The sequence below is a fragment of the Epinephelus lanceolatus genome, chromosome 8, assembly GCF_041903045.1.
Source record: "Epinephelus lanceolatus isolate andai-2023 chromosome 8, ASM4190304v1, whole genome shotgun sequence".
Lineage (NCBI taxonomy): Eukaryota > Metazoa > Chordata > Actinopteri > Perciformes > Serranidae > Epinephelus > Epinephelus lanceolatus.
In genome coordinates this window covers 16,851,110-16,955,827 of record NC_135741.1, presented here as the reverse complement: position 1 = coordinate 16,955,827, position 104,718 = coordinate 16,851,110, and the positions used below count along the sequence as shown (strand labels likewise).

General features: G+C 43.2%; 3 protein-coding genes across 16 annotated transcripts; all 3 read right to left on the bottom strand.

Annotated features, from left to right (window-relative positions):
* Window positions 1-4,217: 4,217 nt before the first annotated feature.
* LOC117258322 (uncharacterized) lies at window positions 4,218-17,560 on the bottom strand. The gene is made up of 17 exons (XM_033629115.2): window positions 17,327-17,560; window positions 16,032-16,047; window positions 15,831-15,938; window positions 15,636-15,721; window positions 15,434-15,520; window positions 15,250-15,352; window positions 13,178-13,320; window positions 12,100-12,168; window positions 11,940-12,000; window positions 8,273-8,454; window positions 8,133-8,180; window positions 8,009-8,054; window positions 7,768-7,919; window positions 7,609-7,680; window positions 7,473-7,524; window positions 7,259-7,366; window positions 4,218-6,004 (listed from the first exon to the last, which is right to left on the bottom strand). Exons 1-17 carry the CDS (start codon window positions 17,411-17,413, stop codon window positions 5,046-5,048), a joined length of 2,379 nt encoding a protein of 792 aa, XP_033485006.2. The 5' UTR covers window positions 17,414-17,560; the 3' UTR covers window positions 4,218-5,045.
* Window positions 17,561-26,669: 9,109 nt separating this feature from the next.
* Window positions 26,670-46,414, bottom strand: brpf1 (bromodomain and PHD finger containing, 1). 2 transcript variants are annotated; one of them, XM_033629113.2, is made up of 16 exons: window positions 46,276-46,414; window positions 44,204-44,991; window positions 43,644-43,833; window positions 43,257-43,544; window positions 42,052-42,569; window positions 41,756-41,945; window positions 41,529-41,660; window positions 38,521-38,649; window positions 36,911-37,316; window positions 34,293-34,601; window positions 33,917-34,195; window positions 33,684-33,831; window positions 31,473-31,606; window positions 28,929-29,044; window positions 28,678-28,832; window positions 26,670-27,397 (listed from the first exon to the last, which is right to left on the bottom strand). In XM_033629113.2, the coding sequence occupies exons 2-16, from the start codon at window positions 44,944-44,946 to the stop codon at window positions 27,214-27,216; spliced, it is 3,921 nt and encodes a 1,306-aa protein (XP_033485004.1). In that variant the 5' UTR covers window positions 44,947-44,991; window positions 46,276-46,414; the 3' UTR covers window positions 26,670-27,213. The 2 variants fall into 2 exon arrangements, with proteins under 2 accessions (XP_033485004.1, XP_078026056.1); XM_078169930.1 differs by lacking the exon at window positions 46,276-46,414 and adding an exon at window positions 45,567-45,706.
* Window positions 46,415-46,966: 552 nt separating this feature from the next.
* Window positions 46,967-102,423, bottom strand: LOC117257988 (serine/threonine-protein kinase WNK2). Of its 13 annotated transcripts, none has more exons than XM_078169918.1 (32): window positions 102,131-102,423; window positions 100,682-101,510; window positions 81,109-81,281; window positions 80,120-80,340; window positions 79,867-80,024; window positions 77,711-77,799; window positions 75,614-75,833; window positions 72,221-72,497; window positions 72,017-72,132; window positions 70,752-71,666; window positions 69,010-70,113; window positions 68,844-68,882; window positions 68,106-68,300; window positions 67,457-67,870; window positions 66,089-66,439; window positions 65,865-65,908; window positions 64,467-64,626; window positions 64,250-64,366; window positions 63,509-63,679; window positions 63,187-63,238; window positions 62,838-62,930; window positions 61,620-62,419; window positions 61,111-61,168; window positions 60,940-61,013; window positions 60,078-60,742; window positions 58,540-58,766; window positions 58,133-58,357; window positions 55,583-55,681; window positions 52,852-52,923; window positions 51,936-51,980; window positions 51,116-51,417; window positions 46,967-49,667 (listed from the first exon to the last, which is right to left on the bottom strand). In XM_078169918.1, exons 2-32 carry the CDS (start codon window positions 101,330-101,332, stop codon window positions 49,317-49,319), a joined length of 8,478 nt encoding a protein of 2,825 aa, XP_078026044.1. In that variant the 5' UTR covers window positions 101,333-101,510; window positions 102,131-102,423; the 3' UTR covers window positions 46,967-49,316. The 13 variants fall into 13 exon arrangements, with proteins under 13 accessions (XP_078026044.1, XP_078026043.1, XP_078026045.1 ...); XM_078169917.1 differs by having other exon boundaries at window positions 102,105-102,273; XM_078169919.1 differs by having other exon boundaries at window positions 72,017-72,129; window positions 102,105-102,273.
* Window positions 102,424-104,718: the final 2,295 nt, after the last annotated feature.

Below are 104,718 nucleotides of genomic sequence, written 5' to 3'. Positions count from 1 at the left end.
TCAGATCTTTGCTGAAGTGGGGAACTCTTGGGAGCTTGATGAGCGGATTCTCAGTGGTGTTGAAGAGTTCATGTGCCGCCTCTATGGTTTCAGTCGTCGAATCAAGAAGGTTGATGAGGCAAGAGAGATTAAAGTAAAGAAGATGTGTGGCTCAAGCCTTGAGCTTCGACAGGGTCTCTCCGTTGATCTTTCGACCTTCCCACCTTGCAAGAGGGTCCCCTTACAGCACATGAGAAGAGTCAACTTCCAGGTATGCACCTGGAAGAGGGCACATGAGCACTACCTGGAGATCCCATCCCCTCTCAACCATGGATTTCATATAAACACAGAGACTGGCAAGCTAGAACCACTATAGTTTGAGGGGGACGTCATCCCCAAAGCCCTCGTTGATGTCTTGGCAGAAGAATGTATCGATTGTATAGATTCCTCACATAGTCCACTAGGATGATTTCATAAACATATCATATTCTTTGTCTACTACTTTATATAGAAAAGCGACACTTTTATTAGCCACCAGCTCCCACCCCACACCACTGAAGAGAGGTCTTCCTAAAAGTCAATTTTTTAAATTAAGGAGGATCTGTTATTCTACTGCAGACTTTATGGAAAAAGCTATTGATATGAAATCTAGATTTGTTCAACGCGGATGACCAAGCCTACAACACAGCATTCAAGAAAACCCGCACTGAACTATTATCTACCAGCAAAAGAAACCAGAAAAAGTTTTCTGTCACTTGTATGACTACTTATTCTCCCCATTCACATGTCATCAAGTCAGTTTTTAAAAAACACTGGCATATTCTACAGACAGATCCTGACCTTTCCTCTGTTTTTAAAGATCCCCCGCTATTTGTGTTTAAACGGGATCGTAATTTGAGAGATTTTTTGGTACATGCTAATTTTACATACAAGAACAGTCCTGAGCAACCTATACAGACTCTACTGGCAGTCCACTCCCAAATGAAAATTACTGTTGTGGAAACTGTGCATACTGTAACAATTCCTCTAAAGTGACACACTTTTGTCATCCACATACAGGTAAAAAATTCCCTATAAAAAGTGTCATCACCTGCTCCTCTACTCACGTTGTTTATTTATTGCGTTGTCCGTGTGGATTATCTTATGTTGGTAAAACTACCAGAAAACTAAAACAACGCATTAGTGAACACAAGAGTGCTATTCGTAGGAATGACCAGGATTATCCTGTTGCTGTTCACTTTAATGAGCTAAAACATGACATTTCTTCCTTACGGTTTTATGGGATAGAAAAAGTTTTGTTACCACCTAGTAGTGGTGATCATGATCTGTTGCTAAAGAGACGTGAAGCCTATTGGATCTTCACTTTACAAACTCTTCCTCCAAAAGGCCTTAATGATGAGTTGCTCCTCAGTGTGATGCTCTGAGTACTTGCTGCGATGTTGCCCAGGGCTGCTTATTTCTTGTTGTATCCTAACCTTGTGACCATTTTGATGTACCTTAAAATAATGCTGTCTTTTTTATTATCCAGACGTTGAAGCTCCTCTTGGCAGAGCATATTACACTGACTGGATCGTCTGGAGTTCTATTTATAGATATGTTTACTATATCTTTTTCTAAATATTTACCTATTGTATAATCACTGCTCTTTGGTGATATATTTGTTGTGACAGCAGTTACCCTTTTTACTTTACTGCTGACATAATTTAGATTTGCTCCTAGACTTAGATTCTAGATCTGCAATTTTTCTTCCCTGTAAAATATTTTTCCTCCCTTTAATACTTTTCATTGTATTGGTCTCTTTTGTAGCTTAGTTAGGTTTTATACACTGTTTGGTTTTGTTCTTTTTGAATTTTGAGTATTAAATGTATTTTTGATGTATCTTTTCTTTCTTTCAATTATTCAATTCAATTCAATTTTATTTATAAAGCCCAATATCACAAATCACAATTTGCCTCACAGGGCTTTACAGCATACGACATCCCTCTGTCCTTATGACCCTCACAGCAGATAAGGAAAAACTCCCCCAAAAAAACCCTTTAACGGGGAAAAAACGGTAGAAACCTCAGGAAGAGCAACTGAGGAGGGATCCCTCTTCCAGGACGGACAGACGTGCAATAGATGTCGTACAGAACAGATCAGCATAATAAATTAACAGTAATCCGTATGACACAATGAGACACAGAGAGAGAGAGAGAGAGACAGATAGAGAGATGCAGGTAATGACAGTAGCTTACAACAACATTATTGAAAGTAATAATATTATAGTTATAGTTCTGGCTACTGTGGTACAATATGTTGAAAGTATGTATTAATATCTGGCAGTATACTTGTGTGACAATAGTCATATGTGTATAATAACAGTAGAAGTATGACTAATGACTAATGATGGCAGTAGCAGCAGGAGGCATCTGGCAGGACCACGGCAGCAGCACAACCACACACGTCACGCTGTCCAGGCACCGCTGCGATATGAGTTAATCTGAGAGACAGTGGAGCACAAAGGCTCCGGAGAAGAAGCCGAGTTAGTGACATCCAGAATGGCCGAGTTAGCAAGATGCAGTAATAGGATACGAGAGAGAGAGAGAGAGAAGGAGAGAAGGTGCCCAGTGTATTATAGGGGGGTCCTCCGGCAGACTAGGCCTAAGTCAGCCTAACTAGGGGCTGGTACAGGGCAAGCCTGAGCCAGCCCTAACTATAAGCTTTATCAAAGAGGAAAGTCTTAAGTCTAGTCTTAAATGTGGAGACGGTGTCTGCCTCCCAGACCGTAACAGGAACATGATTCCACAGGAGAGGAGCCTGATAGCTGAAGGCTCTGGCTCCTGATCTACTTTTGGAGACTTTAGGGACCACGAGTAACCAATTATCTTTTGCTCATGGTGATAATTGTTTTCATGTCATCTGGATGGGTTGTATATCTTGTTGACTGTTTCCAATCACACACAGCTTGTGATGCTGATTACTTGACCTGTGATTGGTTACTCCTGTTAAGTTGTTTATCATTTAAGTCTGCCTTGTACTCAGTGCTTCAAGTTGTAATGACCGAAACGTAGCTGCCTTGTCCCATTCAATATTTTGCAAGTTTGGCAACAGTGTGCGGGAATCTTTGTTCTTTCTTTTTTCCTACGCACCTGTTCAGGAAGACTCCTCAAAGGTGCATGAGCCAGTTTTTTTGACAACAAATAATATAAAACACTATTATGACCAGAGGTCAGAGTACAATAGATGAGCAGTGAAATGATCTAAGACCCTAAGAAATGTATTCTGTTTTATGTTTGAGATGTATTTTAGTTCCTCCATTTGGCTGTACTGAGTGTTTATCTTGGCTGTTGGTTAGTAGCCTCAGGCGGACAGACATTTTTTTGGATCCTGGTTGACAACTGCTGGTTTGGCGTAACTCGTAATTAAGCAAGTTTAAAACTAGAGTTACTGCCTTGCGGTTGTTTGTCTCTGTGAATCAGTCATGCTGCAATTAAAGTTTACATTCCTGTCTGTGCAGACTCATTTGTAGCCATGACAGCTGACGATGCCTCAAATATGGATGTTGCTGCAAAGAAACATACTCTGAAACAAGGATGCCTCACACACATCTTCGACACAGCGGCACAGAAGATCTACACAATCTGCACAGTTTCAATGTGGACACCCAAGATTAGTGTCAACAATTCGGTATCTAACTAAATGTCTCACCTTCTGTTCCTGAGATATGATGTTAACATTATGATGTCACAGTGAAGTTTACCTTTTGGATTTCAATGTCAGTATTTCATGATGTTATTCTACTACACATTTGTGTGAAATTTTGTCACAGTTAGCCTATGAATTTATATGGGCAAAAAGGTGTTTAGTGAGGTCATTGTGACTTTGACCTTTGATCACCAAAATCTAATCAGTTCATTGTTGAGTCCAAGTGGATGTTTGTGCCAAAATTGAGGAAATTCCTTTAAGACTTTCTTGAGACGTCGCATTCACGAGATATGACAAGACCCAAGGTCACAGTGATCTTGACCTTTGACCACCAAAATCTAATCAGTTCATCTTTGCATCCAAATGGACATTTGTGCTAAATTTAAAGTAACCCCCTTAAGGTGTTCTTGAGATATCATATTCATGAGAGCGGGACTGTCAGACAGACAACCTGAAAATATCATGCCTCCAGCCAGAGCTGTCAGTGGTGCTGAGACATAAATTCACATGAAGGTTATAACATGGAAACACTGAATGCAGAAAAAAAGATTATGTAGTATTAAAAACATTATTTATTTAGCATCATATTTTGCATCTGCTTTTTTATCATCTTCCATACAAAATGTTCTAATGCCAACAGTTTTGAACAAACATTTCCTCAAGAGGCAATCTCATGTTTGCAGTGCAGTATGCCTGAGGGGGAACACAAAAACAGACACACTGGATTTATACTTTTTAGGAGGTAGTATGTTTGCACATGTGTAACAACAGATCTCCCACACTAAAGGCAAAAGTAAAATTACCTGACCACGTGAATTAACTGCCAAATGGTCAGGCGCATTTCAGTACCAATACAAGTCTCTTTATCTTTCCACCTCTTGCACTCTTACACTGGAAATCCTGGGACAGCTTTGGTTCAACGTCCCTGTTAATATGAAAATCAGTATGCAAATCTGTAAGTCCCTGCGTTCTGCAGTCATAAAATTTTCACCTGTGCCATGACAAGACTTTCAAACATTCAGTGCACACATGCAGAAAATAAGATATAATTTGCAAACAGATTTTCATAGCGCTTATCATATTTACATACAGCAGATAGGACAGCTGCCCACTATGGCTTCAGTCATGACAGCAACAAATAGAGCCACTATTAGACGCTTAATGCAGGAGACAGGACTTACTTATCCTTAATATGCAAAAAGAGTGGTGGTACTTTGCACGTGATGGTGTCAAATACTCGACTGTCCTTACGGAGCGATTGGCTCCGAGGTGCTCGCAATGAAACACCAGCTCCCATGTCTGATGCATACGTATCATGTTTCCAGCAGAACAAAAGTCTGTCCCCATCAGACATGTGAAACTTGAGATTAAAGTTTCTCTGCTCACCATGGCGACTCGTGGAGCGGCTCATGCTCTTGCACCGTTCCTGGCCTTGCCACGTTGGCTGCCAGTGGAAACTTGAGCCTGCTCTGAGTCTTATCTGACATCATCTTCACTGATGATGTGACACGCAGCCTTTGCATTTTCTCTCTGTGCGTCTGAGGCAGCAGTGTTTGTAGTCTCTGGGCTAGCTGCCGTGCCAGCCATATTGACATTATTTTAGACAGTAGTCTGGGCCAGCAGTGCCACCGGAATTTACCAGTTTTTATCCATCTTCTCATCCCTCCAAGTTCCTGTATTAAACCCCTGAAATCCTGCGGTAAACAGTACCGAGGGACACCTCTGAAGGCCTTTGGGATGTCCCTGCTGTGGCAAAGGCCCTGGAAGTAAACAAGTGCCACTCCTTGACATTTGCCCTCCTGCAGTGCCCCCTCTAGGCAGGCCAGAGCAGCTGTAAACACTGGCGTTATCACTGAGGAAGGTTCCCTCTGGGTGTACAAGTCTTTATCATCACGTATTTTATAATCTTTTTTTCCTGCAGCTTTGTCTTTTTTCCATTTTCCCAATCTTCTTCCATTTAAATTCAAATCCTCTTCTGTCATGTTCTCATGTCTCACCTCTGCTTTGCTGTAATCCTCCTCTTTTCTCTCAGTCTTACCCATGTTTGCCCTCTCCTCCCTCCACTTCTCATACATCTTTCTGGCGTCAGGACTCCAAACAATCAGCACTCTTCCTTGTGCCTTACGCACAGCTTCCCACTGCCCGTACAGCCAGGGGAGTGGACCCAGATCTGCCACTCCAGTCCCAGCCTTTGCTTGTGAGGTTTGAGCCCATAAAGCCATGTGCACCGCAGCACTTAGCTCCCCCTGCAGGATCGAGGCTAATGCACACACGGCAGACACGTGGGCTGACTGCTCCGATGAGCACACCAGCAACACTGGCTCCTGGATACAGAGCAAACCTGGAGATAAAGGAAAAGATAGGGGAGGAAGAAGAGATTGTGTATTATTTGTTGGCTGAATTTCAATTCTTCCTTTGAAGGAATGCTTCCACTATCCCCTGTGTCCTCATATGAGGACATCACATTTTGGGTTTCTTTGACCTTATACTTCATTCTACTTGACTTCTTAGGTAGACTTACACAATTTGTGCCGTATAATCCATGCCTCATTTATCCAGTCGTATTCTCAGTGCTTCCCAAACAGACAGACCTTTCAGATGGGGAAATGCTCTCTTCAAAGCCAGACTCCATTGACAAAAACAATGATTTTACCTCGCTAAGCATGGCAGCTGCTGGTCTACCACTGCATCGATCAGTTAGTGTGTGCAATTGTGTGACTTGGGTAAATCAGAAAAGAACCCTTTAAAACACCAAGGCTACATGATAACACAAACAAAATGCCGATCTAGGCAGCGGTAGACCAGCAGCTCCTGTGATCAGATTACTGTGACACTGATAAAATTGTGATGAACTTACTGATATAACTACTGTTTTTGTTAAGGGAGTCTGGCTTTGATAAGATGATGTTAGGTAAGTTTCATTTTAAGTTTAGTTCCCTGTCTGTTTGGGAATTACTGAACACTGGACAAATGAGGCTTGGATTATACTGCACGAGCTGTGTAAGAGTTTGTGAACAGATGTTTTTAAATATAGCTTTGCTTTTATTAAACGCGGTTGCCTATAACTTCAGTTCATCTAGAACAGTGGTTCCCAACTGGTCCGTCCATGGGGTCCAGATTTCTCCTTAGTCATTAGTTCCAGGTCCACACAGTTTAATATATTCAGCGTCATACTTGCGTTTGGCCATGTCGTCGAGCTAGTTTGCTGTCTCTGTTAAGTAGCTGTCCATTATTCACTCACTCTACAGCAGATAACTTGACACATTCTTGAGTCACTTCCGGTCTATTCAGAACGGAACTGCGACCCACCAGTTGGGAACCAGTGATCTAAAATTTTCTCTATTTTTGGATTCTTCGGTCACCGGAGGCATGCAAGAAAAACAAAGTTTCTACACAAATTCAGTTTAACACACGGGGAGTAACTGATACACAAATGGTCATTTGGGGGACAAAGTATACTTCTAAGATTGTAAATGCACCACAGTTGCCAATCAAGGACACAAAATGAGGCAATATAGCAGCAGATTTTAAACAATTTGAAATCAAGAGATGGATACATGCGACCACTCAAAGACACAGAGGCAGCTGAACCAACCTGCAGCTCCATTCTTGGTGAGATGGTGGATGAAAACTCCCAGTAACACAACAATAACCACAAACACTAAAGCTGCCACAGCATACATCCCCCATCGATTGTGCGTGTCTGCAGAAAACCAAAAAATTTGTTTATTTTCTTTGCAGGAGTTGTGTGTGCATTAATGTACTCGTTAACTGATGAGAGCAAGTGTATGTATCTTGAGTAGACTCACAGTCTGGGCACAGAATTCTCCTACCACGAAGAGCAGGATCCGATTGCCACACCTGCGGAGAAGAAGGAAAGAGTAAGGAGAGAAAGAAAGGTAACGCATCATGTCCAGAGACGTCCTTTTCGGGCATGCACTTTACCTGCACACACGGCTTCTCGGCAAGAAAGCTTGTGAGAGGCACATTTATCCTCAGCTCAGTCATATTCCCTCCCTGTAAAATGAAGTTGAAGAGTCAAATATTCACTCATGTCTTTGCTCTCTTTACCTCTTTCTCTCTCACAAACGTGCGTATGCTCACCATTATCAATGAGTGGACCTGCCCCATGGGTGTACATCCACTGTTAGTAAGGACGCACAGTTGAGCTGAGAACTTTGCAGGAACATTAGAGGTGAGATACAAAAAGACACTCTGCCTGCCTGGTCCAATATACACCTCCCATGAAGACATATCTGTGAAGGACAAGAGAGGCAGTCAAGAGATGGACACACTGAGATGCTTCAAAGCTATAGGAAGATTCTTTTTATACTATTTGACTCACCAGGCTGGAAGGGACAAGAGATATCATGACTGCCTGGTAGAGAAAACTGCAAAAAATGAACACAAATAAATCAGTTTCCTGCTAAGATGTAAACAACTGGACAGCACATTTGGATAATTCTCACCTGCACACACATCTGAGGGTGTTTGTCCACTGCAGATGTGTCATATATCTGTGGGCATTTGAGAACACTGTATTAATTTCAGTAATTTCAGATTAATTTCAATCCATCACCGATACCACCAGCAGTTCTGCCAAACGTACCAGGTTTGTTCCATCGTCCTCGTCCTGCAGTGTGGAGTTGAGCACAGGTATGCAGAGGTGTTCGTTTTGCCTCCAGCAGAGGGAGGCAGAGACGTTCAGGTTGCTGGCAGGACACTCCGAGCTCCACTTCAAACTTGACTCATACAGTGTGACTTCAGAGGAGGGCCACACATCTCTGAAATCTGTTGAGACAATGTGGACGCAGAGGGTTACAACTCTGTGACAACGAGGTGCCTGGCTGTGCCAAGAACCACCGGTATTCAAATATGCTCAGAATGTCTCCCTCAATATATTAACTAAAAATAATATTCTGCTAAAAAGTGTGGATGACCTCCGACCCTTCGGCAGGTTGACCCATGGCTATGGCCTCGGACTCTACCAACATAAAATTACAGAATACTGTATCAGTAAACACAATCAAACTGACATATAAATGTATGAATGCACTTTTATATCCCAGTAGTTTTATAGTTTACTAATAGTTTACTAATGCCTATACACTTTATTGCCAAGAGTTAGATAACAGGATGATTGCCACTCCCGTATCTGCTCAGTAAAAATGAAGCTACAGCCAGGTGGTTAGCTTAGCAACTGGAAACAGGGTAAACATTTAGCGTGGCTCTGTGTGACAGTTCTACATAACCTTTTTTTGACCCTGAACAGTGACAGAGCCATGTGTGCTGTTTCCCCCAGTTCTCTGTGCTAAGCTTGCATAACTGACTTTTGGCTGTAGCCTAATATTTACCATACAAATACAAGATATTCTTTACCTTCCAACTCTCGGTGGGAAAACAAGTATGCCTGTTTCCCAAATTATCGAACTGCCCTTTTCAAGTTAAGCTGCAAACGTAAAAAGTTGCAGCAGAATACCTGATTAGCAACTTGTCATTTCAGAAACAATATAATTATTTCTGTGGAAGTAGTTCCACTGAAGGGAAAGTGAAAGTTAAAAGCGAAAGTGAAATGTAAGAGGAAGCTTACACCTACTGCTAGCTCACCTAGCACCACTGAGCTAGCTAACGTTGGGTCCATGTCATTGGTCCAACATCCCATTAGTCCAACGGTCCGCGGTGCTGAATGGCTCCCGGTGGGCGTATTTCTACCTTGATGGTGCGCCGCGACCGGCTCTGGGTCAGCTGGGAAAGGCTTGAGGCGGAGCAGGCTCACAGCTTATTTGTTTGTCACTTTCTTTTTCATTTTAACCCACACCATGATCTTTTCCTGACCCTAACCAAGTGGTTTTTGTGCCTAAACTTAACCAGACCTTAACCACGGGGCATCATGATGATTTCGGAACAACGGGACTTCGGAACAATGGGTTTAATATGGTCGGAACAATGGGATGTCGGACCAATGGGATGTCGGACCAATGGGCTGTCGGACCAATGGGCTGTCGGACCAATAGGATGTCGGACCAATGGGCAGTTCCCCTAACGTTACAGCTAAGTCGAGGAGGATGCAATTAATGTTTATATCTTGCACTGTTAACAAGCACAAGCCTCTCCTTCTTGAGTAGATGCACACTTCTACTGCTAGCTCACCTAGCACCACTGAGTTAGCTAACGTTACAGCTAAGCCGAGGAGGATGCGATTAATGTTTACATCTTGCGCTGTTAATGAGCACGAGCCTCTCCTCCTTGAGTAGATGCACACTTCCTTCTGCACTATGATGCAGCTGGCGGGTGTAGTTTGATAGACAGAAAATAGTTCCTACATGAAACTGCTCACAACAAGGTCTGTGGATTATCTTCAGTAACCAGATCATAATTTCTGTAAAGAGACATTGCTGTTGAGTTTTTCAAATTCATTTTTTCTCTCTCTTTTTTTGGCACTTTGACATCTCTACGGCTGATATCTCCAACACTCGGCAACTCACACCAAAACAATTTAGATCAGTGGTGTCAAACTCATTTTAGTTCAGGGGCCACATGCAGCCCAGTTTGATCCCAAGTGGGCCGGACCACTGAAACCACTGCATAATCACCTGTAAATATCAACCCCTTCAAAGTTTTCTTTCATTCTGAAAACGTCCATGCATTTACCAGACAAATACGAAAGAAAAATGATGAGCAAATGTCTCAGTTTTTCTACATTCGGTCAGTCTACTACAGACTTTCATAACGTGACTTTTTTTCATAATTTTCCACTAAAGTAGAAGCTATTGAAGAAGCAGGTTAAGTCATCCCCTGTCTTACAATCTGAAGTTTTTCTCAGTGCCTCAGCAGCAGGGCTCCACTAATACTGTTTTAAGACAGAAGTCTGATACGATAGGTCACATATCGCCCCAATTCTCACCTCCCTCCACTGAGATCCTCATGCCTACCCTCACTAGCCGTCCCTAGATCAAGGCTGGTAACTAAAGGGGGCCGGGCTTTTGTCATCGAGGCCCCGAGGCTCTGGAATTCTCTGTCTGAGACTAGGCTGGCTAGCACATTACCCATTTTTAAATCATTGCTTATAACATATCTTTATTGGAAAGCTTTACCATCTAATGCCTGATTTTTGTGATTTGTAACTTTTTTGTTTTTTTTCCTTGATATTGTTGTGTTGTCTTATTTCTATGCACTGTGTGAAGCACTTCGCACCAAAGTCTACAATGGTAAAAATATGGGTTTCTCAAGAAAAAGGTTGGGAACCATTGATCTAGAGGGCCCTGTCCCTTGAACTCCTCTATAAAAAAAATTGCACATGAAGTTGACTAAAGATTTGAATACAAACAACAGCCTCATTAGTTAAACAACCAAACTAGAAGGCGAAAAGAAAGCAAACTTTTTTTTAATTAAAGCATGATAGTATTTATTTGTGGCTGCTGTGTCGCATTACATTGTATACTGAAGGTGTCTCTATTTACCCAGCGTTAACCACAAGAGCTTCTTTGCTTCTCGTGTGTGTAGCTGCTGCATACAGCTAAATAATATCTTTATCAGTCAGAAAAGTGGTTGCTCCAACTTTTGGGGTGAACTGTCCCTTGAAATCAACACTAGCGAGTGAATCTGTGCCAATAATTAATTCAAATTTGACCTCATCTTGCTGGTCTCGTCCTGGTAACACTTGCAAAATGACAGCAATAAGAAAACAGACTAAGGTTTGTGCACTAGTTCACAGTACACAACCAGAAAGACATACAGTAACCTCTCTGACCATCAGTGCAGCTGTTATCCCCTCAAAGCTAGAAAAAAACGGCTAAATGTGTCACATTTAAAATGCTATTGATTTAAGGCGTAGGTTACCGCAGTAAAGGCCACTCCCTGATCGTTTACAGTATTTTCCTGTAACGCCTCAAACATGGAACGCCCTTGATTCCAACATTAGGAGATGTGGCCTGTAACTTTATCAGGCCCGTCTGCAGGAATGGTTTAATTTACCACACTGCAGAATCCTACATTAGATGAGATATGATTTTAAACACCTCTAAGTTAGTGAAATGTTAGAAATAGACACAGAAAGAAATGACATTAAGAGTCGTGATCTGTAACAAGATCTGAAGCTAGCCTTGCGAAAGACTAATTTTAGAACGTGAGACACCACCCAACAGATGAAGGGGAATACCCCTGCTCTTTACTTCTGAATCATGCAATTATAAACCGATGTTAAAATTACAAAAATTTCCCAACAAGATGTTTTTATTTTCAGTCTGACTCTGACATGAATCATCCGTCACACTCACCTGTGAGGCTCTGAAACGGGCACTTTTTGTGTCGGCGGGAATCTGTGCGGGTGTAGTATACCTGTCAATGCAGACAATACGTGCACAGGCATGAAAAAGAAACCGATTAAACAATAATCATTTTGCCTGTGTCAAGGAAATGATATGAAGCTGAAAGTACCTGCACACACACGCAGGGCAGCAGGTAAGGGATGTCAAGAACAGCTGATCGAGACTGAGACGGATCGATCTGAGAAGAACATACAAATATGTTACTGAGAAAATTGAATTACTGAAACATCTATAACTACTACAACAAACTCATTTAACAGATTCCCATAAACAACACAAATTCTTTGAAAAGGAGTAGGAGGAAGTATCAACCTATTTATTCCACCCCTTTCCCCGACTCATCAATTAATTCATAACCTTTATCTCATATAAGTTACATATGAATAAGACTACAGCTGAGGAAACAACAGTGGAGGAACTGAAACTTTTGATCACAGTAGTCACTCTTTTGACTCTTACACACACTGGTCTCACTTGTATAGTAAATTATAATCACAATAGTGAAAATAGATTATTGCCGATTTTTCTGAAGACCCCGTGAAACTTCCTCCAGGATCGCTGTGGATCCCTGGTTAAGAACCCCTGGTTTTGCGTAACTCGTGAACCACTTAAGTTACAGTTTACATCCATGTTTGTCCAGACTCATATGTAACCATGACAGCAGACAATGTTTCAAATAAAACAATGATGTTTCACACACATTTTGGAGCTGACAGCACAGAAAATCTATATAATCAGCACTTTCAAGAGTATCATCAATTAAGTATCCGACCAAACGTCTCCCCTTCTGTTCTTGAGATATGACGTTGAATAATGGCCAGGAAAGTGTTTTTGGAGATGATGTCAAAGTGAAGTTAAACTTTGACCGTTTGTATATATAAATGTCATCACATCATCATTTTATCCTGTTACACATGTGTGTGAAATGCTGCCATATTTGCATGCCAAGCATTTTTTGTGAGGTGACGGTGACCTTTGGTGACCAAATTCTGATTTATCTTTAAGTCCAAGTGGGCGTCTGTGCTACATTTGAGGAAATCCCCTCAAGCTTTTCTTGAGATATTGCGTCCATATCACGAGAATGGGATGGACGTGCGGACAACCCATGGCTATCGCTGGCAAGGAGGTGTTAAAAAATAAAAAAATGAGAGTGCACATATGCAGATAAATGTGCCTGTGATACTTACAGTAATCCGGGGGGAAGGTGCTCCGCAGTTCCATGCAGTTCTTTGGTAACACCATCTGGCGTGGACTTTGTCTCCAGGCTCCACAGTGACAGAGATGGATTTAGACGACTGGTTCACAGACAGATCAAAGTCTGGTATAGGATCTAAGTCACACACAAAAAAAAAAACAAACAAAAAAAACAGAGGATATAATCATCACCGCTCACAGATCAAAACATACAGATGGGTGATGCGCTGAGGGAGAAACTTACAATAAGAACAGAAAAAATAAACATAATAGAGAACAAATTGCAGCACAACAGAGGATGAAGTCAGTTAAGGTGTCAAATCAATCGTACATCAACTTCAAGAGGTCTTCAGCAGCGACTTAAATTTTCCATAGTCTGAGCAGTGTTTATTTGAATAGGCAAGCTGTTCCAGAGTTAAGGGACAGCCACCGCAAAGGCTCGGTCACCATTGTTTCTGTGTCTAGTTCTAGGAACATCTGGGAGCATCTGATTAATCAACCTTGGTGCTCTAAGTGGAGTATGAGGATAAAAAAATCTGCCATATAATGCTGCATTTATACTTCGGCGTTCGATGTCGTAGCTACGGCATAGCCTGACATGCACCTCCCCAGAAATGTAAACACGTCGCAGCGATGCAGACCTCCCTCAGTGGAAACGAAGCTTTTATTTACTTTTATTTCACAGATAAGAAACAATAAATTGTAAAGACAATAAAGCCTCCACAAAATGGCATTTTAAGTCTTGTGTGTGATTTATCTTGGCTTCACATGGGTAGAGGAAATCTCCTCTCATCGCTAGGCTAATTTATACAATGTAGCTATAATGGCATAGGCTGGCGCTAATATCGTTAGCATGTTGTATTTGTTTGTAAAACGTGTTTAGTATAAGACAGTTGTTTCATCAGTGAATCTTGTGAGCTGTAATGGTGCCAGATTATGAACCGTTACCTTTGTTAAATATTGCTGTTGTCCCTGGTTTTATATGAGAAGAGGAAAAGGTCGCTAGCTGCTAGGCTAATTTTTGCAATGTAAAATGCCATAGGCTGGCGCTAATAACGTTAGCATGTTGTATTTGTTTGTAAAACGTGTTTAGTATAAGATAGTTGTTTCGTCTGTGAATCTTGTGAGTTGTAATAGAGCACAATTATGTACCGTTACCTTTGTTAAATGTTGTTGTGTCCCTGGTTTTATATGAGAAGAGGAAAAGGTCGCTAGCTGCTAGGCCAAGTTATGCAATGTAAAATGCCATAGGCTTGTGCTAATAACGTTAGCATGTTGTATTTGTGGGGAAAATGTGTCCAGATAAAGACAAGTGCTTTGTCTGTCAATGCTGAGAGTGATAGTGAAGCCGACTTGTGTGCTTGTGTTTGAAATTGTCTCTATTAAGCCATGTTTAATGTGTGTTTAATGTGTGTTTTGGTGTGTTTTGAATCAACTAAACTTTACAGCACTTCACAGAGACCAACTAGTGTTTTGGAGGTGTAACTGCAGAGTGACACAGACACAAAATTGCACGAGTCCGTGCTTAGGCTAACGTACGGCGTAGGGTCTGCCACACGAGTGCAAATCCTGCTGGAGGCTGCAGTCAAATAATCTCTTAATTATTTTATTGATAAATCAGTTAGTTGTTTGGAAAAAGGTGAAAATGTGTTGTGCTTGAAACCATTTTGCTAATGGAAGTATGTGTAAAAAGTCTTCCCTTAGAAAACACCTCAAATAAAGCAGAGATTCAATGTCCAGTTGCTTTTTTTTTTGTCAAATATCGTAGATAAGCAAATGTACACAATATGATAACCTTCAACTTATACATCACGTTATACTCTGAAACCACTCTAATGCTGCAACCCTACAAAACCAAGTTATTCTGATACATTTCCACCCTAAATACAGAGCAACAATGTCCCCATGCGCAGGGCACGAGGGGTCACTGAATGTTTTGAGAAGTATGGAAATTAGGTGGAAAGAATCAGGAAGCAAAAGGTAGATCAACTGTAGCAAAGAGGAAAAAACAAACCAAAGAGGTGAAGCACGAGGTCAGATGGCAGCAATCCTACATACACTATACCTGGTACTGTGTAACTGACGCTGCAGCTCGATGATGTAGTGATGTAGGACACAGAAACAACGTGGTTTGCTTCAGTCTTGATACAATCGTGTACCAGCTCCCACTGACGAGATAAAAAAAAAACACTATTAGATTTCTCTTCATTAAACCATCTTCAGTGTGTTTGAGGGAAAATTCATCTTACCGCAGCAAAAGTAGTGTTGCTGTGTGGTTCTGCGACACCCCTGTCACACTTGACTCGATTTTCACTGCGTTTTTTTTCAATGCCACACTAAGAAAGAGAGAATATAGGAGGAGAAATCTTCTTTAACTACTATGAACTGCAGGCTCATGATGACATTTTGCATGTATGCAGTCTGGGGCAGTTCCAAAGAGAAAATTCAAACCTTTTGCTGTTTCCTTTGTTTCAAAGTAGGCCAAATTACATCTTTAGATTTTGAGAGGATTTCAATCTTCAGGCATTTAGAGAAGTCTGAAAGAAAGCATTGAGACATACGTTTGTCAGACATGCAGCAACGACAGCGTTAGAGTTGATGAAATGTGGACAAAATGGACTTTGCAGCTATGGTTCGACTCCTTACCCTCAGCCTTCATCCAAACACGGACAGTGACACATTCAGAGTAAATCATCGTAGAGTCCTGGGGCAGGACTGGGGTCAGTTTCACAGGACAGTCTCCCTCAACATAATCTGCACAGACAAGAGAAGAGCATCAGTGACACTTACGACTCTTACTTATGATGCTAGGAGAATCATTGTGGTGAGATCAATAACAAAACTTACCATTTTGATTTGCCATCTAAAGTACAGAAAAGACAAAGACAACATAAGTTTAGGATATCAAGCATTCACAAAACTGCACATGCATTTGCACATTTACATCCATACGTCACTTTAAATAAAAAAACGAAGTTCAGTTAGGGTTCTGGATGCATATTGTACTTTTAACTCCACTACAATTATTTTTCTGACTTTACAAAGTAAGATTTTTGCACACAAACCATATGAAAATATCTGAAATGTCAGAGAATAACTGTAGTTTGGGAAATGGCATGTAAAGAGCTTGAGTACATACTTGCAGTCGTTTGGTGCTTTATCTAAGTCAATTTTCTGAAGAAAATGTCATTGTTAGTGATAAATATTTGAACAATTTAAAGCTAGTAGCAAGCAAGAAAGCTATCATGAAGAACTTGGGTGAAGAAACACCACCGACGAAACAGCAATGGCTGACAACTGTGGAAGAAATCTTTTAAATGGAGAAGCTGACTCACATACTGAAACTACAAGAAGCTCGACGAGAAAGAAAACAGGAAAAATTGACTCTATACAAGACTCAGAAAGACAGCACTGGACTGGAATAATGATCAATAGGTATACCAATCTTTAAGGCTGTAAAATGTGTGTTTACCAAGGCAGTTTTTGTTTCCTTAGCTCTTGTTATTTGCCAATTATTTTATTATTCTGTTGTAACTGACATGTCAATGCCATAAAAAATGTTTTAATAAAGATTTAAGTGACAGTCAGTGCCTTAGTTTAGTGTATTTGATTTATTAGGGGATATTGTGCAATGACACTAATCATTTACAAGAAATGGAAACAGGGTTGCATCAGACTTCCATCTATAGTCCTGCACATTACAAGTAGACGCAATAAATAAGAATAAAACTCAAGGTTCAATGCAGACAACAGTAAATCCACGTGCCTAATATAATAGAGGCAGTATGTACACACTGCATGGTACAAAATACAATATAGAATGCACAATTACTAGGTTATAAAATGACCAGATTGCATGCAGGGACATTCATGGCTCCTGCTCCTCAAATATAAGGACCTGCTGCTTTTATTTTATTTTATGCATTGAGTGCTGTTACTTTAAATGCTTGATTGCATTATCCAGATTGTATTGAGCAACACAGATTGAGTAACATCTTCAATGCAGGACTTTTGCAGCGTGGCATTAATACTTTAACTGAAGCAAACTGGACTGAATGCTTCCTGCAGCAGTGTTTGGATGTAATAATTTTAATAAAATATTAAAAACATTCACAGAGATTTCTCCCCTGTGTTGAACTCACCTGACATATTGTGGTGCATTCCAGCAGCCGCGCACACACCACGATGGCGATGAATGCCAGCGCGGCGCCAAAACGCATTTTAAACATCTACAGCACCTGCAACACCTGTAACACGGGATGTGTTCGCATTATAAAAGTCAGCATTGTGTCCTCTCATGAAGCCGTAGCTCCTCCGCTAGTCCATGAAGTTAGTTTCTGCTGTTAGAGAGTTCAAACCTGTCCAACATGTAGCCCGTGTTGAGCCGCTGTGTGTTGGAGCGCACTCCCTGAGGAAGCGCACACATGAACGTCGTCCTGTCAGCCACTCCGAGCTGCCTGCTTGTTTTGTCTGTCTCTGTGACTAAACCCTCGGGGGCGTTTGTTAGAAAAACATTTTGCATGAATGATCACGGCCCCCTCAGCTCCGCCTCCCAGACAGCGGGAGAAGAAAGGCCAGCTTTGACAGCCAGCCCAGTTTCATCTCCCTGAGGCCTTAACAGTAAATAATACTCCCACAGGAACGCGGTGCTCGTAAACCTGGTGGGTTTATACTAATGAAGAATGACACCTCCTCACCCAACATTGTTTGTACCAGCTGTCAGGAAGTGATGCTAAAGGGCACCAAAGGTCTCTCTTTGATAGTCATTCTCTCACAACTGTTTCCAATAATACTACAATTTCACCTTGACACCTCCCACCTTCACTCATTCATACAGTGTCTATAAAAAGTCATCACCACTCCTGAGAGTTGTCATGTTTTTTTTAACAATGAATCAGTAGATTTCAGGCGTATTTTTGATACTACAACAGAAAAATACCCTTTTAGTGAGAGTGAAAACATATCTATTGTGTGAAGCTTGTGTGCAGTGGCGCCCCCAAGGAGGGACCAGGGGGGCAGGACCCTTTCTGACAATTGAAGATCAACATCATTGTCTTTAAAGCCCAGTCCAGACCAAAGATTCGTGATGAGACAAGTTGTAACAGGCAACTACTTGCAATGCGCCGTTCTTTAACGGTCTAAAAACCTGCCCATTCACATCAATGCAAGATGAGACAGTGTATCATCTCTGTGCAACAACTCTCTGTACCTGTGCTTAAAGGCTCAGGTACACCAAACCAACTTCAGAGATCTACCAGCGACGAAGGCCCCCTGCTGCGTCACATCACGTTGCTGTATCTCGTCCAAAAAGTTGCACATGAACACACCAAGCTAACGGCCAACAAGCATGTATGTTCTGCATACATGCTGCGTGAGATGATATCCTCCTCCACAATGTCTGTGATTGTCATAATAAAAGGGAAACTGGAAGAAGGTCTTGATGCTAGTTAGCCAGTTAGCACATTAACAACACCATTTAATGTTGGAGGAACAGAGCATACTTAATGTGAGCCAGTGAACAATAACACAGACCATCAGGGAACGTTTCTGCTTAAGAGCTCAGTGGCTGAAGAAAAATAATCTTGCCTCATAAAGTTTGTTTTGGTCTCAGTCCCTCTTCACTTTAGCTTTTTGTTTACTTTCCTCATTTCCGTGTCTCTTCTGGTGCGCTGAGCTGCCAATCAGAGTGATTTCATTCACCGACCGGCTACACTTTGCTTACGCTGATTCAAGATGTTGAATCGACAAAAAAAAAAGCCAACAGAGGGCGACGAGGGCAGCAGACACTTACCGAGGACCAAACTTTGACCAACAGCGACCATCGGCTTGGTGTGTCAGGGTCTTAGGAGGCTGTGGTGTGCACATTTTTAAGCTAACAGGAAGGCAGTGGTTTCTGGTGAAACGACACCACCTAAGACATCCATTGGTACCGACCATGTCGGCATAACTTGTTGGGAAGGGGGAAAAATAATACAAATTTAAGCTAAATTTTGGCGAGGGAACAACTGGCAATGCCATTTTAAAAGGGGTCCCTTAAACATCTGTAAATGTCAATGGGTTCTATGAGCCTTATATGCCTACAAGTCTCCCCTAAATCTGAGAAGGCTTGTAAATATTTTGTTCATTATGCTGTGTTCGCACTCCTGCTGACAACACAACAGCATACACAGCTGCATTATAGCTGAGTCACAGTTGAAGTTTTGCTCAAGTGTTTGTTTATCTAGTTACGTGATCACGGGCTTGTGTGCGTTGGCTACTTGCCACATAGCACCTCCACTGTACATCACCTAAAGTTTGTATTTGGTCACACAAATATCCGTTCTTTTAATCAATGTCTGAGCCCCATTTTGACATCACATTTCGCCGGCCCATTGCATCTGCATGTGCATTGCAATGCACATTAAGTTAGACTAACATCAGCCCACTGTGAAAAAGTTGAGCCAGCTCAACTTTGGTTTGTAGCGTGCCCCCGTCGGCAGCATCAATTGTTGGGCATCATTTTGCAGCCTCATGTCACTGGCTCCCATTGAAAATGAATTGTAGCCATTTGCAGTGTCGCTCCTAATGTGAACACTGCATTACAGTCAATGAACAAGTCAATGAATAGATACATCAGACATTAAAACAAGATACACTGCCTAAAAATGTAGGGAACCACAATTTAGATCTTGATGAACGAATTATTCAAGTTGAAAATATTTACTGATGTACATTGTGTAATTCATTCATGACTTAACAACAGCCAGTGGAAACCAAAATCATCAACCCACTGAGGGCTGGATTCAAAATCACACCGAAAATCAGAGTAAAACATTGATGCAGCTTGCCTGAATTTTATCATGGCAATTCATAATGTGACTCAGTAGTGTGTAAGGCCCCTGCGTGTCTGTGTGCACTCCTGACATCGTCTGGACATGCTCCTGATGAGTTGGTGGATGGAGTCCTGGGGGATCTCCTCCCAGACCTGGATCAGGGCATCACTGAGCTCCTGGTCTGTGGCGGTCTCTGGCGGTCCTTGGCGGCGTCAAATGCACCCATACATAACACCTCATAGGTGCTGAATTGGGTTTAGGTCAGAGGAATGAGAGGGTCAGTCAGTGGCATCAATGCCTTCGTCATACAGGAACTGCCTACACATCACAGCCACATGAGGCCGGGCATTGTCCTGCACCAGGAGGACCCCAGGGCCCACTGCACCAGCGTAAGGTCTGACAATTACTCTGAGGTTTTCATCCTGGTACCTAACAGCAGTCAGAGTACCGTTGGCTATGACATAGAGGTCTGTGTGACCCTCCAAGGATATGCCTCCCCAGACCATCTCTGACAAACAGCCAAACAGGTCATGCTGGATGATGTTACAGGCAGCATATTGTTCACTGCGGCGTCTCCGCCTGTCATGTGTGCTCAGTGTGAACCTGCTCTCATCTGTGATACCAACTGTCTGTGGCCACCACATGTAAAACCATTTCCTTTTTGGGGGTTGTCTTGCTTTTGCCTCTCCACTGCACCTGTTGTCACTTTCATTTGCACCAAAGCAGCTGAAACTGATTCACAATCACTTGTGCTTCCTAAATGGACAGATTGATATCCCTGAAGTTTAACGGACTTGGTGTAATACTGTGACGATTACGTGTTCCTCTAATTTTTGTGAGCAGTGTAGCTGTGGAACTCAAAATATCCGGCTGTTAAGGCCTTTGCACACCGAGTCTGTTTTTTGGTGCAAAATTGATGCACTTCTAAAAATGATATCAAAATCTTTTAGAGAGTTGTTTCACCAAGAATCAGTGAAGAAAATTTGGCAGCAGAGAGGAACAGGTCGCACAGTATCCTTTCATTACTCAGATAGACTACCTTTAACAATTCAGATAGTGATATTCAGGTGAATAATGATGACGAGGAGAACCGTGTTGAGACAGGGAGGGAGGACAGCTCCGCCCCTTTAGCTGCTGTGCCAAATGCAAGACATGGGGAGAGAGTGGTGACAGCCAGATAGGTAACTCAAGTGGAGAGAAGCAAGGGAAGAAATGTGTCTTTTCATTTTGTCAAAAGCTTTTGGTCTGCACATCAGATAAGTAGTAACAATAACTGTGAAATAGGAACCCAAAATACATCAGCATGTGATCCCATAACTCTTCATATTAACACTGACAGCAACAGCAGTAGAATTTCTGAAATTCAGTTATGGCTCTTGGTTTTGGTGTGCCACCCCAGATTTCCAGTGGCTTCATCTGGTCAACCCTATGAAAATTTCCAGGGGAGCTACTGCTTGTGTGTAGATGAACTGGAAAGCCCAAACAATGACTTTAATTAAGGTGTGCAAATCCTAGTGTTTGACAGAAAGGGTGTTGTTTATTTATTCTCAACATTTGGGGGGACACACATAAAGCTCGGGAGGTCTGCGGATCCTTCAACAACAAATTTTAGCAGCAAGCGTCTGACCAGAAGATGCAAGTGGATCTAAAGAGGAAACTTGTCATTCACCTCGATCCGGCCAGACATGGTTCTACTACCCAGGAGAACAAAAACCATCTTAGTAGTCGAACTCACTGTGCCCTGGGAGGACAGGCTAGCCACCTGTTACCAACTGAAGAAAGCAGAGTACCAGGATCTGATTGATGAAGCTCTCGACAAAGGATGGCACGCAACCATTTTCCCATCGACGTTGGCTGCTGCCGGTTCCTAGCAACATTGATGCCCTGTTTCCTCCAGAGGGTCAACCTGGAGCCCAAACATCTGAAGAAAGCCACCAGTGAGATAGCCTTGGCAGCTGAGACCAGCTCAAGATGGTTGTGGTTGATGAGAGCCCACAGTTGGAACCCTTCTGCCGGTGAAGGCTAATCGGTCTTCAACTGCCCCACTCAGGCGAGACGTACAGGCTAAGGGCCGAAACACTTCTGACTCTGAGATACCTATTGATGATGCAGAAGGGTTTGCTTGTAGCAAAGCATCTTTGATGTTTACTTCACCTTATGCGTCAGACACTTCATTTCCTGCATTCTGGTGAATTTTCTTCCACCAATTTGTGCCTTTTCTGCATCAGTTTATGGGAGAAATGTCACAGTACTTCCTGCTACAACCCTAGTTGCTTCATTTTCCTTGCATTTTATGGCAGATTGCATCTGTTGCTTTTGAGGTTGTTACTGGAGGCATCATTGCATCTATGAGTTGCATTCTTTATATTTGCATCTACGCATTTGTGTGGAATTATCTACTTGTACTTGCCTTGTCAGCCAATAAAGATACATAACATGAGCGCATAAAAGACTGCGCTGGTTTAGATTCATTAGCTGCTGTGGTATGACCTACATTATCTGATCCGTGAGGTCTTATAACCACACTGAACACACACAGATAGCCCATGCATTATCGTGTGTTTACAGAGAGGATTCAGCATGTTGGTAGATACAGTTGAAACGGAAAGATAAAACAGGGCTTTGGTAGAAAAAAAACAGGTTTCCAAAACACCATAAGGTCATAGGCTCCCATGTTAAAAGCATTGTGTCGAAACCACTGACTGATGCTTATCAGTTGTTTCCACTCGCAGAGCGCCGCTCAGGGCAGGAAACACAGCGTCTCAGAGGGGTGTCATTTTGGCTGCAATTCTGAAGACAAGATGTTGTGGTGAGCGGGTTGTTCTAGTTGGGGTGGGGGATCTTGGCTTTGCTCGGAAAGAATGATAAAACTTTGGGGAGAGGAAATTCACGTCAGTTGTCATCACACTCAGATGAGCTCACACAGCAACCGATTGTATAAACAGTCAGACCTGAAAATGCATTCATACAGCACACAAGGTTTGGCACCCTCTGCAGAAACAAAAAAACTTAGACAAAAAAAAATCTAGGCACATTAATCGTGCCTTTGTGTTTTTGTTAGTTGCTCAACCAGTGGAACCAGTTTTCCTTATGGTATATAGACTCACTTTCTCACTTCACACTGGTTCAACCAGTAGTACAGTGTACAGAAGAGACCAGTGTACAGTAAGTCCAGAAACCATGAAGTATTGCACAAGGTTAAGAAACCTGCAGAACCGATGTGAAGGACACTACATTAACTGTCAGGCATGTTATAGTCTTCTTCCTTGTAGCGCTTCTCATGGCTTTATTTCACCTGAACGAAAACAACGAATCAGAGCCGAGGAGTCTCTAACCCAGCTGTCAGTCACTGCTCGTGAACTGCAGTCAAACTAGGCAGTGCTGATCAAATACAAATCAAGATTCTGTTACGCCCCAGAAGTTTTCAGAAACATATTTCAGTGTACTGTTTAGCTGTAAAATGAGAATGTTTGTGACCCGCCATTTTGGACACAACTGAGCCTAAAAGGCGGAGTAAACTTTCATATTTAACAGCTAAACACTCATAAACTATGTTTCTGAAAACTTTGGGATTCCTGACACCATAAGGGCAAGTCTTGAAGGTGTATAGTGGCCTACGTACTCAAGTCCTCCTTCCATTCCCTGTTGCTTTTAATGGTATTTGCTAGAATCCACTGTGGATCACAGAAAACAACCAATCAGAGCAGAGAATTTTCTAACGCAGCAACTAGGCAGCACTGATCAAATATGAATCACGATTCTGTTCCTGCACTGTCTATTACTTCCTGGACGTCTCCCTGACTCTAGAAAATGCCGTTAGAAGCAAAAGCAGTGGGAAGAGGAAGCTGAATTTTTTCACTGACTATAGAGACGGAGACAAGCAGCCGAAATGAGTTTCCTCCTTGGAGTGGCTGGGCTCAGCCTTGGAGATAAGGTAAGGAGCTCAGACATCCGTAGGGAGCTTGGAGTAGAGCCGCTGCTTCTTCGTTTCTAAACAGGTCAGTTGAGGTGGTTCGGGCATCTGATCAGGATGCCTCCTTGGCGCCTCCGGTTAGAGGTGTTCCGGACACGTCCCACTGATAGCAGGCCCTGCGGCAGACCCAGCACATGCTGGAGGGATTACATATCTGATCTGGCCTGGGAACGCCTTGGGGTCCTCTAGGAGAAGCTGGAAAGCATTGCTGGGGAGAGGAACATCTGGGATGTTTTGCTTGGCCTGCTGCCTCCGCGACCCGGCCCCAGATAAGAGGATGAAAATGAATGGATGGATGGATATAGACACAGAGCACATTTAAGTCCCACCTCACTGGACTCTCCATTGTCTTTATACTGTGTGACGGTGCCTCCTTATAAGTTGTCAAACCGAAAAATTAGCCTTTTCAACATTAAGACGTGACAATAGCAGGAAGCACAGGAACACTGTGGGATCCCGACACTCAGTATACCTAACATTACATGTGCAGTAAGCATTCCGCTAATTTGGCCAGACAAACTGTAGAGGTAGATGCTAACTAAGCTATGCATGGCTTAATTTTGATCTTTGTTTGATTAAATTACGATTTTATCTGATGTTTCGATCAAATAGTATAGTATTTCACTTCAATGGGATCATTTCAATGGGATCATTTCAATTTCAATTTTATCTATAAAGCCCAATATCACAAATCACAATTTCAGAGGGCTTTAAAGCATACGACATCCCTCCGTCCTTTGGACCCTCACAGCGGATAAGGGAAAAACTCTCCCAAAAAAACCCTTTAATGGGTAAAAGATAAGCAAGGTAAGGAGAGCGGACACTAAGGGCCCGTCCCAATATCCCCCCTTAGCCCTACCCCTTGGCCCTACCCCTAGATCTGCACGTTCCCGCGAGGGGTAGGGGTGTCCCAATTCCTTCTTGCGTGTAGGGGTAGGGGGCATAACGAGGGGTAGTGGGTATGAAACTAGCCCTTCAGAGCGAGGGATTTCAGATGCTGAATTGCCAGTGAGGGGTAGACGTCGCCATGGCTACCGAGCAAGAGATGGGGAAAAAAGTTCATATATGTACGTATAATTTAGCAAATAAAACATGAAACTTTTGTAAAAACATTTTCGAATAACTGTATTTGTGTAGAGAATTGTATAACAATTTTTTATTGCTATTCACGATGTCTAGATTGGAGTTAACAGAAAGCTAGCCAGCTAGCTAATGTTACCGTTGTCAGGTTGCTTGTTAGCGAGCTAGCTAGCTCGCACTATCTGGCGTCTATCATCTGTCCTGTTCTGCAAAATTGTCGAATTTTTGACATTACGATTACACGCCAGTGTTTGTAATGTTAGCTGTTAGCTAGCAGAAGTCCCCTGTCGTACATATAATTTCATCGTCTGTCGTTCATCAAACGAAGCATGATGAATACAGCAAACGCAATCGGTACGATGAACTCAACTGGAGAATCCATTGTAGATGCTGGTTGGAAATGTCCATGGCTCACGGCTTCCTATTTAAAATAGTTACGTATGTGTGAATGTAACTGACGCGGTGACATAGTGAGTGGTGTCCCATTTCCTAGGGAAAGATTTCAACCCCTACCCCTCATTGCTTCATTTCAAGGGCCAAGGGGTTGTGGGCAAGGGTTAAGGGGTAGTGAACAAGGGGGGGTGGGTCTTGGGATTGGGCCTAAAAAAGCCAGACAATATTGTTTGTCAATATAGCTTATCATCTCTGGTAGACACAGGGTGCTAAAATAATCCTTTGACATATTGAAATCTTATGTTTTTAGCCAGCTACAGGCATTTTGTTAGCATTTCAGCCCTTGGTTGCATAATGTGGTGCTGTTTGTTTTCCCCTTGTGTGACATGTTGTGCACTGTCTCTGTCTCATTTACTTCTGCATCTATTAACAGTTTCAGCAAATATGGCAGAAAGTTATTTTCATAAAAGTTGCCAACTGTAGCTTTATTTCCTTTAAGTATGGTGAAGAAAAGGCTGTGGTTGAGTCAGGCTTCAAGGCGTCAGGACACATTCAGTGTTTAACGTTATAATAAAAGAGGAAGTTAACTTGACCATTTAAGCCGCCAAACACCATAAAAACCTTTCCCTGCAGCGTCTACAATCCTTCCAAAGAAACTCTTATCCTGAACAGTCATATTTAATTTCCTTGCAAAGAGGTAATTAGCTGATAGGAATCTGAACTGAACTTGACATCTTACACATGACAAAAACCTGCAGGGTGAACAAACACAGTCCACTCTCAGACACACAGTGACCACAAGGCAACCCACAAGTTTAAAAAACTCAATTATTTTTTATTAAACTTCTATCTTTATGCAATCTGTATATATAAAAGTTCTAAAGCCATCAGCCTGAGACTAAGACAGACAGTGAGGCGATCATGTGTTTCAGTTTAGTCCTCATTATTCATAACCAGCGGCCTGTGTGACAGACGTATGTTAACAAAACCGTAAAAACTGGAGACATGATCAACACAGAGTGACAGACAAAAAAAAAAAAAAAAAAAAAGAAAGGACCACACAATGATGTCTTGTGTAGCAGGAGTGATTAGAAGTAGTCCATGATAAAAGGAGCTTGTGGACCTTGATAAGAAGGAGTGGGCAGAATAAATAACATTGACGTTGGTTCAGGCTGCAACAGTCTCTCTTTGTGCTCTGCTGACAAATGACTGGACACTAGCACCAGGACTGTTTTTTTTTTGTTTTTTTCTGAAGAGGTGGGCGACGGATGTGAAGATGTGTCGGGGCGATGGCCTTCGCAGCCATACCCAGCGTGTGCACTTAATGTACACTACATGCATTTCCCTGTTGAGATGTAAAATGACACGTGTGACGATGCCAGGGAGAGGCAGAGCTGTGTATGCATCATAGTGTAACACTGTGTTCGTTTTCTGATTCTGTAAACCATCATCTCATTTGTTATTAAACATATCGACCACATACGAGGAACACTTTGATTGGTGACTCTGAACATAGCATATTTTTCCATCATTATTAATTCAATTTTTTTCAATTCTCTTAAATACAATATTTTACATGTCAGATTAAATACGGCTTAGTGTGCATGATGTGTGTGTGTGTCTCAGGGGCCGATGTAGTGGATTTCTTCCCCCACTCTATGCTACTGGCACTGTTTGTTGTGTTCTGTGACGGAGGGCTGGGCTCTCAATAGAGAAACGTATACTCCACAACACCTGCATGGACGTAAGGTGTGTGTCTGTGTGTGTGTGCTCAGTCACTGTCACTGGTCTCGCTGCTGGGGTCTCCCTGCACCTTGCTGCGGTGCTGCATGGCGCGGTGGTAGGCCACCTGCACTGACTTGCGGATGTTGGATTTCCTGCCCTCCAGCATCTTCTCCTTGTCCAGCTCCTGGTCCACCCCGAGCGGCACCAGCTTGGAGCGCGGCAGCCACTGCCTGGATACACACAAACACACACTGGAGTGTTAAATAATTTCCAATCAAATAGAGTCACAGCACATTTAAAGGAACAGTTCCCCCCAAAATTAAAAATACATTTTTTCTCCTTACCTGTAGTTTGAAAAACTCAACAGCAATGTCTCTTTCAAGAAATCATGACCTTGTTACTCAAGATAATCCACAGACCTTGTTGTGAGCAGTTTCATGTAGGAACTATTTTCTTTCTACCAAACTACACCCGCCAACTGCATCACCATGCAGAAGGAAATATGCATCTACTGCTAGCTCACCTAGCACCATTGAGCTAACTAACGTTACAGCTCAGCTGAGGTATACACCATTCATTTTTATATCTCACACTATCACAAGCTTTTCATCCGTGAGTAGATGCACACTTCCTTCTGCTTGGCAATACGGTTGGCAGGTGTAGGTCGATAGAAAGAAAATAGTTCCTACATGAAACTGCTCACAACAAGGTCTGTGATACATCTTGAGTAACTGGGTCATGATTTCTGGAAAGAGACATTGCTGTTTTTCACATCTATGTTTTGGCACTTTGAGCACCACAATCAGTGCCATCCAGTTCCATTATATTGGAGAGAAGGCAGACATCTCTACGGCTGATATCTCCCCATCTCGGCAACTCACATCAAAACAATCTAGACTGATAAACAGCTCTACGGGTAACAGGAAACCTAAGTATTTTTTAGTTTGGGCTGAAATGTCCCGTTAATATACAGTGAAACATGCAGCAAAAGCTAAAACAAAATAATAAAAATTCCTCTGCAGGTATTACAGGCTGAATTATTTCATGTGGCACCTGGCACTTGTGACTTTGGGCACTTTAGAAAGCACAACCTGAAAGCGGTTTAACATCTGACTGCCCTTTCAACAGGATCATCAAGGCGGTTAAGAGTGACTGCTGTCATCATGTTCCTCAAACATTGTTTTTCTTCAAACTTAAAAGCAAACATTGAGCATGTGATTGCGAAGCACGCGGTGACCTGTTTTTTTCCGTCCTCTTCTGTTCTCAAAAACCACGTTTGCCCTATTTCTGCTAAACGTTCTGCCGTCTTGCACTTCAGAAAAGGAGATCAGTTTTCTTTTGAACCACTGCCTCGGACTAACTTGTGTGCAGACATCCAGTAACAGCAGAAGCCTACTTTGCTGGCGTCTGCTGTTTTACTGTACTCATCATTTTGGGAAATAAAAATAGACGGTCAATGAGAACAAACAAAGAAGAGAAAAACGGAGATGAAACGAGTGCATGCACTGACCATGTTCTCTTGTTGTCAAAGAAGAGGACCAGGAACAGGTGCTCCCTGGCCTCCTGGGTCATCTGCTCCCCTAGTTTCAGCACATCCAAAGGGGGGACAGGGATCGGGACACCCCGGTGGAACACCCCCTCCCTAGGCATCTTGGGGTCAATTATCTGCAGGTGGCAAGAAGAAGGTCAGAGATGCCGTCATTAACCTGCACATTGTCCTGACTGTGTCTTTGCAATCTGCAGTGTCCGCTTCTGTCTCACCAGAGCAGGATACGAAGGATAGCCTCTGCACTTGGCCCACACCAGGTCCAGAGCTTCCAGAGAAGAATAGTCATCAGAGGTCATCCAGCATCCTGACCTGGCCCGACCTCGAACCACTGACAGGAAGGAACAGGAGGAGAGTCACCATTGTGCAACATCAAGATACACCCTTTTCCTGTGAAATGTGAAGCTCTAGTTCCAACAAGATTGGACGAGAGCTGGGTTGGGTGCCAAAACAAATGATCTTGGTCGGCACTTGAGTTAGAAAATTTAACTCATGGTGAAAACTGATCTATCTATCTGCATTTTGTTTTCATCATTTATGAATTTCCTCTCAAATCTATAGAAAATAAACAACAGCAGCTGCCATGCCTACGTCTAATGTTGATAATGTTTTCTGTGCACCTACGCTGCTCACGAGTGATTCTCAGCTTTAACTTTCAGTAGCTTTGGGCTTTTGAATATTTGAAGCAAACAATAGAGAAGTGACGTCCCTCCCTTTCAGTGGACCACCATGGGAAAAGTATGCACAAGTCAAGAAAGTCATAGTTCATATGTAATTTGACAACACGAGTTGCATGGGTGACATAATTGGGTCTCTCACTAAAGCTACGATGCCTGTGTGTTTCATAGCTGGATGTACTGTTCTGAAACTCTATTAGGAGCCGGGCCTTGTCAAAATAAATCAAAACCTGTATGACTGGACCATGTGGGAATTTAATGTGAAAGGACAGACACAGGAAGTGGCCATGCTCAGCAGTCAGACAGGAGTCACGTTACAAACCAATCATAGCCGACAGATATCTTTCCCTTCTTCTGTAAATATTCAGTCTGATAAATACGGAGAAGTTGATCATGTTAGTGCAGGGCTACCCAGAGCTTTACATCTTTCCCATGGACGATAGGCCTGCACACTTATAAACAGCTCCTGGAAGAGGATCCGGTCTGCACTCAGGATTTCAGGTAAACAGGCTATACGATGCTTGCTAAGGTTGCTTAGTAACCTTAGATGATGGCTGCCGTCGCGCTCTTACAGCTGGCACAGAAAAGGCACAAGAGTAGTGCCCAGCGCCTGACCTCACGTTTCCAGGCAGTTAAAGACGTGGCATGTGTACGGCCCCTAATTTCCAGAGCTGGTACCTGCGGTTAATAACATGTCGGGCAGGAAATCCAAAGTGTGGGATCATTTTGAGAAGGTGAAAGACGAACCCAAGGTGATATGTAAACTCATCTTCATTGGTCGACTACAAACATGACGTATCATCTGAAACATGGAAGTAGCTACATGCCCATTAGCCACTTAGCACAATCATTACTGCTTTGCCGACAGCGTTATTAACAGGCGGCTCGCTCAGTGTGTGACGTGCACTTGTAGATAAAATATAGGCCTATATTAATGAAGGTTCATTAGTGCAGTTTTGTATTTCTCTGTAATGTAGCACAGTGTTAACAATGTTACTGATACTGTTCTTTCTCACACCTTCAACTCAAACCATTGTGTTGCCCTGCCCAAAATATATCATTTAATTACTGAATTATTATCGTAAACATGAGGACGACTATTGGTCGACTAGGAAAATTCTTAGTTGGGGGCAGCCCTAGGTCTTTCGCTTACTGGCTTATAAACAGATCAGGAGTCACTGGATAAAAACATCAGGTAAGATAGCGTAATATTTGTGTGTATACCATGGCTTAGTTATTAAGATAGCTAGCTGGTTTGGGTGACTACATTGTGCGAGTCAAGGGATATATTCATTGAGGGATTTTACATCAAACTAAACAGTACTTTTTTGATTTGCTGAATTATATTTTAAATTGTCAAAACATATGTGTAATTCATGACAAAAATCAAACAGGATCAAAAAATGACTTGTCTCGCTTCATTAACTACTGTAGATATTTTTTCATAAATAACATCCCATGGGGGACACCGAAAGTGGAAGGACTTCATAAACCACAGGTAAACAAATAAGTAGCCATGTCCTGTCACTGCATATTATAATATCTTTCCACGGTGTCACTTTGCAGAAATGCTGCACTTTTGTTAGGATGTTTTATACCATAAGGACCAGTTATGTGCTATCGCTTATATCTATTTGGTGGAATAAATGGGAAGTTTTATTTCTCTTAGCGTGGATTGAATGAAAGTGTAAAGAAAAAAAAAGGAAATTCAATGTTTCATTTCCTTAAATTGGGCTCTAGGCAAATGCAATAAACAGAAGTCAGAGATCAACCTTTAAGAAATGTCAAGTTATTTATATCACTTCGATTGGTGAATAAGACTAAACCAGAATCGTGACAACGTCATTACTAATGTTTCCTCACTGAGTCACATCACCTGAGATTAATAACGAGATTGGGACAGACACTAAGATACTGCAGCGTGCCTCTACTGAACTTTCCGCTACATTAATATTCAATTCATTCTGAGAAGACAATGCCTGTCGACATAAATAGAAACTAACTGTGTATGCGCTGACACATGGATGCCTGTGTGTGAGTGTGGGTGGGGTGGAGGGTTTGACGATGTGAAAGCGTGCTTACAATGTGAAACGCTCCGCGATCCTCCGACTGAGTAGGAATCATTTTCGGTGCCCGACGTCTCCTCGCTGCTGTCCTCCTGGAAGGCAGAGCGGGAGAAGGACGCCTTTCCTCTGCCCTGCTTCGACGGGGTCGTACTGGGAGAGAAGAGAGACAGGGCTATGAGGATCTGTTGAACTTTATGACACTTTTACAATCTGACAGGTCAAAGAGGAAAACTACTGAGGTTGGCACAAAATACAGCTAACCACGCTTCAGTAGTTGATACGCTGACTGTTGTGGTAAACAAGAGGATTCTGATGAGCTCATTTCTTGTGGTTTTATACTGCTATCTGTTTAGCGCTGCTAAAATCAGTAACACCTGGTAAGCTGACACTGCAACATTACATATCAGCATCATCTGTAGCCACTTCAAAGGAAGAGTTTGACATCTTCTATCTGTCCATTAACTGTAAAGTATCTTAGTGTAGCATGAAGAAATCGTGAGTCACAGGAGAAATCAGCTGAGCTCACGTCAGAGTTGTTGAAAATACCTACCAGCGCCTTAAAAGCTCAGTAATTAGAACTCTGTATATTGGTTTCATAATCTGTATGTAAACAATCATGAGAAAATGACGAGTTGCCATTTTACAGGAGTTGCATGCTGGAACTGTTTCTTAAGCCGCGTTCACCAAACACTTTCGGTATGGCACCTTTGAAACCAGAAGTAACCCTTCAGACATGGTACCTAGACCCTAGCGTTTCCACCACAAACAGTACCCTGAAATGTGGGCGGGGTCGTTGTCAATCACTGCTCCAGCTAGCACTCACTGTAGATGGAACATCTGCACCTCGTTTATCGTCCACAGAACGAGGCCACATGCCAACATTTTCAGAACAAAATAAGACAGGCTGCAGTGAGAGTCTCTCTCAATGGGATATTTAAAAATAGTAGATTTGTGCATTTAGTCCTTCTAAGGCAAGCTCAGCCGGCTGGACTCCACAGGAAAAATGCTCGGCGATGCTTTTTTTTTTCTCAGAGGATTAGAATATACGCAGTTCACATAACCCAGTTGAAATTGATCTATATATATATTCTTAAACGTTGGAAGAAAGTAATAGACAAAGTTGTCATATTCAAATTTAAGGTGTGCTGATGGATTCACGTGGTTAAGTCTCAACTCATTAAGTAACATTACAAGTAAACGTTCCACCTTAAAAGTTGCCGGCTGTTGGCCCAGTGAAGTTTTTTTTTCTCCTCAGATTACAAATGAAACTGAACTGAACTCAATGGAAACGGCGCTTTATTGACCAGCGACCAGGTGTGGTGACCTAGCAACATGACAAAACGCCAGAGAGTCACTGGCAGAAGAACCCGAGGGGACCCCCTCGCAAACGAGATGTCGCATCTCAAGGGGTTTATCCCGTTAATAAAGAAATTTCAAGTCAACTCCTCAACAGGCTTAAGCCCAGTTCAGACGAAAAATCCGCAGTGAGACAAAACCTTTTAAGAATGGTGCAGAGAAAAGCTGCAGCAGGGACGACCGTCTCCGCTCGACTCAAGCCAGCTGATGGCGTCACCTGCAGTGGCTGGTTTTGGAACGTAAAACTCGTTGCCTGTTTCAACAGCCAATATGCTTGTAGCAAAGTTGGCTGGTCAAGTCAGTTACTAACTGTCAACAGGCGGCGTATTCGCTTGCCATTACATTCTCTGACAACAGCCCTCTGTCAGTGCCGAGTCCAAGTCTGTCTCGTTTATATCCCTGCGGCTGTTGACACATCTGTCAGAGTCCGTGTGTTGCGTCGGGCAGTGGGTCACTGCTGCTGGCTGTTTGTGCATATGTCACACCCACGTACTCAAAAAACTCAAAAACAAGAGTGTTGTAGCTGTCGAGGCGACACACCGACTCATCTGGTCGCAATGGTGGAAACTAGGAGGTTTTCAGAATGTTGTAGACCGGCGCATTTTAAGTAGTCACAAGTTTCAAGTCGTATTGAATCTTTTGGTGTCGACAGGACTTTACAGAACCACTGCTCTGACATAAATCCACCTAATAAAGTTGGTATGGTGAATGTGCCACCTGATAATCGCTTACTCTGTCTGTCTGGGTTAATCTGAGCTTGTTTGCTTGAAAGAGCTGCCTGTAACGTGGAAATAGGGCTGACAGAGTGCTAGGAGTCACTCACACTGTGTTGTACATTCGAACAATGAAATGATATGTGTGCACTACTCACCTGGTCCTGTCAGACGCTGCACTGCTGCTGCTGCTGGTTGTGGACTCAGAGTCTGAGCTGGAACGAGGGAGACGAGACTCACTTCTGTAAACACGGAAACTCTCCGTCACTGGCTGGTTTCCTCCATCGAAACCGTTACTCGGCAAACCTGATGAAAACAGAAAGAGTGAAGTCAGTGTGTGTGACTCAAAAAATGTATGTTGGGGTTTATTATGCCTTGCGATCTACTGTACCTGGGAGCAGGTCGTCGTTATCACTGTCGCTGTCAGAGCTGGAGCTGCTGCGGGGGCTGCGAGGCCTCTTCCTCTGTCTGCTTGGTGACAGCAGGGGCAGCTGAGGGGGACCGATGGGGCTTTGGCTCAACCCCGCCCCAGCGTAGCCAGCATCCCGGTTCTTAGGGGGGCGCCCCGGCCTTTTGGGGGGTCCGGCCATTTTTTGGTTCTTTTTGGAGAAGAGGACAGATGTGCGACGGCCCACCTCTGGAGCCAGGGCGGACGAAGACACGCTCAGATCTTGAGGGGGCGAGAGAGAAAGTCAAGCAAATGTCTATGATGTCACTTTAAAGGCTATCATCATTTTCGTGCATACTGTACATCTTCCTACCCACACCTTTCCCACCAATCTCCTGGCTGCTGCTTTCTCCCCCCTCATCGTGGTGTCCTGACGAGGACGGGTGATGGGGCAGGGAGGAGCCCCGCTCTCCTCCTCCCACAGACTCCCGACCCCCCATACCGGAGCCTCCCTCTCGCTGGTGCGCAAGCTTCCTCTTGATGACACTGATCTCTTTTCTCAGAGCTTTGGCTCTACGAGACTGGCCAATGCTGTGCTTTCCCGAGCTGACCTCATCGAGACGTGCCTGCAGGTAATGCAGCTGCTCCTCCAGTGGAAGCCGTCGCCTGTTCTCTGGCAGGAGCAGATCTGTGAGAGGCAGGGATACAGAGGCTGTTAAACATCTTCAGAGACAGACAGAGAGAAAGGAAGTTTGAAACTGAATGATTGTCATGCGCCACCTATTGGTCAAGAGGCAGTACTGTGCCAAAACTCTTTTCTTACTCTGCAGTATATTTGTTTTAGGCCTCTTACTCCACATACTGTTTGTAGAAAGATAAACTGTTGTATATCCCGACAACCTTTCCCTTCTTTTTAAACTTGATCCCCACTAGACTCATGACTCATGTCAAAAGGACCAAAGCCCTCTGCCTGAAAGACTACCACCCAGAACTCACCTCCACCATCATGAAGTGCTCAGAGCAGTTAGTCAAATCCTTCATCACCCCTTTTCTTCCTGACACTTCTGTTTGCATACGGGCCAAATAGATCTACAGACAATGCCATCACCTTAGCCCTCCATACTGCCCTCTCACACCTGGACCAGAGGTACACATGTGAGAATGCTGTTCATCGACTAGAGTTCAGCATTTAGCACCACTGCAGGTAAGGTTGGTGCCCCCCAACCTAGCCATCAAGCTCAACGACCTGGAACTAGACACAGCCCTTTGAGCCTATCCAGACAGGCACCACCACATCCTCCACTCTGACTCTCGGCACTGAACCTTCCCAGGGCTGTGTGCTCAACCCTGTCTTGTACTCCCTGTTCCGAAAAACTGCGTGACCACACAAAGCTCCAACACTGTGATCACGTTTTCTGACAAGACGACAGCCATCTGCCTGATCGGCAACAAGAAGACCTACACAGAGGAAGTCAGAGGCGTGGCATCCTGGTGCCAAGACAACAACCTCCATCTCAAAGTCCAGAAAACTAAGCATTTGATAGTAGACCCCCATTTCCATCAATGGGACAACAGTGGCGAGAGTCAACAGCTTCAGGTTTCTTGGGGTTCATATCAGTAAGGACCTGACCAGGGGTGTCATTTATAAAACAATGCATAGAATGTACGTACAGACAAAAGCCAAAAAGGAAATAGTTTCTACAATCAGGCCTCCACCTCATCATCTGCATTGCATTGCCAAAATGTTCGTGAGCATGGGTCAGAGTTTTTATAGATCACAACTTTTCCTTGGGAAGTGGTGTACGCTTTCTTCAGGCTTTGCTTTGTGCGTACCTAGTGTTTATAAATGAGACCCCTGGACTCACCGCTCTGACACCAAAACCGCAAGACAGCAGCTCCTCTTCCTCTGCAGGCTGAGGACATTCAATGGGTCATACTCTGCAACTTCTACAGGTACACTGAGTGTACTGACCGGCTGCATCCTGCCTGGTACTGTATGGCAGTTCCATTGCCCTTTCGCCTAAGACTCTATAGAGGGTGGTAAAAACTGACCAGCACATCACCAGGACCAGGACCATCAGTGGGTCCTATATTTGTGCCTGACACAGTTTTTTAACTTCTGCACTGTTTTATGTCTCAGATTTTGCTTTTACTTGAATTATTTTCTTTTTTATGGATATTTATTGAGCATTGTTGAGCCGGGTTGCATCATGCACATGAGGAGAATCTTCAAATATGTTTTTCTCTGTAATCTAAAACATGCACGCATGACAAGACTTGAAAATAACGGTGCATCACACGCGACAGGATATTATTAAGATTAAGATTATCATATCAGCCAGAGGGAGCATGAATGCATCACCTCATCATGTGAAATAGCAAGCATGTTTGAAATCGTCACGGCAGCCTTGATGAGGTTTAAGACTGGATCTGTAAACCTCTCACATTACCAGATAATATGGATCAAACATCGGTGCCGACCAAGGTCCCAGACTGGATTTCTCCTCTGATTGATGGGAGGGGCGAATTGAGGATAAAGTGGCCCAAAGTTCCTGCAGTCTAAGCCCGACTTAGGTTGCCTGAGGCCAAAAGATTTTCTTGCCAGCAACTTCTTTTCTATAATTGCTGTGCTGACTCGTGGTCTGCCCCTCTATCCCTTTGTGCCATCCACCCATCCTCCTCCCATGTCTCTCACAACCTCCAGTATTTCACTCACATTTGTGTGTTAAGGAAGTATTAATTTTCATCGAGCTTCCAGTCTGCCAAATGTTCCTGAATAGCGAGTGTGTAATTTTAGAACATACTGTTTTGTCTCCAAACGCAAGGTATCAATTGGCCACCAAAATGTGGTTGCACAACCTAGAAACTCTCTTTGCCAAAGAGAAATCATTTCAAATATTTTGCCTCTCACCTATTTTTTTTTTCACTTTGGTGTTAGAGAACAAATTGCTTTGGCTGCCACAAACCTCCCAACCAGAGTGAAAGAAACTCACTTACCATCTTCATTCGAGGACAAAGGCCGGTCTCGTTCCCTCTCCCTGTCTCGCTCTCGTTCTCGCTCCCGCTCTCGCTCCCGTTCCCGTTCCCTCTCCCTGTCTCTCTCCTGGTCGCGCTGGCTGTCCGGGCTCGGCTCTCGTGGGAGGTGCAAGCCGGCCTCATAGTCAAAGCCTATCCGTTCAGCTTGCCGCCTGGCGGTTCTCATGACGGCCCCGCCCATCTCCCTGAGCCGGAGGGCGGCGCGGTAGAAGACCGTGTCCTTGGCGTTATACTTGAGGCAGTTGTTGACGATGAGGCCAAAGTCGGCCTCAAAGGCCTCGAAGGTGAGGTAGCGATGGGACTCCAGCAGGGTCCACATGGTCTGGAAGTCCATTGGAGTGTCGATGTGGTCCAGGTAGTCTGGCACCTGGAAGGTAGAGGGTAGAGATCAGGTAGAGGAATGACACACACGTTCTAATAAACTCTTGTTTACGTACAGTGAACTTTCAGTGTTGATGTGAGTGTGTAAAATACGTAATTTTATTTTATCTTGTTTTTATTTTCTATTCTCTTGGCTCTTTAATGACTCTTTTGAACTGTACTTTGTCTCCATGTTTTTGATGTTTTACGTTGAGCACTCTGAAATGCCTTGTTGCTGAAATGTGCTATTAGGGCTGGGCGATATAACAGCTATGTGCAATATGTCGGTATATTTTCACGCAAGATATAGATCTAGACAACACCCTTTTTATCGATACAGGGTGAAGCTGCATAACGCTGTTCTTCTGAAAAGCCACACCAGTGTTCATCTCTCCTCTCTCACACACTCCACCCAACTCACACACTCACAAGTTCCGCAGCAACACTCAGAGAGACACATTGCCACTCCTCTGTTTAATGTCTGTTAATTAGTCTACAGTGTGACATCGGTCTATATGTTTCACATGCTATTCTAAATCAATCTGTGAGCACACGTGCAGTATAGCACTTTTTAACTCCCCTCTAAAGATTTTCATTTGTTCCAACCTACAATGGATTTAGGCCTACTTGACACCTTTATACTCATGTTATAGTTTTGTGTCCTGTGCTGCAAACCTTTAAACCTCTGTAGCTCCAGTGCTATGTGCAAAAAGTTAATGTACAGCCCTGCTACTTATTTTATTTTATTTTTTTATTAACAACTTGTGCAGCTGTTTATTTTCAAACAGGGAAAAAAATCCCTGTCTTTGCATTTTATTTTGATCACAGTCTGTTTTTATAAAAGTGTGTGTGACATCTAAAATGTGGCTTTGACTTGCAACTGAAAATGGATGTGAAAATACAGAGATATGAATTTTTGTCCATATCGCCCAGCCCTATGTGCCTCACAGGTTGGGATCAGAGCCTGACCAATACTGTAATTTTGTTTTCTAAATTAACACACTAACATTTTTGGCAAGGATCCCTCATATTTGTAATTAAAGAGTTGTATCAAAGACACTGACCCAGGGTATTATACAAATAAATAGCATAGCCAAGGAAGAGACAAATATAAATGTGGCAATGTGATCAGATTTCGAAAATGCCACTGGACACATAGCTGAAGTGAGTATGCAAACCTCCTGAGTGTGTGTGACTGTGTGTGCACTTACCTCTGCCAGCGGTACAGGCTCAGTGAAAAAGTTGTTAGTGTCTCTCTCCTGTAACTGTTCTAACGTACTCCTCAACAGCACCAGGAAGGGCGTCAGCTGCATCTCCAGCGCCATCTGCTGCACTTTAATCTGAAAACACACAGTTTTTAAACAATGTACACCTGCTGAGTGAGTAAACAAACATTGATAAATCTGTGCAGTGAGAACTTTGTGTGTGTGTTTTAAATGTATGCATGTACCCACACACCCGTATATGATTGCACTAAGCTGCCAATGCAGAAGGAAAGTGTAGAGATTTTATATTTCTTGGTGGATTGATTAATCGTGAACTGGTGTGTGTGCTCTCATGTAGACTGGAAAAAAAAAACAGCTAATGAATGCATTGCTTTTTCGCAGCTGATTCCTAATGATGTCAGCGCTCCACCAAAGCACTTAACACTTCCACGCCACCAAGACCACAACAAGCAAATTATAAACCTCTGAGAAAAACTGAAATAAATTAAGAGTGCAAGGACGGAGAAAAATAGAAAACATATTACTGAAACAGCTGAAATGGCTTTTGGATCGTATAAACAGTCTTTTATCTAATTATGGAGATGGTGTATCATTGCCTGTACCAAAGCAAGTCTAAATTATAGAGAAGACTTGCGCACCAACAACTATCGTTTATATCTCACTGGGAAAAACATTCATTCATTCGAACCTTTACTTAAGACTCAAGAAACGAGTTGAGGGAGACCCTCATTTTCAACGATGCCGAGCATGAACACAGACATTAAAAACAATCAATAAACAGACAAAGGCCCAACATGCATATCAATTAAAACAGAAATTAAAAAATACAAAAAACAAACAATAGCAATAAATGCTCACTAAAAGTAGAAATACAAGATGATAAACATGTTAAGGTACAGATGAATAGTTCAAAGCATTTACACTCAATTAAAACAAGATCAGAAATAAGGAATTTAGACAACCATAAGGGCAGCAGAGTGTCTAGGTTTAAGGTTTTCACACATTATTCCATGTATAAGGAGCATTGTAAGAGAATGACATTCTTCCTAGTTCAGTTCTGATTAAGGGAACGTGAAGCAACAACCTATTCTGTGAGTGAGTACCACGATTATGTGAGGTCAGAGCTAAAGGGATGAAATATAGGGTGGAAGCATCTGCATCAATGTTTTATAAATGAACAAAGACCAATGGTGTTCCCGTCTCAGCCAAATGTGGCCAGCCAACCTTTCTGTAAAGGTGACAGTGATGGGTGCTGTAAGAATCACCTGTTATGAACCTGAGGGCTGAGTGATAGACAGCATCCAGTGATATTAGTGTAGACGCAGCAGCTTTTCTGTATAAAACATCCCCATAATCCAGAACGGATAAAAATACAGATTCTACAGTTCTATTTCTACGTACAAAAGGAAAACAGTTCTTCTTTCTGTGCAGGAAGCCAAGTACTGTCCTCACTTTGGCAGTCAGAATTTCAATATGGTGCTTAAAATTAAGACTGTCGTCCAGCCAGATACCAAGGTATTTATACTGCGGGACTCTCTCTGTAGATGTGCCGTTTGCAAAATGAATATTGAAAGAATCAGCGGGTCTCATTCATGAAACGTGAGCAGGACGAATTTGTGTGTAAACTGTTCACAGAGGGAAATGGAAATGTATTTCTGCATTCATATATATGTTAGTAGCTCCAATCTTTTCATAGGTACTGGCAAAATCTATACCTGCTTCTGACTGCTCATAGTGCCTGTGTAAATAAAATATTACATGTAAATGTTGCTTGTCATTATTAAAAATTACAATTTTAATTCTTGTTGTGCTCTGATATGTTCATAATACATCATGTAAGTTATGACAAGAGAAAACTTGAATGAGTTATTTAAATCTACTTAATACAAAACTTGAAAACGCTGTTCTCCGCATGAATAAAATAACAACTCCTCTGCCATCTTTACGCAGCGCAGCCCCAAACTGCATGTCATTTTTGTTTGATTTAATTATCAGAGATGCGACGTGGGAGACATAAACATTATTTCAAATTGAGTTTTGGTCTTAGAAGACTGGTGGATGTGGGAAAGCATTGCGGCATCTGTCTCTGCTCACACCGGACAGCTGGTGAACCCGAATCTGCCAGAGTTGGAGGGAGATGGTGTGGTTTTACGCCAGACCATCTTCAGTGTGTTATTGCCTACATTAGACTGATGAGATGTTTTAATAGTGGTTTAATTTCACAACAGAGACAAAGAGTGACGTGGCTCACGGCAAGCACTATGGTTATGTAGCTGTCCATGACGGCAGATGAGGAAGACGTGATGCTGCTCTGCAGGGCGCTTGATTTGCGTCCAGCTGACACAAGGGATACTGAAGAGGAAGGGGCAGGGGCTCGACTCGTACGCTGTTCTCAGGCAAACAACACACTTTTATGTGGATTTTTTTGCATCGAGATTCATGTTGAACCATTTTCATTGGTACTTATAACAGTGTTAACGGCACCTGTTACCTCCATCAGACCTTTGATTCACCTGTCCCTGTCACACCACTAATAACAGAAGATAATAAAATGTTTTTCTCAACCCCACATCACCTAAAATAACTAAATAACTAACTTGACAGGATGCACCTATCCATAGTAATTATCAGCTACATATATGGTGGCCACTGGCTGTTCATGGGTGAGGATGTATGTCAATTGCTAACTAGCAAGAGCGCGCTGTCAATTTACGATCGATTGGCATTCATGAACATACACATGTGCCTATGATCAAATACGAGTTTTCTGCAGCGTTCATGAATCCGGTGTAGGTTTTTAATACTAAGGTTTTTATGCGCAAATCTACTCACAGATCTACGAACACTTGAGACCCAGCATAAGTAGCCTTGGTGAACAGCATCCATTTGGCTTTGTGTAAGTTTAGTACTGACTTACCGTTATGTAGTTAAAGTATTGTGCTATTGCCAGTGTTGTGATATCTGCGACAGAAACAAACTAATCTGTGTCTTACCGTCTCCCTTTTGAGTTTTTCCCTCTTGCGGATGAGCTCCACCAGCAGCCTGGCTCTCTCCAGGTCATGTCTCAGTCTCTGCCATGCCTTCAGCTGCTCCTTTAAAGCCGACTGTTTCTCCTCGCTGTCCCTCTGCAACATCAACACGCACAAACATGTTAGACAACTGAATGAGCCGTGGACAGAATCACAGTTGCGGCATTTTTGTAAATATTCACACAGGTCACCGGAGGGAGTTGGGACTGAGGTTGTGGTGGGAGTGGGTCAATATGCCGTTGGGACTGCAGGTGGGTTTGGAGCCGGCGCAGCAGAGGCACGCCATTACGACTTTGCCTCTTCAGGGTCCAGTAGCTGTGAAGCCGCTGCATGAACTGGCTCTTCCTGGGTACCGTCAGGTTACTGGTGATTTTGCTCAACCTGGAGGGAAACAAAGACTCATTTAACTCTACCTTAAAAACGTCAACTGTTTTACATGCATATTGGAGCACATACAGTACAGGTAAAACATGTAGTGTGCACGTACCTATGGGGAGGTATGCAGGGCACAGACACTACAGGCGCAGCAGCTCTCCTCTCAGCTAAGATCTTCCTCGCTCTTTTCATCTTCAGCCTGGACTTGGCCTTCGCCCTCTTGGCTCGCTCAGAGCTCCACCCCTTGGAGTCGTCATCGTGGCCAATGCTGGGCTCGTCGTCCTCCTCCAGCTCTCCTTCGCTGTGAGACGAACCCATGCTGGCGCCACCCACTCCCCCCAAAGGTCGAGCAGATCCCGGGGGTGTGTGGATGTCGCAGTACGCCGTCTTGCGGACGCTGAAAGAGGTGCCGTTGGCCCCGGTCTCTCTGACAGGCTCCATTTTCATGTAGAGGCCCGCCTGCTGGGCGCAGGTGACGTGGAAGGCTGTGTAACAGTTGGCTTTGTGACACTGGATGCAGGCTCCTGAACCTCGCTGCTTGCAGATGTAGCAGGTGAGCTTCCAGCGCGCGGGAGGAATGTGTTCAATACTGTCGATGGGCTCCAGAAAGACTGTGTTAGCGAAGCAGACCTGAGGAGAGGCAGCAAAATAAACACAAAACGGTTATGGTAAAAACAAGACTAAAGAAGCCATGCTTAACTGTGCATTAAAGGGATAGTTCAGATTTTTTGAAGTGGGGTTGTATGAGGTTCATATCCACAGTCTGTATTACATACAGCAGATGTCAGTCAGCATGCTCCTAGTGTGGAGAAGCAGTTACAAGGTACCGCCATGGACGCTGAGAAATATACTGCTGTGGATCGAGGCAGCAGCAAAACATATTTAAGCCACCTAGAAAAATCAATATCAGTTTTTGGCGGGGAACTGAAGCCTTCATATTGCTTTCTTCCACTGGGAGGAACAGTAATTTTAGCTTGCTCAACACAAGAGCTGCAGCTCTACCGCTGCCTCCATCAGTTATTTTGTTTATTATTTTGTGACTTTGGTGTTTAAAAGTGTTATATAAAATTCACCAAAGTTACACAATAACACAAACTAACTGATCGAGGCAGCAGAGCAGCAGAATGAGGCCATAGCAGCTTCCTTCCACTGAAAGGGCAGCCTGCGGCATGGTAAAGTGGTGAAAAGATTCTCAATACACTTACACTCTTATTTATTTTTTGCTGCCTCTGTCCACAGCAGTACATCACTTAGTTTCCTTGGTGACACGCCTGCCTCTGACTGATTAACAGTGCATGTAGTGGTGTGTGGATTTACCTCTGGGATCCAAAGGGCACACACCACGTGCGCCCACCGTGCATCATCCGTCTGTTTGAAAGCGCCGCCCTTGTTGGGACAGAGAGCACAGTCCACAGCTCTACTTGGCGACTGCAGGCAGCGGCGACACAACCACTGGCCCTCTGGGATGTAGGGCACACCATAGCACTCTTGGTGCACTGCCAGGTTACACATGTCGCAGAACAGGATCACATTGCTGTTCTGACACTCTCCATCGTTGCAGATGCAGCAGACAGCGTCTTCATCGATTAGGGTGCTGGGGTCAGCCTGGAGGAAAAGAGGATAAGGAGAGATCTGAGTTGGACACGTTCTATTTATGTGTTAGTGTTCAAAGATTATTTTCCGTCAGCTTCCAAGTTCAGCTACCTTGTTGTGGCTCTCAAAGTACGACTCCTTCTCTAAGCGGTCCATGAGGTACTCAAAGACCTCCTGAGGGATGGGCGTCACACCGTCGCGCCGCCGCTTGTCGTTCATGATGTCAAGCCAAATGTAGTCTTCCTCATCAATGTCGTACTCTACTTCCTCATCCAGCTCCTCTACAGATTTATCGATATACCTGCACACCAAAGTTGGACAGATGATATTATTACATAATAATACATAGGTAGAGAAGAAGTGTAATGATTTGGGAGTTTAGGTTCGGCAGCACCTGCAACTTTCTGCAGAAAGAGGAAATAATGACAGAACGTTTTCGTGGAATCTGAGGTCAAAGAATTTCCTGATAGATGACACAAACTGGTGACTGTGTGAATGGGTGTTTCACTTATTAATCACTCACCAAATCTATTTCCTGTGAAGAAATATTCTCACTCTTCTATGCATGCACCCCATTGTAAATTGTCTTTAAAAATGCCTGCCATGTATTTGACAACAATCCTGCTTCTCATTCTTATGCCTGCTATGTTTTTTAATAACCAGGTTATTACCTATAGTAAGAAGATGGCCGAGGAGGGGCATCAGGTCTCTCTTGGTCCAGTTCCCTGAACACCGCCTCAGGGAGCTTGACTGCAGGCCCAGACTGAGTGCTGTGATGATGAGATGAGCCGTCCTTCTTCTTTTCTTTGCTCTTATGCTTCCCAGACTTTGGGGTGGATTTGCCCCCATTAGAAGATGGGATATCTGGCCGGTCCTTGCCACTACCTCCCACCTCGCTGCCTCCAGCTCCGCCATCACTACCGTTACACACCCCTCCGCCACTGCCACCAGTACCAGATGGTGGAGCATCCTCTGCATCACTGTCTTCCTCTGACACCACATCAATGTTCTCAAAAATGCTAATGCGGTGGATGCGTCCTTGAATCTCCAGCTCCACCATGCGCTGTGCCTGAGCATAGGTCATTGTCTCTCTGCCCGGGGAGTGAGAGTGATCCGAGCGGTTCGGGCTACCAGGTGTGTTCCCCCCATGTCCCTGCCCTCCACCTCCGTTACCTCCACCATCGTCCGTATCCCCTGACCCTGCCAATGAGGCACGAGGAGGTCGTCCCTTTCTCTTCTTCTGTGGCACAGCCTGTGCAGGAGTTGGGTTGTCGTGGTCATAGTGGTAAAGGTGATACTCAATGCCGCTGTAGCTCTTGTAGACCTTCCTGCAACTCTCCACAGGGCACTCGTAAGGGGGCTTGGTGGCCCGCAGGTTGTGGCAGAACGTCTTCACGTCAAAGTCCAGCCCCATTGTGCCAACAGCCACTGCTGGGACAGATGCTGCTCCAGTTTACATCTGAAAGAGGGGGGACAGGAAGGGAGGATCAATTCCAGAGATTTAATTACAATACATTACTTACACAGTGGCTACTGTCACTTAACTGTGGCAGCAGACACCAGTCTAGACAAGTAGTGCCTGCACTGTGCACCTGTTATGGTGCAGTCACGTGACCATGTCCCTCACTCCCAGTAGGAAACAAATTGTTGTGTTTAGTTTCCCAGTAACAGGTGCAAGTTAGGTCAATATTTTTGCTTCTGTTCCCTGCTAGCTGCACTTATGTCCGGTTAACATGCAGTGAAGCAAACGGCACAACAGTGAGGCTAGTTGACAGTAACTCCAAGCTTGTTTACAGCCCATGAGTCCTCAGTAAAACACCTCAGCACTAGCCACTATTCAGTCTCCAAAAATTAACCATAGTGCTTCCTAACCGAGCTAACGTTAGCTTTAGCATGTTTGCTGATGCTTCCCTCCCAAACAATGAAACATTGCAGCCTGACGCTGTTAGCCTGCAAGCTAACTGCGGCTAGCAAACAACAACACCAGCTCAGTGTGCGAACAGCAAAGCTACACAGAATACACACACTACTCACGGGTTAACGTGACACAGTAGCCACAGCTAGCTTCCGTTAATTCATTTTAATCCACGCTCGGTGTTTCATTCAGCTCGGTAACGATAAGTAGGTTAGTTTAATTCGCGAGCTGAAGTGTAGCTGTAACACAGGGGCAGGCGTTAGCCACACAAAGAGGGGTGTTACTTCAACGCTGCGAGGTGTTTTATCATAATTAACGACAGATAACACACACGAGTGATTGAAGTTTCATACACTGTAGCCTGACTGTAACTTATCTGACCATTCAGCCATCTACAGTGTTTCCCTCCAATGACCTCACCCTGTGGATCTCTGATACTGAGCAGCAAAATGACAGTACATCTGATTTCATGAGGGTGCCACACACACACACACACACACACACACACACACACACTGCAGCATGTGGGGTCTGGTTTATGACTTTAATAAATAGCTACAGTCGATAAAACAATTAACTATCATTATCTGTGGTGAGATAGCTGTGAAATATTGAGCAATGCGAGGAAAATAGCCAGACATGCTTCTGCATCAGGGCTCTACTACTTCGTGTTTTCAGGGTACGGTGGGTTAAGGTTGGATACTGAAATTACCACAAAAATTACACCCTTATTTACAGTTTAATTGCCAAAATGTGACTCTATTTCCCACCAAACCAGCCTCCAACCGTTAAACGCTACAGATCTGGACTAACGTTATAAACACTTACTACTCCACGTTCCTCAAGACTGCGTGCTTCGGAAACCTCACAGCAGATCGGACGGGCTGCAGATCGATTTTTAATTCATTAGAAAATCCCAGGTGAGGCTCACAGGACGCGCAGGTACAGTGAAATGTGTTTATAAAACAGTACAATATCCCGATCATTTCATTGTGTTGGGAATAATTCAGGAACTCGGTTGAACAAAAGGGGCAACCGTTGCTGTAACGTTACGCCGCAGACGCGGGTTGACACATTCGCCACACAAAGCGGGGTCTATTTCTTTGCTTCGGGGGATAAAATAAAACCCGTATTCGCGTTTAAACCGAGTTTCCATGGGTTTATAAATGATATTCTGTTTGGAGAGTTTATTTAATGATTTATTTTTAATTTTACAGCCAATGCTTTCACACGGGTTGTGTCGTGTTGACTGTTACGAATCTGCCGCTTTGTTTCTAAGATGTCTGCCGACTGAGTTGAGTGGAGTCTGGCCTCAGAGTGCGCGTGCCCCTTTCAAATACACATACAAACACTTGAACATCATCTATACGTTAAAAATTAACTTTTTAAATTAATGGATAAATTAATTTTATTATTATCTTTCATTTTATTTTATTTATTTTATTTTAACTCTATTTTATCATAATTATAATGTGATTATAGCCTCGAAAAAAGGCAATAAATACAATGCAACACAGCATCAAGCACAAAATAATATTTATTTCTCTCTCAACATACAGTCTGTGATTAGAGTGCAGCAGGGTAGGGTGGGGTAATGCAGTGGGACATACAGCAGGCAGAAGCAATCCCACACAGTTTGAATACAAGCCTTTGACAATCACAGCATATTCACCAGGGGGCAATGTTGTCCAGAGAGAAGTGAGATGAGCAGAGCAGGAGCTGTCAACACTCCTCCTCCTCCTCATCCTCCTCCTCTGTGCATCTCAGCTCCTCCATCTGATCACTGCATCCAAATGAATATGCCTAGAATAGTTATTCCTTCCTCTGCTCGCCATGAGTTGGCAGCCGGGGAGGTGGAACAAAACCAGATACGAGTGACAGAGAACAGAAATCTCTTACTACTGGAAGTATTTCACCAAAGCAGAAGACTCTGCATAATATCCTATAAAAGTCCAATTCAAACCGAATTGATGGAATAATATACATCAAAGCAACCCCTCCACCGCCACCACCTCTAAACAGTCAAAAAAAAAAAAAAAAAAAGTACAAATATAAACTACAAGAAAACTGTACAATTCACAGCTTGGCAGAATCGGGGTGCTGAAACCGTTCAAATGTGTCGTGGAGATGTGAAATATTTAACCATTGCAGCTGTATTGTTTGTCTTTGCTTTGTGGAACATGAAAAGTTGGCCATGCTTGTCAGTGATAAAAAAGTACAGGCGGTGAAACCCACTATATACAGTGTAGGAAACTCTTAAACATAGGTTAGAATTAAGGGAGACTATATGTTGTGCAAATCTCCCGCATCAAGTATCATTTGACTTTTGCAATATATTACTGAAAAGAAAAAAAACGAAGGCTGTCATCCAAAGCAACCTGGAAAATAAACACAACACCAACAAGGCAATAACACTGCTTTGTGAGCATCTCATCTGTTAATTTGAGTTTTCTTTTTTAAGTACCATCTTATGTGACTATAATGCTGAACTGTACGGTGGAATCACCTCAGACGATAGCAGCATCAAAAAAAAAAAAATCAAGCTATAAACATCAAATAATTTAAAAAACATCAGACTTAACTGGTGATTGCACAAAACATTTCACATAGTGTATGCTGAGTAATAGGATAGCCGAGTTGAAAGAACTTGTAGCAGTAGTGACTTGTCTGTTTGTGATGCTTTAAACTTTGCCCGGTAACTTGTTGGTTGGTTGCTTGGTTGGTTTGTAAATTTGTTCAACTTTTTCAGCTTGCTCCTGTCGCACACATCAGAGATAAGGCTTGTGGCAAGGCCACGATCAAAGCTTTGTGGAGGGGTTAAATTGCACTTTTAAGCCTCAAAGCCTTCACATATTAATTGCTACATTCTAATCAGAACACTACCAGAGGCATATACTGTAGAAAGAGCTATGTACAGTATACATGGCTCTGGACACTGCCTTTCTCCTGAGCACAAGGCTACAACAATGCCAGCTCTTGTGCTGTCCAGCGCATCAGTTGTCCTATCAAAAAGAGGCTGTGTCCGCCTGAACCATTTGACCTGAAAGAGTTGATTTGGCTGCTGGCGTTAAATTTTTTTTTTTTTCCTTCTCTCATCAGTTGTACATTAACCATTTGTTTCTGCAAGGCAACGGTACGTCTCACCACTATGGCATTCCATCTGTCACAGGGGTGGAAAGTAAACAAGGGTTAAAACATGATTTTATTATTTAAATAAGAGCATATACTGTGTTAATAGTGCAGTTCTACAAGGGCATTCATATGTAAACCAAAAACAAAAGTGTCTGTAATGCATTAAAAAATAAGAGACTGCACTCAAGCTACCATTAAATAAAAATAACTTGGATACAGACATGCTTTGTTTCACAGAGGAAGAAAAAAAAAGTAATCTATAAATCAATGTTCAAGGCACTACATTCCTTCAAATGTCTTCATCATAAATACTGTCCTGTTACTGTATCTCAAACCACTGGTATTTGGATTCCAATGTAGTGTTTAAAGTGTACGTAACACAGAGAAAGGCAAAAAATCAATGTCACAACAGCAGTAATAAAGAATAAAGTGAAATATGTTTGTCGTGACTGCGGACAAATTGTCTCGTATGGCTGAGTTTAGTAAAAACCAAAGCCAAAAAGCATTAAGTTTTCAGACGTACATACTTAACACGTACTGTATAGTATACACACATACGTACACACACGCACACACACACAAATTAACTACAGATATAGGTGTTGTATAAAGAATATCAACACTTGCGTCATGTTATTTACAACATCAGGTTATGTACATGTGAGGCTCTGGTGAACCAGAACAGAGTGGAGTTGGACTACTGTGCCAACACATACTAACAAACATGAGTTAGCAGGTTAGGTAGTCCTAGTGGTTTTGGGACAGGGGCTGTTCTCTGGGTCGTGCATGACCAGAGGGTAGGCTTGGATCCCTGGGTTTGCCATTGCGGCATAGGGCATCATTGTCGCAGCACCAAGCACGCCTACAGGACCCACGGAGCCTACAGGACTAGGCATGCCAGGCCACTGCTGGGGGTAAAAAGGACCAGGAACCATCCCGCCGTAGGAGCCCGCTGGCAAAAGGTACCCAGGAGAGAGCACTGCTGAGGAGTTGGGAGCTAGAACTGGGGGCATACCAGGGCCTAAAGCAGCAGTCAGGGGGCAGGAGAGAGGCAGCTGGAACTTGTGGGGAGCGACATGGCGTTTCATCTGAAACAGAGGGGAGCAGTTGTACAAGTTGTGCATGGATAGCCTCACATGTCATATATCACTGGTTCGCAAACTGTGGTACGTGTATCACTGGTGGTCCTAGATAGAGAGGGATAGTTAAGCTTTTTTGAAGTGGGGTTGTATGAGGTATATCATCCATAGTCAGTGTATTACATACAGTAGATGTCCGTCGCCCAGTTTGCAGAAGCAGGCTGCAGTCTGACGTGAAAGCTAAGTAATCTACTTCTATGAGAGGGGGAAACAACAAAACATATTTAAGCCACCTAAACAAATCATTATCAGTTAAGTGTACGCTATATTAAGAGTATTTTCCCTGCTTTAACTCGCTGTCGTCTGATGATGATTTCCAACGGGAAAATGAAGCCATTATATCGCCTTCTTCAAAACCAGACTCCATTGAGAAAAGTAGTAATTTAACATTGCTGAACACAGAGATGCTGGTCTAACACTGCTTCGGGCAGTTATTTTGTTTGTGTTATTGTGTGACTTTGCCACTTAAAAAGGGTTAGTTCAGTGTTCCACAGTGCAAAAGATTTAGGGGGATTTAGCAGCATCTAGTCGTGAGGACTGCAGATTGCAACCAGCAACTGCCTGCAGTTCCCTCAGTGTTCATTGTTCAGGAGGTTTTTACCGTGAGCCGAATTATCCGCAGAGGTCTCTTCCTCTCAAAAGCAAATGGGCCAGGTGACTTAAGCCAATAAAAATACAGATCAGACAGTTTCAGCCCAGCTCCTACTAATGTGTGCTCACATTTTTTCTCTAATAACAATAATAAGATCTAGACGCTCAGGAGGTTTTTATCGGGAGACAAATTATTCGCAGATGTCTCTTCCTTTCCAAAACAAAATGGACTCAGGGATTTGAACTAGTAAAAACACTGATTACAACAGTTTCATGTTAAAAAAAACCTTTTTCTCTGATGCTACTTATGAGCTAAACTGTGCTGGCAGTAAGCGGAGGTAACATAGATGGTTTGAAAAGACTTTAATCGTGGCTTCAAACGGGAACTATTAAAAGAAGTGCAGATCAGGAGGAGAATATCTCAAGCAGCAGACGACAATCAACCGAGCGCAAACACTAGTGTCTACTTATGCAGCACCAGAGAATTCTCTGCAGCACCTGGTGAGGGGGCGGCTTTTCTGGTGTATGAGAGTAGTGTGGAAGAGCTTAAGTGCTACCCCTCTGTACAGCATTGCTGAGGCTGACAACAGTTAAAAATAGTTTTGTGACTGTGAATAAACCTGCCTCCTGTGTGTCTGTAGCTGAAAAGGTTCGGCCTAGGCTACTGTATTTTAACTTAGTGGTGGCTTAGTGGTGGTACTTGAAGACCTAATATTTCCTGAGCTGTTTGAGAACCATTGTCATGACTTTAAGTACAACTAATCCATTGTCATTTATTCCTGCGTGCACATCTCCATTGCAAATACCTCATGTGCAGCTGCTCCCATGGGTGGCGCTTTGCCTTCCAGGTCCTGCTGGCGTCTCTGCTGTTTGATCTGGTTGAGGGAGGGGCGTGGCTGATTGGCTGCCGCGACAGTCTCCTTCGCCCAGTCGTCTACCAGCTTGTGAAGATCGTCGGTGAACGTGCCTCTCTTGTTGTTGCTGTTGTTGGTCTGGACCTGAGCGAGCCGTGTGATTGGCTGGGGAGATGGTGAGGGCGTGGCTGTGGTGAGTGCCGGCTGTGGTTGACCGGAAGCTGTCTGAGTTGTGGCGGTGTTGAGAGAAGACCCTGAAAAGACACAGAGGTCTTAAAAATCTGGCCAGTTAAATAATTTGACAGTCAAATCAATTGGCTGCTGTATGGCGTAATTTAAGGCACGTTTGACACGATGAACCTATAATATCACCTTCATGAAAGCCAACTTTAAGAATTGTCCTTGTGGTTTTGTTGAGGTCAGAGTAAATGTGTATACAACCTATTTACTGTGACACATTTTGCCAACATAGCAGCCAAAGGATTGCAACACGAATGACTTTCATGAGTAATTATAGACAAATGAAATGTTTGATATGCAAGCAATGACAAATTCAGCAATCAAGACACTGACACCGCCATGCAAAACAACAACAAACGTAAATGTATGCAACAATCTGTAGTGTACCCACATTTTCAACAATTACTGCAACATTACCAGTGCCGAAACAAAAAAAAGAAAAAATAAAGTGCACATACAAACATAAGGAGGACTAATATAGTGTGGACAGAGGAAGAAAGACAGAGAGTAAGAAAGTAAATGAGATAGTTACTACTACTGCGCTCTTTGCCTAGACATAGTCGTTTCAGAGTGGACCCTATAAAAAGGTAAAACAGCACAAGACAGAAACAGTTAGGCCAGGACACACTGCACACCACACGTATGTGGACAAGCTGCTTCAAAAGCACATTGAGCTATCAAAACAATTGGGGAGAGAGAAGGAGGGAAAAGGAGGACAAGGGGTTTAAAAATCAGTGAGGAGGACTGGAAGAAAGAGCCTAGGTGTTCTCTTTAAAATGGGCAATCACTTGACTATTGGTGAGTGTACCTGACGAGCTCAGGACAGAGGGAGCAAACCTAGCCTTGGTTTGTGTTACGTGCTAAATAGCTCCTGGATGGATGAAGACCATTATATATCATACTGACATTTAAATTAACGTACTTTGTTTTCTTTTTTTAAAGGTCCAGTGTGTTAAGATTTAGGGGGATATATTGGCAGAAATGGAATTTAATAAAAAGTATGCTTCTTTATTGTATAAATCACCTAAAAATAAGATTTGTGTTTTCGTGTGCTCAGAATGAGCCGTTTATATCTACACAGGGAGTGGGTCCTCATCCACGGAGTCGGCCATGTTTCTACAGTAGCCCAAAACGGACAAAACACTTGCTCTAGATAGGGCCATTGGTGTTTTTTGCATCAGCCACCGTAGTAAGCAGGCCCTCCACATCGAGCAACGTTGGAAAAACACTGATATTTTGAATGTTAAATGGGTTTATTCTGTGTTTTTACCTCTGCGGATAATACAGCTCCTGGTAAAAACCTATAAAACGTCTGAGTTTGAGAAGGTGAGCACAAATTAGGAAGTGCTGGGCTAGCGGTGCGCCTCTGATAATCCGAACTGTGTCGAAGAAACTCTGATTTGTAACGTGAAAGTGCTTTATTCAGTGTTTTTACCGGTTTAAATCACCTGGTGTGTTTGTTTTGAAGAGGAAGAGACCTCTGCAGATAATTTGGCTCCCGGTTGAAACCTCCTTGGCATCTGGATTAGAATAAAGGTGAACACATTAATTAGAAGGTGCTCATCTCAGACAGGCCGAAAAGCGTGGAGGAAACGCTGATTTGTAACATGTAACTGCTTTAATCACCTTGCTTGTTTATTTTGGAGGAAGAAACCTCTGCAAATCATTCAGCTCCCAGTGAAAAAAAAAAAAAAAAAAAACAACGTCCGAACAACGAACACTGAAGGAATTAAGTTTCAGATGGTTGCAATCTGCAATCGTCCCAGCTAGATGCCACTAAATCCCCCTAAATCTTACACAGTGTCCCATCAACTGCTGTGTTAGATGGAAATCTGGTCTAATGCAATCACTATCATCTTAACAGCCTTTATAAAATAAAATAATTTAAATTTAATTGTAAGATTTAATAACTGGTCTATTAGTAGGTAGGAAGAGCCCATACAGATAATAGTGTTTTCTAAGAAAGGAAGACTGGAGCCTGGATTAAAAAGAGATCCCTTTGTCGATGTGAGAAATGCCTGTGAAACAAAATGTGAAACCGAAATAAATAAAACTTCAAACTGAAAGAGCACACAGATACTAGCTGGAACTCATCAGTCAGCACTTGTCAGAAACATGCAGGTAACTCAGGAGAGGTGGAAGGAGAAAAGAAAAGAAAAGAAAAAAAAGAAGTAATATTGATGATACAGCCCTTCGTATGGCGGAGCAAGTTTCCATCAGTGCCCTGCCTGGCGCCTGCACCATGCACGTCTTCTCCGTCCAAACATGAGGGACAGAGAGAGCTCTCCTCTACCACAGCAAAAGACCCTGCCTATCAGGGAAGGGCTTGGGGGTGGGTTGGGGTGGGGGTGGGGGTTTCTCTGTGTTAGTACACACAGGAGTGCTGACTTGGGGCAAAGTGCCTTTACTTGGAAGATGTCATACAATCAAAATTAACAGTGGATGGAAACACACAACAAATAAATAGGGTATAAAGGCTTTGGCATTCTCTCTCACACATGTACACAGACACACTTTTTTTAGATCTGACCTCAGGCCCATGTTTGGAGAGACCTAACCCCAGCACACTTGTGGGGTCTGTTTTTTTTTTAAGCCAGAAGCACGGCACAAAGCATCTGTATGAGGGGGGAGAGGGCAATAAACCCAACAACGAACGTTTATGAATGTAACTGAGGTTCTGTGATTTGCGGATGATTGCCAGAGAACAGATAAATACCTATGACATCCAAGTTACTTGCATCCTGGGTATTGTAGGCCGCACATGTAAGAGGCATGCACACCCTGGAAATGTTTCCTTTTCAGTCTTCATGCAAAGAAACACTGTGCAGACTCTTCGGGGTCAATCTGGATTTATAAACCCAGAGTTAATTTTTCTGACCACCAGAGACAGCGCTTCTCACCTGGAGGACTTATATCAAAATCTGTGTGAACTTAAGGAGCAAGGTGAGGCTGTCAGTACGATGGGGAGAGACTAAACTGACTGGTGGAACGTGCCTATCCAGTATGTCTTGTGGGAGGACCCACCCCTACTCTGCCTCTAATTATCTGTACCCCTTCGGGCATTCCAGGCATCTGCTTACCGCTAATGCTAGGCTAGCTATGATCCTAACTGATGCTACAAAGTAGACATGCCCTGGAGCGACTTAGCCCAAAAAGCAACGGCCTAAATTCCAAATTCAAGGCTTCAAAATGGGAGTCCACAAACCAATGAGTGACGTCATGGTAGCTACGTCCATTATTTTTAGTCTATAGTAGATTGCTGTGTGTCGATTCTACCACTGGGGGGCACTAATGTTAGAACATTACTAATTTTACACCGTGGCTTCAATCAAATTCACATAACTGATATAATTTACCTGTAGATGGTTATCACAAAGGAGCAGGATGAATATATCACGCTGATACCATCTTTTTATCACTAAAACTTCAAAAAAACTGCTGTCAAACTAAAAGCCTGATTTATATGAGGGTGTCACGGGTCACAGATTTATTTCTGTCCTATCAGGAGTCCAGCCATTTCAAATCCAGTAGTCCCACACTTAAACAAAAGTTGATGCAGAACTTGGCGCACCAAGAGGGCACAGATTTTAATAATGGAAGTCATAGCTTGAGGGAAGCTCTTTCCAGGAAGTGGCAAATACAACTGGGAACTAAATGCACCATTATCTACCTCTAAATGCCACAAACAAGGGTCAACAAACAGTCTGCACCAATTACAATGTCTAACTGCAGTAGCAGGTGAAGGGACTTCGAGCAAAGTCGTAAAATAAAGCACAGAAATGTGACTTCTTACACTGATCGCTTGAAGATGAAAAGAAAACATTTCCTGGCTGCACAAGCCTTTGATTATAGTGGCATATGCCTGGGTTAGCTACGTTCAGTTGGCTCTGTAGACATGAGTTTTGACTACCAACATCATGTGTGCATGTGATGGATATCCTCTGGCGTTCAGAAGAACAATATCTTGCAGAACACAAGCTTTGAGGTCATGGAGGGAGGAGGGGTGAGTGGTAGGAATATTAAATGGGTGATGTACGCAAGGTGAGGAGGCCTGTGAGGAGGGTGGAATAGAAGATCCAATATATTACATGTAAAAAAATTGGTTGATAGAAGAGAGGAAGGTTAAATAAAGAGAAGATGGAAATGAGTGAAGGGAAATAGAAAAGAACAAATACAAACAGATGGACAGAGACACAGGTCCACTGAGGAATCTAGTGCGTGGTTTGCTACTAGATTTATAGGTGACTCTCTCTGAAGTTTGGTGGTAAACCGTCCAGCCTGTAAAAATGAATATAAGAGGGAAGAAGAGAAGAAACAAGAGAAACACTTGTAAAAGTGTACAGAGACTGGGATGAGAAACCCCTACCATCAAAGACACCAGCAAAGGACACTAAAGAGGAGTGCACGGTAAGCAGGATCCCACTATGTATCTGGTGAGGGTACTGTGGTTGTGTGCTTGGGTTCTGACCCTCATATTGTCTGTCTATTAATTTCTTATTGCTTATGTGACGGGGTCATATAAGTGTTTACAGCTTGCAGTAATTTGGACTTGTCTTCAAATGTGCTTTTGTCATAGCATGAAACCGGAAAACACACCAGAATTCAAGAATAAAATGTAGTTTAAAAATTCTATTAAAAAGTAAATTTTACATGGCATCAAAATCATATAATCACAACAAATAAAAAAAAAAAAAAAAAGATTAAAGTAAATAAATCCAAAATACATTTGAACCACAACATTTAGGAAGTAAAAAATCAGCCTGTTACACAGAAAAGACTGACAGCAGCGATCCAGCAAAAGAGAGTTTAGACCCTAATCTATGTTCATCAGAGCTAAACACGCTAAAACTTCTCCTTTTTTTGTTGCCAACCCCAAAATATTGTTGGCAAACTATATGGAGACACATGTTTTATCATCCGTCAGATGTCAGTAGGTGTTATTGACTGTTAGAATGGAGACGCAGCTCTTGGTATCATAACAGCTGACAGTACAGTGTCCAACCTTTTAGCTGCAAAATGCATCCGTCTTGCAGCAGACTAAAACGAGACTTGGTTAATAATTTGGTTGTATAAAGGCTGCTGAAAAACAATGAGTCATATTTATTAAGTGCTATTTATTTAATAACTTTTCCTCTGTACTGTGAATTATAGCAGATTAACTATTAATCATTTTCTGTTTTTCTATTTTAGTATCTGCGTACATGACATTCTCACATTCAGTTCTTGGCACGAATTTAATATTAACTCACTATTCTTTGTTCTACTTCTCTCAGTGCTACATGGAAAAACTATGATGTGAATTTAATTATAAGGTGAGTTTAAAATAAGCCTGTTTATACTCAGTATTAACATTTTGGTGATCCGAACACAGGTGGACAGCTCAGACACATCGATGTCACGCTTGTGTCTATCATGCGTTTCCAGTTTCAGATTTCGTTATTGCCTACGTCACTTACACTATAAGGTTAAAGGGCCCCGTGCACAGTTATCATGTCCACACTCTCACTAGCTGCTTGTTAGCATTCTTGCTAGTCACATTAGCAGTTGTGTCGGTACAGCTGGAGATATCACTGTCAGCAGAATTCAACACATCTCCTTCCATGGGGCAAAATTGTGTTGCTCGCCTCGCACACTTGCCAAATAAAGTTTTTGCTTTTAGGTAAACTAAAGTTGAACGTTTGTTATGCATCATTTATTCATTGGGTTGATTCTGCCACCATATCGGTTTACTGTATAAACTGCCAAAGGGGTCTGAGGATATACTGTTAAGTTTTTAGCTGCCAGGTTTATTTCCACAGTATGCAGCCCACTGAATATGCGCAGTAGTGTTTCTCCCACTAGTTCCCACACAGCTCAGAGACTTTACATTGTGATGACGTCACAGATTTTTAAATCGCTCCTCTCGGCTCCAGGAAAGCTTTACAACTATAAAACCTCCATGGATCAAAAATTAATCATAAAAAGTGTCATAATTGACCTTGTTTGCCGTTCAATGTGTCCTGTCTACAGTTTTACAGACGTCTCTTTTATAATAGTGGCCAAGGGGGGAAATGCTTTTTGGGCCGCAGTGGATTTTTCTCGCTGCAATACCGTGAGTGACCACTGCAAAAAATTGGCTGCAAGGCTGAGCTGCTATTCTGAGGACCTGACCAGGATGCATTAGCTGTTACACTATAAAAGATATGTGGTCAAATGCATTCCAGACCACCTCGGCAAGTGGTTTGAACAATCAGATCACACTGCATTTTAGTGACTGTCTTTACTTGTATTTAGTGCTGTCCACTTGTGATCTGATCACCCACGATGCATGTTAATACCAGGTATAAACAGGCTGTATGTGAACTTTAAAATGTGTACCACATAAATTATTCGATTCAGTGCCAACCTCTGCTTTCAGTTTATTATTGGTTTTAGATAATTTATACGAGGACACAGTGCGCATATTGATGGATAGCACATCGGTGTCAATTCTCCTTCTCTCATTTATAAGTGTTATGTTTGCCATATGGCTTATTTGTTAATATTTTAAGTGGTCCTACGCACAGTATGAGGTGTGTATGAGTCTGTAGTACTTCAAGATGAGACTCTTGATCCATCTAAATGTTGTCCATAGACAGTAGGTACAACATTGTCACTGTTAAACAGTTACCTTAGCCCTAGTGGCTGTTTTGTAAATAGCATGTCCCATCCACACACACATCAGCATGCACATGAACCTGTAATGGGTACCTTGGCCAGGGCCAGCTTGGTTGGCTGTTCCATCACCATGTAGCCCAGCGTAGATGTTGTCTGAGGAGAAAGAGCCCTTCAAGGAACAGGGCTGCTGCGTGTGGACCTGCTCTGGGGCTGCGCTGGACTTATTGCTGGAGCTACAGCTGCCACTGGAGTGAGCAGAGCCATCTGACAGAACTGAACTTTTTGCCGGGGAGCTGGATGAACTGGCAGCACTCTCACCTTGGTGAAAAAAGGAAAAGAAAAAGTGTGAGTCAGAATGAATCACGCGGTGAATCACACACTCCTACGGTTTTCTGAACCTTACGCCATTCCTGTGTTTTCCACTTGTGTGCTTTCAGACTGAAAATGCTCTCCCATACACACATAAACCACTTATCACCCCGCCATCCAAACCCACACACCTTTCCTCTCTGTGGAGGTGTTAAGATTGTTTTTGAGCTGCTGCACCATTGGATTGAGCAGTTTTCCAGCCTTTAGCTTGTGTTTGCTGGCCCTGCGCCTGCGGCCACTTGGGGGTGCGGCGTGGAGCAGGCCGACATTGGGGGGTAGCGTTTTGCCCAGCTCCGTGTACAGCCGCTCAATCTCATTCCTCTGGAACGCCTGCAGCTCAGAGATCTCCTTCATGTGTCTGGTGAGAAGGTACAGGGTGAGAACAGACAGAAATTAACTGGCTGCTGGTCAATTTCATTGCCTTTTTTCATCGTTTTTTCTTTCAAGCATTCTCTCAGTAATTTACTCCCCCTGTAGTCCACTAAAGCCTCTGTCGTTAGAGCTTGAAGTCATAATACCTGCGTCAAGAACATCCTCTCCTGAAGTGTGTACTGAGTCATTCAAAAACCTCTTCATGTCTTTCGAAAACAAGTTGTGTGAACTCGACTGACAAACCTCAACTTAGAGGCATCTAATCATTTTGTGGGCTTTTACAGGATCATTAATATCACTGTAAATACTGACAGAAGGCAATGACAAAAAACAACACTGGTGCTTTTGCTGAGCTCTGTGCTCAAGAGGAGAAAGTATTGTGATGTTCTACAAAAAATGTAAAAATCAGTTATTTGTGCATTTAGTTTACAGTTACTGTTATTAAGATCACAGTAACGTCAAACATTTGCATCTGGCAGCCAAAAATAGCAGTAAGTCATCCACTGTATTTAGATGAATCAATTTATCACAGTCAAATAATCCTCTTTGCACCTTTACTATTGCCAAAATTAATCCCGTAATTTTAGCATGGTACTATCTGCTTGTTGATAATTTTCTGTTTTAGCAAGTCCCCAACACTTTTTTCATGCCATTACTTCTGGATTTCTCTACTACCAGCACAGATAAAAGCTGCTACTTGCAGCCGTAAGTCAAGGTCCAGTAATTTCAAGTCGGAGAAAACGAAGCTACAAATGTTTCCTAAAATATACATCATGGATTTGTTCTGTTCACAAGCTCGCAATAAGTGAATGCTTGTGAGTTTATTATATGACTGCAACCTAATTTATTTTTTACAGTGTGACCAAATTCTCATGAGATTAGTGTTTTCCAATGAAGTGGTAAAGCACACATATTTCTAATAACAATAACATGATTATCGACTTAATAATCAGTAATATTGGAAGTGGATAGGCCTTCTTTGCCACAGGTATTATCCATAAGCCATGACAAAATCTATTGTCATCATCTATTGTCAGGTAATACAATGCTGTTGTCTACAAAATGCCATTAATTGTAAATAACATCATCCACAGACTTCTGATAACTCTGCTGTAGAGGTGCAACCATTAGTCATTCAATAGAAAATTTGCTGGTTTCATGCCTCATAAATGTGAGATGTGATGGCTATTGACTGGATAAAACATACCTACATCTCAGCATACCTATACATGCAAACAGACTATGAAAAATAATTTTGCGGAGGTGGGCAAGTGCGTGTGTTTGTACGTTGCTTTACTTTTCTCTCAGCTTCTGCAGTTCTTTCTTCATATCTGCATCCTCAAACTCGGAGTCATTGTCACTGCTGATGTAGGATGAGTGCGCATGTCCTGCAGAAGGCGAGGGAGCGTGACCATTCATTGCGACGGGCTGTCGGCTGGGTGAATCGGAGCTCTGCTCACTTTTGCTCCTACCAGAGCGCCGCAGGAAGGCCACTGCCCTCTTCATGAGGTCGCTCCCACTGTGCTCAGACAGCGCATGAGCTGGGGGAGCGGGGTGGGCCGGAGGAAGGGCTATGCTGCTGCTGTCCTCATCTGCTGAGTCAGAGTAGAGGTGAGAAGAGTGGTGGTAGTGGTGATGGGTCGGAGAGTCGATGGTCTGGGCACGGGGGATGTGGCTGGGGGTGACGTCGGGGCTGGTAGTGGGGGTGGCGTGGTAGAAGTTTGGCGGGGCAGAGTAACGGTTACTGCTGTGGGGTTTCGATGTTTCTGCAATCTCATGATCAGCTGCAGCTGTCACAGAGAACCTGCCCACAGCCATGCAGTCCTTTTCTTTACTGCTTGAGCCCTGCGTCTGGCTGTGAGACCCTCCGGAGCCACTAGAGGGCGCTGGGGAGCTGCCGGTGCCGCAACTCATCTTTCTTTTTTCTAAACAACATATGACATCCGGTGGAGTGGGGATGATCTGGAAGGAAGAGAAGCCCATGTTCGTAACAAAATTAGGGTCCATAAACATCATCAACTAATGCAATGTTTGAGCAACAAACTGGACCTGGGACAAACAATGGCATAAGTCACGACCTGTAATATAATTTAATTTGGTCAAATGACATTTATATTGAGCAGATCTGCCCTTTAAGGCTTTTCAAAATGGATTCTTACTTGAAAGCGGCTTTTGGAGCTGTATGAGCTGGAGCCAGCGGTCACATCTCTTCTGTTCAAAACCCTGCTAGTGGCTGAAGAAGCAGGGAGAAGGTTTTTCAAAACAAATGATACTGAAACTATAATGCAGTAATAATGTGATGCAGACATTACATAAATAACGATACCTACCTGCCACTGCAGAGTCACTTAGTGCACCCACACTATCTGTGCGCTCAGGAATCTGAGGCTAACAGAGAAAAAGAGAAGGGTGTGTGTGTGTGTGAGAGTTTGCAATCGTTTGAATAGTGGCAAGTGGTAAATCGCTTCATGTGCTAGATCAGTGCGGTAAGGCTAGCCATTATCCTCTCCTGACCTCCGTTTTGTCTGAATGAGTCAGACCCTGATTTGTTTTTGGTAGCATGCACACAAAGAAACAAACGCACACACGAAATGAAGCTACCAGAGAAAGAGATCATGATGAATTATGGTGCTGACAGCAGTAATTTTGTTAGCCTACTCCCTCTCTCTAAATACAGTATTAGTCTTGCTCTTTACAGCCAATAGTCATATCAATGAGACAGTGCGGGGAAACGATTCAATGATGCTGCCATTAACTTAGTTCCTAACCAATGTCTGAATGCTCTGATTTCTCTCTCTGTCTCTCACTCACACACACATAGACAGACAGTGCATTTTACCAGCAGCTCTCCTTTCTTTTTCGTAAGTGCTCCCTCTGTAGTCAAGCCATCTGAGACTGGAGGCGAGCTGACCCCCTCTGTACCGGAGGCCTGGGGGTCACTAGCAGCGCTGGAGGTCTGCGATGGAGCATGCTCCTGGTACAACAAGTTTCTCAGCTTCTCATCCAAAGTCTTGATGGTGCGGTCTGCAAACTCCACCCTGCGTGGTCCCTCGCTGTCCGACTCTCCTGGCCCCCCACTCACCGGCTGCTGGTGGCTTGACGACTGGGAGCTCTGCGGGGTCTGATGTGCTGGGCTCTGGGGCTGGGAGGTGACTGTCCCTGGCTGCATGGGCGTGGCGTAGGGCTGCTGCAGGACCACAGACTGATGGGAAGCCAGCTGAGGGGGTAGCTCTCCAGTAGGACTGGCCTTCTGATTGGTCTGGGTTTTTGTTTGGGAGGAGGTCAAACCACTAACTGCTCCTTTATCTATAGCATTCACATCCAGAGAGACAGGTGGCACAATAGCACAGCACGGAATGTCCGTTACCATAGAGACAGCAGAGATGCAAGGCTCTTCCACGGGAAGGGCGTTGTGATGGCTGGCACCAGCAGCAGTACGGGCATGTTTAGTAACACAGGGCTGAGGCTGCTGGATCCGTGTTATGTCTGTGTTTTGGTCTTGAGGTTGCACTGTGGTCTGAGCTGCAGGGGGCAGAGGGGAGGAGGACGGGCTTTGGGAGGATAACGACACAACTGGGGTAGCCCCTGCAGTCGTGTTGCTGCTGGGCCTCACTGATGATGAGGCAGCCTTTTCAGATTCTGGAGAAATAAAAAGATCAGAGTTAATTAGGAGAGGAACAGATTGCTAGTTAAACTGCCAAGGCCACGAAGAAGGGAAGCAGGGTCCTGTGGGTGCCAGAGTGTTACATCACTGCTCGTCTTCCCCCATCAGGCTCTGTCAGCTAGAGTATAAATCCTGCCCTTCATTTTTGCCTAGAACCACTGCAGAAGCACTCTTATATAACTGACCCCAACGGATGAACCACACAGACGCACACTCTGATGCATGCGCAGCGTCTTCACTGTCCACAGCAGCAAGCAAGACACAAACTTCCATTTATTCTAAAGAGAATACACTCCTGCTGCTCATATTAAAGAATTCTGTTTAGTATGTCGTGAGTCTCAAGGCGTGAAGGAAGCATTAATGACTATCTGTATATCTGAGCGTGCAGCATACCCTGGGCTGTAGAGGTGTGAGATGTAGTCTTGTCTTTCTCAGGCGTCTCAGCCACAGGGCAGATGATAAACCAGCGCTTTCCAGTGTGGAGGACTGTCAAGGACGAAGACAAAGAAGTATTTGTGAATCCTCATCTACTATAAAATCAATTCAGTGCAGAAGCTAAATGAATTGACTGGCCACTTTAAAGACAATTAAAGTACTGGAGATTTTAAAGTAATTCATAAAACATCCTCAATCCATTGTCACATCATAACAGGCCTCTTAAAGGAAGCAGCTGAGTTTAACTAGAAGTGTCAGTGGATTTTGTCTGAGTGAATATATAATTTCCAGGTGGCTCAAGTCTTACCATTTTGCTGGTACACCAGCTGTGGTGTGCTGGGCGTGGAAGCCTTCAATCCCTAAAGAATAGAAAGGCTTACTACACAGATCTGATGCATGTGAACTGATTTAATAGGCATTTAAAAAGGTTTCCTCAACCAGCTTAAGAGCTGAACCTCAGACACAAATTCAGTTAGATCAAAATGTCACATCAGCAAGAATGGTATTTTTGGCAGCGTTGCACGCAAAGTCATCTCGAGAGTGCTGTCAGGATGATGTATCCGAGGCACAGGCACTCGTAGACAGATTGTGCCATTGCAACTATTAACTGTCAACAGTTCCCTTCTCACCTCTGGTCCCAGAGCGCCAGCTCCGTCGCTCTGTTTGGGGCTGCCTCCCTGGTCAGAGTTCCTCTCGCCCTCCGTGTCCTCACTGAGCATGTCCTCAGCTTTGTCCACGATGTCCTTCAGCTGCTCAATGAATACTTCTTTTTCTAACGGCAGAATGAAATCGTTCTCCACCTGAAGGGCACAATGAAGAAAACATGAAAGGTTGTAGCCTAATGAGAAACGCTTAAAATAAAAAGGTGCCAGAACCAAGAGATGTATAAGCATGGTTGGGGGGGGGGGGCCACTGTCAAGAGTAGAGAAAATGATAGAAATTCCAGACACATTCTCCATTCAATTAAAAGCCTATGAAAATCCAAGGACGACTTTTGCATTATTTGTTAAGTTTATAAAGCATTTAAGCTTCAAAGCATCATAAAAGTTAATTAAATATACTTCATTGGTAAGCTTCATAAGTGGCCGTTTGCCTTGGAACGCCTACATTATACATGATAAGCTGGGAGAGCAGTTACGCCATAAATATTCATTTATCCATCTATAAATATGAGCCCAATATTGAATGGTTAGGATTTGAGGACAGAAAGGGAGAGAGAGAGACAAACATTTTTGCTGCATTGCAGCTCAGAGCAGCAACACAGGGACTTTCAGAGTTCTGAGCCATAAGAAAGCATCTCAGGCAGCTTACAGCGCACAACAAAAACCTCTGCATCAACTGAAGTGGCAGTGACTTTGTCTCCTGCGTACCATGTATGTTGCGATCTCTTCCGGTGCATCTCCATCCAGGTCAAACTTGAAAGTGACCATTTTGTGGTTGTGAGTTTCCAGTTGACACTCTACCATCTTATCGCCAGTGTTGCACACCTGCAACATAAGCAGACACAATAAATACCTTGTCTATTATATTTTTGAACACTGGCTTAAAGAAATGTTTTCCATGTGAGAATATACTTTGGTTACCCACGTTGAGCATGTTGAGCTTTGGCCTGTTAATCTTCTCTTGCCGAGAGCGAGTGCGTGTGGACCTGCGGTGGTGTTTGCGGACTTTCCCTTCGCCTTTACCTCCATGTGTCCCCTCATAACCATCACTCATCTCCTTGCCTGACGTGGCATCAGAGTTGACACTGGTTTTGGCGGGGAGAGACAAATACACCAGTGTAAGTATGCATCGCTTTATTTATAAATCCTATGCACACAGCTCTACATTTCGGTGGACTATTATGGTTTTAAGATTAAAATATACCTGTTCAAACATGTTCAAAACTGTTGCCCAAATAAAGACGGTGGATTAACAAAAGGAGGAAAAAGTAAATAAGGTGTGTGACAAATAAAAAAAATGTGTCACACAATGTTTAGGGCGCAATAGACAGAAGTCTCATAGTGGAAATGGAAAGAGGCTAATGGTATTTACCTCCCCACATCGATATAAAGCTTAGGGGAAAGGGTTTTGTGAAGTTTATCTCCGCTCTGGAATGCCTGCAGGATTTGGCAAAAGTCTGATAAATCAACCATGGGTGAAGCTAAACTCTGCATAAGCTTAAAGGCGGATATAGATTTGTGGGGGATAAGCTATCTGCAATCCATTATAAAGGAACAACTGGACTGTCTGAAATTAAAAGCAGTTTTGGCTGCTGCTGTTGGTCACAATGATACCAAAGATCAATAGATGCTAAGAGAGTGATCATCAGAGTGCCCTCTGCTTTTATGTTTGTGTTTAGCTGGAAAGCTTTGGTCAACACCTGAGAAAGTTAGCAGAGATGGTTGTGAACTGGGTCCACAATACACAACAGGGAATACAGTATTGTATTTCTTATACAATCGTTTTTATTTTAGAAAGAGTAGCCAGCTAGTTCGGAGCTGTTCCATCATTTGTGAGAACTGGTCGAACGCCCTCAATGTTTTCTAAAGGTAAGCAACATCTCTGCCTCAGGGAATGTTAAGAAAAAAAAACAACAAAAAAAAAACATACAACAGACAGAGTCAATGCTTTTCATCGTGTTATGAGCTTTTTGTTTGAGATGAAAGAGCAGTGTAGCCAACCAATGCAAGGTTCTGCTGGGCATCCTTTCAAAATGGCACTGTCCTGAGTGTTGGCATTCCTACTCTATCACTGTAAACAGTTAGGCTTCTAATTATTTAAGTCTAAAGTAAGAGAGGACAGAAAACTTTTTAAGACCAAATGCATTATGTAAAACATTCATGTCACTGCATATCACACAGAATGCCGCTTTAGGGATTAATGTCCTTCTGACAGCACCTGAGAGCTGACTGAGGCTACTCTCATCTAATATGCATTTCTTACAGTTCTTAAAATCACTGACTTGTCATTTGCAAAGACGGCTGCCACGAAAGAAGCTAGTACCTGTCATAGCTCTGTCCTCCAGTGTGTTTCTCTGCAGCCTGATCCTGCAGACATAACAAATAAATCAAGCCAGGAATAAAAGAGAGGAACATTTATCAGGTATTTGGTGGCATGAGAGGAAGTGGTGATTCCAAGTAAGAGTGCACTGGTACAAAGCAAGGTGGGCAGAGGAAGAAATACGAAGTGAGAACTTAAAAATGTGGAAGTGAGTCATGTGTCCATACCTCCGTGTTGGTCTCTGTTGGACCCTGACCTGCAGCTCCGGTGAGACTACTGAGCTGTTTCTGCTGAGTCAGACTGGAACTGGCAGCCCCAGATGACACTCTCTGAGAGTCAGAGGGCTGCAGCACGGGAATCTGGCTCTGAACCTGACTCTGGGCCTGCGGGGCCAGCTGGCATACGTTCTTGTTGTCCAGCTGGGCAGCAGTGGTAGCTGCGCCCGGGTCTGACCCATTGAGCAAAGGTGAGGAGAAGACTGCAGCTTGGGTGAGCGGAGCAGGCTGGACTGGTTGAGCAGAGGGTGCAAGCTCAGGGAGGCTGACCTGGGCCTGCTGAGGAACCTGCTGGGGAACCTGCTGTAAAAGACAAAACAAGATAACACATTATTACTATACATCATTATGTTATGTTGGACTCTGAATCCTTTGCAGAGATTTTGAGATATTTAAACATTTGGCTGTTATTCTTACAACATGTATCAGCAAAGACTTAAAGAGACAGTTCACTTCCAAGTCAGAAATACATATTTTTCCTCTTACCTGTGGCACAATTTATCAGTCTAGATTGTTTTGATGTGAGTTGCCAAGTGTTGGAGATATCGACCGTAGAGATGTCTGCCTTCTCTCGAACATAATCAGACTAGATAACACTCGACTTGTGATGCTGAAAGCGCCAATAAAATACATTTCACAGACTTATCAGCAATGTCTCCTTCCAGAAATCATGACCTGGTTACTCAAGATAATCCACAGACCTTGTTGTGAGCAGTTTTATGTCAGAACTATTTTCTCTCTACTGAACTACAGTTGCTAAAATTATCTTGAGTAACTAGGTCATGATTTTTGGCAAGAGACAAATGTATTTTTTTGGCACTTTGAGCACCACAAGCCGAGTACCATCTAGTTCTATTATAGTCGAGAGAAGGCAGACATCTCTACGGCCAATATCTCCAACACTCTGCCACCCACACCAAAACAATCTAGATCGATAAACAGCACTACAGGTAAGAGGAAACATAAGTATTTTTTGATTTTGGAGTGAACTGTCCCTTTAAGTCATTTTTTCATCTGCATCTATTAATTAATCTGAAGAGTTACAGTACAATACTATACAATATGAAAAACAAAGACGTAAAAGAACATCATCCACAGAATACACAATTTAACTACTACACATATATATATAAAATCTAATATATAAACATTTATTATCACTCTGCCACAGAACAACACAGCAACCTTCAATAAACAAAGCTTTTTTGGGGGATGCAAACAAAGATGCAAAAACACTCTGACAGAGATTATCACGAACAAAGGTTCCAGCTCACACCCTCTCGGTAAACATCTGCACTCCATTGCAGCCATCATAATTACCTGTATCAGAGGCTGAGTGCTGCCATTTGTGGGAGGGTGTGTGCTCTGGCACGGGGCAGTGTGTGTGTGTATGGGGTGGGTGGCTGGTGCTGATATAAATGCAGGTTGTGAATGAGAAACTTCAGATCTAATGCGGGGCTGGTGCTGTGGGGACGTGGGTCCCGCTTTACCCAGCACGGGAGAGGGTGAAGGTATGTGGGACACCGGGACGGGTGAAACTAACGTGTTTTCGATATGCAGAGGAGAAACAGGGGAGACAGAAGGGGTCACGGGGAGAGTCTGACCAGGAGAAAGGAAGATGTGATTAAGAGAAGAGGGGGCTGAAGGGTGAGGGGCAGTGCAGGAGTGAGGGTAGGAGGATTCACAGTCAGTCACAGCTGTCATCACCTGGATTGTGGGATACTGTGAAGGAAACTGAAGGGAAGAGGAAAAAAGGAAGAAACAGAGGAAAATCAAATAATCTAGAGAGCAAAGTACAAACACAGGAGGATGATGCATCAAAACAACCTGCATCAAGTCTATTTTGTTATTGGACTGTATTATCCGAGGTAGAAAAAACTGCTGAGACACACAATAACTCAGCATCAAGGGAAATGAAAAGGTATTATCCAGGTAAGATGTTTGAGAGAGCTGTGAGAACAGATAATACCTGGGATGAATGTGTTGGTGGTAGGGAGTTTGAAATCTGCAGAGGCTGGAGTTGTTGGTGGACAGCAGCCTGAGCCAATGACTGTTGAGGAGGCAATGCCTGGGCTGGCACACTTGAAGCTGACTGGCTGAGATTCTGCCCGTGGCCCTGTCCGTCTTGTCCGAGCTGTGAAATGCTAGGACCAGCAGGAATATTCTACAGAGGAACAAAAAGAGGAGGGAGAGAAAAAGAGGGAGGGAGTTCAAGAATGGCAGAGATTTCAGTCTCATCTCTCAGTTTGGACATCTGCATTTCCTGCTATTGACCCAGATCAGAATAGCTCCCATTTTCCATCCTGTCCCTAAGCCTGGAATTATTCTGAATCTGCTGCACATACACTGTGCTGTGTGCCACTGAGCAGACACAGAACAAGCCTGGGAGGACTGGCGGATGCAGCAGCTAAAACCCACTGTTATTGTTTTCATTACTGTTTTCATCAACTCTCTGCTGGCTGTTGTCCGAGGAAACTCCTGTTTATTGGGCTGTTCTTTCTTTTTTCATTCACCTACTGTCCACCAACACAGCTGCTTCCAATTCCGCTGCACCAAATCAAAACCAGACACCATTATATGAGTAGTTACAGAAGTAATAACAGCATTGCCATAAATAATGATGTTTACTTGTTTAAGTGCATAATTTTCTGTCCCTCCCACAGTGAGTCCCACAATGACAAATTGTGTTGAGACAAAGGCGTTCTACCTGGTTCAGGAAAGCAGCGATGCAAAGATAGGGTTGAAACTGATGAAAAATGAAAACAGGGCGAGGTCAGAGGAGGGAAAACAAACATAAAATTCAAAACTGGGGCACTATGTATGCCACCCGTCTACAATATGCTGTATAGTGATTATTAACCCTGTACACTCACCTGTTGTCCTCCGTAGGTCTGTGGAGCAGCAGTAGACTGTGCAGACAGGTACTGGCTCTGAGTTGGAGCAGTCTGTTGCTGAAGTGCGTTGAGGGCAGGATGTGCATAGCTTTGAGAGGCAGCATCAGGTAGACCTGCAGCAGGGTAGCTCTGCTGTGTGGCTGCAACCTGCACAACTGGGGGTGCTGTCGGATGAGGTTGAGAGGCCGGGGCCTGAACCTGTTGGACTGTAGACTGGGACACATCCTGGCTCTGTTGTGGAATTGCTGTCTGGCTGTGCTTCTGTAAAGGTGGGGTGTGTACTTGCTGCTGACCAGTAGGCTGAAGACTTTGAGGAAGGTGGGCGGCCTGTTGTGCCGTTTGTTGGTGCATGGTATGCAAAGTTTCTTGGCTAGGCTGAAGTTGAGGCTGCATATAAGCCTGCCCAGCATGTTGCGTTAGTTGTATATTGGATTGAGTATTCAGTTGGTGCTCTTGCTGAATGGGTATCTGTTGGCTGTAAAGTGCTGGTGTGGAGGAGCTCTGACCAGGCTGCTGACTTGGCAGTTTGACTGCGGCTTGGACGTGTTGCAGTGCGCTAGGAGCTTGTGCAGGATGACACAGGGCCGTGGCTGCCATGGTTGGGGCTACAGATGCAAGAGGGTAGCTTTGTGCTGGCTGCTGAGCTGGCAGGCTGGCTGCTGCTGCAGCAGTCTGTTGCTGGATTGGAGTAGGATATCCTGGTGCAGAGTGAGCCTGTTGTTGAGCTGGGGCAACAAAGCTCTGACAAGACTGTTGGACTTTCACAGGAAAAGTCAAAGAGCTTGCTGCTGGTGCTTGGTAGCTCTGTGCAACATGTTGTGGTACAGCTGATGCTGAAATATTTGCTGCAGTTGGGGTCTGTTGCACACTTGGAGGTGTGTAGCTACCAGCACTGACTGTATGCTGGATGTTGACTGAGCATAAACTAGCTGGTGCTGGTGTTGCAGCACCGTGATGGCCAGCATATGGAGCAGCAGGGTAACTGTGTCCAGGCTGGTGGTACTGCAGCGGTGTGTGCACTGCTGTGCTGGAGGAAGGCAGGCCCTGTACAGATGGTAGATTCTGGTGACCTGCTGAACTGGCCTGAGGAAACAAAGCAGAGAAATTCACATAAGATCCTCTTGGGAGTGAATTTTACCGGTCAAGGATATAATCCCACAAAAGCTAATAAGTGTGTCAATTACGTTACCGGATGCAAGTATAATGAGAGGATGGCAGACAAAAATAAGTCAATGAAACATCTGTTTCAACAATGAGCAAGCGATGACAGGTGTGTGCTAAAATAAGGACACAAGAGAAGAGTGGCAGGGGAGACCGAGAAGAGGGAGATCAGACAGCTGCCCCATCTCCTACAATCAGCGTCCATCTATCCAAGGCAAGCTAAGGCGCAGACAGCTGTAGCATTGGGCCAGTAAAGCAGAAAAGAAAAAATGTTAAAATTTAGGTCAGTTCTGGAAGGGATTGGTTAGGGTTAATCAGCAGGGAGACGTAGTCTGTTAGAGATTGTGCCATTGTTCTTCGATTGGATCAAGCTTATGATTTTTAAGAAGATGGTCAGCTCTGTAGGTCTATGCAGGCAGCAACACTCAGACAGTAGACAGGAGATAAAACCAGCTCCATGCATAATAATGCTGAACCTCCTGCAGGCTGGGAGAAATCAGTTAAGCAGGTGCTGGCCCCATATCGGAAACCAAAGCGACTTGTCTGCTAGTGTGACCTACCACTCCCACAGCTCTGGTAACTTGCTGCTCTCTGGCACAGAATCTGTCCTCGCAGTCCTGGAGGGGCTCTTGGTCCCCAACCAAACTTCCACTCAGGAGATGACTCTTCAGGCTGCCATCTCCATCGCTGCAGGCAGGCCTGCGGGCAGCGGAGGAGTGCAGCAGGGAGGCTTGGGTGGGCGTGGTGTGACAAGGGGGTGCTTTGCGGCTGATTATATTAAACAGGGACTGCTGCAGCAGCGAGAAATCGGAACAATCACTCAAACCTTTCTGCCGTCCATAACCAGAGGTGGTCATTGTTCCGCCAGGGGACAGGTTTTGTCTCAAGTCACATGGACAGTGGTATGTTGGCATGCCAACGGAAGAACGGTGGCAACACCCTTCCCGTGACCTTAGATTTAACAAAGAGAGGCAGGCCTGGCACACGTGGCCTCTATGCATTGCAAAATGTGGGTTATGATGGGAGGTCAGACTCAAAAGGCTACTAAGGTCAGAGTGTCTGCGTCCACTTGGCACAGGCAGCGTTAAGTTCTCACTGCTGGCCTCTGGTGACGGTCTGATGACTGTGTCACTGAAGCGGCGGTACTCAGAGGGCGAGACGGGGATGACCTGCAGTACTGGCAGAGCACTCTGGGAGGGGAATTCATCCGTAGTCTCTGGGTGAGGCTCAGGGGGGTCGAGTTCCAACAGGTTCTCTGGTACTGTGGGGGTGGGACTGATTGATCTCTGTGACTGTATGAGAGCATGGAGTTGAGCGATGTGGTTTGCCCTGCAAGTGTCAATAACAGGGGCACTTCCCCTCCGGGTTGCAGCTCCCAACCGAGTCCTGAGGTCTGGGCTCAGTGTTGCCCCCTGTACTTCAACCTTTTCACAGGAGTGAGGTCGATCCGTCAGAAACGGGCCACTGCTCTGGTACTGATCAAGGAGCAACCCAAAAGCAAAACACATTACTCAAAATGAACAGATCATAAACAAAAAAAACTATAAAATGAGAAGAGGCGGAACAAACTTGCTTGCAATGACGCATGAGAGTATGAGAAATACATATGCATGTAATGTGCATGACTGTGTTAATGGAAACTAATCGGCACATGTCCAGAAATGTTTATGCATGTTGGCTGTGCAGATGAACATTGTTTGAAGTGTGTGGACACAGCGCCTGCGCTCAGTTCCACGTGAGCAATGACTGCTTTCAAAGAGTGTGTGTATTTTAATAAATCCGAATGTACATGGTCCACCTGGGTGTGTGTGCTCCTGATACAGACCTGCTGTGTTGCCATAGTAATAGGCTCCAGCAGGGACTGGTAGAGGACACTCTGCTGGCTGCTGTGGGAGTCTGAGTACACAGTGGAGCCCATACCACTATCAAGTGTGCTGTCTGCTGCAGAGACACACAGATCACACACTCAGAGAAAAAGTCAAAGATTAAGCGCATGTGTTTCTGGGTGGAGGAGTACAGACTCTCTTACATGTCACTGAGGTGGCACTGGCTGGTAGGTTACGCAGCTTGCCGTGCTGGTCTGCCTCTGTCTCTTCTGGTTCCTGTGAGGGCTGTCCTACATGTGCAACCCCAGCGGAGACGCCCTGAGATGGTGTCATCTGGACCCTGTTCCCCCCTTCACCTTGTTCCACTGGAACTGCAGCAGACACTGTTCTCTCTCTCCTCCACTTGATCAGTGCCACGCGGTCCCTGATCGACTTTCCCACAGTCTTAGCATCGCTCTCGTGGAAGAAGCCAGACTCCACCTGACAAAGAAAAAGGAAGAGCATGACTTCCAGGATATTTTTAGCATGCAGCATGTGAGAGAAGAGAGAGCACATTTTGTGAGGGAGAGAGAAGGAGCAAGAAAAGGAAGGAATAGAAAATCTATTTCAAGGGGATCAGAGCGGTGGGGAATTATTCCCTTTGTCAGCAGATCGGTTTATTGTTCACAACAGAACTGTCTGGACTGTTACATCAGCAAATGACGATCAAGAGACAATGTATAGATGAGAGTTATAAATAGATATATGCTATACATACAAAAAAGAAAACACTGGACAAGATAATAGTTCATGCAAAAAAAACTAGTCAGTCCCTCCAGGATTTCAAAGGCTTTTGTGGGATTGTTGTAGCCTAAAATGCCCAATTTCACAGCAGCTTTAACAAAAAAAAAACTGATGTATGCTGCAATGTTTTTAGCCTTTTGTCAATAAAATTGAGGGAGCAAGTGAAAACTGCAAAAAGAGTTGAATTTTTATTTTGGATAATTTATTGAAAGTCGAAGGCAACTTGTTCTTGAGAACAGAACACACTGTTCTGAATTTGTTATTTACTCTCCACTAACATTACAATGAATCATGCATATTTGATCTAACCCAGCTTGATTATAAAGGCACATGCAATAGATGTGGATACTGAAGCCTCTGTCATGGTAATTTGTCTGGTCTTTTTTCTACGCATTATAGCCAGTGTAAGTGTGTTTGTCAACCGATGACTTTCAGCTTTCCAACACAACATTGCATGTGGTGCAAAACGGTTTACCCCTGCTTTTGAGCAAACTTCAAGGAACTTCTTTGCACAGTCTTCAGCAGTGGTTTTTGTTGGTAAGTGTGAGATGTTTGTGTCCTTGTCTGTATCTTCATTACCAGTAACAATGAAATAAGTTTGGTGCTATGATTGGTGAAACTCCCAAAAAACTACGACAACTGTCCCTTCACTAGGTCCCGCTCCCAGACATAGACTGGCCAATCATAACGTAGCATCAGGCCGGCTCAGACCAGGGTCCAACAGCAACACGTCTGTGCTCCATTGTTTCAGATTTCCTTCATTTTCAGGCTGGTTTTGTGGATTTGGAGCTAAATGTTGTGCCTGGAGCACACCGTGTATTAATGATACTTGTTACCTGGAGAGATTGGAAAAAGATATACGTTTCTTCCCTGTTCCAAAACCAAAATCACACCCTGAAAAGTGTAGGATTAGCTAGCTAGCTACTGAAGATATAGCCTACTGAATGTATACACATGTTGCTTTTGCTTTTTAATGATTATAACAGTGAAACAAAGACCAACCCTGCTGTACAGGAACCAGTGAAGGGAAGCAGGGAAACTTTGCTCATATTGAACCAGCTGTGTGTCATCACAGTGTGTGCAGATGAACGTTGTTTGACTTCCCTCGGAGATCCCTGCCCGTCCGGCGGTGGAGGTCCAGGTGCTGGCAGCGGCACGGGGGTGAAGCCAAACACCATTCATCTGCACACACTGTGATGCCACACAGCTGGTTCAATATCAGCAAAGTTTCCCCTTATATTCATTGTCTTCTGTGGCGATCAGCAGTGATGTGGTGGTTCACTTTTACACTGTGATCTGTAGCGTATAGTTCGGCTTTAGCTTCTAACGAGTCACTTTGACATCCTGGATATATCCTTCAAACACATTTTTTTAAACCCCTGAATTTGTTGTGATTGCTGTTCTCCTGCTGTGCGTATTTAAACAAATGATTTGGATGAAGCATGCTCATTCATCTGTGCAGCATAAAGTACAATATGTATGGTATAAAAATGTTAATGACACCACATAATAGTAAACAAAGACTAATTAGGCATCATTAGCACAAAAGCCAGAATGAAGGATCCAAAAAAAGGAGAGATCCTAGCCCATGAATGGAGACAAATGACATCTCTCATGTTGCCCAACTGGAGAAAAACGGAGTCTGCTCTCATGCCCAAGGCGATTGGCCTTAAATGTTTTTCTCCCAGCTTTATAGCCTGGTCAAGGCCAAAAGAGCACAGATAAACAGGTGGGGAGGAAGAGAAAACAAGAAAGGGGGAAGGTGTGTGGAGGGAGAGAATGCAACAACAAAAAGGAAGACACTGGGTAACACAAAAGGGACAAAAAGAAGAGGGCTGGGAAAGCAAATTCTTACTCACAGTCTCACTGTAATTATCAGTTGGCTGAGTATTAAGTAAAACATTTCTCTTTTTTAAAAAATCTGAGGGAGTGATTAATATACAGCTGGCACACCTCACTGCCAACATTTTCCACTTTCACTATGTACAAGCACATACTGTAGACTTTCTTGTGAAATATCTAATGACATATTAAAGATGCTGCTCAGTCCTGAAGCAATAGATGAGACCAACACAATCTGTTTCAATGCAGGTTTGTTTGGAACCATTTTGAAAAGTCCTGCCAAAAAGCCAATCCTGAAAAATTATGATCCTCCTTTTAAGTGTCTAACTGAAGACTTGGTGTCTTTAGTATTTCTGATAACGTGCACCAGTTAAATCTTTTCCCACCAAAACTGAAAAAGGCTGTTAAAGACCAAAGCCTGACAATGACTGTTTATATTCTCCATCTGAAGTCGAGCTGTGTTAACTCAGTCTCTCTTAATCCCACACCCCAATAAATAATTTCATGGTTCTGCAGAATGTTAGATGAGTGATACAAAGGCTCGGGGTTGGTATAATCATGGCTTCCACACTGGAAGAAATCTTCAGTTTTGCTGGGCCAGGTTTTTATTGCAGGGCCTGTGGGTGCCTTATCTGGTGGTGCTCCCGGGAGAAATCCATGTAAACAGAAGGAAAAAAACAAAACCGCAATCACTGTATTCCTGGAAGAGCAGGGTAAGTTATCACCGGCAATCTGCATCTGAGTGCATTCCCCAGTGATGAGCTCTCAGTACTGCCAACAGCCAGAACATGCTAAGCCAGAAGGACATGCAAAGACTGCATGACTGGCATGGGTTCAAACAAACATATTACTGAAACTAATATTAAGCAAAGGACTTTAAAAGGTCAAACCAGTTCTAAATGACGGTCAGTTAAAGGTTGTTTTTCTTAAAGGTTGTAGGTTTTTCTGACTACCTTCAGTTATTCACTCACCATCTCCTGTGCCACGACCTCAGGGACCTCCTTTTCCAGGTCAAATGTGAACTCGATGGCTCCACTCTCCTTGTACTTCCCTTTTAACTTCTTGTGGTCCTCCACCCACAGTTTCAGGGCGATGGAGTCCTTTTTCCCATCGTCCTCTTCGGCTAGCTCCACCCTTACGCCTGTGTCCTCAGCAAAGAAAGCATGGTTCAACAGGTCCTTGATGGTGTACCTGGGAGAGGAAACACTAAAGCTCAAGACTTTTTTTTCTCCAACCACAATAAGCATGCATACGCAGGTTTTTTGAACAGGGGAAAACACGCTATAAGCAGTAGTGATGGGCAAAGCAGTTTTTTAGGTGTTACTGAATCACTAGAATCAGTTCATTAAAAAGACTTGTTCAAAAGAGTTGTTTACCGAATCGTTCAGTGCTTGGCGGGAGGAGCCCTGACTGTGTACTGCGTAGTCCGACTCACTGAACTGATACACGGCTGAGCTGCGTCTGCCCTGCACTGGTGAGTCTCATTACTGGCCAGCCTAATGTTTTAAGTTTGCTTATCTGGAAACTAAGTCTGTTAAAACAATGGGGAGGTGTGTGATTGTGTTCATGTGGCCTGACTCCTGGCTACATTAGCCGTTAGCTTGGAGAAAACGGTCCCTATGAAAGTGTATCGCTGAGAAGAAATGATCTGAATCACTCAGGGATCAGGGTTACGTCGTTCACCGAGTGATTCGTTCATTGAGTGATTCATTCACCGAATAATTCGTCACAGGGTAGGCAGTTTCTCCCTGCAACCTGGCTGCCTTGCGACCCGCGAGTGATTCATCGTTCGCACTGCCCGAATCAGCAGTTCCACTCCCGTCCTGCATGCTCACTGCTGAACTCAACTGAACTGAGAAATGAACGAATCAGTTCCAGAAGTGATTCAGTTCAGTACGTTCACTCAACAGATTTGTTCTTTTGAAGGATTCGTTTGCGAACAACACAACACTAAAAAGTAGGCAACAGATTCCTTTCCCATTACCAGCAGACAAGTTCTTTTTTTCCCCCAGGTGCGTCAGGTTTGACTAACAAACGCGCCAAAAAAACAGGGTTAGTAACTATAGAAAGCAGCATGGAGGCATGCTATCTATTCAGTCTCTTTTTTAAATTTGATGCCGTCTCAATAAGGAATTTGTGACTGAGATGATAAAGAGATGTAAAAGTTACTGATGGCAATATCACAAAAGGCAAAAAATAGTGTGTCCACACAGGTGTCATGTTTCCATCAGTGCCTATCGGAGCTGGAGAAAAGTAATCCCCATGACTACTGTAGATTTATTTGTTCCAGGAGTGAACGCCAATTGTGTCCTCTCCCACTAAAGACAAAAGTCAAATGTTAGTAGGTATTAGTTGTTTTTTTGTCCAGCTGGCTAAATTTTAAAGCATTGCTTGGACAAAGACGGCCTATATTTAGTGGCGGCCCGTCATTGCATTGCTCCAGAAAAGGGGCTGAAATGAACCTGTTCACCTGGGTGTCATAATTCCATCACTGCCGATCGAAGCAGATTGGAGCTGGAGCTGATAAATACCCGTGATGACTGCAGAGTAATATGTCCCAGGAGTGACTGCTGGTTGTAACCTTCCCCATTAAATACAAAAGCCAGATGTTAGTGGATTTTTTGCCCAGTGGGAAAAGGGCATAATGCACAGTGTTTGCAGATACTGTTGGCATCCATATGGCTCGCTGTAGTACAAGACTTCTACTGTGTTGTTAGTGTAAGGACATCTTGGCACAGTAATAGCATCATACATGGACATGGATAACCTTTGGTGCAGAGAGAGAGCCACTCAGTGAAGTCACTCACTGAACCCAATCATGCCTCAATAAGAAAAAAGCCACTGGAAGCTAATTAAGGGTTATTTCCCCCTCTGTACACAAACTCATTATGTAACAGAAATTGAAAGACACCCTGCAGATATGGTGGGAGACTGCAGTGCTGCTGAGAGCCCAACTGTCAACGCCACAGCAATGAAGCGGGGGAGGTGAGACAAGGCATGAAAGATGAGAGGGCACCTTGTGGGCCCTGTTGGCCGGACACTGGACAATGATGGGCACAGTCACTCACCGCTCCTCTTTCTTTTGGCAGATACACTCCCCAATAACCTCCTTGATTTCAGGATCCATGACCTTGTTGTAGCTGGCTGGCTTCACTCCCTGAGGAAAAGGAAATATAAACAAAATACTGAGGACACGCCACAAAAGGATACTGCGTGATGAAGAAAAATGACGAAGGAAAACAAAGGAAAGAGAACACGGGGATGTTTTCGTGATACTCCATCCCCGATTGGCATCTTTTAAGGATCAGAAAATCACGCCCTGTAGGCTTGTCAACATTGACAGAGCATGGCAGCTGTAGTCTCTTTCAATCCATGTCAGCTGCAATGGATTCCAAAAAATATAAAGGCACCCACAAAAACCACTTCTGCAGCTAGCCAACTTCTCTTTATCTGAGAACTGACTATGCTCAACAAATTACAGCAATGCACACCTTCCATCTCAATTTTCAGACAGGACTTTGGTGAGTTTGTTGGTGGGTGCACGCACTGAGTTGCACACATTAGAGCACCAGTTTCCTGCTCTTCCATTTGTCAGGAGAGGCAACGGTCATGATGGTGGCTTCCCGTTGTTGTTGTTGTGTTTATTTAAAGATGTTTTTTTTTTTGGCTATGTTTGCTGTATCGATAGAGAGAAGGAGACAGGAAAGGCAGGGGATAGGGCTTAGCTGTAATTGTACATGCTCTACCCAGTGAGCTACTGAGCGCTCCTTCCTGATGTTGTTTTGTTTGTGGACTACAATTAGAACACAGCTGGCCTCAAATACTATGGTATTTTGACTGTTCAGGACATCCTGAGCGTACGGATAGACAGAGACAGCAGGCGTGGTTTGAAAAGACATTTTCATACTCTTTTCCACTGTGAGTGTTTCATAGCCAATAGATTTTCCTTTAGCACTCAGCTTTCCTATCTATTAAGGGCATTTTTGCCTTTAATAGATAGGAAAGCTGAGTGTGAAAGGGGGAGAGAGAGGGAATCAAATGCAGCAAAGGGCCACAGGCTGGAGTCGAACCCGGGCTGCTGCGGCAACAGCCTTGTATATGGGGCGCCTGCTCTATCCACTAAGCCACCGACGCCCATAGCCAATAGATTTTGACTGTTTTTAAAATGGTGAGATTTTTGATAACAATACCTTTTTTCTAGCTCAGCACTTTGACCTCACTTTCTGCATCTCAGTTATAAAATATATACAACCTCCGGATTAACATCCCCACCAATTATGCAGCTGCATGCTGCGTGTGCTCAGGGAGTAGTATAAAGCTATCAGGGTTTCTCTTTGATCAATCTCCTATTAATATCCCGCAGTGGTCCCTGCAGAGCACTCTAATATGCATACAGTAACAATGCAGTGAACAGTATCTAGAGACAGCTGCACTGATGCTGCCCGACCATCTCTTCTTTAACAGCAGGTGAAAGAGCCATCTCTCAGATTCCCACACTACCAAGTCTCAAGCGTGGAAAATCAATACTCTTCATCAAATCAGAAAGACTATTATGACTTCTAAAAACAGTTTGCAGTATGGCTTGCTTGCACAGACACACTCATTGGAAGGGAATGGAATACAGCCTTTAGGCTTTATCTAAAAAACAAAGGAGATTTGGCCTCCCCCTGTGACTCCATATGGCTCAATAAATTCTTCACCCAAGAAACAGAGCAGAGTAGATTGTGTACTCTAAAAAAAATGCTGCATTTCTGCAATTAAAAGCTCTCTGGACTTATAATGTGGTGAAGCAGCTAAGAACATCCCTGGCATCACTGCGCTCTGTCTAGCAGGTTCATCAAGCATAACCCTGAGTTATCACAAAATGCATGCCACAAGCTCTGTCTCTTTTAGAAGACTGTGGCATTAACAAGATTTTTTGCTGACAATTCTAGAAACAAAATTACATATTTGCACTGTATGTATGCGAGGAGAATGAGGAGAATATTTGTGACCATTTTGTTACTGTATACAGTATGCGTTAGTGCAGGCCTTGTTTTGTCTGCACAAGAATAGCACAATTTATAATCACTATATTCTCTCAGCTGTTTTTACAGGGTTATTATAGTTTGTTTATCTTTTGGGCTACTAAACTTATCTTTGTGAAATTTGTGGTAAGTCAAATATTTTCTTAAATGTCTAGTTTCTGAAACAAACTGGAAAAACTTGCAGTATCTGGACTTACACTTGTGACTTTGCGGTATATCTGAGCAGCATTCTGACACTCGGAGTAGGGGTATTCTGAGGTGGCCATCTCTAGCATACACATGCCAAAGGCGTAGACATCCACAGCCTCATCATAGTGCTCCTCATACATCTCTGGAGCCATGAACTCTGGGGTGCCTGAAGAGAGAAGAGAGCCCAATAGATGAGTCACTTTCTTCTTTACTGTCTGTAAGCGCTATTAATCTGCCAAGTTACATTTCAAAGTCTCCTACCTATGACGCTCTTAGCAAAGGAAGCTGCCTTGAGCGTTGCCAGTCCTAAATCCCCTATTTTGACTGAGCCTGTAGGTCCAGTGATAAAGATGTTATCACATTTGAGGTCCCTGTGGATGATGGGAGGCGTCCTGGTGTGGAGAAAGTGAAGGCCTTTCAGGATCTGTCTGCACCAGCTCCGCAGCACCTTTGGCTTCATTACTTTGAAACGCTTTAGGTATCTGTAGGAAAGAGAGGGAAAAACAAATTTGAGTTAAAAATGTATTCTGTTTCAAAAAAACATACACCCTTGTGACACAGAGATCCTGTGATAGGGCTGCAATGAAGATGCTTCATTAAGCCAGCTTTGCTTTTTTACACAGAACAAAACAACACAGGCATAATGCTACCCCAGGGTGTGATTTTAGATAGCATGCCAGTGTTCTGGAATCAAAAGGCGTGTGATAGGCATGGCATGTAACACAACAGAAAAAGCCCTTAGTGTAACATAATATATACATCGGGCAGTGCTCTCTTAACAGTAACAATGGCATAACAATCATGTAGCATCCCAGTTATATGGGGGTTGATCTGGTCTCCTGCTCAGAGAGTAAGGAGCTCCCAAACCTCCTTGTCTCACCAAATTGCAGTTGCTGCTGTTCTTCTTTGAGTTAGCTGCTAACTGCTACGTGCTTGGAATGTCACACCTGTCCTGTCAACTCTCCCTTTTACACAGACATTGATCCAGTGCTGTTACTGCCTCCACTGTCAGCTTACAGGACAGACAATTCTGTTCCTCCATTCTGCAATTGTATGCTTTATACAAAATGGCGAGGCTAGGATAATGGCTTGACATTTCCACCTTCAATAGGTAGTGTTAAAGGGGCTATCAACATGCTATCATTTCGACACACTTGGTTGTGAAAAGGTTAACCTGTCCCCAAATCAGTTTGACGTATGCTTTCCACTCAATGAGGATTAGCACAGTGTCTGCATTCAACAGTACTCACGTTTTTAGCGTTCCTGATGTCATGAGCTCCGTTACTAAAACAATGCACTTCTTTCCTTTAAGGGGCGACTCCCAAAAGTCGTAGAACCGGACAATGTTGGGATGTTGAAGACCCTTCAGCATCTCCGCCTCCTCCTTAAAGCGCTGACGTTCCACCTTTGACAGTTTGCGATCCTAGAGGAGAGATGACAGATGCAGCAGAAAGAAACAATAACTATGAAGCACTAATGATAAGATACTTATTACAATGTATTTGCTTCAGAGGAACGACCAGATGGAAGAGGCCGTAACCTTGGAGGCACATTTCAAATTCATGCATCCAGTATGTTTGAGCAAGTTGGAAGGACGGAGTGAGTGAGAGGGAGGTTAGTGTCAGTCTGAGCCGTGTACACATACATCTCTAATTGGGCCATATGTATATGAAGGCTGCTAACAGTCGGCAGTTTGTGTGTTCAGGAAAAATCCACATCAGTAGTATTCTTAGGCAGTGAAAAGATCTGCCTAAATATCAAGCATGTGTGTGATATTTAAAGTAGTTTTTAAGTTCGATACCAGTCAGATGTGACCTCTCACTTGTTAGCTCTAATTTATCCAGAGACACAGAGGTTGTGGAAAAAGCCATTAAAATGGAAACTGTAGGGGGAGAACAGACCCACACATTAACATAGTCACACCCACTAGACACTGCAGCTAAAGGTTACATGTCATCGATCCCTTCCATCTTTCTCCATCTCCTTCACTTGCTTGCTCACTCTCTCATCCACTACCTTTTGCGCCTTTACCCCCTCCCCCATATCTGCAATCTGTCTCTGCACCCCTAACACTAACCACTCCCTTCTCCATAACCAAACATCCCCCGCACACACAGAAACACATCTCCGCTCCCTCTCAATCCCTTCCCTCTCCAGCTCTCTGTTAGGCTGACCCCACTCCGAGGGCACCTTACTTTGGGTAGTGCCAAAGGGTTCTACTGCGATTTCTCTTTTTTTAAACCGCCACAGCGACGACTTACGTAACAAACACGCACGCACACTCAGCACTGAGCATGGACTGGAAGCACGACCCCACCCCTCGCAAAAGCAGGCGACACGGACGGTGGAATGCGATGAACACAACCTAGCGAGATCTAATCTATTTAATTATTCAACCACAGTGAACTCCCTGTGAGATGACGCTGCAGAACAAATAAGAAATCTACCTGGATAACCTAAAAAACTAACAATGAAGCAAGATGGGCTGTGATGCAATGTGTTGAGGTGTGAAGTGATATGATGATAAAGCATGGTGCATGAGTGTGTGTTAATGTGGCATATTAGGTTTTGTGTGCAAGTGTGTGGGGGGTGGGGATTTTCACTGCACTCTTCTAAAGTCCCATGAATAATTCAGTTCTGCAGAGAACCTTTTCTACTGAGGCAAGCTGAGCAATGGAGGGCTGGGCCCGCCCAAGTTGGGCAGGGTTATCCCCGAGTGCTCTTTGCTGCACAAGAGCAGCACGTGGATTGAAGTTTACCTGAACCACAGGTCTGAAAGGAGGAAAGAGACAGATAGCTTCAAGCTAATTTTAATGCTTGAGCACTGCAGCTTCCCTCCCTTTAGGCGACACTCCTATCTTCCCCACATATTACTGTTTTATCTTTTTCTCTCCCTCCTCCTCTTCTCATCTTCTCTGCACTCATCTTCCAGGATTCCTGATGCTATTCCTAAATAACCCCCCAACCACAGAGTGTTCCCCAAGTCCCAATCACACTCCCCACACACACACACACACACACCACCATTTGCTCTCTCACTTCTGTTTTCCCTCACAGCAGACATTGGGGCTTCTGCATAATTCAGAGACCACATGTAGGCTCAGAGGTGTTGTGCACAGCATGGCGAGATACAGACAGATACATATGCACCCTGAGACACTAGAAGAATGTCATTCCCAAGACACACATTCCAGACAAAGGATATCACAGATGCATCAGTACATAAGATTTGTTAATGCTTCATAGTTACAGTGAGAGATGTGAGCTTTTAACAAGTGTAACTCTTCATTACATCTGAAATCTACATGGCACTGCAAAGTGATCGTTCTAGTGTTTGTATGCATGTTTTCAGAATCTTATCAGGTCTGTAATGTACACATGGCTAAAGAAAAGACTCAGCTGGCTAGAGCAGAGTGTGGAGCCGCCCAGGCGAAGTTAAACACACACAAACACAAACACACACACACATACACAGAAAACCATACCAGGCAGCAGGGACAGGAAAATAGATTGTGACATTAGCAGGAAGCAATCTATAAAGCTGTGCTCAACTCTGCTGCCACCCACTATATCTGTGTGCTGGACTATATTAGTTCCCCAGCTCTGCTAGCTCACACAGCTACACAGATAGATCAGACCAGGTAACAGATTAAAACATCAGTCCTGGGAACTTTGCTGCCTAATATACCATGTAATTGCAAAACTATGTGTTCAAATTGAGTTCCTGGCGTAATGTCACATGTTGTCTTTAATGCATGCTGCCCATTTAAGAAGAAAGCACCCTTATTGTGGAGGGATGGCTATCAGCTTAGCTGCTTCACATGGGGTTATAAGTAGATACAATGCAGCTGTAAGGCTTACAGTTCCCAGTTACAGCAGCTAATTTGATTTCACATAAAAGGCTGTAGTGGTCCCCTTGTCCGCTGCATGTGTAATGCACAAACGCTGCCTTAGTTTGGAATTTAAATTACACCGAGTCCACCTATGCTACAGAATGTACGGTATGCACTAGTAGATAGTATCGCTCCAGGTGCCTTTCAGCGCCAGCGAAGTGGACATTTTGTTTTGTTTATCAGGACATTTCCGAGCCAAGTCAACTTTCACATACCCAAATTGATCGGAGCAGTTGTTAAACAATGCATTTTGAGCTGGTGAGTGAAGCACACTGGATAGAGACACTATCATGCCATTGGAAAACATGTGATAAATAAATAGTTTAGATTACTTTTAAGTGCAAAGTGGCTCTTAAAAAAAGCTTGGTAGCTAGTGTGATGTCGTCAGAATTGCTAATCAACCTTAATCATAGCCTATCAAACTCATGGAGGGAGCACAGAAAATAAACCCATAGCACAACATAAATCAGCCAAACAATGAGCATCCTTCATGTGAAAATTGTTTTGGAGCATCCAGCAGACACAAGTACCAACAGTAGAGAGCCCTGAAAGCATGTCAAATGATTTACCGTTTAATTGGAAATTCTGCCATGAACAGAAGCATGAAAAAAAACGTGTTATGCTCAAACAACATCACAAACACTGACGGTGTGTACTGACACACGGCGCAGGCACAACTGTGTGTAGACAGGTGAGTCAAAACATTCACTGACAACAGAATGACGCAGGCCATTTTTCCTGCACCGACTGCACTTTTTGCTTGATAAAAAAAAAAATGTAGTCAAGTGCCATGGGGATTGAGGGGGCTATATCAGGATGAGTGTCTACTATTGATTATCCACTAATAGAATCGGACTGCCCCTAGTGGGGGAGCTGTTGGGCTAGAGAGAGTTGAGACAGGCTGCGTCTCTGGAGCATCAATCCAAAAAACATCTGACAGACTCACGAGGCACACAAACACACACACAAGTGAGTGATAAATGCTGATGGTGTTCTCAGGGAGAGAAAACTTCTTAAGCTCTAAAGCTCAGAACTCATGGGTTGTGTTTTATTAACAATAACTGCCATCTGTGAACACACACACACACACACACACACACACACACACACACACACACACACACACACAAAATAACCCACAGAACACAAACTGCTTTAGAAATGCTAAAAAGGTGAGTCATGACATTTATCCAGATGGATTCTTCGCATCTCATAACTGAAACTACATACCCCAAATTATGGGTGTGAAAAATCCTGCAAAAGTCTTTAGCTTAGAAAGATACAAAAGGTTGTGGTAGGCTTGGAGCAGGTGAATAGACAACAACCTTTTTCTATCAACAGCCAAATGACTAAAATTGAAAGAACTGCTGACTGTTATAAAACTCCAAGATGATAAATCATTCTTGATATTCTGAAATGTGGGAAAGGAAAAAACATCTTAAAAATGGCTTGATTAGTCTCTCTTTAAGGGCCTTCATGAACGTTTGTCAGATACCTACTTTTCTACATATAAAGGTTGATACTGTCACCTCTTTGTTTGTTGCTGCATTTACAGATTATTTAAAGAAAATCTGCTTTAGATGGCAAAGTTGTACAGGATTAGATCATTATTTTCAACCCCAGAAAAGTCCCCTTTATAACGAATGAACTAGGCCTGTGCCAAGCTACGTCCTCCCGGGCTGAAAAATGAAGCCAATACGGAAGTGCCAAAAACTTCAGTTCTTTGAACGGCCGCTTGAGGCTGGCTACCGAAGCTAGTCAATCCCAACAGACGTCCGTGTTAAAATGCCCAACTTTATAATACAAATAAACATGTTTACAGCCTCGTACATAAAACGATTTTGGCCTCTGTAGCTAAGTTCCTCTTTCATGACAACTGTTAGGGGGCAGATTCTTTTGTAATTCACTTGTTGATATTTCATAGGCTTAGAGTTACAGCTTTCCAGTCACATCCACCCCTTGCTCCTCCACAGTGGCAGAGTGGCTCCAAAAAAAACATAACCACGATAGCAATGGCCGTCTCTAAACTTGAGGTTTCCAAACGAGAGTCCACAAACCAATGGGTCTTGTCATGTTAGCTACATTCATTATACCAAATGACGTTTTTTTAACATTCAAAGCTTCTATTGAGGTTTTTAAATAAAGCTTTAACTGTCAGTCATCATATTTTATGACATGATCACCCTTAAAAAATATCTTTGAACAAAATCCTCAATTTGTTATCAAAAGACTCTTTTTTATCAACTTTAAAGGGGAGATTTATGACATTTCTAGAGGGGGAGAAGGCTACAGAAGTCTACTTGTCTTGTCTTAATTTCTTGAATGAAATATAATTATGTGCATTTTCTTTCCTTTTTCTTTCCTCTAGACTGTCAATACGTGTATAGGTAGCATTTCTGATTATTTAATTTGAACCTTGGAAAAGTACTCATTGTATTGCCCTGTCATAGCAGTTGATATTAAGATGATGCCTTACTGTAAATGTTCTGTTTCGTACCTTACTTGTTTTTTGTCGTCGTTTTTTAATGTAATATTTGAAGTATATTAAAAATCCAATAAACAGACTCATCAATGAATAAATGTGATTTAAGGCGCCGTTAGATGGACTGAAGCACAATATTTTTTGTTAGATAAAAACATGTAAAGAATTTTGGAAATTATTACATCCATCTTTTCTCAATAAATTCTAACTTTTTTAACTTATTGGAAATGTTTTGATTATAGGGGTCAGAAAAAATCCTCCGCAGCCACCGCTGGAATCTAATTCTACAAATAGTACAATACTAAAAATATGAGAGTATCTGCAACTGTGCAGGAATAGCAAGTTTAAACAGTGTAATTAGACATGCAAAAAAAAAGAAAGAAAAAGAAGCAGTGCAACATTTGAAAGTTGATTTATAATTAAAATGTCAATGTCATGATGATGAATAAAGCTTTGAACTATTTCAGACAGCCCCAAAATGAGCATTTTTTTATTTTGGGTTAATGCTGTGTATTAACACACGACATAAAAGCGAAAAGGCACAGAGTTACAGATTACAGGCTTTATTCTCTAGTAAGTAATCTTAGGTCGATAATGTTTTTGGACACTGGCCCAGATGGGTCTATCAAGTGACCAAGCAGCTGACCTGAGTCAGTCTAGACATGATCCAGTGTGTTCAATCCAGCGCTTCTTATTCTCACAGTGCCACTGATGAGACCAGAATAGTTCACAGGTTCTTACTTAATATTCAAATCTCCAAAATCAGTCAACCAGTGAGATCCACAACTGGATGAGTAAACTTATTAGGTAAGCAACAGGTTTCAGCATTAGTCCTAATTACAGCAGTCAAATTACACGCCCGGAAAAAAAAAAAAAAAATCAATGTCAACTTGGTCTCTCTCCCCAGCACTATGTTACTAATTACAATTTCCTCTTTCTTTCATTAAATTGGCCTCATCTTGATCCGTAGTTAACAAGAAGCAGATTAGCATCATTTGGGTTTAGCAACAATAGTGTGACAGCGATTTAAATTCAAACAACCTGTCAACAACCTCTACTATAAAACCTAGACAGCTAAACCCAGTGTGCTCGATATGTGTCACAACACTTGGCTAAGGAGATTAACAAAGAAAATATTTCACCCCAGGATGTACTTATAAAGCAAACTAAAACCGGACTTTGTTGTAATCATAAAGACATTTAAAAGGTAAGCCTGTGCAGATTTGTCACACTCACACACACACACAGACACACACACACACAACTGGCCACACACAAACCACAGAGCAACCAGGCCTCAGTATAGCTTTTTTTTAACACTGCAATGAAAAGCTTAGGTTCAGTCACAATGATAATGTGATGCTTTATTGATCCATGCCAGATGATTCTCTTTACAGGACGTCAGAATGATACAGAACACCAGCCCTAAAAGCTGTGTCTTATTCACAGCTTATTTGGACGATAAATCATGGGACATGAACCCTGGACGCCAACTGAAGGAGGTATGCTGAATTACTTGGCCACCCTGCCACCCTCTGCACCCATCTTCAATAACAAATTACTATTGCAGCGCTTCCGCTGCTGTAACAAAAGCTGGTGCAGGGTGAGCCATGAGCCAGCAGACTGCCCACAGCTGAATTGTGTCCCATCAGTCATGACTGCAGGCCGGCAGCTGTGCCAGTCACTCCAGTGCTATCTCTGTTTCACTGTTACCCCGACATACAGCCACTCTACACCCGTGCTGTGCTTCTTAGCACACAAGCACTCAGTGTGGGACAAGGTATCACATCTTAAATGAGGACAAGCCGATGAGACTGCTGTAAGGCTAAGAGGAGAGCAAAAATGTGTATATCGCCAAGCCGTGTCAAGGAGGAGACTGAAAGACTGGAACACCAACAAAGATAACAAGCCACTGAGATACTGTAATAACCTCTAATCATTTGTTAAAATCAGCCTATGGCCCAATGACCTCTCTGCTGTTTGGGTGTGAAGGAAGTGAGGTAAGAAACATTGGGGAGAGGAGATAAGGAGAGGCCATGAGGAGGTGACAAATGACAGACACCACCACACCCCAGCATCCTCAATGACAGGACAGAAACAGGAAAGCAACACAGTACTGCATCATAGCTGTGCTTATGACTAAAATTAACTCTAAGTGGACAACAGTAAATTTTGTTGCATAGGAGTTCAAGTGTAAAACTGTGTCTGGCTGACTGTGACCTCAAGTTGGCCAATATGGATTAGCCCATACAAACCTCCTGTAAACCTCTTTCCTGTCACAGACTAAATGCGTGGGCTGACAAACAAACAGTCTTTTGACACGGCGATAAAGAAATGAAAATTTCCAATTGCATACTTGCCTCCTCAAAAGACTAATGCCTCTTATGCAATGGCCATGATGACAACTGCTGACTAATCACATCTTTGTCTAGAGCCTGAATGATGCTGCATTTTTGAGCCCAAAACTGATAGCAATATGAGTTTTTAGAATCAGATAAATACCTGCAAGTATCAGGCAGTATTCTATGTTTATTTTAGATAGACACAAAATAAAAACAATATTCTTAATTAGGATCTGGGGCTGGGTGTAGGCATTCAAAAAGGTTAAGATATGGACTGAATTAGAAACTAGAATTAGTGCCTCATGCTTGTTTGCCTCCACACACTAGTCAAGTTGCACTTTAAGTTTAGATCCTTGTCAGTAAAAACATGGATGCACCACACACACATCCTTTTCCCGGCAGCACAGATGATCGATAAAATCAGCACAGGTTGAAGGTGGGCACCCAAGATTAGTGTCACCATTTCAGTATCTGATTAAATGTCTTCCCCTCTGTTCCTGAGATATGACCTGAAGTAATGGCCAGGAAAGTGTTTTTGCAGAACATTATGATGTCAGTGAAGTTGACCTTTGACCTTTTGGATATAAAATGTCATCACTTCATCATCATATCCTACTTGACTTGTTATAATTGGCGTATGAATTCTTGACTCTTGGCCAAAATCATGTTTTGTGAGGTCACTGTGACCTTTACCTTTGATCTTCAGCCACAGAATTCTAATCAGCTCATTCTTGAGTCCAAGTGGACATTTGTGCCAAGTTTAAGGAAACTCCCTCAAGGCCTTCTTCATATCTTAAGTTCACAAATGAATGACATAAAATGAAATGAATGAAGGAAACGGACACAAGGCCACAGTGACCATTGACAAGTGAATTCTAAACACTTAATTGATGAGTCCGAGTGGAAGTTTGTGCCAAATTTGAAGAAATTCCGTACGTGTTGTTGAGATATCGCATTACCTAAAATGAGACGGATGCTAGGTCACATTGACCATGATGTTTGACCACCAAAATCTAATCAGTTCATTGTTGAGTCCTGGACATTTGGGCCAAATTTGAAGAAATACTCTCAAGATGTTCTTGAGATAATGTGTTCACGAGAATGGAATGGACATGCACAGATGGATCAATAGACAGACGGACGGACAACCCGATAATATAATGCCTCCGGCCATGGCTATTACTGGATACTGATAAAAAAGGGTATCAGATGAAGTACTCTATTGGTGTCGGTGTCACTTTAAGGGGACTGATATTGGTACTGCCAACACATCTTTTTTAAATGCTGAGGCATTATGAAAAATATATGTAGAGTTAAATTTAATTATCAAAACTGACTGCAACAGAGGATATCAGCAAAGTTGTAAACTTTAGTGGCAATTAATTCTCTACTTAACAAAAACACAATAAATTTAATTATTTAATTATATCATTCATACATTATGGTAAAATATACATAAAAGTATTTGTGTAATGTCTTTTCTTTTTGCATATTTGCAAATGTACATACTGCATACATTTTTAATAAGTCAATTAGGGCTGCATGCAATGAAAATATTTAGTCTATAAAAAGTCAGAAGATGGCAAAGTGGTATAATCATTATTTCCCATAGCACCACTGTGATGTCTTCATAATGCTTGTTTTGTTTTTCCAACAATCCAAAACCCAAGCATATTCAATTTACACACAAAAACCAGAGAGAGGTAGAAAACCCTTGCATTTGAGAGGCTAGAACCACAGGATGTTTGGCATTTTTGCAATTTGATCCAAATAATTGATTAATCGACTAATCTTTTCAGCACTAAGCCAATATATGCAGATAATACGGGCCCGTCAGTGTATTGGCTGGGCTCCAATCTTACAGACACAGTCAGACTGAGGGAAGAGTCCTATAATGTCCTAAGAAAAAGAGCAAAGAAAAGCTTCCCCCATTAAAATGTGAAATAAATACACTTTTACGGAATCAAACCATAGCCTTCCAGGAAAAAGCAGTGGGATTATTTTACACAACAACTTCTACATATTCAGGAAGAGCAATTACTGTTTAGGTCATCATCTACTGATTAAACTGATTGCAAGACAAGATGCCCAAACCCTAACCCAAAGTTCAAAAGGCTCACAGTGTAGACTTAACAATACTCTTGGAGAAATCTTGGTGTTTCGATGCAATGCACACAGCAAACTGACCAATTAACCACCCTCTTCCCATTAACAGGTTAAGTTACCAAGATTAAAAGTACCCTAATTAACACTGATCTCCTTGATACACCTCTTTAGTAGTGCTTAAAAATATTATACCCCATTTCCTCCCAAATTTGTGCTTGTACGCAGGTATTATGAACACAGGAAAGCCCCTTAAAAATAGCTGATAGACTGCTTTCCTGTTGGCAGTAGACCACAGCCTTGTACATGGTTCTGCAGTAGACGAGTATGCCTTTCTGTTTTATGTTTTTTTCTAATGTGCCATGTCCAAAGACACAGGCAGGCCAGGAAACAGGTTAGTAAACAGTAGAAAGCAGCACGGAGGCTGGTAAAATGACACAATGGTTACTTCTTTTCTACATCTCTTACTTATTCAGTTTCTCTCTCACACTGGTGAAGGCTAAATTTTTAACAATGTTCGAGCACTGCTTGGATGGGGATGGGTGGTATTTTGTGGCAGCCAATCACTGCATTGCACCAAAGGGGGTAAAATTAGCCAGTCCATTCAAGTGTTCCATCACTGCCAATTGAAGCTGATCAGAGCTGGAGCCGATAAATACCTGTGACTACTGCAGAGGCAGTTGTCCCGGGGAACAAACGTCGATTGTAACCTTTCCCATTAAATACAAAAGCCAGATGTCTCTGTGTGTTAGTGGGCTTTTTTTGTCCAGTGGGAAAGCTGAACAAACCTCAATCAGCTGACAGTTAATACTGATGTATAATTACTGACATTATTTATCCTTTGTGATTCAACAGTCAAACAGCAAAAATCTAAACAGGCCATGTTTTCTTAACTTTTTTGTTTCATATCAACAAGACTTCATAGTGGACAGGAAGCAGCGTTAGCCAGTGTGTTCAGCAGAACCTGAGGCTCCACAGCTGGTGGTGACATCCTTTATACAAACCCCTGACACTGACACCAAACACCCATGCTCAATGGTAACACAGAGATACTCAGGCCCATTATGAAAACCACAGAGTAGCTGATAGAGCTAGCTATGCATAGCTGTGGTGCTATGATACCCAGGGTGGCGATTTCACCTCGCTGCTCGAGACAAATATTCACAAATGTGTTTAATGCCCATGTAAATGTCTAAAGCCTGATAAAGCCCGTGTGGACTTGTGCCAGCCAGAATCTGACAGTGCAAAGGGTGGGCAGTCTTGCACGTGTGCTCCTTTTCCCACATCACTGATGAAGAGGGTTAGAGACAAGGGAGAGCACAGTGGTGTCCTGGGAAGTAGAGATGTCCTTAGCCGAACTGTCCGGCCTGGCCAAACCCCCTCCCTCGAACATTTCATCAGTCGCTGCAGTGTGGGGGCACAGAGCCAGAGAGACAGCCTTGATTCAGCATTATACCCCGTCACAGACTAAACACCACAGGGGCAAATTAAGTAAAGGCAGCCTTCTTTCTTAATGTCCGAGGAGCCTTTTCCAAACCTCATTCTTGTCATCAATAATAAGAATGCTGTGTTAAATGCATCACTGCCAACTTCAACTGCATCACTGCCAACTTCAACTGCAACTACTACTCTGGGGTTGCTTAAGGTAAAAAGACAACATAGCAGCAGGATTATGCAAGTGTAACAGTACCACATAAAATCATAATGCCTAACTAGCAAGGTGCTGTTAAATTCGTCAGGTTTGACAGTAGAGAGAATATAGGACAACTACTGCGGGAGGAAGGAACCAATGTGTCAAAGGACTGGTGTAACAGACCAACTGGTTTTTCCTTTTAACTAGCAACATTTTTAAAAACAAAGATAACATCTACAATAGCTGCCATCATGGCGAACCAGGTGAAGTCTTTTTTTAGATTAAAAACTCAAAACACACCCATCTGATTCTTTTTTTGGAGTCCAAGAATTATTGGCTGTATACACACAGATTTTAGAGCCACTTGTTTTATATAAAAACAGCCAGATCGACATATCGTTTTGCTTCCCCCCCCCCCTTTTTTTTAATGTTTTGCCCATGGTTAACATAATATCACGAACACATTTTTAGTAAAAGTCAGGCCAGTGCAACATCAGCCTAAACTGCAGCTTCTATAAAGACCACAGGTTTGAATGATCAGCAACTCTCTGACACAGGTGAATATGATAAGCTTCATAAGTTGGGATACACTCAGTATTCTTTATTTTCACATATACTAAGTGTACATTTCATGCAACAGAGCAACAGCATTTGCCTTATTATACGCCTCTATTTTTCCCTGCAATCACGCATACAAACTGAAAACCCCTGGATGGATGCATGACATGCACAAAATGGACAGACATCCCAGCCACACACAACGCACGCTTTTAAAAGTGATTTTACTGAAGCTAAACAGAAAAAAAATCTCAGTCCTAAACTCTCTTTATCTCTCCAACAGTCCGTGAATATAAGAGGCTTTGCATATAAAATGAGCTGTCAAAATAAGTGTTAACAGTTTAGAGTTAATATGCAAGTGCTACTGTGTGGCCATTTGTTTTTCACTCTTTATTACGTAAATGGCTTAGTGATGCAGAGGTCAACCAGAGTGTGTATTAAAAGTAACCCTTGTCTTCATACCACAGAGCCTCCAGTAACTAAGCAGGAGGCCTTAACAGGACACAAAGGTGCTCCAGATTCTTTCATACAAATAACCTTCTCAAATTCCAAAAGGGATTACTAATCCTAATGAGATGTTGTGACACTTTCTATTGTTGGGGGGAGTGACAAGGGAGGTCAAAGGCCATTTAGTTAAATCTTCATCAGTTCAAGGTTAGGCTGAAGGAGTGTACGTGTGCCAAAGGTGTGCCTTTGGAGGTTGCTCACTGAATCCTGGTATGATTAATGATGATCAACAATCAGTCAGATGTGCAGGCACAGCAAGCACAGTTTCATATTTAAACCACCTGATATAACTGTATGAAGTATGTGTCAACTTTAATTAAAGTCTGTTTTTAAGTCCACACAAGGGAGCAGATAGGGATACAAGAGGTCAGATTGCTGGGGCATTAGTAGAAAAGACAGTAACGTAGCACTGAAATGATGAGTTGTTGAGCAGAAATTTAATCTGTAACCATTCTATTACCAATTAATCATTTAGGTCATTGAATATCATTGGGTTTTGGACAGGCTGGACTGTTTCAGACATCTGATAACGTCACTGGGAAAATGTGATGGCCATTTTTTACCATTTACTGGCATTTTATAGACCAATTAAAGCGACACTTAATGCTATTAATAAGCTGATGGCACACTAAAATGTAAGTGAATTCCACCAGAGATAAAAACTCATAATTGTACCATTCTCATATGGTTCTAAGAAAACTTCGACCAACTGGCCGAGCGTCCTGTCTGTCTTCCCCACATGGACGCCTCCAACTGACATAACCGCTGGCATAACAGTTTAGTTTGCCTCTAATGTAACATAGGCTATAACGTTATATATGACAACACAGCATCCAGTTGCTAACGGTTAGCCTACTGTAGCCTAACGTTGCCTGAACCTCTGTATTATCTTCCTTGTTTGTTGCCAGTCACCAGTACTATCTAACGTTAGCGTTTACGTTATATTATAAAACTCATCAGATATAACTAACCCCGGATAAGTTTCAAAACCCCGGGTTTGCGTTCTAATGTGCAGGACAGGTAACGTTATGTTTAGTTTGCTTCTAATATAACATATAACGTTATATGACAACGCAGCATCCAGTTGCTAATGGCTACCGTTAGCGTATTGTAGCGTAGCCTCTGAAACATTAATGTTATCTTCCTTGCGCGTTTCCACTTAGTAACGTTAAGGCTACTATCTAACGTTAGCACTGTAACCTTATTCTAAAACTCATCAGTCATCACTGACTTCGATTGAGTTTTAAAACAGGGTTGTGTTTACCTGTCTTCGTTGTAACGTTACACTCGCTCTTCTTTGTTACCCTGCCAACGCCTACGTCTATCATATACATAATGAGGATGTAATGGAGGAGGGGGGAGTAGGCCTTTGGAGGGAGACGGGGTGTTGTGGATGTTCAAATTTTTTCTAAGTGCTGTGTGAAAGCAGATTAATTAATCTATATAAATGTTTGCTGTAGTCCTACTGTAATGCACTGTTGAAGGAGAAACATCTCAATTAAGAAAACACATGCCAAATGCAGTCGGAAACACAGTGGCAAAGAGGAACAGTAGGCCCACATAGATTCACAACAAAACCATCTGAAATACAGAACCGGAATTATCTTAACAATAATACAAACTGTGGCCTTAAAAGTGACAAAACAACATCTGACAAGCATTATGAGCTTCAACAAATGGATACTGGGCTCCTGCAATATACTGGTGTTTCTTTAATTTTCTCTCCCTCTGTTTATTGAAGCACTTTCTGCCAAGCATATCAAACTCATAAGCGTTCTGAATTATGCAGATTTTCTTACAAAAACAACTGTCTCAATAAGCCAAACCTTGCTGGTGGGCTCTTCGACTGAAGTAAATGAGGAGGAGCGCTTCCCGTCTTTGACAACACTCGAAATCTCGAACTTCTTCAATTATAAGTAGTATGTGTACATGTGTGGGTGCCCACTGGCCTTTACTAAAAAAAACGAAAAGGGGCTGCACAAAGTGTAAATTATTTCAAGAAAAAAGTAAGAATTTATTACCTGGCATCCTTTTAGGGCTGCGCAATTAACTGAATATTAGTCTCTATCACGATTTTGGATTTTCACAATTTAGTGAAAATAATCGACCTCGATATTTACGTTTAACATGTGTGCTCCACTCATAGACTGCAATGCATATCAAATCATGCGCTTCCTTGACTAAAGGCCATGGCAGCTGTCAGTGAATCCCCATCTTTGTCCAGCGTCTACAAAGACATCAAAATAGGCCATGCGACGCTGTACGGCACATCACCATATCCCTCCATCTCACAAAGACAAACTGAAATAACTAATGCAACAACATTCCACTTGGCCAAAGATGCATGTCCAATAGAGACTTTTATTTATATTTTGCTTCTAGAGGATGCGCTGGATTAAGTCATATTTTGATTAAAAGATTTGTATTTTAGCAGGAATGTAGCGCGTGGAATCTAAAGCAATGCTTTGTTTATTTAAATGTAAAAGTGCAATAAAAATATTTTGTTCTTCAAATCAACATCCGATCGTGTGATAAATGATCGTGATCTAAAAATTGATCAAAACAATTGTGATGATCATTATCATTGTGGAGCCCTACACCCTTCTCCTTTAGACAATATGGAATGAAGGCCATGGTGTCAGACTAAGCCAACATGCCAAGATTTGACTCCAGCAATGGTCAATCTCTGCCACTGCACGGCACAACTCAGCATGTCCTAACTGATAAAGGAAGCACATGTCAACACGACATGGTTTGACCATGGCCAAAAGCGGCAATAGAAAAGCCCTACAGATCATACTTTGTGTGCTAGCCAGTGACTGTCTCCTATGTGTTATATCTAGACTCTATTAACTAGCCTCTTTCCAACAAGCCTGCCCGAGCTATACCACAGGTCACACTGCAGAGGCTCTAGCGGGCTTGTCCTCCATCCCTTTTCAGTTGGCTGGGTGACACAGGAGCTCAGGCATGCCTGAAGATGAGGCCACTGATAAGGCCCAGTTAGCTACAGCTACTGGGTCTGGCTGCCCTTAGCTTCCCTGGGCCTCTTAATGCCAAATGGTCTGCAACCAATGACCCACTTGAGCATCCCTAACTTTGTTTTCTTTTTGCCATCTGAGCAGTTGTTGATGTTGTTAGCACTATCCATGTTAATCCAAAGAGACAGCCAAAAACTTTGCGCAGTAACATTACCATCCTTATAACACAGATCAATATAATCTACCGTTGCAGCAAAAACCAGTGTTTGGAACCAAGACAGTGACCTAGTGAGTCATTGTGTCCTCTGCTGGGTTTGTTCAAGAATGCCCAAATCTCCAGTAAACATTTAGAGACGAGCAGCGTCATATCACTGCAATGGTATCATTGCCAGTTCTGCATTCACAAGCTGAGAACCAGATTTAATCTACAGAACAACAAGCTCACTGCCAACTACCACAGAGAAGTCTGCACAGACTCAGAAGTAAACTCGGTCTGTGTGTGTGTGTGCACAGCATTCAACACTGAGATAAAAATCTATACACAGAGCCACAATTGGCAGAAACAGGAACTTTCCAAAGTTTAAAAAATAAATTCCAGTGAGCAATGATAAAATGAGACAAGGCAAACAGAACACAAGAAGTGTTTCTTCCTGACAATGAAAAACTCACAACAGGCATCTTTCTCTCAGATTAACATCCTTGCCTGAGCCAGGGCCATCTGTGTTATGCCAGCAGCCTGGCACAGAAACGGAGATGTGGGGGTGACGGGGATGGGAGGAAAGGGGGCCGGGGGTTGAGGAAGAGACAGAGAGAGAGAGGAGGGAGGAAGAGAGACAGAAAGAATAAACACAAACCCAGATTAAAATTTCTCGGCAAGAAAACCATGTGACCACTGGAAGGAGGGAAAACAGTGGAAAATCACAGAGTCCTATCTCTTTTCGTCTTCCACAGAGAGCTCCTCTGTCCTCACCCTGTTTTCCACCGCAGTTCACTAAGCTAGGTAAAGCTGGACTCATCTCCACGCAACACTGAAGACTAAATATGCAAAACACAGGCGTGCAATCTTCAATGTTTTGGGTGCAATCTTAAGACTAGTTCATACCTGTGTGCTGTTGAGTGTGACTGAGATGGTCTTGCAATTTTTGGCACTGACAGTTCTTGGCTCAGATTGCATCCTTTAAAACCACTCCTTACATGACACAACAACATTAAGCATGCCGGTAAAGCTACAAACTTTTAATTTCTCTTCAAGAAAGTCAATAAAACAAATCATTCGCCGCACTAAAATGAAGAAGCCGCTGGCCGAGCTTAGTACACCTACTCAGATTAGGGATGTGTTCAGTGTAAACCATCACACAATGAAGCAACTCTAAACCTTGTCCAAAAGACTAAACATGAAATGGCAGTTTGATTGTGGCTTTGTGTACTAGAGTAGCTTAAATACATTGAATATTTGATCGAAGCTGAAACTATGAGTCAATATATCAATTGTTGGTGATAATTCTACTGTCAATCTTGGTCATTTTTTAAGCAAATACGCTCAAATTCCCTGAATCTAGTTTCTCAAATGTGAATATTTGCTGTTTTTTGGTCTTTCATAAAAGCAAACTAAATACCTTTTCAGTTTTGGATTAATGGTCAGACAAAACAAAATGTTGTGAAGCAGGGCTTTATTTTTATTATGGTTTAATTTGTCAACTAATATGACCACTAACCACCAGACATGAGTGAAAAATGCCCATTACAAACTGATATCAAAGAACTAGTGGCGATGAAGGCTGTCTGTTGCATTGCCTTATGTTACCTGTGTCTCGGTCAAAAAGTTGCACCTGAACACGTCCAAGACTACAGCCAACGGCCAACAAGCACATACATTCTGCGCCTGCGGGAGTAGATATAACTCTCCATACCAGCAGGCAGCGGTAGTCTATATTCGTCACTAAAAGAAGGAAATGAAAAGATCAACAGGACGAATTCAAGACACTAGTTTACCAGTTAGCATATTAATAACTGGACCCCATGTTAAAAGAAAAAAGGATATTTACCGTGTGCTAGCAAACAATAACACAAACACAACAGAAATGAACTATTAAGAAGTCTATGGCTAAAATATAATCTTACCTAAATTGTTTCGATCTAACGCCCCCTAGACTTTAGTTGTTAGTTTGTTTTCCTCACATGCGTTTCTCCTCTTGTGCGCTGAGCTCTACTGCAAATCAGAGTGATCTAATTTACTGATGGACTCCGCTTTCTCCGACACTGATTCAACATGCTGAATTGGCTGAAAAAAGCCAACAAGGGCCGACTAGTGCTAACAGTGTGGGACACATCGCCAAAACTGGTGCAACAGATGCTCACTGGCAGCACAAGTTTTACCAACAGGTCTCGTTTAGTCCAACCAACTGTCCAAAATTAATTGAAAATCAATTTACTATGCTGTAAAAGAAGGAAGGAAAAATAACCAATGTATTAATCATCAGATTACTTAATAAAAGTAGCTGTCAAACCCCTTAACATTGCAATTTCTTATTAAGTTTTGCATTTACAGATCTGCCACACTTTAATTGTCTGACCTTATTCAGCACCACTCTAACAGTTTAATATTGAACTGCTCGTCCTAAACCACTCAGATGATTCAGCTCACTGGACAGTCAATTTCATAAAGGCAGGGTTAATCGACATGAGATCACAGGCAGTTTTTATCAACTGAGGATGATACCACATGAGACCGTAATGACTCAGTCAGGCACAGAAAACCTCAATTAATGGCTCTGATCCACTCAGTAAGCTAATGAGCCAGAGTGTGCTCTGATGAAAAACAATGATCAGGTCAGCATAGTATTTTGTTATCGAACTGTTTATAGAAGAGTGTGAGCTCAAAGCTATATTTATGACAGAGCAACAAGATGAGGACATGATTGGGAAAAAGGACCATTTGTATTGTAATTAACATCCGTTATTGACTGTCCACTAGGGGGAGTTTTAATGTGTCACTGGGGGAGAATAAAATAAAGGAAATTGCTTCCTGTTCCACATCCTATCATCCACTGAGTACAATTTCAGCTCAGTGTTGTCAAGTTGAGGGAGATGTAAGATTGCTCCACACTACTATCAGTCTGCATGACATCATCACCCAAATGAAGTCATTATAACCGTCAGTACTATTGACTCTACTGTATCTTTGCTCATTCCTAGCCAACAGCATGTTACCTTCAAAGTCCTTCCTCGTGATAGGGTGCGTCACTGGCTTGTGATGCTCCGGTCTTTGAAAACAGGTTTAACTCTTTCAATGCACTCTTTAGTCACATAGGTTACTGACACAGCATGTTTTCAGTACCTTAGGCATTAGTATTCATTGAGGCCACAGGACCGCCACACAGCTCCCAGCATGCTACGGCGCACTTCAGCTGCTTCCTGTCTGCCTACCTCCTGTTGCACAGAGGGAGGGAGGCAGGGAGTAGCACGGCTCATAACATACAGACACACTGCTGAGACAGAGCTCATACAAGCATCTCCTGCGCTGCCCACTCCAATAATCGCGCTTAGCATCATTACATTATCAGCGGGGCAAATGACTTGAGCAAAAATGAAGGATGGTGGTACGTAAACTGTTGGAAATTAATCCCTAACTATTTTAATCTGAGTGGTGAAAGAATAACAAATCACAGTAGAGGTTCTCTGTCTTTGAGGGGGCCAGTCATGCTTACTGTAGTCCCCCTTAAGCCTCCTGGGAGAGAGAGGGAGAGAGGTAATCCTTGCTGCAGTCTCCAAAGGACGGAAATAATTAGTTAATACCTTTGCACAGTCTAAGCTGGTGATTTTCCTGTGTCTGTGTAATGCAAGACAAGACAGACGCTCCATGTGCACGGGCAAAACAGCTGATCACTCTACCTAAGTGGTAGTATGTGTCTCCACGTCAACATCTAATGCTTGTCAATCACTTTTTCCCGTGTACACCATTTAAAATTTAGTGGTAACCCATTTGCAACTTAGCAGACTCCCTTGTGAGGCTGATTGACAGCTCCCTGAAGACATCACCATTACACTATCATCATGTGCGAACCTTCACCGACAGAGAGGGGGCTTCCTGTGAGAGTCAGGCATTTCTCCAATAATATAAATCACTTGGGTACTTCTTGTAGTAAACAACAATGTGAAGACAGTTATTGCTAAATTACATGTGTTGTTTGAAAGTGTTTCCCACGCCCATCTGCAAAAATAAGCATCTAAAAAAAAAAAGGGTGGTGTGCTTTGTCTCGACACTGAGTCTCTGCTTGGGTGCCACAGAGAGACAGAATAAATCAGATGCACAGTGTCAGTACTTTACCTGCAGCTCACACCAGGCAACCTCCACCCAGGTCTCAGTATCCAGGCCCTTGTAGACCGTCTTGAAGGACCCTCTCCCCAGCTCTATGTCAAATTTGAGGAATCTTCCTCCCGGTGATGTGGAGACAGCTTTCATCTCTGCCTCCTCCTCGTTCTCCTCACTGGCTGCCTTGATAGCTGCTTTCCCACCATCACTGCACGTAAGATTTATCACATCTCCTCCTCCTTTCTCCTTCTCCTCGTCTGCACTGGCGCTCTCTGTTGCACTGTCTTTTTGTCCACCTTGACTTTCAGTGCTGGAGCCCCCCTGTATCCCACAGCTAGTCCCCCGAGTCCTGTCCACTATTGTCCGCAGGTTTATGTTCAGGATCTTATTCCGGTTATCGCACTCAGGTGCCTCAAATGCCTGCTCCTCTGCGTCCGAGAACCACAGACTTCTCCTGATGAATCTCTGGTGCACACTACTATGGTAGCTGGAGACAGGATATGCACTGGGGTCACTCCCACCTCTCACTACTGAGTCCACAAGATTGACACTCCCATCACCCATGGCCTCATATATATTCGTGGCCAGTTCACACTGAGAGTTGGGTACAGATGGGTATTTCAGTCCTTGGTGGGGATCGGAGTTTGGATTAGCCTCCGGCTCCATGGTGAATTAAAAGTTCAGTCACTTTGGTTTCCAGGTCATTCGTGCCATGGCTAGACTTCCCAACATGCAGATTCAGAGATGAGTACCTGCAGCGCCCACTCGGTGACGCAGTTTGCCAGCAGAGGCCCCTGACAACAGTGGGATGGATGACAGACGAGATTTCATCCGATATCAAGAGCTGGAAAAGAAATGTTGCCAGTTAGTGAAACAAAATTAAACAATTGCAGGTGTGACGGGCAAAGCTGGAGTCATATATAAACCGAGATACACATATCAGTCACTACGGAGTTTAAGTTTGTTGGCGTAAATGAAGGCAGGTGGATGAAACAGACAAACGTGTTAAAAGCACATTAGCAGGCAGGAGCCATTATCAGCCAGGTGAACGAAAAACTAGCAAGAAAGCCTGTGACGACACAAGTTAACGTTAAAGTTTAGCAGTTCAAAACTAACGCCTCTCGCTAATTCGCCGTCAATAATCAGACAGCAACACATTAGCTAGTCGTTAACCACCTTTATTAAACTGAACCAACATGGGACACGACTTACCTTGGCTCAAAAAGCGAACAAAACCCACGAAACAACCTCGGCTAAACTCACGCTAGCGATACACGACAGGTCCAGTGTTGGAAGAACCTCGCTAACGTTAGCCGAAGGTGGACTTTAAAACGCCCTATCTGCATAGTACCCCCATTCACACACACAAAAGCGACCAAAGCGACCGCAAACAAATTCAAATACACCTCAGCCTCTGCTAAGTGAACACATAAGTTACCTCATATTGACGTGGAAAAAACATACGTTGTATTTATCTCCTTTCAAGCGCTCGCATCCCTCTCCTCGGTTGCAGATACAGCAGCTAACGATGCCGAGAGTCTCTCTCCACGGTTGCTGCTGCTGTATGCGGAGCGTGTAGTTAAACACCAGCCGGGCCGCTTTACGACACAGGAAATTTTAGTTTCCCTGCCTCCCCACCGCCAATTAATTCACGCGGACAACTGTTTTCGCTTGTCATCGCCTCTGCCCATTAGGTTAATACAACGGCGAGGCACCCAAATGTGTTTCCCATTGAGCTCGCTTGGATCCACGCCCCTGGTAACGACTGGAGAGACCGTCCAATCACACAGCACGCTGGGACACTCACACTGCTGTGGTGTTTGAGCAAGACTGACACATATCTCAACATGAACAATCAATGCAACTGAATGACAAATTATTAGTCCTTGCAAACGCCTAATATTGTCTGCAACATTTCTTTTACACGCCCTTCATCAACTCATCCAGTCACGTGTCTCCCTGCCTCTCACTCAGAGCTGCTGCTGCTGCTGCTGCACAGCACAATTTCCTTACAATATTATAATAATACTGCTGCTGTGGCCATATAGCTGTGTGTGCATCTGCCACTCTGTTAAGTAGGCTGTATGCTTGCAGGTCCAGTCTTCTCTTACCCCCCCACAACAGGACACTTTGCAGCTCATTTTCACAGAGCTGCAGCCTGCAGATGAAGTGCAGCACTGTTACACGCATGGGAAAATGATGAGCAGCAGCAACAGGGGAAGTGGGACTGAGGTAAGACATTTGAAACCAATTTTTAAAAAGGGATAAACAGATAAATCTTATGTTATGCCATGCTACATGTGTGCATGATAAGTTGTGTGTTGCATAACTTAAAACTGCAAGGAATAAGAGAAGCCTGGGTGCAATATTTCTCTTCCCACTATGTTTTTTTTTTATTCTTGCTTCCTGGAAAACTACTGCATCCAAATCTAGCTGCAAGGAGAGCCAACAAGTGTCAAACAAGTGCTCAGAGATGGACACATTGAGTTCCTGGAAAATGTAATGGAATTCAACACCACTGTCGTGCAAGGAATGCCAAACTTGTGGAGCTTACATTGTTGGATTTTTGTTTGGACTTTGTCAAAGAGGTGGTGATTCATCTTTGTGGCCATTTCCCGAAGCCACATTTTGTGGTGGTGGTGTTGGTGGTGCACTTTCATGTAAGGTGATCATGTGTAAGAATCCACTTCCTGTGATTTCTGCATTTTAATGCCACTTTGGTGTCTTCTCATATGTCATCGCCGTCACTTTGCAGAACAGAAATGCAGCTGCATGGGATGCATTGCATGAAACAAGTCAATAAGCTGAGACAGAGATCTTCACATCTGTTTCAGGCATGCAGTGTCAGATGACAGTCTGGTTCAGTTGAGGAGTGAAGCATTGTTGGCACCTGAGTGACCTTATAAATAATGAATGCCCTTCTTTGTTTCCACTTCACCAGCCAAAATGTGCACACAAACACATGCACAGGCACAGTTTTACTTTTACATAATATCATCCTACGTCATGTCACAACAAGGGGTGTTTATTGTGGTGGTTTATGTGGCGATTGGAGTTGCCATTTGACAAGTAATTAGATATGTTGTAGTTCAGATGCAGTTTTACAGGGCATCGCTATGTCATCCCCATATTCAGTGTCTTTATAGCGCCATTTAATTTCAGATAGATGTGTAAGTGTGTGTGTTTGAGGAAGAAGGGAGGAGGAAGAGAGAGAGAGACCCTGGCAGCCAGAGATACTTCCTTCTGACTGTCAGAGCTCAGCCAACAGACACAGAACGTAATACCTTTACACTCAATAAAATGAGCAATTGGTCTCATTTACAATGTGTCTCCCACCAGTGTGAGTCAATAACAATGGAATCAATCCACGGTCGTTTTGTGGAGTGAAGCTCCTATATGCACACTTTCCACAGGCTTTTAATATCTGCGCCTGTGTTACACTGAAACCCGAGACCAATCACATTCTGCGTCAGATGTCAGTACAGTGCTGGCACATTCTCCAGCACGTCCTTTTGGCAAATCAGAAGGTTTCACACTGCAACTTTCTCCAGAACAAGAACGGTTTCTGTCCGATGGTGGGGTAGACCACGCTCTGAAACAGCCATGTTTTCTTTGCACTGTGTAAGGCTGTAAAACTAAAAGCCCTACAGAGAATCATGGAAATTAGATTTACAGTTGGGTCGATGCTCATCTGGAGGAGGGCCAGAGTTTGAGGTGAGTGGGAGAGGGAGGCTGCTGATAGGACATGATGGATGGAGAGCAAAGAAGTGCTGATGTGTGAGGAAAAAAACAAACAAAAGGAAGGGAAACACATACACACACACACACACACACACACACACACACCCAAGGCCATTGCAGTTACAGAAATGAGTTCATTTGCGTCTTCATCATGTTCCTGAACGGCAGCAAGTTCAATTAGCTAAATAATAAATGCAAGGTCTCACCATGTCCTAAGTGGTGTCTCACACTGTTGCTGCAAAGAGCTTCCTACATGTCAGATACAGAGTGGTACAAAGCCATAGTCGTGACATACACTCACAGGAAGTGAC

Excerpts from the sequence above, each read along its gene's own strand:
- LOC117258322 (XM_033629115.2), bottom strand. The coding sequence starts at position 17,413 with ATGTTTAAAATGCGTTTTGGCGCCGCGCTGGCATTCATCGCCATCGTG. Across the intron at positions 15,722-15,830 it reads TGTTTGGATGAAGGCTGAGG|ACTTCTCTAAATGCCTGAAG; the intron begins GTAAGGAGTCGA and ends GCTTTCTTTCAG. Across the intron at positions 7,920-8,008 it reads CTCTTGTCCCTTCCAGCCTG|ATATGTCTTCATGGGAGGTG; the intron begins GTGAGTCAAATA and ends TGTCCTTCACAG.
- brpf1 (XM_033629113.2), bottom strand. The coding sequence starts at position 44,946 with ATGGGGCTGGACTTTGACGTGAAGACGTTCTGCCACAACCTGCGGGCC. Across the intron at positions 38,650-41,528 it reads AAAAACTCAAAAGGGAGACG|ATTAAAGTGCAGCAGATGGC; the intron begins GTAAGACACAGA and ends GTGTGTTTTCAG. Across the intron at positions 34,602-36,910 it reads TTTGTCCTCGAATGAAGATG|ATCTGCTCCTGCCAGAGAAC; the intron begins GTAAGTGAGTTT and ends TGCCTCTCACAG.
- LOC117257988 (XM_078169918.1), bottom strand. The coding sequence starts at position 101,332 with ATGGAGCCGGAGGCTAATCCAAACTCCGATCCCCACCAAGGACTGAAA. Across the intron at positions 80,025-80,119 it reads CTTTGCTAAGAGCGTCATAG|GCACCCCAGAGTTCATGGCT; the intron begins GTAGGAGACTTT and ends TTCTCTCTTCAG. Across the intron at positions 71,667-72,016 it reads TTACTATGGCAACACAGCAG|TACCAGAGCAGTGGCCCGTT; the intron begins GTCTGTATCAGG and ends CTCCTTGATCAG.